This window comes from Mchenga conophoros, linkage group LG7, assembly GCF_057382185.1.
Source record: "Mchenga conophoros isolate Kocher_MC1m ecotype Shallow Benthic linkage group LG7, M_conophoros_male_GT1.1, whole genome shotgun sequence".
NCBI lineage: Eukaryota > Metazoa > Chordata > Actinopteri > Cichliformes > Cichlidae > Mchenga > Mchenga conophoros.
Window position 1 is genome coordinate 16917078 of NC_140532.1, and position 112295 is coordinate 17029372.

The window sequence follows — 112295 nt, forward strand, 5'->3', positions numbered from 1 at the left end:
CCGAGAGAGGCCCACGGCAGGGGATAGAGAGGCAGCGGGATGGCGCCTTATGTCCCCGGGACGGCGAGTCTATGGCTACGCGTGTGAGGCACAACACAGTGGTGGGCGGAGTTGGGAGCTCTGCCCACCTGGGGTAGGTCCCGATTCATCCCGTCTAAGACGAACCTCCAGTGGAATTTAAGAATGGTGACTGCCGCTGGCCCCCTCTCCTTTTTCTAGTTGGCATCAGAATGAAGAGGCCGACAGGACGGCGACAATCCTGTTGGTTTCTGCACCGTTTGGACTTTTATATCGTGGCGGATCCCACTGGACTTTTAATGTTGTGTTTTATTGATTTTTATTGTGTTATCCCTTGGCCAAGGTTGTTTTAATTTATCTTACATTTTTAACTATTTAAATATAATAAATTATATTTTAATTCTACAGTTTTTTAATCGTGTGCTTTCCCTTGGCGGCTCCACTGCTCTGTCCGTTTGGAGGAAGGTTTCCTTCCTTTAAAAAAACGACACTGTGGAAATAAAATCAGCCTTCCGGCTCCGTTACATAATGATAAAATTTAGGTACAAGGACTGGACGGAAAATGAATGAAAAAGCAGACATGTCCAAAGAAGACACTTTTAAAGACCTTCTGAAAGCCTGAAGAGCTATGGCTCAAGAGCAATTCTGGTAATGAAATGAGGGGTGACTCAAGATATCTGCAAAAGACTGTATAAACTAGGGGTGCAACGATACACAAAATTCACGGTTCGGTTCGGTTCGATACTTTGGTGTCACGGTTCGATATTTTTTCGATACAAAAAATGTTCATGCCTTTTTAATTTGTCATTTATTAAAATTATAAATATATATTTTAACTCAAAAGTACAGTTTTTAAATTGAATGTTGCTGAAACAAAAGTAATTAAAAAAAATAAATTATCTGATTGAGGAATCACTCATCTTTGGAAAAGAGAGTTTATTACAGAGTTCTGTTTGTACAGTTATGTTTTGTTTATGTTGCCATAGTGACGGGTGACGCCCTCTCGCTGCGACGGTGTGTCCTTCCGGGGTCAGAGGGCGCCCTGTGTGTTGTTGTTGCTGTGCTGTTGCCGCGCTGAGCAGTTAGCTAGCGGCAGTGTTCTTCTGCAGATGTCAATTGTTAGCAGAGCTGCTCTGTGCAGCGTTATGGCATAATAATTTTAAGGGAGAATAAAAAGTCGACACACATATCTCATTCCTGACGGAGGACTCTACCACTACACTTCTCCAGTCCATTCACAGAGTCGTTGCATGGTAAGACATGGATAGGAAGTGGGCGGAGCCTTTTACCGTCATTTTATTACGACGCAAAGTACAAACACCTGTGGACACACAATCCAACATCAATAAACGGCTGTGCTCCCTGGCTAGCTCACGGGAAGCAAGACCAAACGACACCTCCGTCTCCTCCTTGTCTAAGCTCGCCACATTGGTGTCAGAAGTGGGATGATGGTGGCACCCCATGTTCTGACCCGAGTGACTTTTCCCCCGCGGGTCTTGACCGGCCGGTGCGCCAAAAGACGGCACCTGGACATTTGCAGGACTTTGTGTGGGGTAATGGGGTCGTCGGGGACGACTGACCCCATAGGTGGGGGCTATGTAGCGGGTCAGGGCTGTTCGGGGTTCTGTTTGTACAGTTATGTTTTGTTTATGTTGCCATAGTGATGGGTGACGCCCTCTCGCTGCGACGGTGTGTCCTTCCGGGGTCAGAGGGCGCCCTGTGTGTTGTTGTTGCTGTGCGGTTGCACTGAGCAGTTAGCTAGCGGCAGTGTTCTTCTGCAAATGTCAATAAATGGCTGTGCTCCCTGGCTAGCTCACGGGAAGCAAGACCAAACGACACCTCCGTCTCCACCTTGTCTGAGCTTGCCACAATATTAAACATATCAGGTCCCCATAAGGAGAATCATGTGCTAACGGCTGTCTAAATGACTCGAGTAAAGTTTGTAGCATGCATGCTTGTTGTTTTTGTCTGCTTCCACTTGTCTTTGCACTAGGATGATGTCGGCGTAAATGTGCAGTCATATTCGTTGTGTTCCCACTAGTGCTGTCAGCGTTAATCTCGTTGAAATGACGTTAACGCCACAACACGGCAAATCTCCGTTAACGAGCTACCCCTGATCGCCCTTGCGTGGGGCTAGACGGCCAACACGTTAACGAGCTAACTGCGCTAACACACTAGTTCCCACCCATGTAATTGAGCATTGCTGGCACATCCAACATACTGTTTTACTTTAGTCCATGACACGCTTACCTTCAGGGTCATACCTCACATGAAAACCAAAATAATTCTAAACGCCAGATCTGAATGAGGGTGGGGGAGGTCCATCTTGCAAGGAGAGCTTAACTTCTGTCTCGCTAGCTTGCCCTGCGCTCTTCCTTCTGACGATGCTGTCTGTGTTGAGCGCTCAGTGGATCTGCGTTCGACTACTCCGCCTAGGCTGCACTGTCGAGCGCAGATCCACTGAGCGCTCAACACAGACAGCATCGTCAGAAGGAAAGTTGATAAAATAAATTACAAATTTTGTATTGTTCATACATATGCGTACCGAACCGAAAGCACTGTATCAAACAGTTCAATATCGATACGAGTATTGTTGCACCCCTAGTATAAACCTTTAAGATCCATCATGAGGACTTATATAAGTGACTAAACTGTACAGTCAATTTGCAGCATTTAAAGTAAAAGTGATTTGGGTGTAAAGTATAGCGTTAACGTTGGAAAAGAATAATTTCAGCAAACATACATACAACAACAATAAACACATGAAAATAAAGATTTATTACAATGACAGAATTTGAGCAGTAAAAATTAATTTCTTGTCAATCTAATTACAATCACTTCTATTTACATAGATATATATTTAGGGTATAATCATATGAAGCCATTTGATTGACTTAGGTGCAGAACCCATTATGGGACAGTTTGAACAGTGAATTCTCCACCAATACATCATTGAGACTTTAGATTGCAGACTCCAGTCTAAGAAGATAAAGTAAACATTTCTTACCCAAGCAGGAAGTGAACATTGTTTTAACATTGCTCTGAACGTGCTCTATGGTAACTTATGAAGTGTGAAAAGAAAAAAGAAAAAAAAAAGCATTCTCAAACCACAAGAAATACCCACATAATTTATTTAGGAATCTGCTGGATAGACGTGTGTTCACATGTTATGACAGCAGCCGTGTCCACAGTAACTAATGGATAATTCTCTTTTTCACCAAATCTGTGCTATGGCAATCCAAGCACGACATTAGACAATTGCATTAAAAGCATAACCCAAAATTAAAGTCTAAAAATGGATTTCTGACATAGAAGCCTAAACTTTTTAAATGCATGTGGAAAAGATTCATGTGACTGTGCAAAAATAAAAATGGGTAAATCCCATCTCCACAAGAGAGCTCTAAAAACAATGTAAAAAGTAGTTACAGTAATTACAATAAAATCAATAAAAACAAAACGCACAAAACTGGTGACTCCAGATGCTGTTTACAGATTTCTGGGAGCACTGAGGTAAAACAGTTTCAGCCGAGGCAAGCACAGCCAGCAGCTTCACACAGCAGATATTAAAGCACAGCAGCCTCTTTAAAAGACGTGATCCATCTGTTAAAAAAAGAAAAAAGAAAATATTATTACAATATTTTAATATTATTAATATTGTCACTATATACAATAATAAATAGCATCTCTCTCTACAGTACTTTTGGGCAGTCTCTGGGCTGTCAGCTTTAAAAATGTAGTAAACTTTGTTTTTGTGGTAGAGTTTGAACTGCGACGTCTGTGAGGAATCAGCTTTTACAACAAATCCCAGCAGGGGCAGACTCTCCAAAGCTGCCACGTCCTGCATGAAGAAATGAAAAACAAACGTTGCAATAATTCTCTTTGTTCCAACTGCCATACTGAGCTTTTATTAATACAAGTAGAAGACTTTACCTCACTTGCTGCGTATTTGTACAGGACCTTGTCTTTAATGACGAACCATAACCTCTTCCCGTGCTTTTTAGCCACCTTGGACACCTGCAGGTACCCACTCATAGAGGAGTCGTCTGTGCTGGCCGTCACCTTTACAAAGTAAAAGCAGTCTGATGAGTTTTCTGAACATTATATGAAGCCAAGTTGGGACACTGTAAAATGTAAATATAAACAGAATGCAAATCTTCTAAATCCAAATTTTTATAACAAGAATTGAAAACATTAAATGTTTAGAAATTTTACTATTTAATGAAAAATATTAACTCATTTTAAATTTGATGGCAGCAAAACTTCTCAAAAAGTTGGAACAGGGGGAAATAAAGGCTGGAAAGAACTTTCTATAACTAATTAACCTGGATACATAAAGTCTTCAAAAGATTCAGAGATTCTGGAGAAATATATCATGCAAAGAAGAAGCCATATGTGAACATGAGCTAGAATCACTGCCATCTTCTCTGGACCAAAACTCATTTAAAATGGACTGAGGCAGGGGTGTCCAACTCCAGGCCTCGAGTGCCGGTGTCCTGCAGGTTTTAGGTGTCTTTGATCCAACACAGCTGATTCAAATGGCTAAATTACCTCCTCAACATGTCCTGAAGTTCTCCAGAGGCCTGGTAATGAACTAATCTTTTGATTCAGGTGTGTTGACCCAGGGTGATATCTAAAACCTGCAGGACACCGGCCCTTGAGGCCTGGAGTTGGGCACCCCTGCAATAAGGGGTCTTCTGGTCCTCTGGTGGGGTCCACGGAACAGTTTTCTGCTTTCCCTTAGTCCAGGGGTAGGCAACTCCAGGCCTCGAGTGCCGGTGTCCTGCAGGTTTTATGAACTTTATGAGGAGGTAATTTTAAATCAGCTGAGTTGGATCAAGAACACATCTAAAACCTGCAGGACACCAGCCCTCGAGGCCTGGAGTTGGACACCCCTGCCTTATTAGCATTCAGTACAAAAGCCTGGATCTCTGATGGTTTGGGGGGGGTCGCACAAGAGCTTATGGAATTTGCAGCTTGCATATCTGAAAAGCCGTTATTAATGCTGAGAGGTATTAAAAGCAATATATGGTCCCATACAGATGAAATCTTTTTCAGTGAAGACCTTGTATACTTCAGCAAGAAAATGCTAAACTGCATACATCAACAGTCCCCTACTGAAAACATTTCAAGCACCATAAAACAATAAATACGTTAAAGAAGACCCAGGACTGTTCAGCAGTTAGAATCCTATATCAGACAAAAATGGGACAACATCCCTCTCTTGAAAGTCCAGCAGTCCAAAATTTTTTCTATTGTTCTATTGTGAATAATAAATAAACTACTGCAGTAATAAGGTTGTAATGGAAAGTGTATACAGATGAGGGCGACATATGAACTACCTCTTTGAGGGTTGCGGGTATCAACTTCTGCTTTTTGTGGAAAGTAAACGCAGTTCTTTTTCCAAGTTGATGGGTCTGTTCGCCTTTCTGCTCCAAAAGAACTTGGAAACACTGGTCACACACTCGAGTAAACTTGTTCTTTTTATATTCGAGAGGGAATTCATTGGAGGAGCAAGATTGGCACACAACCTGTGGAAGAATAAAGCACAAGTTTTACTTTTTTTGCCCTTCCATCTCTCCCTCATTCTGGACAGTAAGCATGTTGTACAACTGATGCCTCACCTTTCCGCACGCACGGCAGTGATGTCTCCTCCACGTTTGGGTGAACTTGGAGGTGCAGACCATACACATGGAGGCCCGCTTGTCAGGGATCCATATGGGGGCTTTGGATCCCAAAGGAGCACCATCGCCAACATCAGTGCCATCCAGCTGAATATGAGTGGTACAAAAAAAAAATGAAGGCACACAGGAGTTTTAGTGGCTGCTCATACAATGTTAAATGTTGCTCACATATTGCAACAGCCGGAGATGTACTTTTTTAAGTGATCTTACCACATCTCGAGGCTTGCCAGGGGTAAAGCTGCTCGTCTTCTTGATGTGTTCACTGATTGCTGTGGAAATCGTTTCAAGCCATTCGTCCTGTTCCTCGGCCGAGCTACAGAAAGAGAAAACAGAGCATATGTAAAAAAAACAAAAAAACCCCAAAATAGATTCAAGAAAAACAAAAAAGAAGAACATACACTAATGAAATAAAATGTAATAACAACAACAACAACAACAACACACCATCTTAAATTACAAAGGCCTCTTTCATTTCTGATCATTACCTCGCGGAGAGAATGAAAGAGCGCTCCACGCTCACGATGTTCAGCTCGTTCTGATAGGCCTCTTGACTCGGTTTGCTAACCTGTAATTATTTTCACTGTGAGCCGTGATGCCAGGATAAAGATGATCTCGTGATGTGAGAAAATGTGAAAATTGACAAACAGAATAAGAATGAGTTCTCACCTTCATTCCTCTGAGGGGCAGCGTGTTTTTGAACATGTACTGGCCTGACTGAACGGGTTTGGTGTACAGCAACATGTCGTTAAACTAAATGGAAAATGACATGAAACATTTTCATTCTGTCATGACCATCGAGTCTCAAATACACCAGTAATAAGATCATAAAAATGTGGGGAAAATATCAAACAAATGTCGAAAGACATCTGAGCACCATGGAAGCTAAATCTATTAATCAAGCCAAGTTCCTTATATCAGCTCAACAGAATGTATGACCACATGTTTTACTAGGAAGGGAACCATGAGTGGAGGCACATGACAGAAACACTGCTGTTCGATTGTGATTTGGTTATGAAAACATAAAAGGAAATATCGACTATACCAGGAAGAACATTCTGGGCTGCATAACTTTCCTCGACAGCTTCATCAAGATCCCCTCTTTAAGGTATATCTGGAAAAAAAAAAAAAAAGGGGGGGGGGGGGGGAGAAATCACAAAAGTGTAAATTAGCAAAAAATATCCCTCCCCATATTTTACTTTATCACTCTTCTCACTGCCTTTTCTTTATCCAGAACTTCTTCGTGCAACATGTGAAGAAAAGTACTTTGCAGAGCTTGAAGTTCATTATTTTCTCCAATTGATGGCCTAGAGAAGGTCAATATTAGCAGCCCGCCTTAATAATCACGTGGCAGCATGGTGGCTGAGTGGTTAGCAAGAACATCCTGGACTCAGGCACACTCCCGTGTGCTGTTTTCATGGTGTCCCAGTGCTTGTGTGGGAGCTTCAGTTTCGCCCATCAATAAATAACATGCTACGTTAACGCTGCCTACGTCAGCCCAGGAAACTCTTGCAAAACATATTGTTAATCTCAACTGAGGAAACATTGCGTTCCCACTTTCTCACCAAGTGGAACAACTCAGTTAAATATGCCCAAGCATAGTCAAATAAACCAGACTCTGGTGGTTACACCTGCTTGAGTACAGTATGTATCGCCTAACGGGAAACCAGTTTAGCTGCTTCAGTTTTTCCCAGAGTCCTTCATGCTGGAAAAGCGTGATGGCTCACTGGGACATTAGAATCAGAGAGACATCATCCGTGTTAGCACAACCTTTGCTTGTCCTACATTGACATTGCCTGTGTACGTACAAAATCTTACAAAAGCTTTATGACCTCACCCGGCCAGGCTGGACAATCTCATGGTTGCCAATCAGACGGCACTGGACACGGATCAAACTCTGGAAGATATCCTGAGAAAAAAAACGAGTGGAATGTGTAAGTAACGTGTATTAGGGATTTACCATGTGATTGCTTATCATGAAATTTCTATTTTGCTCTCACCCCTTGTTTCATGAAGTCATTTGCATGACTGGCCACCTCTTTCACTATAGCAAGGGCAGCTGAATGGACACAAATTTGTAATTGTCACACACATGACATGAAATATTTCCATTCCACTAACACCATCAAGAATATTTACGGATCTGCAGGTTTAAAGAAATTAATAAAAATAAAGGTTATGTCGTTACCTTCTGTGTCTTTGTAGTCATCTGCATCTTCAGGCAGGTTTTTTAGATAATCTAAAACAAAATAAAAACATTTAAGTTTTGCTATCAACAGTGTAACCACAACAAGTGATCAATAAGTACGCAAATGGGTGTTAAGGGCTCAGTCTCTATATCCAATTCCTGGAATGATTCAGAACTTAAATCCTGGATGAAAAGGTCTTCAGGTGTTTACGTAACGCAGCTATACAAGAGTGACGTGGGAAACATTCATCATATGTTGGCACTGACCGATTAACCAGACTCGTGAATCCACAAGCTCACTCTTGTTGAAGCTTATGTTATGTCACCAAATCTGATTCGGACCCTACTTCAAAAGCCTTATTATACAAGGAGTCAAGAAGGAGCACAAAAGATTTTCATAATAAGCACCAGAGGGCAGCATGATGCCTGAGATGAGACATCAAAGGCTGCGCCAACGTGTACAGTTTAGGAGTCCAAAACTACAACAGTGAGCTGAGTTTGTACTTAAGTTAAACTCACCTTTAAGTATTAAATAAGAAACATAAAAGATCTATTTCAATGACTCTTTATTTACAGGTTTACCTGTGAGTAGCAGCTGGTACTGAGGAATCCTCTGTACAGGTTTTAACAGGTAATGCTTCAGAGCCAAGCTGGCGCAGCGTGGACTAGCCTTAACAAAAAAAGAGAACAAAACCAAATCAACATTTAATGGTTTTTGTTTTGTTTTTGAAAAAGGGAGCAAAGACACTTACACACAGAACAGGTTGAGCACCATTACCTCAAATTCCCGTACTACTGCGCCAAATGCTGGATTCTTCTTAGTCTGCTCATCCAGGAGAACCACATTCCTGTCAAACTCACGAATGTATGTCGAGTACATCTTCAGATAGGGCCCCTGTTTCAGGAAAATGTCTGCTACCTGGGGATTCTCGTTCCTGTAAACAAAACAGAGCGAAAAGAAAAACACTGGTCAGTTCCTCGATCCATCTATGTGATTAGGTGGGGGGGGGGCATACTTTGGTCCATACTTTTGTTTTATAGTATCTATTTTTTCTCCTATAGAGTAAATGAATAATCAAAAACATGTGAAAATATATATTCTTACCCAGAGCTTGAATACTTCCTTGTGGATCATGAACAGAAAAAAAATCACCAATGTTCTGAGTTTCCTCTTTACCCGACTAACCACACTTTCAACAGGCACTAACGGCACCACATAGGTATCGTGACTTGATTTAAGACCGTGGGCATTAGTATGGAGTTAAAACATAAAAACATCCCTCTTCCTCTGAAGACTATCAGTTATTACTGCATGGTTTAGCTCCCAATCGGCAACAAGAGCACATGTAAAGCTCTCAGTAAAAAAAATAAATAAATAAAAAACTTTGTTATACCATTTAGCTATTCTTTGTCTCAGTTCGGAGAGGAGGTTTTGGTTGAGTTCGTAGAGCTGTGGGAGGGAGTACAGTATCTGGTTTAGAAGACGGTCCTCAATCACAGGCTTCCCACTCTGGCGAGAGGCTTTAGACACTGCATCACGGAAGTCCTGTTGATAGACAGATAAAAAGTCAGATGGACACAGCTTAAGCGCATTCTTAAAAGACAATTAAATTCTGTTTTATTTGCATAGTGCTAAATCACAACAGCTGCCTAAAGGCACTTTATGTTGCAAAGTACAGACCCTACAATAACACAGAGAAAACCCCAAAAATAAAATGACCCCATATGAGGAAGCACTTGGTGGCAGTGGGAAAGAAAAACTCCCTTTTAACTGGAAAACTCCGGCAGAACCAGGCTCAGGGAGAGGCGGCCATCCTCTGTGACCGGTTAGGGGTTAAAGGGGCAAGACAGGACAAAAGACGCACTGTCATTCTTATAAAATAAAATCAGGACCAAAGAAATAATAAATACAGAGCAGCAAACACTGAGGGTACCATTTATGGTTCGCTTTCTGGTGGTTTATAGCGACACATGGCAAATAAAACTGCCAACAGACCATGTACCCAGCAGAGAGCTCCTGTGGTTAACGTGCGATTTCCTCCTACTTTAAAAAAAAAAAAAAAAAAAAAAAAACAAAAAAAAAAAACAGCTGACAGTGTAGGAGGCGGCTCACATGGTGAAGGATGTAGCAGAAAAAAAAAATTAAAAGCATATACGTTTCACGAGACTACGCTGCAGACAGTCAGCGGTAACAAACGTGTGACGTTTGTTGAGAAAAAGGCCAGTTTGGTTATCTCGTTTCCATTATAACACATGGGTTAGACAAACAAAGCAGCTAAATCAAAGTAGCTTTTATTGTCTGCATTTAGATCCCGAAAACGAGAGCATCTAAGAATATGCATTACCAGATAAATCAGATAGAATACACATGCTGTGGTGAGTGCTGATGTCCGTTTGAGTACCTGACAGAGCTGGGTAAAATAGAAAGCCACTTCAACATTGCTTTGAACTTCATCTGATCTGTTCTTCACAAATGTGCAATCCACGGAGACTCGAGCGCTTCCCGTGTATGCTATACAGTCATAGACGGGAGTCGTCACTCAAGGCTACTACATCTTACGTACCAGCCCTGATCAAATTTCCTCACACTTAACACTGCAATTCCTGAATTTATCACATCTCCTCTTCCTGAGCAGATATGATGAACTGTCAAGAAAAAGCGACTCAACAAACAAACAGAAGCAGATGTGGAGATTCTCGTAGAGATAGGGAGTGCTTTACTTCACCGATCTAAGAGTGGGTTGGCAAAGACTTGGTTAGACTGGTTGGACGACACATAAAAAATATTGTTCTTCCCTTCTTGTCGCACAGCAAACACTGCAGGGGAAGTACAGCATAGGAATCAGATCATTTTTTTTGGCAGCGGTTAAAACAACGCGACTGTGTATCATTCAGAGCAAGTATAGTGTTACAATAAGAACCTTTTATTGCCAGAAGGACGGCGAAAAGTCTATTCTGCCCTTCTATGAGGATCAAATCAAACACATATGGAGAATGTGGGCTCCGACACTAGACCAGCACTGGCTCAAATATATACCCACAGCTCTTTTCATGGCAAACACAGTGGTTGCTTTTGTTTAAAAGGTGACATGTGGAAGTACTCACAACATGAAGCAGCTTCAGGACGTCAACAAACCTGGAAAAACAAAATACAGTTATAATGGTTACGCAATCGCTGCCTCCATACAACAATACATCATCATGTTTTGTGAGGTTTTGACATATATGTGTGTCTACCCATTACAATGAAGGTGAATGGAAATTGTTTTGTTTTTTTCCAGTCAGGCGCTTACACACAGATTCTGCAAGACTCTACCATCTGTTGGGTGCAAGTGGAGCAGTGTGTCAAACATATGGCCCAGGGGCCAGAATCAGCCTGACAAAGATTCCAGTCAGGCCCGCTGGAAGGCTTTGCAAAATGTGAAGGAGTTCATAGATTTTGATCATTTAACTGTACTTTCACGTTTTACAGCTTTCCCTATGGAGAAAGACCTCCCCCACTGCCATTCATACTACACCAAAGTAGTGTTTTGTTTTTTTTTTTTATATAGCACATTTAATGACAACAGCAACGCTGACCAAAGTGCTGTACAGAAATCCAAAATAACTAGTACCAAGTAACTTTTATTATTAGCACCAAGTACCTCTCATACTGTATTAAAAGCCAGTGGATACAAATGTATTTTTAGATGAGATTTAAATTGATTGACAGTAGGAGCCTGTCTGATGTGTTGGGGTAGATTATTCCACAGTTTAGGCGCTACGACCCAAACGCTCGATCGCCTCTGTGAACCAGCCTAGACCTTGGTATGGCTAAAAGCAAAAGATCATTTGTTCTAAGAGATCTAGAGGGCGCATAAGGCTGCAAGAGGTCAGACAAATACCCAGGAGCCTGTCCATTCATAGCTTTATAATCAACAATAACATTTTAAAATCAGTTCTGAAGTGAAAAGAGAGCCAGTGGAAAGAGGCAAGCACCGGGAAATGCGTTCACATCTTTTAGTTTGCATCAGAAGGCGAGCTGCAGCATTCGGGACCAACTGCAGTCTTGCAAGGCAGGTCCGACTAATTCCAACATATAATATAGTTAAACAATACAAGACACACACCAGATGATCTGGATGATGAGCTACTAGAACTTTTTCTTTAATATTTCATGTAGAAAAACTGAGATGTACTGTTGAATTTACACTTCTTAACAGTTAAATGTTTAGTTAAATGGCTTTTTCTCCAGTCTTTTCCCCCCAGTGTGTAAGTTAATGTTGCAAACACCAAGAGAAACTTTTAATCTACAAAAACCCACAACAAACCTGAGAGACAGACATCCCAAAATCTGGGCAAAATTATCCTAGACTATGTGCACACGTGGAGTTCAAGAAATGCAAATGAGGGGAAAAAAGGACACTCACACACTCTCAGAGGTCATAATTTCTTGTGCAATGTTGAATATCTTGTTTTTCTTCTTTTCACTCGCCGTCTGATGAAGACAATCAATAAAAACAGTACAGTTTGAATAAAACAGTACAGTAAATGTAGCACACACACTGCTCGCAGCAGACGTACAAGATGCAATAATAATATATTAATCTATTAGAAACAGCATGAGGATGATGCTATAAATGTTTTTGTTTTTCTTGTTAAAGGAAGGCGTGTTCTCCCCTGCAGGACTATTTTGCCTGCATCCTTGAAATTCCTGCAATGAGCAAACCCTGTCAGGATCTAACAGCTTCTGCTCCTCACCGTTTTCTCCTCTGGCTGCTCAGGGTCACCTTTACTTGAGTCAGAGCTGCTGTCATTCTCGCCTTCGTCTTCTGAGGTGGTCTGGATAAAGTCATCATCAAACGGCACCTCAAGAACAATGTCTTTTTCAAAGGAGCTTCTGTAAAAAAAAAAAAGTCAGAAACACGTGTTAGTCAAAGAGCAAAACAGGGACCGACAAACACAAACAGGGCAGGTAGTCTTGACACACAACTATCTGAAGGCATTTATTCTGCATTTGAAAGGCGCTGACACACCTTTAAAATACACATGGCACACGAGCGAGGGGAAGGGAATTTCAGAAGAATGAGGAAGATTTCTGATATAAAAAAAAAAAAACTCTCCTCAGCATTTAATCCCAAGAATTTCTTATATGGGAGCATTTATTATTAAAAGTCATAGAAATGCACACAGGAAAGGGAGGACTTGACACCTTTAAATGTTAAATCTAATTATCAATACAATCACAAGCCTACTCCTACTGCATCTTTTTACATCTGCTCACAGAACTCAGAAATAAGGCACCGTCATCGTCAGCAGTTTTAACAGGACTTCACATGAACAGCTAACAGGAAATTGTGCCAAAGATGCGCCGCATGTCTAAAATGCCACAATTCCCAGAGGATTCTCAGAAGGCACCTCCCTGAACAAAACTTACAAAGAAAGAAAGCAGACAAAGCTAAGGGTCTGTGCCCCCTTTACAACCGCTGTAGTACTTCGCAGTGAGCGGTCTCTGCTATGAGCCAACGTGTTTCCAACATGTGAGTGTTTGAACCAAAGCGCTGCGACATGCTAAGCTGTTGGAGGCAGCGTGTACAGTTACACAAACTGTAATCCTGTTATCCAGCTGACTTCTGCAAAACTGCTCATTCAAAACCAGACATGTGAAATTCTTTGCCTACTAACAGGATTACTACAAAGATTACTTCAGGGAATATACACACAGGAAAAAAATAAATAAATTAAAAACTGGAGCCAATGAAGACGCAAACTCAGAAACATTTAAAAAAAACAAAACAGAAAAGAATAAAAAAGGGTCAGTTCAACAAGAGTGCAAAAAAGTAAAAACGTATCTATTTAGCACTGATTTGCTTCTTATGATGAATGTATGTAGATCTGCAGAAACGGCGCAATATCTAACAGTGCAAACACAAATCTGTACATAAACAGATTTAATGCACAAATCTGTGATATTTTCTCAGCTGAATTTGTTCATAATCTGCAAACAAAGTTAGAACATGTTCAGGAACAAATAATAGAAAGCACATCTTAAAACTTTACTACAACTACCACTAATAATGTTGATGATCAAAAATATTTCACCCATCCGTTTTCCACTGATTCAATTTAGGATTGAAGGTGGAGGGGAGACGGCAATTGTTTGGACAAGTCACTAAAATATTGCAAGAAAGCCATTTACAGTCACATTCACATCTATGGCCAGTTTAGAATCACTAAATAGCCTAAGATCATGTCTTTGGACTCTGGCAGGAAGGCGGAGTACCTGGAGAGGAAATGCAAACTCCACACAGAAAGAGCGGCCAGCCCGTGGATCAAACACAGGAGCTGCTTGTTATGAGATGACAGTGCTGTCCAGCACAACACCGTGCCACGGTAACACTTTCATTAGCCATTATTTACAGTTTTCCAAAATGACAGAAACAAAATAAAACACTAATAGAATTAAATTAATGACAGAGGACAATAATTAGATTAAATGTTAAGAAAATGGGAGCAAGAGTAGACAGTGACTCAACATATAGTAGTTTAACAAACCAATACAAAGACCAAACAAAACTCGTCCTTCACACATGACACATTTGGAACAAATGTTCCAGTTACTATGATTATTTAAGTATATCTTATCCTGGTCAGGTACTTCTTCTCAATGAATGATAAGATGATGGTTGGCAATGTCGCGTGCATGCTGGAGGATGTTTTTCCAGTAAGTGTAGTGCCTTTTTTTATTTTTTTAATCTTGAGCTGATAGATCGCACGCTCCTTCCTTCATTTTGTTCTGGTCTGTTCATGCAAAGTCTTTTCTATGTTTATTGTTTGACTGATTTTTAAACCCTAGTCTCCAGGAAAATACTAATCATCAGCTCTATTATCTGAAACAGTTTTGAAAGGTGTTGCTGTTTTTGTGGCTTCCTCCTCTGACACTACTGTTTCCATTTTTTCACCCCTTATTTATTTAGTACTAACTTAATGCATCACCATCATCACTTTCTTCATTACATCTTAGTGTTGATCATGGCATGCAGATTGCAGATTATTCTAAGTCACTACAGAACAAAACTGGCCAGTGGACACGCTTCATGAATCTGACGGGAATTTTGTGAGAAGCATAAGCACGTCACCACCCGCACATTTGTGAACAAAGGCCAGAAACTCCTTTTGTTCCCCTAATGCACACATCACTAACAGTTTTATAAACATATATACTTTTTAGCATTAGGTAGTTATAGTTGGGATTGTAGGTTTTTGGTTTGAAAACAAACAAATCTAACTATTCAGTAAAAGGACTAGATGTTGTAGTCCCTGATAATGGACTGATAACGGATAATCATTGTAAAATGAAAAATAAAGTCTTATATTGAGTTCTGATGAAAGGTTTCCTCTTTAAGCAGCAGATTTTTAATTCTATCACCTCCACTCTATTGAACTGAGCCTTTAAGAAGAGAAACAGGTGTCGTTTTAGCGTCTTCCTAACACCAGATAACCGCAGAGCTGCAAACACAAAGACACTGTGAAAGCGCTTCTTAAACCACAGAAATGTGGATTGCATTGATCTAGTATGTATTCTTCCCTTCTAGGCTAAAGATTTGTCTCTGCCTGTAATAATAACAACATGTTTATACTTTAAATTTGTGTAGTTTAAGTCAGTGTGTCAAGGCTATGCAAGCACACCATACCTGTCAAACTACCCTGACAGGAATTAGAAAAACAAACAATGCGAAGGCCCTCTGCGCTCTTCCTTTTCGCCCTCTGTCATCAGAAACATATTTTGCAGATGAATGGTTGTTTAAAAGAAATTTCAGGACACAATGAAGAACGTGCTGTTAAAAATAAATCAGGTTTAGAGGTAGTCGAGTACATCAGGTCTACCTGTCACAGAGTGCTGGTGTCTGTTGGTGGTCTTTCTCCAGGGACATATATGGATCCTGCTCCTCATAAATGCCCTCATTATCATACACCGAGCTCTCCGAGGAGTCAGGGTGTAAGTATAAGCCCTGTGGGTCAGTGTAAACTGAGCTCTGCCATGGTTTAGGCTGTGAGTGGGGGTCCTGAGGATATGGCCCTGAATTTTCCACATTGGCGAGGTCTGATATCTCCTCATACACAGGGCTGTCCTCAAATGGGACAACTTCTCCTTCATTTTCTCCGTCCACATTTTGCTCAAACTCAGTAAATGGAGCGGAGAATTTACGTTCGGGATAGTTCTGCCATAGGTCTTCGTCGTTGTCAACACTTAGTTCATTATCATCGGGAGTGTAGTCTGGGAACTGGTCTTCTTTTTCCGTCTGCCTGGGTAACCTACTCTTTGATAATTTCAAGGGTTGTTTCCGGAAAGAAATTGTCTTCTGTACTTTTTTAGAGCGAATGATGTCAGCGCCGGAGAAGGACTTGGCTTTGCTCACACTGGAGCGAGAATGCCTATTAACTTCAGCTGCTGGATGGTTACCGCTTGATTTGTCAGTGGAAGGCAGAGGCGGCTCCTTCTTTTTCCCGTGTCCTTCAAACTCCCTTGCTGCTCTCTCCTCAGATGATCCCTTATTCTGATTCAGCAGCTTCTTTCTCTGGGGCTTCTTTGGAGGTACTTTACCCATCCCAGTTTTCTCCACTGTGGCAACAGGCTGGCTGAGGGCCTGCTGACTATGCAAAATGCCACAAGCTTCCTCCTCATCACCCTTTGCTTTCCTCTGAATCTTTTTATTATTCTTTTTAGCGGAGAAATCCATCTCATAAGTGCCACGGCCCCAATCGAGATGTTCCCCTTTCACGTCCTTTGGAATTGCCTGAGGAGCCGAGCTCAGTACTTTTTCGAGCTCAGACAGAAAAGGTTTTTTCTTGGGTGGAGCAGCTGGAGGGGGACAAGTTTTCACTGACGGAAAAGCTGGCAGTTTCTTTTCACTTTCAGGTGCACTGACAGACAGTGATGATGTGCCCTTCCTGTCTGGTGACACCGCCACATTTTTGGTGTTTATTTCTCTGCCATCTTGGCTTACAGACTCTTCCTTCCCCTTCTCCCCCTTTTCCTTATGGTCCTGAACAGCTTGCCTGGGTTTCTGTGGTACAGGGATAGGACTGGGCTTCCTAGGGGGAGCTGGGATTAGTTTGGGTCGTGGCACACTGAGAGCATCTTCCTCTGGTACTTGTCCAGGTACACCGTCAAGAATTCCATCATTTGCCTCATCACCCCGCGTTCTGTGAGGAGAAGTCGGCCGAAAAGCCACCTTAGGACGGGAAATATTAGTATTTACAGTGACATTTTGGTAAATAGCATGTTCGTCTTGAACAGACTGATAGTGAGTATGGGTGGGAGAGGCGTTCGTTGTTCTGAAGTATTCATTGTTTATTTTCTCTCTGCTATGATTGCGGGTGCCTTGAGAATTGACGCACGTGCAGTTGTCACTGCTGCACAGACAAATAGGAACAACGTAATCCCAGTCAGGCCTTTTGCTCTCGTGCGGCAGTCCATTTTGGGAAGCAAGGCGACCTACAGTCTGGGGGGTATCCGACGCAGATGTCTGACGTGGGCTCGTCCAGACAGGTTGCCTCTCTTCCACAGGAGTGTTGAATTTAGAGGGGCAGGGTTTGGGGGCTAGCGCCGGTTTCACCTTCATCTGCGTGCCAGGAGATGGTTGCGAGAGGCCACCTTTTCTAGGGATCAAAGGAGATTGCCGTGGACTTTCGTAGTAAGGCAGCTTTGGTTTAGGGGCCACAGGTGGCTTATGCATGCCTGGGAATAGAGAAATGAAATATATGAAGTTGGGACTTGAGGTAAAGTTATTTCCTCTGAGGGAAAACAACATCTAAATGACTGTAACCCTGACTATAATGTAATGACTGTGTTTTCTTTCACTGCTGATCCTAACCTTGGTATACATCATAAACAACCTCTCCAAGGGTTCAAATATCACATGATTTATGTTTGCCCCTCTATGTAGCAGCACATTACTCCAACTAATAGCTCGCGTCAACACGCAAAAGTGGGGGATTAGCAGGTGGGAGATGAAGAGTGGGAGAAGCAGTAAAAGGCAAGCCTGTTGACAAGCAGGGTTTTCAAGGCGTTGTTTTCAAATATTTCCCTGTTCAACAAGACACAGTTTGAACTGCTGACTGCGAACAAAATCAATACAAAACTCGAGATAATCAAATGTAACTTCATTTAGAGCTATGCTGTTTAAATGACTACCGAGCAGGCTAAACCTAAACAGGTGAGATTTATACTGTGTAGGAATAGAAAGAAAAAACATGCTGAACTACAGTATAGAAGTACATCTCTGAGCATTTACTATTTCCCGATTAGCCATTATAAGCTCACCGTGTTCACGTATAAACCAGAAAAGTCATCGAACGGGGAACTTACCTGAGTTCATCATCGCTCCACTCACTTCGCTTCTGTTTTTCTTTCTTTATTGTTTTCCGGTCCTTATATTAAAAATAAATAAATAAATCAGTGAAGACAAAAGTCCTTCATATCCGGATAAAGTTCAGATCGATTCATAATGTGTCAAATAATCGACATTTTCTTTGATTTTAACCCGAGCGGCACACGTGATTCCGCCGCAAACAAGTTCTTCTCTCTGGCGCACCGGCTGTTGATGTTCTGCGATATGTAGCCAGCCAATAGCCGCGAGCTTCCTTTTTGTTTCCGAGGACGATCCACTAGAGGCCCCCCAGGAGCCACAGACGGCCAGAGTCAATCTTTGCATCCAAATCTTCCACAAATTGGCATTATTATGAGTTGTCACACTGTAAAATCTCTTCTCCACGCGGAAACAATAAACACTGACTTGTAGTAAGATTTAACGCTGGCTCATGACTGCTCAGGAATTTTGCAAGGTGCCATGCACGCATATCTTTCCTCCTACATCATCTTTTCTATTATTAATGGTATGACTAAGAAGCCAAAATTATGCCAGGAAGCCAGCAGCTCCTTTGTAACACATATTTTACGCAGAGGAAGAAATACTTGAAAAATATATATATATTTCCCATCAGTTCCCTCCTTGTGTCAGCAGGTTGATTCTGCATTTAGTTATTTACAGGAAGTCACAAAGAAAGTCAGATGACTGACAGCTTGACTTGGTGAATAATATGAAGGATTGAATATAAATAATGGATTAGTTGTTGCTTTTTGCCATGTTTATTTGGCCAAGTCGAAACTCACTGAATCCAGGAACTTGTGGCAGATCTCTTGCCCCTGATCCATGTTTTATTTCATGGAGGAATATCGAGTGTGTGACAAGACAAGGGAAGGGAGGGCGTTTTGGTCTGTTGCTGGAATGATGCAGTGTGATTCCCGTCCCTGCAGAGGGGTTACATATCTTAAAGAAGGGAAAGTGAAGACTTAATTGATAATATAAATAAGGACTCAAGCATCATGTTATGTTTCAGTTTCATTTTTTTATTCCACAGAGAAATCCGTCCGAATTTCACGTAAATGTTGATGACAATTTTACATTGCCTTCGCCGTTTCCCTTTTCTGTGAAGGGCTCGGCGTGATGTCGTCGCCTCAGGTTAGTGCTGTGTCTGCAGCCGCAGGAGTGTTCACGGAATCACTGTGTGCAAAGATTGGAAGAACACCAGTAAAGTGTTCAGCTTTAGAAAGCCAACTTCTGTTATTTGTGGTTCTGTGGTGATGTGTTCCAGTATGCAATAACCAGTTTGATTCATTGGCTTACAGGACATCAAATCAGAGGGGATTGTGGAGTAATACCTGAACTTGTAGTCTGAAGGGAGAATCAGACCTAATCTGTAGTCTCTTCTGCTTCTGGAGATTTGCTTTTCAAGGACCCTGGCTGAGAAGCTGTGATCGCTGCATATGTAGCCCGCGAACAGCAGCTTCCCTCTGATATACATCTATCACATGAGCATATAAAAAGTACTTTACACGTCTGAAAGTGGAAGAAAACGCCTCTGCAGTCCCCCACTGCAGTTATTTTTACCCTCCCCACATGTAAAAATGTTAAGCAGGGAGGGCTTTTTTTTTTTTTCTGCAGAGAAGTGGTTTACAAAAACGTTTCACAACAAAGGTCATACATCATGAGGTTATTTTTAAGCTTTAGATTTCAACACAGATTGGCGTTGATGCGACACCACATCCTGTTATTTGTAATGTATGTGCTTTCAGAGTTTCTGAGTAGGGCCTGCTGACCTACATTATTTAAGTGCTGACAGTGTGTCATGTGACTATAACTCAGACCTTTATGTTTGATAGTGAAGGACGTTAGCAAACGTCACTGAAGCAGTTGTCATTAGAGCTCCCTTTTGTATTTCCTACTTTTAATACTTTTAATACTTTTACAGGAATGTTTGGACATCAGGGGAAAGTAGTGGAGCGGTGCTTGTTGCTGCCACCCAGTGGGGACCATGAAGGCGTGCACTTTGCATAGCATGCAGCTTTTGGACAAGTCTGCAGTAGGTTTACTGACCAGGACCGTGCCGGGAGCAGCTCTGTGTCGCTGGCGCAGCAGGATGTTCTTGGATTCGTAGCAGGGATTCTCCATTTCTATTTCATACCTCACCACACGAAAAGAGTCCATCTGACACTGGATTTTAAGAAAAAAAAAATCAACCTGTTACTGAATCTGACTGGCTCTAAGCAACACTGTTTTTACCCTTGAAAATGTGCCTCAGTATCACTAACATAACTCTTATTTTGCCTAGATTCACACCTGAGTGCAAGGCGATGTTCTGTGTTTGTTCTTCCTCCTGTAAAGATACTCCAGCGAGTCCTGGCCAAGCGTTGCGTGCGTGTCGACAGGCTGACGTGGACAAGTCACACACACAACAAGGATCTGTTGACTCTGTGGAGGCTGGCCCATAATGAGAGCATCATACTCCAGGTCTGTCACTACCGGCATTAGTTTAGTGCTGCAGCAGCAGCTCCTCCGCTGCCCTTCCCCCAGCAGTGCCGCTCTGAGTAGATCCGGGCACACTGTGAGGGGGACAGAGGGGGGGAACGGTGCCACTGCAGGAAGGAGGGTGACGGCGGCCATCTGCAATTCGGGATTATTTGGAAGAAAAACTGACCTGGGAGACAGGGAATCTGATGTTTTATAAGGCTACTAAAACATGTAGCAATTGACTTTTTTCATCAAACTAGAGCGTCTGGTCTTACTCTGGTTTGATGCTCCCGTAAATCCGAAGGGGTCCTAGCTGCGTGAATCCACGTTCCTTCTTTTCAGGCTTTCTAGGTGTCCTGACAACAAACAGGTCAAAAAAAAGTTAAACTGTTCTTTAGTGTGCCTTTCAATAATGCAGCAAAGATCTAGTGCAAGTGTAGCACAAGTGAAGCACTGAAACTGCTCCGCAATGTGTTTCTGTTACTGCAGCTCAAGAATAACTAAAGCAGGTGCCGTTATAACTCGCTGGTTGAGCAGGTAATCCATACACTGTAAAGCAGTTTTTGTCCCCGCTGGCCTCTCGGCTAAGTCCATCATGAAAAATACATATTTTAAAATCTCAATGAGACTTTTACCTGGATAAATAAATAATATATATAAATTCTCTTTAGTGTGTTTACTTGGTTAAGTTATCCAGAGTAGAAACATCCAGATATCGCTGTATGTCACATCATTTTCACACATCCACTGGAGCACTGAGCCCTTCTAAATGTCGCCCAGTGGAGCTGTATGTCGGGAGGAAAATGTCCAACTCATTAAATGTTTTTCAAACTGCTACATCTTCAGGGTGAAGACTGTGTAATGTTTAATTTCATCTCTGTGAGAGTAGCGAAGGTATTTGCCCAGTGAATTTACAGAGCACCATCGGGTGCCATGTGTCCTGTTTCTAGCAGTTTTGGAAATCGACTGAAGAGCAAAATCTCCTGAAAATGTCAGAAAATGTCCTGACCTGATCCTCCTAACATAACATTGTTCAGAGTTTGTGTGTGGAAATGGCTTTAGCGTGCACCTAGGCAGGACAACGGGAAAGTCCGGCGCTCTTTCGGCTGATTGCGACAGGTGTCCGTGAAGCTCCCGAAACTCATCTCTGCTATCCTCCGGCTGGACAGGGTTAGCATTTACTCGTTCAGGTAGCTTCACAGAGGGCAGAGCAGCTGACTGTGCCTCTTTTCTCGGCCTGGTCCTCGGTGGGGCATCTGGCATCCGCTTTGAGCCAGGACACTTGATACCTGAAGGAGAGGAAGAGGTCACTCAGAAATGCACACAGATACAGAGTTGCACAGATGACCGTGAACAAGATCCTCATGGAACTATTCAATAATGTCGAGTTTGCAGGATAAAGTGATCCTGTAACTTTTTGCTTCATTGAACTATTCCAAGCAGCTCCGACCAGGTCAGGTTTTCTTGATGTTACAACCAGCTGTTGCAGTTTTATCACATGTGGGGAGAACAGGGTGAATGTCAGAGAAGCTAGAGAGGCTATGTTTGGAAGCTGTGAGCGTGTAAGTACCGACAGCCACACGATAACAGTCCAACCAATCTTCCACGGTTTTGTGTACTCTTTGCTGAAGCCTGATCAGTGTCCCGCTAGGATGACCTCCTCTTTTCCAGTGTGCTGACGACTCCTCCTGCCTCTTCCCTTCTCTCACCATCTGGAGAGCATCCCGAGAGCACACCGACTTCTGCCACACAACATTATGTGCGCATGGTAGATTATGTTATGTAAAGCATTTAGCTAGCTGCTCTATACACAGCAACCACCGACTATTTGTGCACAAACGCACTGGTGGCTATTAAGCTAACTGCTCCTCTTTATCTAATCAGCTGTTTGATTCACTGTTTGTGTCACTTTTCCACTCAGACACAATCATCTGATCATTAAAAGTGTCTTACATGTGTCAGTGGGGGATACAGGAGGTCTTGAGCAGCATCAGAAATAAACGTTTCCCGAGTCTTCAAATAAGACTGCAAATGCAGAACTGATATTACAGAGAAATATTTTAGCTTCCTCAATATCAAGGTGAAAAACAATGTAATCTTACTGTTTCCTTTGGCTGATTAAGGTGAGACCGAGCAGAAAGCGGAAGCTGGGCGGTTTCATTTTCACACCTGAAGGTGAGCACTGCAGACGTACCGCTGGACAGACTCACAGACACGTGATCAGAAATCTGCAGGAGACAAGCAAACACTTTTATCGGTTATTAGAAAATGAAAACCCTAAAGAACAGCAAAGTGGCATAAAGAGTTAGCAAGTCCTCCTGTCTTTGTCGCCTGAAACGATCCAATCTAAAGCAAAGAAACCCTGCAGACAATAAAATATGAATCTCTACGTCCTGTCAGAGACAGTTAGTGTTGCTGGGATTTATGCATGAGTAGGAAATCTACACCGTAGCTACATCGTAACCGCAAACCCCACTGAAACCCTACAAAGTGAGCTGATGTGCATGAGAGTGGATTATATATCCTGAACCCTAAAGTATAACATTGACAACAAAACTCCCCCATCATATTTTTATGATTTTTTTCCAAGTCTCTTGTGGTTATAGTACCATAACATATGATTTAGCATATGTAATTCCAAAGGCAAAAACCACAGGGACCAAAAATCATTTAGATAGTTTGCTAAAAAAAAATGTAATATTCATATTTATTTTCAACTTAGTAATTTTTTAAAGGTTTTTCAGATGTAAAAGCATTCTTGCCTAACAAAATGAGGAGTGCTGCATAAAATGTTTTTATTATTTCATTGAAATTCAATTTAAAAAAAATCAATCAGCTGCCTCCCCAGAAATATAAGTACACACTGTACTGCCAGTTCCTCCTGTGTGTCTCTGGCTACTTTTGCTCCGAATTTTTCAGTTTATTGATGAGAGAATAGCAACAACAACATCGAGAGGAGATTAATTCGTAGACCCCACCTGTATTGCAATCTTTTCCCTGTGATATGGCTTCCAACTCCACTCCTTAGTTTTGTTTCCGTAAATATCGCACACGAATCCACCGTTCTGGTCCCACAGTGCTGTGACGGCCGAGCTGCATTAACAGTTACAAAAGATTTAAAACAAACAGGCGAAGCATGTGCAACAGAATTTTGTTATACGTGTATTTTTACATGTTACTTCATATTTTTCAGTAAGAAAAAAAAAATGAAAAGAATGGAAGCCACCTGGCATGCACTCACCTGAGAGGACGCGTGACGGCCCCGCGCCCAAATGCTGTAATAGTCGCGAGGATGGTGGGAAATTGGCTGTCAGTGAACACATTGGTATAGAAGCCTCCGCAGGGCAGGCCTGAGTGACTCTGGCACACTGCCATGCAACCAGATGGGTAACTGAGGGGCCACAATTACAGGTCATAAGGTCAGCAGCAGTGACACATTTTCCATATGCCCAAATCCGCCTTTAATTCTGGACACTCATTAAAATTGAAATCTTTATGAATAAACATGATGAGAAAAAGATGATACTATATGAATGAGGAGCCATCGTTGATCCTGTAGTGCAGTTTTTGCCGGGCAGGATCCTGCTGTTTCACTTCTGGTATCTGTGGCATCCCGTTGACTAAAGAGGAAGGATGGTCCTTTCTTCTCCTGCGTGTCACGTTAGCCTTCGTATCCCCATAGTGACGGAGGATAAGCTGTTCGTTCGGATCCAGCTCAGTTGTTGGCAGTTTTCTACGTTAAAAAAAATACGGTTAAGTGTAAACGTTTTTGGACAAATGTGACTTTTGTCGTTTTCGTGTGAGTGTTCTTGACTGGGTTAGATGTTGTGAAGGGGTTTTTTTGAACCATGGAAATAAGCCGTCATCTTTTGGTGTTGTTCTATTTGTTGATTTTGCTACTCCTAAAGTTTTTGCTCCGTCTCTGATAGGTTTGTTTTTTCCCCATCTTCAGATGGCCTTTGCTTTTACTGACCTTTCTTTGGACCTCATATTGAGAATTTAAATGAAAAACTATCAAATGCAATTGCATCATTTGAAATCAACTCCAGATCTTTTATCTGCCCAATTAGTCATGAGATAAAGAGGGAATCGACCTCATTTGACCATCAAACAGTTCCAAACAGTTTATGTGCAACCTTTGTCAAACCCTTTGAAATAAAACTAAAAGTCAGCACTTCAACCACATATTGACTGTTTGATTTCAGATCCCCTGTGTTGTGTACAGAGGCAAAATTACAAATAAATGTGTCACTGTCCAAAAGCCTATGGACCTTAACGTATATTAAACAATGCATGTGAAAGTACTGAATTATATTGCTTTAACCAGATAAGGATTTCAGTAACTGATGACCAAATGTAAAATAGCCTGAAATTCAATCAAAATGGATTCATCAGATCAGCCGACCAACAGGATCTGATCATTTGGAAATGCAAATGCTATTAATGCAGAAACAGACGCTGACAACTCACTCTGGATCTTTTGCTCCCTGCAGTCTCTCCACCACCCACTGATACACACTGATCCTGTTCAGCACATCACTGGAGGCCTGATTAGGCTGAGCGATCAAACCTGCACACAAAACACACGACACAGCGGAGGCAGTGACAGAGTCATCTACGCAGTGCTGCAGCTGCATGTCATACCTGCATGTTTACACTTACTGGATGAGATGGAGGGAGTGGCTGCTGTGGAGCTGCGAGCTGTTTAAGAGCAAGAATGTGAAACTTAGTCTTAGAAGGATTATAATACAATTTCCAAGGAATTTCACGTAAATGCACTCCAAACTCAGAGTGCAATGCTCAGAGAAACTGCAAAAAGAAAACAAACAAACAAACAAACAAAAAAAAACAAGAGCTACATCTCAGTTTCTACATGCCTCACAAAAGAAGACTGAACAAGTATGGGCTGTTGGAAAGGTCCAATTGGGGGGGGGGATTAGATGGATACCTTCCTGGTATGTTATCTTCCCTTGTAGTGTTTTTATGGCCACAGAAATGTGCCTGAAATTATTTCTTTTACCTCTACTGCATCTTGGCTCGCTCTTTTTCACATGTGGGTTTAGTTTGGCTCGCGACTTTCTCCCTGTGAAACCAGCACTTCTTGCTGCGCACGGGTTCTCCTCTGCCGTTTCCTCCCGGCCGCTGGCTGACACCTGGCGGGGAGGTTGCTGCAGCTTCGGGGAGCCCACAGACTTCGGTAGCTTGTCAGTCAGTTTGGGACTTGAACGCAGCGCCCCTGCAGTCAGATCGTGCCAGGAGCAGTTCAGAATATTTACAACCCCGTGAGGAAGACGCCTCTCATCAGCCCACCTATGCTGCCAAAGCAGGCGAGCCAATTCATTTAATAACTGAGGCGCTGCTTGCTTGTATGCCTCGATCGAACCGTTCAGGGTTAAAGCAGACGATGTGCCAGGTTTATCGCCTTCTTCCTCCCTTCCCTCGTTCTCCTCCAGATTACTATGAGAAAATAAGACAGGTTATTTACAGTAAACCACGTTTCCTTCTCCTCCTCCTTTTTTCGGATGCTCCCACAGCAGATCATCTCTGTCAGAATGTGCAAGCCTCTAATTACCTTCGTATCCTGCCCTCGAATTGTGCTCCTCCATTTATCACACTCAAATGTAAAATGTTTCCTCGCTCTCCTTTAACTCGATTTCGTCCTGCTGGCTGCAGAGAGGCAAGTGGACGGTAAAAGTTGTGCTCTTTCTTTTAAACTACACAGTCAGCAAAACGCATCCTCACCTCACCTGATCAAAGAAATAAAAGGGCCCCCGTCTGCCTTCTGTCCCACCAGAAGAACTCATTTCCCGTTACAAAGGGAGAAATCCCCCACACTGTATCTCTTTGCAGCAAAGCAAAAGTAACCTAGCTGAGAAAAAGTGCTTCAAGATCAACATTTCACTCCAGCAAATACCCCCCTCTCCGTTCATGTTCTCGCCTTGTTGCTTGGATACGCACTTCTCGCGTTACGCACGTTAATGATCGACTCTGGGCATCAAATTGAATCTGTGACAGTGCAAACAACAATACGTTACTCTCAATAACAGATAAGGTGTCGAGCGTTTGGCAATGTGGACACACAAAGAGAAAGAAAGGGCGCGCAGGTTGATACTGAGGAGCTGCAGCAGTCAGGTGTGCGCTGGGCTGCCAGGTAACCTGAAACTCAGCCGCTGGACGATCGGAGAAAGTGATGAGTCCAGCACAGTGCAGCTTTTAAAGGCCACACACCGGGACAGGACTGTCACATACATCTGAGCATCACAGGAACTGTGAGTCCAAACAATGTAACTCTAAAAATCTGATGACGATTGAAACTTTATTTTTCTTTTTTCTTTTTTTTTTTGCTGCTTGGCGCACAGGAGGATCGTCTTCTTCTGTTCTGGTTAAGTTGTTGCATAGAGATCGTCTAATAGCTCGTTATTGGCTGAAGCTCCCTCCAGCACACTTTTCTGCTTTGACCACTGGAGGCTCCCAGCAGCTTATGCGTCACTTCGTCTCTTAGCCGCTGATCATGGCGGAGCTACAGTTCCAGGCTGAAGTGGAGCCTCAACTTCTCAATGGGGATGACTTGAACGAGGAAAGAGAAGAAGCGGACGCCTCGGAATCGGTAAAGAAAAAAAGAAGAAAGAAGAAGAGGAGCAGAACCACAGCGCCAGGTAAGGAGCGCATTTTGCGGTTAGAGGATCCTTTTAAAGAAAATAGCGCAAAAAAAAAAAAAAAAAATCCCCTTACTGCTCGGTGTTGTGCAGAGCATTAAGTGTACTGGACATGAGACTTTTTCAACCTGTCAGAGGGTATTCCTGTCCAGATGTCCCAACTCTCAGCGGCTGCTGCTGAAGCTGAGGGCGCTCATCTGGAAACGGGACAGACTCCGAAAATGAAATGTAACGTCAAAAATGGATTGGAAGCTGTCACTTGAAGATATGAGGGGAATAAATGTAACTTGCCCAGATTAAATATGTTTGATCCTATAATTCTCCACATAATCTGCGTGAAATTATGTAATAGACCCACAGTTGTAGTGCAATACGATGACATGTTGCCAGTTGCAGCATTACTGCTTCATCAGCAGTAAAATCCCAAAAGGTTAAGTTGCTGAAGCTGCCCTAAGTCAAGCGTGGTCCTCACAGCTCTGTCTATGAAGGGCTAAATGTCATAATGCTGCAAGCTGCATATGCCCTTGAGGATACTGACTTCTCAAGGCAAGAAATTATTCACACATCCTGCCAAGTTCAGATCATGGTAGATGCACTTTCTTGAATGGACTCTGAACCACAGATAATTTACTCCCTCTGTGTATGTGTGTGTGCGTGCATGCACGTGCATGTTCACCTGCACATGCATGCACGGCATTGTGTGACTTTGCAGCAGGGACAAGCGAGGCTGAGGGGGATAGAGACGCCGGAGGTGTTGGTGATGTGACAAAACAGTTGGAACAGCAAACGCTGGAGGACAAAGAAAGGGCCGAGGATGGAGAAGAAGGTATCTTCTTATTACAGCCGCCCACTATCAGCATCATTGTCTGCAGCGGTCATGCTGCTGGACTTCAAGTCCCAGAAAGTGCACTGTGAAATTCAGCTGATCATATCTGCAATGTGATATTTGATTTTCAGTAGCACTCCGGGAATTGTGCCCAAACGCCTGTCGATATTTCTCACTTTGCAAACTGTATTGAAACTAATGATGCTTTCAACAGATGGGGACGAGGGAGAGAACTCAGCTGGAAAAAAGAAGAGGAAGAAGAAGAAGAAGAAAGGATGTAAGCTATTTTTTTTCCCGTAGCGCACCAAAATGCACCAAGAATTTAAATTCTTCACTCAGCAAGAGGATTTTTCTTATTGTTTGTTCATTTAAAAAGCAAACACACGCATACTTAAGATATTAAGTAGATATGTAGCATTTGTTGATAGCATTGAAAGATCGTTCAGTAAAATCTTTGCGGTTGTGTATGAGCATCGGCGTGTATTCGAAAACAGACGTCACTGCGTTGAAAGCGCTTTGGAACACCAGATGATTGCAAACAGAGCACAACAGCAGTTTGTCTTTTTTAAATCCATGTCATTAGTCGTCAGTATTGCAACATGCAGTCGGACAAAACTGCATGTTGTTCAGACAGGACGATATGAATGACTTCCCCAGCACTGTAATTCTCTTTCTGTACCAGAATGCCAGGCATTGTTCTCTTAAAGTCAAAATATCAATGTCATGAGCACAAGGGCTCATAACTTCTTAACGTGTTTTATTTCCCCTCTCCTGCTGCTTTTTCCTCTGCTCCGCCTTTTCTGTATCTGGGCCACAGTGAAGGGACAGACTGACCCTCCCTCAGTCCCTATTTGTGAGCTGTATCCCAACGGAGACTTTCCAAAGGGAGAGGAGTGTGAATATCCCCCATCAAAAGACGGGTGTGTGTGACCTCTACGTTGTTCCTTCCGTCTTCCGTTGTGTGGCATTCCTACATTTAACTTAGGTCCCACTTTCCGCCTATCCATACAGGCTATAATATACTAATTGATCGTGTTTCCAGTAAAGATGTAAATCCATTCTCTTTTTTTTTTAGTATGTTTTGCTGCAGTTAAAAATATCAGCACTGTTTTCACCTGTGCAGTGTTTTTTTCAGGGAGCATGTGTCATAGCCTCATTACAAACATTTGTATAATGAGAAAATAATGAGTGCCTCCTCTCCGTGGTGCTCCCCTGCACCCACCCCCAGGCGCAGCGCAGCGTGGCGGACCACCAGCGAGGAGAAGCGGGCCCTGGACAGGGCTAACGAGGAAATGTGGAATGATTTCAGGCAGGCGGCCGAGGCACACCGGCAGGTCCGTGCGTATGTCATGAGCTGGATCAAACCAGGGATGACCATGATAGAGATCTGGTGAGAAACACGCTGATTTTTCTTTGAGAGTTATTGATATGGTCTGAGAAGATGAGAATGTGATTAAGACCTTGAAAGAAAGGGAGGATCTGCTCCCACCTTTTCTCCTCTGAATGTTTTACCTGGCTTCTCTCTAACATCTGCTGCCTCTTTGTGTTTCTTTCTGCTTCTGTCAGTGAGAAGCTGGAAGACTGCTCCAGGCGGCTCATCAAAGAAGATGGGTTAAAGGCGGGCCTGGCTTTCCCCACAGGCTGCTCCATCAACCACTGCGCAGCCCACTACACCCCAAACGCCGGAGACCCGACTGTGCTGCGCTACGACGACGTCTGCAAAATTGACTTTGGAACGCACATCAACGGTGAGAGCTCGCTAATAACTTTTTAAGTGCTTTTTCAAGTTACGGTCTCCCATTCCCCATTTGGCACGGTGGAGTGATGATTGCCTTATGATTCTGGCCGCCTGGAATAAACTGTTCTCATAAGTTAATTAACGTCCTCTTTTTCTGGATGAATACATGCTGAATGTTTCTGCAAAAAAAAAAAGTGTAAAAAAATGAAAATAATTAGCCGCTGCCGGCACTAACCAAACTGTTTGGTATTTTCAGGTCGAATAATAGACTGTGCCTTCACCGTCACTTTCAATCCAAAGTACGACCGACTGCTGGAGGCTGTGAGAGACGCAACCAACACTGGCATCAGGGTAATAGGGCCCGTCCTCCCATGCACCGTGCTTACACAAAGACTTATGAAAAAAAACGAGAATCATCAAACCAGATCACAGTTTAGGTTATAATTCATATCTAGTCTGAAATGCAACTGTGATAACGGGTGACGATAACTCTGAAATAACGGCACAAATCATAACGTACAGTGGCGTGTAATAATTCAGGGTGACATAAAATGTGCACGCTGTTGAATTCCTGCCAGCTGCAGGGGACACACGGTTAAAATCTGATGTAATCTTATAGTGAGAAAGCATAAAAGCAATCAAGTGTAAAATAGAAATGCATGGATATACAGCAACTGAACAGCGCATAACGCAAAAAAAACAATAATTTATATTTTTTTATTAAACATGTGGCTGGAAAAAGATGATGTCTCACTTAAATGTGACTACTTTGGTACCTGATGTTACCTGATGATGCTCAGACTGGATATATTAAAGGCTGTCAGTATACGATTCACTTATTCAGAGTTAGTTCCCCCTCAAAAATCAGAAAAAAAAAGAAGTGGGATGTGATTCTTACTCTCCAGACCTTCAGTGTGCGATGGATGGCGTGTTATTTACTGACGTGTGTGTGCAAACTCTGATCTGTCCCAGTTCGCCGGAATTGATGTGCGCCTGTGCGATGTTGGCGAGACCATTCAGGAGGTGATGGAGTCTTATGAAGTGGAGATAGATGGGAAAACATATCAAGGTAAAATAAAAATGATGCCATGCTTCATCCTTTTTAATCACGAACAAGGCTTAGAGCTGCTTCCTGTTTATGAAACCCTCTGTGTGCCGCTCTCTTGACAGTGAAGCCGGTAAGGAATCTCAACGGCCACTCTATTGGACAATACAGGATACACTCAGGGAAGACGGTCCCTATCGTAAAAGGTGGAGAAGCCACAAGGATGGAGGTTTGTACACCATTTACCACAGATTACACGTGGATTAGACTGTGGGGCCCAAATTAAAAAACTGCAGACCTCTTTTTTTTTTTTACTAAAGCGTTTGAAATTAAACCTTTTCCACCTGACTGACCTTGCGTGAATGCAAATGGACCCTTTTTAATTCTTAAGTGCAACTGGACGAACATGTGGCTGGTTAGGGTTACGACGGGGTCTGGAGAAATGTTCCAATTCGCCGCTTTAACAGCTTCTCGGTCACCCTCCTAAGCACCCTAATTACACTTTTTAATGGAATTAGCGGCCCCATCGAGTTGCAACACGTGTTAGCACACCAGCCACTCGTTTCAATCGTGGGCATCAAGAGTTCATTAACGGGGCCAAGGAGAAAGACGGCTTCGCATTATGCAGGGAACTAAAGTGAGCCTGTGCCTGGCTGCACAGCTGTGGTGCATGGCTGGGGTTTTATCTTGGACAGAAGTGGGCATTTTAATTGGGAAGTTGCTGCGTCAAGCCTTTCACCTGATGGTTCCAGGAGAGTTGAGGAGGGGTTGATGCTGATGTGGCAGCTTTGTGTATTGTATTTTTAGCTAAAGTGTGTTGGTGTAAAAGGGCAATTACCCTCTTTGTGATCAGAGAGTGGCAGCTGGGTGTGCCACGGGGACTGCTAGCACTTTGACTGATTATCGGTGCAGCGAGAAAGGGCGTCTCAGTGCTATCAGCTCGTACCACGGGGGACTCCGACAGCAGTCACGTGCTGATAGAGAAGCAAAGTCCAGTGAGATCCGACCAATCAACAGCTGAAAAGAGCACTACCGCCCTTTAATAGACTCCACACGAATATGTCATCGGCTGACAACTTGAGGTTTTTGTTAAATTTGCTCTCAGCCTCCCCTCCTCCCTCTAAAGTGCTTTTGTCCTATGAGTGCTCAATGACACCTGCCCTGCTCTAACAGTCTTTCATTTCTGCACTTTAAAGTCCTCGTCTCTTTTTGCTTCTTTTGCTGCTTCTCAGGAAGGTGAAGCTTATGCCATCGAGACATTTGGCAGCACTGGAAGAGGTGCTGTCCACGATGACATGGAGTGCTCGCATTACATGAAAAACTTCAACGTGGGACACGTGCCAATAAGGTTTCTGTTTTCACCTCATCGCCTCGTGCTTTATGTTTTTATACGGTGGCTTTCTTCAATCTCCAGTTTGTCACGTTTCTCTCACCTCTCTTTCCGTGTCGCCACCAACACCGCAGACTTCCGAGGGCTAAACATCTGCTGAACGTGATCAATGAGAATTTTGGCACTCTGGCATTCTGCCGCCGCTGGCTGGACCGCCTGGGAGAGAGCAAGTACCTCATGGCGTTGAAGAATCTGTGCGACCTTGGCATCATAGACCCGTACCCACCTCTCTGCGACATCAAGGGCAGCTACACCGCCCAGTATGAGCACACCATCCTACTCAGGCCCACATGCAAAGAGGTGGTGAGCCGGGGCGACGACTACTAAGCATGCGCCAAAATCCACAACGAACCAGGAGACGACAGACTTCTTCAGACTGACAGCAAATATGCAATATTTCTCTGACCTAAATTTCCAGTGCTTGAATACCTTTAGATAATTGTTTTAGCAAAAAAAAAAAAAAAAAGACTCTCATGAAGTTAGCTGAGATAGTTTTGTTTCATTTCTTTCTCTCTCTCCAAAGGATCAAGCCAATAGTAAAAAGGGCATATCTTTAACTGATTCAGCGTTGTCATTTTAGCTTTTTTTTGATGTGCTGCTTTTAGGTAATATGCAAAAGAGATTTATGCAAAAGAATCATGCAAAAAAAAGGAGGTTTAGGTGCTCGCACCTTGCCTGAACATGCTGTGCTTTATTGCCTTGTTAAGCTCATGTGAGGAAAACGGAACCGCTATCAAATATTTATACTTCTACATTTCTTTGCTTTATTTTAATTTGAGGCAGTTTTATAAGAAATAAATTGTTATAAATCTTGCATCCAATGCTGCATTCAAGTTCATGGAGCTCTCTGGCAGCTCTAGAGACATCACCGATACACAGCAGTTTTACAGTTTATTAGGAAGACTACTCCAATACCTAATGCAGGCTGTGCTGCAGTGCTGAAACCTGAGGAAAAACCTCCGTCTTAAGAAAGAGTTTGACCAAAAATAAACATTACAACAGTGAATGTTTATTGTTTCCACTTATATTGCTCCCTCTTTTCTTAGCTAGTAAGCAAAAATGTCAAATGATGTCAAACTTTAACCACGTACATGTGTATTTCTCTCTTTTAACCAACGGAGGGCGGTACTCAAACATGGGTTAAATATCAGTCAGCCACCTCTGCTGGTGAAGATGATGCAGTAAGGCACATCAGGCTGTTTATTCATAGCCTGGTGCTTCTGCATAATGTGACCGAGGAATGAAACCGATTTTTCCCAGAAGCATTAAGAATGAGCACACTGATGTTTAGTTTATGCAGTTTAGATGAAACAGAACGGACAGGACACAGAAACAGCGTTGCAAGCATCACGATGACGACAGAGCACATTCATTCACCCTAAAAAATAAAAAAAAATCACCACCTTGTCCTCTAAAAGAAAATTTCCAGCCCATTTCTCTTATTTTGGCAAAGTCTTTCAGACAAGGGCATGGGTGGTGATGCTATGGCTGAGGAATGCATCATGTCCCCTCATACAGTTTGTCCTTTCTCCTTGGAGACAGCAGACCAGGCCTATTCTTAACCGGGGGCTGGCTCTAAAGTGGCTTGTGGACTCCGGATCTGATACACTGTGATGTCCATTAATACCCCGGCTTTTAATACATATTTATTTTGAGGCAGCAGGAGTCACAGGCCAAAAAGAGAAGCATATGTTCAGAGAGCATTTGCAACACCCAAACACGCACCGCTTCCTGCAGGGCTGACTTAAGGGAGGTCTTGTCAAGCGAATCCTCCTCATGTGGAAGCAGGTCTTCCAAAGAAGGTGAAATCCTTTCGTAGCGAGCTGGCTATAAGAGCAAACAAATCCCAAGTGTTTTAGCCTGTTGTATGCAGAGAGGGTTTTGTTCTCATCAGTCAGCAGGGGGGCGAGTGGCCCAGAGTAAAGTGGAGCTGCTCAGATTTAAGCCGTCTGATTCCTTTAATGTTTTTTCATCCTCTCCCTTCATCCCGGAGTTACTTGTTCTGACTTGCACAGTCCCAGACTCACCACCAAGGACATCTAGCATATGTACTCTTCCACACACGCTGCCTGATGTTTACTCGTTCATGATTTATCGGCAATATCTGTGTGACGACACGGATCATTCAGTCTGTGCCTTTGCGAAATTTCAAAGTAAACAGTCTTCCATAAAGTGGATACAGCAGGACGCGACTGTTTTTTGGCTCGTGAGCTCCAACAGCGAGGAAATCGAGCCAGGAAATGAAGTATAATTGACTATTTAATATGCACTTCTTGCTGCTTTATAAATAATCTTGAAAGTTTTATGAGCTGAGGCACAGCATAACAGGAATACAATTCAGACAGCTTTGTGCGGATGAAGGTTTTTACGGTCTGCTTTGTTCTCTTTGATCCTACAGTGACTGTAGTCTGGAAGGTATCTGCTCTCACATGCTTATTTTTATCACAGGTTCACAACCTCAGTCCTATAGCTTTTTCCCCCTTTTGTTCTGAGACCATGGACCGTGGAAAAAAAGAAAAAGAAATAGGCAGCGGTTTCACTTTCATGTCCAAGTGAGGCCTAATTCAGACAGTCCTGCTGCCAGCTGCGTCCACTGCACTTCTCGGCGGTTCCCTACCAGTGGCCGCAGTGTTTTCTGAGGATGTGGAGGAGTTTGCGTCCGAGGCTTGCCTTCCAAGGTTTAACAAAGCTCTTGGTGTTAACAATAAGTCGGCCTTTCTTCCAGTCTTCATGACCAGCCACCACATACTCAGATCCTATATTGGAGAAGGGGAAAAAAAGCAATAATGTATTTCAGATCTGCTGAGAATGCCACTACAGCAGGGTGAAGAAAAAAGAGAAAAAAAATGACTATGGAAATGTACATCATTTAGCTATAACAAGTTAATTACCGCGCTTCCCTGGCTAGCTTAGCAGAAGCGATTATTGTGGAGTGTTAGACGTGAAATAGTCTCATAACAGAGAAGTGTGTCTAATCTTTTAGTTGTAAATGTCCAATTTAAATGAGTAATGCTTGGATGTTGGCACTCACTCAAAGCCTCTGTGAGAGGCGACAGGGATCTTTCACTCAAGAGTCGACTAATTATACACTTCTGCATCGTGAGCAATAAAGTTTCTCATTGGAGCCGGCTGCAGCTGACCTGGGTTGAGGATGGGGCAGGTACAGCCGTGGGTGGTCCAGGACTCTGGGTAAAGGGTAACACTTCCCCTCTGGATCTTCATCTGAGGGTTCTGATACAACACCTTCTTGACCTTGACCTTCACCTCTGCGTGAGAGCCTTTGTCGTGGGCTGACATCACCTTTGCCACCAGTACTGCCAAGGCAAGAAAACAACCAAAAGAAGTAAACAAATAATAACCATGTGAGAAACATTCTAATCGTTTAGAATATAAGCGTTGACTAATAGTAGTACTAATAAGACTCTAATTAGAATTTTCTAATGTGTTTTTTGGCTCTGAAGGAACATTTCCTCACATTTATGAAAATATGTTCTTTTTAAGGCATGTAATTTAAGATATGGGGTGGTACCTGTGGTCAGTCAGATGTGACATAAGCATGAAATGTTTAACCTGCTAGCTCCGTAGACAAAGTCCACACGATGTCCAATTTTACTGATTTGCATGGTGTCTTGCATCAAAGGTGAAGGTAATTATCTAGTGAATTCCCCCCTGAGCCATCGGGTGTCATATGTCCTGCCTTCTGCACATTCTTTCCAGGTAGCAGCCTCACCTAACCCAAACTGATCACTTCAAGTCAGGAGAGCACGTCTGAAGCGGACTTTGTCCTGTTGTGTGCTCCCTGTGAGACAGGACCTGATTATCTTGACACTGTCCACAGGTCATGTGCAAAAATGATTTAAAATATGAGACCCTAACCCTATCCTGGCCTCAAGACATCAAGCATTTCATTATAAATCATTCAGATTGTTAAGATTGACTCTCACAGGTTTACAATAAATGTAAACATTTTTTTTTACCATAGTCAAACTCTGCAGCACAGAAGAGTTTAGGGTTGCCAAGGGTTACCTCTATGCATTCACATTTCTCTGGAAAATGAAAGTCAAACAGATAACAAGATTAATACACATAATTTCACCGTGAAGTATAGATTGTTAGATGAAAGCAGCCTTATTTGCATCTATGTGGGCCGATGAGCACGCAGAGTGTTTGGCGTGATGTGACCTGTGACTCACCGGAGTGGTGCAGTGCAGAGAAAAGCTCCTCTACCCTAAAGAGTGCCGTCTCACTATATTTGCTGCTGTGTCCCATGTGGCCACTGGCTGTATAGAAGACCTCCACATCTGAGCTGTGCCGCAGAGGTAAAACCAGTCAGAGCCAGTTAATAACCCAGTATGCTCTCAAACTCCCCAGCATAAATCACCTGATTTATTTCCATTAATACATATGGTTGAGTCTTGGCTCTTACCCAGAAATGCAGTCACCAGTGTAGGGGTCACAGTCCCCCGTGCAGTCACACGGACGGCAGCCGTATTCATTAAGCCCCCAGTATCCCGTCATGCAGCTGTCACAGTAGGAGCCTCCGACACCGGGCTTACAAGTGCACTCCCCGGTGTTAGGGTTGCAGAGAGTGCTGCCACCTGAGTGGACTGAGCCGACAGGGTGGCAAGAACAGGCTGTGCAGGAGAGAGTGACAGAACAAGAGAACTGCGTGTTAACATCTCTGTAGCAAACACTTCTGAACTTCCACATCAGCTGTATTTTATCATTGCACTCGTTACAAGCGACAAGTCGGAAGTATGTTATGTAGTCAGTGTGCTTTGAGCAGATGCAGCAAAAACAAACAGTGAAGGACTCCCTCGGCTCGCTGTCTGAAGGCTCGTTGACATGACAGATTGATTTTTTTTTTTCATTTCTAGTTTGTGTAAGAAAGAATGTTGCAGAATGCTTGGAAGGATGGAAGGGCAACAATGGGGAAAAACGTGGAGACATTCCTCCACTGTTTGCAATTACAGCCACACTCTGAAACCTCGAATGCAACTTAAGCAAGAATTACAGAGACTCCTGTTAAGGAGCGGGCTGGAAGTCTGCTTTGTGTCTCATCAGTGACTTAGGAAGGTGCTGGAGCAAAATCCCCTTATCAAGGAGATCAATGTGCTTTAATCCAGAGGGTAAAAAAGAAAAATCAAAACCCTCCAAATAGCAAATTCTGCAACTCTTAGTTGGACTTTTCAGCTGGCGTTGCTCCAAATAGAGTTTAAAGTTTTGGTTTAAGGCCAAAAAACAAAGACACACTGTGGGGTCTTACCTTTGCAGGAGTCAGGTGCCATTTTTGGTCGGCTGGGATCTCTGTAAAAGCCCTTCTTACAGCTCTGGCAGTGACGGCCCTCCGTGTTGTGGCGGCAGTCGTCGCACACCCCGCCACGCCGTCGCCCCGTTGCGAGCCACAGCCCTCGACTGAAGTGACAGCTCCTGGCGTGGCTGTTACACTTGCACTCTTTGTTCAGACGAGCGTGGGAAAAGAAAAGAAACATTCAAGTGTGACGCTTTAATCAGCTCACCTCTCAACTTTGAACCCCAGTGACACTCTTTAAGCGGTGCATCAGCATCTAAAAGGTGTGCGTGTGATTTATGACGCTAAATTAATTTTCCCGATAAGCCAACGAGCCGCGTGTCCTACGATGCATCTCACTCTCTCGCCCCATCACTCACTCTGACACTCGTGCGCCGTCCCCGTGATGCCGTTGGCGGCCTGCCAGGGTTGATCGTTGTAGAGAGGTGCGCAGCGCTCGCAGTGCTCGCCGGCCGTGTTATGTCTGCAGGCACACTTGCCGTGGACCTGCCGGACAAACGCACCAGACAGTGAGAATTTAACAGTTATTGAGCGTTTTATTGTATCTGCATGCACTAAAGGAACATCGCTTAGAGATCAGTTATGACTTCATGTGTCATGTGACCAATTTGAAATTGTTAATTTAGCTGTTTATAGTTAATTATACACAATAATAGCCATTTTAAATAAATGTGTATTTTGGAGTCATTGTTGATCCATTTTCTAAAATTGATGCTGCACATAAACAACCATGCACATTGTAATAAGCACCTAATGTACTTATAACCAACCTCCTTCTTAAGTATCGCAACATAGTGGCATCTAAATGCACGCTGACAGTGTTTACACACTGTGCAACATGTCTACACCTCTTAGGCTGTGTTGGCAATAAACTATTGTTTCTATTCTCCACTTACAGTTAAGAGAATAACATGACTGAGACTATGGGCTGTTAAAGTATTAGGCCGAATACCATAATTAAGGTTTCCACCCCCTTAAATCCCTGTAATGGTAGGTAAAGCTGTGGCTTAATATTCAGTCTTCACTGCAGCCCTCCACTTCAGCAGCACATACCAGCACACAGCTGGGTAACGAGGGAGTGGTGGGAACAAAACCCCAAACCCAAACCACATCACAAACCTCGAGACAAACTGGGGGCATCAGCAGATTTCAACGTGACACAACATTTGAGTACATTCTCACAACGGGGCATTTTTGTTAGTGGGTTGTCATGTACCTGCAAACCGTTTCACAAACTCAAGCTCAATGAGTGCTCACCATGTTGCTGATGTTCTGTGTGCCAGAAAGGTGGGCACGGGCCGGTTCGCAGTGGTCGGCGTGTCCATTGCAAAGGCAGCTGCCTTTGACTATAAAATCATAGATGGCGTAATGATCCGTGGGGAGGGCAGAGGCACCAGGATGCTTGGCCTGGCAGGGGCACGGCTGAATCTGCAGCAGACGGACTCTCAGGTTGGTGACCATGAGCTGGTCCTGAGCAGCCGGGCCATAGGGATCCACTGAGTGCCAGGGTGACAAGGCTCGGTAGATCACCTGGAGGATGAAGGGCAGCACATGTGAAAACCTCCAAAAACCTCTCTAACAAGTATTAAAAAAACAATCTTAGATGCACTGACGGATCATGACCAAACATAAATTAAGTTTGTAAAAGCAGGCACCAGCCTGGATTTCCTCACACGCTTGTGCTACAGCTGCTGTTACAGCAATACATGAGTAGCTTAAATGTGAACATCAGTGTATGGTTCTTCTTCTCCCTCGTTACATTTTGTTAAATGTTGATTGTTTAGACGAATAATCTCAGCCCGCCTCTGAATTCTAAGAACAGGGATGAAAACTGTGAGTCACACAGAGGAGAAGGAAGTTATCACAGGCTCAAAACATTCACTTTTAATATCTATGGACCAAGTCTGTGTATAAAATACACTATATACTACAATATCCTCTCCAAATGGCCTTTCCTTTCCAGCCCATATAGATTATTTTTAAACATGTTGATCCAACTGGAAGTGAATTATATGTTTTTCTGGAAGCATACTTGAATTTTGTCACTTTTCCTTCAAAACCCACACAGTCACCTGCTGTTTAAACCGTCTGTTTGCAAGGGGCACGCTTGCAGAAACCATTTGAGGGAGTGGAACTAAAGGACAGCAAACAAACTGAGAGCTCGCACCGAGGCCCAGCATGAGACAATGAGAACTCTAGAGAACCTCAAGAATAGAAATATGAAGCTGAAAATGAGGGAGTGATTACTTTGCTAAGGTTTGTACAAGTCATGAGCATGAGAGAGACTTGTTGCTGTGTCAGAATGGTTGTGCAACACTGTGGCACCACGCACTTGGTAAATATACAGAATCTGATGTGCAATCTGAAAAGGCTGATTTATAAGGAGCACGTTTTACTTCATCTCTTTACCAAAAACAAACAACAACAAAAAACAAGGTTGACTCTAAATATTCATTTCAACAATTAACATTTCAGGGCTTCTTTGAGTGTTAGCAGAAGAAGGGACGCTAATTATAAAGGATGAGAAGCAGAGCTCACATACTGGCAACACACACACTTCAGGCAAATGCACTGCAATTATGAGATCAGCCATATTCATTGTGTTATCCAACCAGAACCTCCCAACATGTTCTTAGGCAAATTTAGAGCAAAACAAATCTTTACTCTGTCCAGCGAGAGTCGATCTGTGAATGAAACATAGCTGGTGGTAAGGCAGCATATGGCTTGTGTGTGTAAAAAAAAAAAGTGTCAAAATGAACTCTGATATTGTAGCTGTGCATATCACAGCAGCTTGAGGCCTTGAAGGCACGGCCCATGAGAGGGAGATTAGTTTACAAAGCTTGGTCAACTGTTTGGTTGGTAGTTTGTGTGATAGCAGCTAATAAAGTGCCAATAAATAAATCACAAAGGTGAAGCAGTTGCTGTGAAGTGCTGGGATGTCTGGCAGCACTGATGTGATCACTGCCATATCTCAGAAATGACACTCCAGATCTGCCCTCCAGATCTCTGTCAGAGCTACAGTACATCACTCTTCTCCCCTTTTCAAGGCTTATTTCAAAATGATTCGACTTCAGATGACTTGTTTGATTAGATATGTAAATCCGAAACGTTCCATAACTCCATAAGCACATAACTCAGATTTCAGGACAACACTCACCTCTCCTCTGCTACAAGGATAAGCTCCTGAATACTTGGAGGTGCAAGTTGCCCCACCCTCGCCAACTGGTGACCCCTCCACCAGGCCAAACGTCTCGTCGCAGTTTCTGGCAAAATATCTGAGGGTCTTCCATGTGCGTCCACGGTCCTGGGAGCGCTCCAGCACCATGGCAGCAGGGCGTGGGGAGCGGAACACCAGGATCAAATGGGTGAAGAGGAACTCCGTCTCCAGATCCAGCTGGAGCGTCTCCTCCTTTACCCCCTCCGCAGATTGCCACCAGGTGTCAGGGTGGCGGAAAGAGGAGTCGCTCATGGCAGATGGAGGGTGCTCCTGGCTGGGGATGGCAGAGTTACACCGGCTGCACGTTGCCGCCGAGCAAGACCCCCTGCTGCTGCGGGGGGCGGAGGTCTGTCTGTAGAAGCAGAAGGGCTCCGAGGAGTTGAAGCCGCACACCGACCGAGTGCTCAGCACTCTACCCAGGGCCAAGTTGCCCATGCGGGGGTTGCAGGCTCGTCCAGAGCAGCGGTGATCCCTGGCTTTAGACGTTACTGGGGAGAGAAAGTGTGTGTTTACTTTTGGGATATTAGTAATTGGAGATCCAGCTAGCATTTTCCAACAGTTAAACAACTTTCTTAAATGACACTGAAAAGAAACACCAAGCAGGTTCATACTCACCGGCTAACAGAGGAGAGGATGCGCTCACCGGGAAAATGAGCAGCAGAATCCACAGCCTCATCCTGACTGCGCTGTAAGTCTGCATAAGGTAAAACAAGGCAAGAAGGCGCATTCAAGTGCTTTATCTAAGGATGCCCATTTGCTAATAACGTCCTCTTTCCCTGTTATAAAACTGCTACAACAGACATTTAGAAATGCTGAGTTTAATTCCGCCTTTTGTCGTGTTTAAATCCTCTGCAGGCTTAGCTTGGACTACTTCATCCCAATCCTCGGCACGCATTATTCTTCAATTATTTCCACTCCACCCCTCAGGATTCAACTTTGCTGTGGAGAGTTTTCATTGACATTTGGGAATATGAAGAGATTAGCACCGCCCTCTTCTGGTCTTTTCCAGACCACTCCCACTCCCACTAAAATCTGAAAACACCAAAAGTATTCCGGGAAGACCTTATGACGTAAACGCTTTAAAGATGATAGTGTTGGAAAAAATGATGAAGCGAGGTGATTATACTGAAATATACAGGCTTCTATTTTTACTTCTAATAATCATCCAACACAGTTCTAATAATCTTTTCTTTTTTTATTTGTGTGCTCTATTTGTTTTCATTTTTAATTTTATAATATGAAGTTGGTTGTAATGATCCTCAGTGCAAACACATTAGCTTATCCTATAAAGAGAATACACAGCAAGTAAAATGAGACAGAGGGCACCATGGCTGTAGCTAAAGGGAAGGGTATGAGGTGGCACTATAAACTGTAAATCAAAGAAGGGAGTAGCCATCATGACATCACTGACTGGTCAGTGTAGTCCAGTGTTGGGATAGTTAGCCCCCCCAAAAAGTAATGCATTGCACATTCCTTTATTTTGCCCTGGAGGAAATAAACTGTTACACTACTCGTCATTTTACTTTTCCGTGTCCCTGTCATGTCCTGAAATGCCTCATCAGTTCACAATATAAAACTTAGGTTAAAGTCCCTATCGTCCTGAGCACATATAAACACACACACACACACACACACATACATATATATATATATATATATATATATATATATATATATATATATATATATATATATATATATATATATATATATATATATATACCGACCAATAACCTGCCTCAGTACTACATGGAAGCTCCTGTCAGGCATCATATCGGCTAAGATGAACAGGCACATGGGTCAATACATGAGCGGGACACAGAAAGGAATTGGCAAGAATACCAGAGGCGCAAAACACCAGCTACTGGTAGACAGAACAGTCAGCCGAGACTGCAAGACCAGACTGACCAACCTGTGCACTGCCTGGATTGATTACAAGAAGGCCTATGACTCAATGCCCCACAGCTGAATACTGGAATGCCTAGAATTGTACAAGATCAATGGGACCCTAAGAGCCTTCATCAGGAACTCAATGGGGATGTGGCGTACAACACTAGAGGCCAACTCCAAGCCCATAGCACAAGTCACCATCAAGTGCGGGATCTACCAAGGAGATGCTCTGTCCCCACTGCTGTTCTGCATAGGCCTGAACCCCCTCAGTGAGATCATTAACAAGACTGGCTACGGATACCGACTACGGAACGGAGCAGTTGTCAGCCACCTCCTGTACATGGATGACATCAAGCTGTATGCCAAGAGTGAACGAGACATCGATTCACTGATCCACACTACCAGGCTATACAGCAATGACATTGGAATGTCGTTCGGACTGGAGAAGTGTAGTCGGATGGTAACAAAGAGAGGGAAGGTAGTCAGAACTGAGGGGATTGAACTACCAGAAGGACACATTGCAGACATAGAGGACAGTTACAAGTACCTGGGGATCCCGCAGGCGAATGGGAACCATGAAGAGGCCGCTAGAAAAGCTGCAACCACCAAGTACCTGCAGAGGGTCAGGCAAGTCCTGAGGAGTCAGCTGAATGGTAAGAACAAGATCCGGGCCATCAACACGTACGCCCTGCCCGTGATCAGGTACCCTGCTGGGGTAATAGGCTGGCCAGAGGAGATAGAAGCCACTGACATAAAGACAAGAAAGCTCCTTACCATGCATGGAGGGTTTCACCCCAAGTCCAGCACCCTGAGGCTGTACGCTAAGAGGAAGGAAGGGGGCCGGGGACTGGTGAGTGTCAGCACCACAGTCCAGGATGAGACAACGAACATCCAAGAATACATTGGGAAGATGGCCCCAACTGACCGAGTGCTCAGTGAATACCTCAGGCAGCAGAAACCCAAGAAAGAGGAGGGAGACGAGGAACCATCATGGAAGGACAGGCCCCTGCACGGTATGTACCACCGGCAGATAGAGGAGGTGGCTGATATCCAGAAATCCTACCAGTGGCTGGACAAAGCTGGACTGAAAGACAGCACAGAGGCACTAATCATGGCAGCACAAGAACAAGCTCTGAGTACAAGATCCATAGAGGCTGGGGTCTATCACACCAGGCAAGACCCCAGGTGCAGGCTGTGTAAAGATGCCACAGAGACAATCCAGCACATAACAGCAGGGTGCAAGATGCTAGCAGGCAAGGCATACATGGAATGCCATAACCAAGTGGCCGGCATAGTGTACAGGAACATCTGTGCCGAGTATAACCTGGAAGTCCCGAGGTCAAAATGGGAGATGCCCCCAAGGGTGGTGGAGAATGACCGAGCTAAGATCCTGTGGGACTTCCAGATACAGACGGACAAAATGGTGGTGGCTAACCAACCGGACATAGTGGTGGTAGACAAACAGAAGAAGACGGCCGTAGTGATCGATGTAGCGGTTCCGAATGACAGCAATATCAGGAAGAAGGAACACGAGAAGCTGGAGAAATACCAAGGGCTCAGAGAAGAGCTCGAGAGGATGTGGAGGGTGAAGGTAACGGTGGTCCCCGTGGTAATCGGAGCACTAGGTGCGGTGACTCCCAAGCTAGGCGAGTGGCTCCAGCAGATCCCGGGAACAACATCGGAGATCTCTGTCCAGAAGAGCGCAGTCCTGGGAACAGCTAAGATACTGCGCAGGACCCTCAAGCTCCCAGGCCTCTGGTAGAGGACCCGAGCTTGAAGGATAAACCGCCCGCAGGGGCGTGCTGGGTGTTTTTTTATATATACAGTGGGGCAAAAAAGTATTTAGTCAGCCACCGATTGTGCAAGTTCCCCCACTTAAAATGATGACAGAGGTCAGTAATTTGCACCAGAGGTACACTTCAACTGTGAGAGATAGAATGTGAAAAAAAAATCCATGAATCCACATGGTAGGATTTGTAAAGAATTTATTCGTAAATCAGGGTGGAAAATAAGTATTTGGTCACCTCAAACAAGGAAAATCTCTGGCTCTCACAGACCTGTAACGTCTTCTGTAAGAAGCTTTTCTGTCCCCCACTCGTTACCTGTATGAATGGCACCTGTTTGAACTCATCATCTGTATAAAAGACACCTGTCCACAGCCTCAAACAGTCAGACTCCAAACTCCGCCATGGCCAAGACCAAAGAGCTTTCGAAGGACACCAGGAAAAGTATTGTAGACCTGCACCAGACTGGGAAGAGTGAATCTACAATAGGCAAGCAGCTTGGTGTGAAAAAATCAACTGTGGGAGCAATCATCAGAAAATGGAAGACATACAAGACCACTGATAATCTCCCTCGATCTGGGGCTCCACGCAAGATCTCATCCCGTGGGGTCAAAATGATCATGAGAACGGTGAGCAAAGATCCCAGAACCACACGGGGGGACCTGGTGAATGACCTGCAGAGAGCTGGGACCAAAGTAACAAAGGTCACCATCAGTAACACACTACAACGGCAGGGAATCAAATCCCGCAGTGCCAGACGTGTTCCGCTGCTGAAGCCAGTGCATGTCCAGGCCCGTCTGAAGTTTGCCAGAGAGCACATGGATGATACAGCAGAGGATTGGGAGAATGTCATGTGGTCAGATGAAACCAAAGTAGAACTTTTTGGTATAAACTCAACTCGTCGTGTTTGGAGGAAGAAGAATACTGAGTTGCATCCCAAGAACACCATACCTACTGTGAAGCATGGGGGTGGAAACATCATGCTATGGGGCTGTTTTTCTGCCAAGGGGACAGGACGACTGATCCGTGTTAAGGACAGAATGAATGGGGCCACGTATCGTGAGATTTTGAGCCAAAACCTCCTTCCATCAGTGAGAACTTTGAAGATGAAACGAGGCTGGGTCTTCCAACATGACAATGATCCAAAACACACCGCCCGGGCAACAAAGGAGTGGCTCCATAAGAAGCATTTGAAAGTCCTGGAGTGGCCTAGCCAGTCTCCAGACCTCAACCCCATAGAAAATCTGTGGCGGGAGTTGAAAGTCCGTGTTGCTCGGCGACAGCCCCAAAACATCACTGCTCTCGAGAAGATCTGCATGGAGGAATGGGCCAAAATACCAGCTACTGTGTGTGCAAACCTGGTAAAGACCTATAGTAAACGTTTGACCTCTGTTATTGCCAACAAAGGTTATGTTACAAAGTATTGAGTTGTATTTTTGTTATTGACCAAATACTTATTTTCCACCCTGATTTACGAATAAATTCTTTACAAATCCTACCATGTGGATTCATGGATTTTTTTTTCACATTCTGTCTCTCACAGTTGAAGTGTACCTCTGGTGCAAATTACTGACCTCTGTCATCATTTTAGGTGGGGGAACTTGCACAATCGGTGGCTGACTAAATACTTTTTTGCCCCACTGTATATATATATACACATATATACACACATATATATAATGCTTCTTTTTAGAGTTTGGAAGGTGACAATATAAATCTAAAAAGACACTTTGAAGTGGCCGACTGTGATTCTGCTGTAGAAACACGTACAGATGGAAACTGAGGTTTCAGTGCTGCAAGTCTGATTGTTCGTCACTTCCTTTGTTACCCATTGAAGATCAGGGTCTGGATGCTGGGCTGGTATTGGCAGACACTCAATTTAATGTCAGTCTGGGTTCTTTGCTAGCTTTGCCTTAACATGTCGTGTCTGTATAACACAATTCTTTCTGCAGTTTGCACTTTATCACTAGACTTTTGTCCTTTCATGCAATACAAAGAAAAGTAATTTTCGTATCTGCTTTCCTCAAAACTTGTAGCCGGAAACCATTTTTTGGTTCTTTTTATTTCTAATAAACAAATAAAGAATCATCCGCTCAACACAACATTCATGAATGTGCCTTCCTCCCTAAAGCAGGATTTAGAATTCCATTCAAAATCCACACAGGTGTTACATTCCTGCTACATATCAGCACTTATTTCTAACTGCAGCTCATTAACCACACTTTATCTGTCTGAAGTTGTCAGACAGGCAACAGCCCCAGACCTGAGGGGGTCACGCAACCCTTGACCCAAATAATTATCCGGTTGCATGCCTTTTTTTTCTTTAGCTTTTGTTGTTACTTAACCCCGAGATTCAAAAGAGTCATTTCAAAGAAGAAGGGAAAAAAAATGTGACAAGCAGGGAGCAGATTTATCGAGCTCATTTGATACTGTGGAAAAGGTTTAAAGTACAGATAGATAAAAGAAAATAAGAGTAAAAATGCCAGAGACATAGTGATGAGTGATGAAAGGAGGAACATGCTGTCAGGACTAATGTTTTCTCACAGTAAAATAAAATAAAATAAATGCCTATTGTATGACTCATCCTCTTACACATGTGCATGTATATGTTAAAGGAGAGCAAGTGGCGCGGTTATGAGCAATCTCAGTCTCTTCCCTAAGGCATCCCGGCCCCGATGGATCAGGACATTCCTGGAATACTGTGACTCTCGTCACAGTGACAGCGTCTTTAAAGGGGACAGAGTTCATGTCTGTGTGTTTTTAGATTTACCACGGCTTATTTTAGGTTTCTCCACATGATCCACTGGAGCACAGGGTGATGCACCTTGAGCCTCTTTGCGCATTGCTTGCATGTTTTTCGATCTTAAAATCCCAGGAGTCACCGTGAAAAATGCTGCAGGAAGGATGTCTAATCTTGGCCAGTCTGCGCTGTATTCCCCTGGCAGGATGAAAGCAAGGCACGTTGCAAGAGAATTCCTCTGCTCGCTTTAACTCCAGCTGTTTGTTGTTTTTCTTTGTTACACAACTTCCACTCGGTCATATTTGATACTTTGACATTGTTGGGAAATCACTTTATTGAGCTTTTTAGATCAAAAAGGCAAACACCATCTTCAAAATTTGATCTGGTTAGCAGTCAGAGAAAAATGTTGAGTAAAAGCTGCCCAAAGCACATGATTAATTACGTAGCTTGTTGGTGTGGCAGACTGCTTTTCATGCGGTCATGTGTAGGAGTCCTTTTCCACCCAAAGGTTGCTCCCACAACCTTCTGAGATGCCGGGAAGTCCACTGAAGAAATAGCTGTGCACAAAAACTTCTGTAAAAAAAACACAACTTGAACTTTTGTGACATATAACATGTTACTAAAGGAGCTTTAGAGCGTCTGGCAGTCTTTATGCTGGCTGCTTCATAGCTACAAGTCTGTGACAGTTTTTCTTAACCAGGAATTATATTTGATTTCTCGCATATATACATAAATGACCAATGTTTAAGTGCATGTCAAAGGCAAAGACAACTGTCTGATTTGTTGTTTGGTGCACATAAATGCAGTTATAGATGTAAAAGGCCAGTCTGGGGAAGTTCAGTAACACATGAAATAATGCTTCCCATGTCAAATTACCTCCCTGCCTGCTGCAGTCTGGCGCTGGACCTCCAACAGCCAGCACTGCTGTGATCCTGTCATCTATGGCCCAATAAGAAGACAGACACAGGGCTGCTGGCCAGCTTTATTTCCAGACTGTAAAAGGATATGGTTCCCTCCCCTCCCGTGCTTCCGTGTCACCTAGTACCTTCAGCCCACTGAACCATCTCAACCTTTGCAAGTAATCTGTCTACTCTCCTGTAAAAGCCAGACAAAAAGCCAGACATGCTCCAGGCAAGCAAAGAAGGTGCCCTGCCTGCAGGGTAAGCATTAAACAGATGGCTCTGAACACCCGCTGTCACTGCTTTTCCTGCCGTTGCATTTTTATGACGTTTATCACTACTATCTGTCTGCTCGATCCTAGCCATAACATCGCTCCCACCCACATTTCATCAGGCAGTGTAATCTGCAGTGCCAGCTCTAAAATGCAAATCTTCTTGTGATGTAACTCATTTGGAATTTAATGCTGTTAGTAATTCATATCATATAGTAACAATAGCAACAGCCCAACACATATTATTTTCTGCTCAAACACTTCTAGGAATTTATATTGTGTACCAATGAGCTTATGACACATTAGGAAAGAATTAGCAGATAGCTGAGTGCAAGCTCGATGTAAAGACAAGAGTGGACACAGAAATAGGGAAGCTGTGGAACTTTCACCTTCATGTAAGCCGAGCAGCCGGACGTGTCCCATTTTTTATTTTAAGTGTTGTGAGAGGGGAAGAGTCCCACAGAGAGATAAAGTGTACTGATGTCATGTCATCCGCTCCATGACATGAACAGTGGTAAGAATAAAAACAGAAAAAAGAAACTACAGCAGGAGGGAAGCTGTAAAACGCTTTAACTTTGCAGAAGTAGCAGGTGTGAGTTCCTCGTTTTGTCTTGTTGAAACGAGATAGCCGAGGAAGGAAACGTTAGAGAGAAAAGACTTTGCAGATGATGTGATTAGTTGGGTGTATAAGCGGGATGTTTCGGGTGAACGGACCTGTCACAGTCTCATGATTCAAAATTTTAAAGGTTTTCAAAGGGAACAATAACAGTATGAAGCAACCAAGTATAAAGCGCAGCTTCATTTTAACTTTCACTCAAAATTGTTTGTTGCCATCACGTGCATGCTCACTGATTCTGCTGATGAGCAGTGCTTGCATGCTTTAGTATAAAACTAATTGTGTATTTACATTTCATTGACTTTTTTTAGGTCTCAAATTGTTTATGCAAGACAGAAAAAGTTGTTCAGGTTTTTTGTTTTTTTTTTGCTAAAATATCTGTTTTCACTTTTCCTTTTATAATATGAATATGACACTGGTTGCAGTGATCTTCAGTACAAACACTTATACTCTACATTAACTTATTGCAAACTAATATCAAAGAGAGTGCATAGTAAGTGAAGTAAGAGAGAGGGCACCAATACTGTGGCTAAAGGTAGGGGCATGGGGAGCACCAAAACTGTATATAAAAGATGGATGTAGCCATTGTGAAATCACTCATTTGACAGTGAACAATGTTGGGCTCTTTAGTCAAAAAAAGGAATGCATTACACATTCCTTTATTACTCCCCAGAGGAAGTAAACTGTTAAACTACTCATCACTTAACTTTTCTGTTATTCTGTAACATCCTGAAATGCATCATCATCAGTTAGCAATATAAACTAAGGCTAAAGTTCCACATAATGACACAAATCCCTATTGTAACAGGCAAATACATACGATGCTTCTTTTAGAGTTTGAACGCAAAGCTGAAAACCAGGTCAAAGAGACTTTGAAGCGGTCGCCACCTCCACTTAAACTCTGCTATAGAAACGCGCAGGTACAAATTAAGGTCACAATGCTAAAAACCCGATTGTTCATTACTTCCTTTGTTACCAGTTGACTATCACGGTCGGGTTGCTGGACTGCTGTCGGTGAACACTCAGCTTTGTTACTCTGGGTTCTTTGCTAGCTTTGTGTTAGCATGCCATCTTTGTCGATCCTTGCAATGAGCTGATGTTATATTAGCAGCACAACACAACATCAGTTATTTTGCATTCAGCATTTAATGCTATTGCTACTTTTTGAACCTAGAATCAAAAATGTGGGGTGAATCTTTCTGAGGAAAACCACTTGGTTATTAGCTACCTGGCTCTAAAGCATACTCTGCTTTATTGGCATTTTTTACTGTAATAGGGTAAAAAGTTACATTTAAGTTGCGGCGATTGAGACAGTAAACCAATTAGAGGAGCATTTACTCGGTTCCCAGTGCAAGTGAGGTTAAGACCATTTGTCCTATATAATTGAAAAAGCCCTTTTGCAACTAGAGAAGTCAATGTCTACTGCCCACATTTAAGGCTCTTCCTCACCTGCCTTACTTTCCAGATCAGAAGGCTACATCCATCTTTTCTTCCCTCCCAAAACTGTGTCATATTAAGAGTGGAAATTGAGAGTGGAAATTATGGGTGGGACACAGGGGAGCAGATCCCAGTATTGTCTTTGCCAGTGTGCTATTACAAATATAGCAACATAATATTCAATAATATGATCATTTACATTGAATGCTTTTGTGCTAATTACAGACGCAAAGCAATACCCTTTCAGTCCACAACCAAAGGCATTTTTTCCATTATATATAGTCTATGTGAAGGACTGAGGTCACACTGCTTTCAAAAAGCCACGTGATGATTTATGAATTATGGGATGTCAGACAGCAAACTAATGACCTTAGCCAGGTGTCCATCACTGTTATTTCAGGCTAAAACTTTAGAAACAGCTGATAATTTGTATATAATTGCACCACTATTATCTTCTTGTTTATTTACTACTTTTAAACAAAGTTCACTGATAAGAAATGTGCAGGTTAAAAAAGTTGTTAGCGAATGCGACTTCTCGTGTTCCTGATGAAGACCCACCCTTTAAACCTGCCGTAGGGTTTTGGCTGGATATCTGTCGCTCCCAGTTGAGACCAGTTGAGACTGGATGATAATCTGGGAAAAGGCTGGGGAAGATCTGGGGATTGGAGCCTGTGTTATGAGAAGAATGTCTGCTGCCTCACAAGCGTGACCCTGTGGTACATACAGTACAGACATGTAATGTAACGAATTGCCTCACTGTCAGACAGGTCAGGACAAGAATGAATACATCAGAGAGCAGCCCGACAGCAAGCCCTGTTTATAATTAAAATCCTTTTTTTTAAAATATGGGTTGTGTTTGTCAGATGGAAAATTTAGGACGTTTAGAAAAATAACACTCACATAGATATCCCACTGTGGGATGTGCTGGTTGTGTTAAAAATGTTCATTTTTCCTGGTCCTAAAACTGAGATATAGATTTATGGTGTTTATGAATATTTATGAATAGAATCATAGAAACCAGTCACGTTTTGACTGTATGCAACAATTTCTTTTTTCTTTTTTTTACAAGAAAGAAAATGTTTGTTAACATATAACATGTGAAGTTCAAGGAGATTTTTTTTAATTTCCTTACATGGTGAAATATTACCACCTAGTGGTTGATGTTGGATATCCTCAACTTAATTTGTTTTTTCATAACAAAGCAGAAAGCTATGTCTCTAAGTCTCAGAATTAAAATAAAATAAATAAAATAAAAATTAATTTATGTTTAATTTTCAAGTTTTGCGCTTAAAAAGATAAGCAGTTTGGATTTTTACCATATATAATTTTTTTTTACTATATATCAATACGTTTCTTTCTTTCTTTCCTTAAAAAAAACAAAACAAAACAAACTTTATTAGCCATAAAAATGACTCCCAATCAAATGAAAGATTTTCAAATCTTTCTAGCTTTTCCGCAAAGGATATTGCAGAAAAGCTAAAGCATACCTGCCTGCTGAGACGCTCCTCAGCAGTGCTAATGGCCATTAGCACTATATGTGCAATATATGTAACTACTGTCCACTGTATTTAGCTTGAGCTCTCACCTGCGGAAGTTTACATGCAGGTTCGTTTCGTTTCCCAATCTTTAGCTAAATGTTTGTCACTTTTGTTTCAAATAGAGAGCGCCGTTTAGCAAAAATATCTCAAAAAAATAAAGTCGTTATTCAGTGTTTTTGTTGTTTCGGTTGTCACAGTTCTGCTGTAATGGAGGAGCTGTTGACTTGGTACTATTTTAAGTTATTTCGCCTAAAACATTAGCTACAGCTGGACAGTTCAGTTTTTTGCGAGAACCTTTGAATGGAAGCAGTGTGGTAGCTAGCTAGCTATTTATCTAAAACCAGTCGTTGTGTGTTCGCGTTTTCATCAATGATTGTACCTCAGCTGTGAGAATGAAATTTCATACATTTTTGAAATCTATGATATAATATTCCGGGAATGGTACATTTTATTAAATACTGTGGAATGAGAACGATGGACACCGTCCCTTCGATAGCTCAGTTGGTAGAGCGGAGGACTGTAGAGGCGAAAGCTGAAATCCTTAGGTCGCTGGTTCGAATCCGGCTCGAAGGAGACATGTTTTTTTTTTTTTTTTTTAACTTCTCAGTAAATGTTTTGACATACGGCCAGTCGTTTTTGTACTGTTTAATTTAAACGTGTGCTCATTCATCTTTCATTGACAGAGGAATGCGATCAGTTCAGTTGTTCAGCAAGATTACTGTGAAACTCCTAAGCCAAATTTAATGAACCTTGGTGGAGAGGTGGCGCACTGGAAAAGCAATAAAGCATTAATGCTTTAAAACTGCAAGGAGAGATTGCTGAGAATGCCTTTGTAATCGTCCATGCAATTAATGTTAGTATGCTATTATTCTGTAAGCTTCTTTCAGTTCTTGTCCTGCTAATCTGTCTCACCCCTGTGGTAAGGCATACCCCACCTCTTACTGAAATGTGCCCCAGCTCTGCCTCACTCTGGCTGGTAAAGTAAGGAATGGAATGAGTGCATATATGTTAAACTGAATCTATAATTGTAGAGCTATAGCATTTTTTCTAACGTTGAACCGCCTCTGTGCATGTTAGATTTCTGCTCCTGTGCTGCTATCTTGTCCTGAGCTGTTTGTTGAGCTGTTTGTGCAACCTTTGAGTTTATTGACTGCAGACCTTCTGCTTTATTTTCCACAGGCTCTTCCTTTTGGCACCTCAAGGTGGTGGAGCAGCTGTCCAGCCGGGTAGGTGCTGTTTAACTGGGTAAGGAAGCTTCTGCCAACCTAACTTTGCTGAAGTTCAACACACACAAAGACAGGACAAATGTAGCACCTCCAAACTAATTAGCATGTTATTCTCAGGGTATGCTGATGAGAGGCTGGAAATCACTGGCACATTTACTAATTTTGTGTTACTTCACTGAAAACGGTCAGGTTTGATTGATTTTTGAGATATATTTCTACAAATTTGCCTCTCTGTCCCTGATAATAGTATAAGGAACATTATTCACACAACATGACCTAAATGGATGAGAATAGGAACGCTTAAAAACTTTAATTATGTTAAGCTGGAAATATATTAATGACAATTAAATAGGATTTAAAATACATCAGCAAAATCACAGGTTGTGCTAAGATAATTATGACTTGAAAATTGTACAAGAAGAAATCATGTGACAATAAAGAGTCAATTAGGCACGTTTAAAAAGGGACAAAAAAGTTTAGATATAAACAAGTGGAATGTACATCAGGGTAAGGTGCAGTATACACAAGTTAAACCCGATTGACTATGTGCACGTTAGCATATGCTACTTCCGGTGCGGAAACTCCTGTGGGGAGCTTTGTTTCCGGTGTCCTATTCACGACCTGTTTACGGTCCAAAACAAGTTAAGCAAATGAATGAATCAAGCGGCGATTTACATTTCTATAGATGTCTTGGGCATTTACCCAATATATCTGTAAATGATGTTCATCAACTTGTCGATATTTTTTCCCTGTGCCTCAGAGCAAAAGAGAAAAGGGATTCAAATGTTATATTTCTCAGCTGTCCCTCGTTTATCGCGGGTGTTAAGTTCTAAAAAATAACCAGCAATAGGTGAAATCAAGTAGCCAATTTTATTTTTTGACGGTGCAAAACGTTTCGTGGACATACAGTACTGCACTTCAGAGTCACACTGCTAGCGATCGATGCAGCGATTCTGTACTGTACAGGAGAGACGTCACGGAGGAGATCGTCTGCAGCGATCAGGACGCAGGACACATTGTGATGTAAAAAAGCATGCAAACTTGCACTAAAAAATCTGCGAAACAGTGAGGTAGAAGGTGAACCGTGTTATAGTGAGGGACCGCTGTAATTTTGAAGGTAAATCACAACATACTAAATGCTAATGTGTAGAAACCTTTACCAGCAATCATTCATTTTTTTCACGGTTTGTTAACATGCTGTGTAGGTGTGTACTTGACTAGCTGATCTCGACATAACGGGGGAAACATCTGGTTTGACTATTCTTCACCTGTAGTTTGAATGCTGAACATTTGCCTGTTTAAATCATAAGACCAGTCACTATACAGAGATGTGCTTCTGAATGTGGACGAGTTTTCTGCTGCAGTAATGCAGTTCTGCTTGTGTTGAGTGATGTAAACAACTGATCGATCTAAACTCTTTAAACGTCAAAATTGATCATTAGATTTTTTATGACACAACAGCGGTGAGTGTTCCCACCTTCTGCTCTTTGTAACTTAATGCGATCTTTCCGTTTTCGAGTTTTGGACATGATTTTGTATATCTTCGCAGTAGCGATTGACCGCAAAGTAAAGCTACCGGAAATGTACAACCCCACATCCAGTCTCAAACCAGGAAGTTAGCATTTTCTCGTGCACAGGGTCAGTAGTTGCTTGCATAATATTCTGTATGTAGAATAGCCAGTTCATAAGCTCGTGAGAGAAGTCAGTGTGTACATTTAGTCTTCAAGGGACATAAGAATACAGCATCCTGAAATCACATCTCCTGAGGTTTGGGTGACTTTCTAACAATTCTTTAATGGGAATAGAAAATTCACAAATCCAACAAACTCAGATGCAAGAAAGAAAGAGCCTGCACACCGCTCTTATCAGTGAAGTGTCACAGTGAAGCGTAAGGATCCGTTTCTCCCATTCTGCTCCAGTTGGTCTCAGATAATGGCCACACACTTTTGACTAACTGTGGTGTTGACCAAGATCACTGTGTAGGATCTTTGTTTTTTTGTGACTGAAGTAATTGCCAAAAAAAAAAAAACAACTTGTTTGGCGTGTGCTTTCATTCGTGGCGAACACGCTTCCTGGGGGAGGCCGGAGAGTCCAGGGAAAAGGCAGTGGGAGAGACGGGGCGGGACTCGGGGATGTACTCTGTCTGGTACTTCTCAATGTAAGGTTTGGCCACATTCCACACCTGGGTTGAAAATATAAGCACATTTAACGACATGCCACGTGGAGCACGTGCACTGAACAACTTTTTAGAACTTGCCTTTTGATCAAGTAGCAGGCGGTGAACCGCTTCGATATCAGGCGACATGAATCTGTCTTTAATCCACGGTCTGTTTAACAGCAGGAGAGTAAAAGGAGAAAGTGGAACAACGGGTAAATATTAACTATTAGGTATATAGTTTCAACAGGCTCAAAATTTTGTACCTTGGCCGCATCTGTTTGACTTACTTGACCACGCTGCGAACAAGTTCATAGACCTTCTCCAGTGGAGTGGTGGTACGGAGTGGGCGGAGGAACTCGATGCCCTGACATGCGGCCAGCAGCTCTATAGCAAGGACTGGTAACAGGAAGTATCAATTCAGTTTGGCCAAATCCCAAAAATATATCTCTCATTTTAGTGATAAATATTGAAAACATTAAATAACATAGATCACAGCCAATTGAAAGCCATCTATGGGTTTTTACTGCTGTTTGAGCCTTTAGTTTATTCCATGACTTACAAGAACTGTGGATTTTTTTCCTCAAACTTTTTTCAAAAGACGGAGAAAATAATTTTAAGCACAGAGATAAATTATATTTGATGATAGTTTAATCATTTATCTGTTTTTTAAAACCTGTTGGTTTAAGGTTAACCTCTGTATCCGCCCAGTAACCTGCGGTTTTGTCTTGTCGGTGTACACTGGCATGGTTTTCAGCAGCGACCTTTGCACTTTTTGCAACAGAAGCAGCGGAAACTGACCGGTTAGTCTCTTTGATTCAGGGACGCTTGTTGTTTTCAAAGAGTTACAGTAAAAACAGTTGGTTATTTGTAAATCTGATAGTGGTAATGCAGCAGAACTATGGAACAGATTAATCATTTTACTCACTTATTTGTTGTCTGTATAGAGTTTTATTGGAATTTTAGGACTCCCCACCATAAATCTATTAATTATTATGCATAATCATAGAATCACGTTGTTAGGAACACCTGCTCAGTTGCTCGTTAGCACAAATGTCTAATCACCCAGTCACATGTTAGCAACTCAGTGCATTTAGGCATGAGACATGATCAAGACAGCCAACTGAAGTTCAAACTGAGCATCTGAATGTGGAAGAAAGATGATTTAAGTGAACGTGGCATGGTTGTTGGCACCAGATGGACTGTCCCAAGTATTTCAGAAACCGCTAATCTACTGGGGATTTTCCCAAATAATCATCTCTAGGGTTTAGAAAGAATTTTCCAAAAAATATCCAGTGAGTGGCAGTTCTCTGGGTGAAAATGCCTTCTTAATGCCAAAGATCACAGTAGAGTGACCAGACTGCTTTGAGCTGATATGAAGGAAACTGTAACTCAAATACTGTTGCTACTCATTAGAAACACAACAAATCACACTTTAAAGCAGATGGCCTACATTAACAGAAGACCACTCAGGTGCCATCTATGTCAGCTAACAACAGGAAACTAAGGGTACAGTTTTCACAAGGAAAAAAAAATTGGACCACATAAAACTGGAAAAATGTTGCCTGGTCTGATGAGTCTTGATTTCTACTGCAAAAGTTAGATCCTTATGACTGGTAGGGTCAGATTTTGGCATAAACAACATGAAACCGTGGAACCATTTCATACCAACTGAGCATTGTTTAAACACCAAATCTTACATATTGTTCATCTTTTAAATGCTTCTTACATCAGAAGATAGACACAAAGCTCAGATAATCTCAAAGTGGCTTCTTAGACATGACAGTGAATTTGCTTCACAGTCACCAGATTTAAATCCAACAGAGCACATTTGGGATGTGATGGAGCAGGAGATTTACGTGATGGATGTGGAGACAAACCGGCAGCGCCTGTCATGATAGTATGAGGAATGTTTCCAGCTCCTTGATGAATCTGTGGCACAAAGAATTAAGCCAACCCAGTACTTGTGAGGTGTACATAATTTAACAATGCTATACCTTACCTTGCTCCACATGCTCTATTACCCTCAGGGCCTTCCTAGCAGCCCATCCTCCCATAGACACGTGGTCCTCCGTGGCAGCACTAGTAGACAAAGAGTCCACAGATGATGGGTGACACAAAACTTTGTTTTCTGAAACTGAACAGCGTGAAAGAGTTGAGATTAATGTCAGTGCTCCTGCTCAAATATTGGGTAAGAAGAAAAGAAAAAAAACCCTACAAATTTATAACATTAGATCTTTTATTAAAAAATGCACTCTGAAGTGTAATATTCAATATCAAAGCCTGTTTAGTAAATAATGTTATCATAATCTCATTGAAATTGGAATAATTTAGTAGGAGATTATATGTTACTTCATGTTTTTCACACAAACCTAAGGCGGCTGCAGTGCAGTGGGCAATCATGAAGCCTGAGTTGAGTCCACCCTCGTTGACGAGGAAGGCAGGCAGCTCACTCAGAGAGGGGTTACACAACCTCTCGATCCTCCTTTCGCTGATTGAAGCCAGCTCGTGGACTGCAATGGCTAAAAAATCCAGAGCCTATGAGAAAGAAAACAGTTGTTTAAGAAAGAAGAATCAAATCTAAAGCGAACCGAAACAAACTATCTTATTACTACATACCTTAGCTGGGTATTCCCCATGGAAATTCCCACCTGAAATGGTCTCACCTCTTTCTGCAAATACCATCTGGTGAGACCGTTAAGACAAAATTAACTGATTTCCAGTAAAATCCTGTGTGCAGTTTGTGGCAGATCCAACTTCAGTTATCAGACTTGAGACCAAACTGGCTAAATTTCATAGATCAGTCTTTTCCTCTAGTTTGAAAGACAGAAAAGGATACAGGGTTGTCAGTGGCACTGTTGATTTCTGTGTTGATGATATTCTGGACAAATGCAATTGTGTCATTGGCAATTCCATGAACCTGCGAGCAGAGAGAGGACACAACACTCAGAAAGAGATGTACGATGCTCAAACAAAGTTTTGCTGCAGCTCCATATCTGCTTTCTATGTGGTAGACACACTATCTATCATGTGAGAAGTTTTCCCTTTCCCATCTAGAAGCTGCAGAAGCTTTAAAACGCTGTGGGAGAAACCTGTGATTTGGGGATTTATAAATAAACTTGGGGTTACCTGAGGACAGCACCGCATGGTGTAGGCATCCTGGACTCTGTCACAGAACCTGTGGCTCTCTGTAAGAACACACCAGAACAATATGACACTCATTAAACACAGCATATTTAAGGCTGCATGATATTAGAAGGCTATACTCCATTAATGCCTGTTGGCAAATGCACCCCCAGTAACTCATGCATCTCATCTTGAGGTGGTGCAACTCTGAAACCACTGCCAGTGGTAAGAGCATTTCTAATATGCAAACAAGTTTTCGGGAGGAGGAAGGCACACAAATGTAAAATGCAGTGATCAGAACTTTACATGAATACTATTTGATGTTCATCAAACCTGCAATCTGGGATGGGTGGTGATCAGAGTCCAACAGTGAGCGGAAGCGTTGAGCCACCTCTATTTGCCCCGGATGTGGCCGCAGTGCATGGATGTCTGTGGGAAGAGACCAGAAATTGAATAAGGATGGATGACATGTAGTGCAGTTATACAATTGGAGGTAAATAATTTCATCTAGTTTCTGGTTTTCTTCGGGTTTATAGCTTCTGCGCACCACTGTCAAAGGCCTTGGTGGTTCCCTTTAGCACCTCCAGGGTGAGAGCAGCAATAATATCTGCCTGCTGGGCAATCGCCTGGGCTCGCTCCACGGCCTCTGCCCCTAGAGAGGTAATCATCTGTGTCCCATTGATCAGAGCCAGACCCTGTTAGGGAATCCCAGAGATTGAGATGGGTGTACAACCCCAATTGCAAAAGAAGAAAAAATTTGAGTAGGTGTGTAAAATGTAAATATAAACAAAACGCAGGGATTTTGCAAAGATAATTTTTTTAAGGATTTTTTTACAGTGTCATTATTTTTACAAGTTAACCCTCATATTACCTTTTATTTTGCTAAAATTATTTTAATTCCATATATTTGGCCTAATATGTATTTTATTGTATATTTATGATGCAAATGCAGTTTATACTTCAAAATCTGTTATCAGTGAACTCTGGGTCAAATCACAACAGTGCAGACAAATCAAATAGATGAGCTTTTCTTTTTTTTTGAACATTACCTCTTTAGGTTTTAGTGATATTGACTTTAGTCCATGTGCCTCCAGGACCTGGTCAGGAATGAAAGATGAAAAACATGTAAAAAGTCCAGGGTCATCAGAAAGCAAACAATGTTTCCATTTGCACCCTGAAACCTTTCACTCTTGTAAACAAGAGACATGTTTTCCTACGATAGTAGTTGCCCTCTTGTTTTACAACTCCAGAAAAGTCACTCTGAGCTTACGTATTTGGCATCAGCCCACCCGCTCGTGGGAGACCACATTTTTCCCTCTCCCATGAGTCCGAGGGCCAGGTGAGAGAGGGGTGCCAGGTCACCACTAGCACCTACTGTTCCCTTTTCAGGGACAAAGGAGAGGCAGGAGGCTGAGGGGACAAAGTTATGGAGACAAAAGTAAGTCCTATGACAGCTGTCCTACCCCTGTCCTTAAATAAAGTTATCCACAGTTTACTGAAGCTGATATCTCACATCAGCTAACTGGTTTGAAGCTTACCGTTAAAGGCCTGGATCATGGCCTGGAGGGTTTCAAGAGAAACACCACTGTGCCCTTTGGCCAAAACATTGATCCTCAAAGCGAGCAACATGCGGGTCCTCTCTGGGCTTAACGGGTTCCCCACACCTATGCGTCACAGCATAACTCTGATTAAGATGATTGACGTACAGAGGGCCTGAAAACATTAAAATCAACATATCTGCGTCACAAAGAGTGTCATCACCTGCTGAGTGTGAGCGCACCAAGTTTTCCTGGAGCTCCCTGTGGAACGAAAAGTGCATGGCATCAGTCAACAAACAAAAAGGGCTCTGTGTGGGTGATTACAAAGACCAGAACTAGATCGTAAAATGTATTTAAGGACAACTTAAAAACTCTACTTGAGTTTGCTGACAGGAATGACAGTTCGGGCAAATTTGCCAAAACCCGTTGTGATCCCATAGACAACTGCAGGGAGAACACACATAGGGAACTGAACACACAAAGTCTCCTATTTTTCCAGATACTGTAATTTAGCCAGTTTAAATTAAGCTCATTTGCACTGAATCACTGTATTTTAACCTTTGTTTTCTTTGACAATGGTGTCCAAAAGCTCTCTGGATTGCACAACCTTTCTTTCTGCCTCAGGAGTCAGCTAAAAAACAATGATAAAGGGAGACATTGGATCAAGTAAAAGATTACAACGGAGCAGTTACGGACAACAAAAGAGGTTTGTTGATCATTACCTTTATCTTGTAGAGTCCTCTGCCTAAGTTGATGAGATCTGTTGACGTCAGGCTGTTGCCATCTAAAGAAATATACTGGACAGAGAGTTTCACGTTTCACGGAGTTAGTTAATATGATATGAATATGTTTTCAATTTTATCGGAAAATACACTTACCTCTCCAGGCTCTTTGTATGCTGCCGTGCTAGTTGACAAACTTAATTAAGGATAACATTTGGCAAAATGTAGTGTCACTCTCAGATTAATTATAATTTCCCACAAGGACAATTTTAACCCGAAATTAAAACAGTATGTGAAGAAAAAATGGCATTAAAAAAAGATTGAATCGTTTTTAGTGCACACTACAGCACCTACTACAGCTGCTATGGCACAAATATCCAACAAGTTTAAGGATACAGATGAGAAACTCCCGGTTCACACGGAATAAAGTCAGGAGACATGGTATCTCCTTCAATAGCTGAAATGCACAGGAAAATAAATCACAATGTGTGCATTCCCCCCTTGGTTCACACAGTAGTTATATTTAAAGTAAATTACTTATTATACACAATTACGCATCACTGAAGCAGAGTTAAAGGTAAACCATCGTCACCGTCTTTTAAATGTGTTGCACACATTTTTAATATATGCATTCTTCGTGTAGAAAGTTATTACCAAGCTCGACAAAGTCGTTATCCTCCAGTACATCTTCGATGGTGTCATCCGCGTCCAGCAGACCCAAACCCTGGCACCTGCGCACAACAAAATGAGTGTCTTTCACAGCCGTGATGCCGCCGTTGTCCGGTTTGTTCTTTATGTAACGTTTAAGCGCTTCCTGTCCGAGCCACTGGATGGTTTTGGAAGTGTCCCGGCAGGGCACTGCCAGCCACTCATCTCGAATGTGTACAGTAAAACGAGGCATCGCGCATCAGCGGGACTTGGCTGCAGTGAGTCCTGCGCGCCGCTCTCTGAGGTACCACTCTGGGCCGTTTACAGTTCGGCCACCAATAACACGCAGCTGGGGGAGCCACGCCTCCCCAGCATCACACCTCTAGAGATCATTGACCCACACGGACCGGTCTCAGTCTCACAAGTGCTTCCAATCCAATCGATGCGTTCACGTGATGTTTGAAAGTGCTCAAGTGTCTATAGAGGCTAAACACAGTGAATTAGATTAGAGGTCACCAGAGGAGTATGGGGCACCGTTTGTAAAGTGAAACATGCTGAAATTAACATCAACATTTTTCCACATTTAGCTCAAAACCTTACAAAAACATGTTTTTTCGAGTCATTTTTTTTACAACATTTAGTAAAATATTTGTAACTTTTCATATTTAAAACACAATTTTAAATGTTAAATCTAAATATTAAATTTAAATCTAAATGTTAAATCTAAATATTATATTTAAATCTAAATGTTAAATTTAAACGTTAAATGTTCAATCTAAATGTTACAGGAAAGTAAATATTTAGCTAACGATCGTGGCTCAAGAGTTGGGAGTTCGCCTTGTAATCGGAAGGTTGCCGGTTCGAGCCCCGGCTTGGACAGTCTCGGTCGTTGTGTCCTTGGGCAAGACACTTCACCCGTTGCCTACTGGTGGTGGTCAGAGGGCCCGGTGGCGCCAGTGTCCGGCAGCCTCGCCTCTGTCAGTGCGCCCCAGGGTGGCTGTGGCTACAATGTAGCTTGCCATCACCAGTGTGTGAATGTGTGTGTGAATGGGTGGATGGCAGGTTGTGTAAAGCGCTTTGGGGTCCTTAGGGACTAGTAAAGCGCTATACAAATACAGGCCATTTACCATTTACCATAACATGCAAATCTATTGTACGGGTCAACAGAAATACCAAAATATAAGCTTTACGAAAACCTCCGGTGCAAAATTGTGTAAGGAGCTTGGAAAGAAAAGCGTCTGGACTTCTTACTTGAAGACGTTTCACCTCTTCTTCTTCAGTTCTAAGGGTCAAATGGTGGAGAGTCCCAGATATAAACCCAGTGGGAGTTTCCCCCCAAAGAGGGACAAATGACCCCCTGATGATCCTCTACCTAATCACATGAGCCAAGGTGTGAAAGCGGGTGTGGGTCACAATCAGCCAGGATTTCGGGTGAGCTCATTGTGAAACCTGGCCCCACCCTATCATGTGATTTCCTGAGGTCAGGTGGCCCAGGATGTGAGTGGCCGTTAAGGCGTCTGGGAAGGGATCTCAAAACTGGATTGTAGATGGCAGACAGCTGGCGTCGTAAACCACTGCCTCTGTTCAAAGATGGTCGCGCACAGTGGACGTAAATGGCTTCTTTCACTCCTCTTTCAAACCATCTGTCCTCTCTGTTCAAAATGTGAACGTTGGCATCTTCGAAAGAGTGACCTTTGTCCTTTAGATGCAGATGAATCCCTGAGCAAAGACCACAACATCACTATATTACCAGCTGATAAGGGAAGGTGCACCGTGGTCCTAAACACAACGGATTACCACACAAAGATCACTACTCTCCTCAGTGACAACAATACCTACGAAGCCTTAAAGCGAGACCCCACAAGCAGCTACAAAAAGAATGTTATAGCTTGCCTTCAAGACCTTGAAAGAGACAAAATCATTGACCGCCTTACATATCACCACCTTTACCCAGGGGATGCCATACCCTGCATTTACGGACTTCCTAAGATCCACTCAGACCCATTGTCAGTAGCATAAACTCAGCCACTTACAACATCTCGAAACACCTTGCTACCGTCCTAGCACCTCTCGTGGGGAACACCCCACATCACATCAAGAACACCGACTTCACCGACAAGGTCCAGAAACCTACCCTGGACCCAGATGAAACCATGGTGTCCTTTGATGTAGTCTCCCTCTTCACTTGCATACCCACCACGGAGGCAGTGGAGACTGTCAGAAAACGACTACAAGAAGACAGCTCCTTGGAGGACAGGACCAACTTCACACCCGATCAGATTTGCACACTGTTAGAGCTCTGCCTCACCACTACATATTTCAAATACAACGAGGGTTTCTACAGACAAAAACATGGCTGTGCCATGGGTTCCCCCTTGTCACCTATTGTAGCCAACCTTTACATGGAGGAAGTGGAAAGGAAGGCTCTTGGCTCTTTTAAAGGGAGAGTACCCAGCCACTGGTACAGATATGTAGACGACACATGGGTCAAAATCAAAAGACAAGAAGTGGAATCCTTCACCGCGCACATTAACGCTGTGGATAAAAACATCAAGTTCACTAGGGAAGACACAAAGCACGACTGTTTGCCTTTCCTGGACTGCGCTGTGCACATTGAAGAGAATGGCAACCTCAACATTGAAGTTTATCGGAAGCCCACACACACGGACCAGTACCTCCTGTTTGACTCCCTTCACCCTCTGGAACACAAACTTGGAGTAATTAGGACCCTACACAACCGGGCAGAACATGTTCCCTCTAAGCCTGAAGGGAAAAAGAAACATGTAAAGGAAGCACTGGAAAACTGGTTATCCTAATTGGGCGTTTATAAAGTCAGCAAAGAGGCAAAGAAAAGAAGATCAGACACCAGCGAGGGAGGATAAGAAAGACAGACGCAACAACATTGTCATCCCTTATGTAGCCGGTGTATCAGAGAAACTCAGGAGAGTTTTCTCCAAGCACGGCATCCCGGTGTACTTCAGACCCAGCAACACGCTCAGACAGAAACTGGTTCACCTGAAAGACAAAACTCCTAAACACAAAGTTAACAATGTGGTGTATGCTGTACAGTGCAGCAAGGAATGCCCAGACCTCTACATTGGAGAGACCAAACAGCCATTTCACAAGCGCATGGCACAACATAGAAGAGCCACCTCCACGGGACAAGACTCAGCAGTTCATCTGCATCTAAAGGACAATGGTCACTCTTTCGAGGATGCCAACATTCACATTTTGGACAGAGAGGACAGATGGTTTGAAAGAGGAGTGAAAGAAGCCATCTATGTCCACTGTGAGCGACCATCTTTGAACAGAGGCGGGGGTTTACGACACCAGCTGTCTGCCATCTATAATCTAGTTTTGCGATCCCTTCCCAGACACCTTAACGCCCACTCACACCCTGGGCCACCTGACCTCAGGAAATCACATGATAGGGTGGGGCCAGGTTTCACAATGAGCTCACCCGAAACCCTGGCTGATTGTGACCCACACCCGCTTTCACACCTTGGCTCATGTGATTAAGTAGAGGATCATTAGGGGGTCCTTTGTCCCTCTTTGGGGGGAAACTCCCACTGGGTTTAAATCTGGGACTCTCCACCATTTGACCTTAGAACTGAAGAAGCTTCTCGGATGAGAGGTGAAACGTCTTCAAGCAATTCAAAGAAGTCCAGACGCTTTTCTTTCCAAGCTCCTTAGACTACGATGACCTGGATGACTGAGAACCTTCACAGACATACTCCGGTGCAAAAGTGTGCCGGTAGTGGTCAGATTGTGTCTGCTCTCCCATGATGGTCACTTCTCACCGCCATGAGCTGCTTCACTTCTTGCCTACCAGCATGTCCAGCGATTTGGCTGGACATGTGCTGCAGCGATTGTGAAGTGGAGCCAGCAGATGCCGAGAGTCCACTACTGCTGAACCTTTGGATGGCCGACAAAAGGGATCTTCCGATGTTTTCAGCTAAATCGCTGGACGTGCTGGTAGACAAGAAGTGAAGCAGCTCATGGCGGTGAGAAGTGACCATCAGGGGAGAGCAGATACAATCTGACCACTACCGGCACACTTTTGCACCGAAGGTTTTCGTAAAGCTTTTATTTTTTGTATTTCCGTTGAGCCGTACATTAAATTTGCATGTTAGCTAAATATTCAGTTCTCTGTAACATTTAAATTTAACATGTAGAATATAATATTTAGATTTAACATTTAGATTTAGATTTAAATATAATATTTAGATTTAACATTTACCATTTAGAGTTAAATATAATATTTAGATTTAACATTTAACATTTAGATTTAACATTTGGATTTAGATTTAAATTTAATATTTAGATTTAACATTTAGATTTAACATTTAACATTTAGATTTAACATTTGGATTTAGATTTAAATATAATACTTAGATTTAACATTTACCATTTAGAGTTAAATATAATATTTAGATTTAACATTTAACATTTAGATTTAACATTTGGATTTAGATTTAAATTTAATATTTAGATTTAACATTTAGATTTAACATTTAAAATTGTGTTTTAAATATGAAAAGTTACAAATATTTTACTAAATGTTGTAAAAAAAATGACTCGAACAAACATGTTTTTGTAAGGTTTTGAGCTAAATGTGGAAAAATGTTGCCGTTAATTTCAGCATGTTTCACTTTACAAACGGCGCCCCATAGTGGAGAGGTAGACTTTTTTTTAAAACTTAAAGTGTAATAGTGCAATCAGTGATGGTTTAACACTGAGATCAAGTTTTTAGCTGCTTCATTTTATGACATGCTCAGTTCTTAGAGCGCAGTCACAGATTAAAGGAATTAAAGCAGAACCTTTGTACCCTGCTGCCTTCACTTGTTAGATATTAAAAGAGGTGTTCAGTGCCATAGCAGCCAGACAGCTAATCAGCTACTGAATAAAATGCCAGCTATATCTTCACAAGTTCTTTCACATTACAACAAAACCTCACAATTTAATGTAATTGGATTCAGTTCTTGCAAAAACGGACACTCTAATGCAGGCTGTAACCTCTGCTTTACTTTTTCAACAGTTATTAGACCAACAATTATTTCTCCTTTTTTCTATGGGAGTCAAAAAGGCCACTTATCTACAAGGCCAAGCTTCAAGTGGCAGCAGCTCAATATGTCGAGAGGTCAAAATCATTTTAACTTAATGTATTTAATTTCAAACTGATGCAACACCATCAATATCCAGTAGCTCCGAAAGTTGCTATAAGTTTGCAAGGATCAACTACATGCAATGATAAACCTCAGGAGCCCTGTAAAAGTACTTAAAAATGATTACAGGAGCCACATCAGTACATCAGTCAGATTTTTTTTCTGTCTTTCATCACAAAGCAAACACAAATAAACAACCATCCAGGCTTTTAGGAAAACATTATTACCAACAAACATTTATTGCACAGTCAGATTTAATCAGTGCAGTGTAATTGGTTTAAAGGTACAAAGGACAGTCTTTTTTTTTTTTTATTTAATAGGAAAAAGAATATTGTAGTTGTAGATATACACTGATTAGTGGGTAATTGCATGATTAATGGGTAATTGCATCTTCCAACAAAGGGATCTTAAACTTAGAATTAATCCACTAAAAATCCACAGGAGCATGGACGGCTTGTAAACTGCCATGTTGCTACACCATCTTGAATCCAGTGGTTGAGATGGACATCACCATTCTGCCTAATTGTGTTTTATGTCTGTGGCTGGAGACATAGTGCGCCAAAGGCCGAGGACAGTCAGCAGAGTAGACATGCGACACTCCACTCTCAGGTTAAACAACCTCATCATTTTAAGATAATGTTAGGCCTTAACAAAATCACACCTTCCCACACTCTAAGGAGTTTAAGCAGTTCAGACTGATATGAGGCTATGTGAAATGTAAAAGCATCACAAGTACATTTCAGTGATAAAGATATTTAACTGTATTTAAATTTGTCAAACATAAATAAACCCCCAAAACAGTGTTTCACAACTTGCTTGGCTTTTAGACAGAAAACCTGTCTCACTGTCAGACCTCCTCCGCCTCATTGTGCACTGCATCAGCAGAGACACGCTAATGCTGACTGAGATCACAATGCTATATTTATTTGTGGTGAGGATAATTGGGTTTGCAGATGACTCAAAGCGCAAAGTTTCCTAGTACAAACATGCAGGATGCCTTTTCTTTGTGCTCTCGAAGTGCTCCAGGAACTGGTCATTCTAAACTGGCAGTAGGTGCGGATGTGAGTGTGTGTGCGGTGCCTCTCGTCCTCTGACAGCTGGGATAGACTCCAGCCTCCTTCTAAGCCCCAGGTTGAGTGTTTGAGGTCATGGATGGTTAATTGTGTTTGCCTTAAGAGGTCCGGTGAACACATAATTCACATTTTAGAAGTTAAAAAAAGACCTATTACGGAAGATAAAACACTCATCACTGTCTGAGACATTGTCGCCTCGCTGAATAGTGTTATAATGCGTGTCACTCAGTAGTCTCTTCTTAAAATTAGAAGGCTCATGTCCCATGCATCTTCCAAAATATACACATATGCATTCCTGCTTCATTTCCTTTTTGTTGCACAGGTTCCAATTTTGCCTTTTCTGTTTCTGAAATCAAATAACCAGAAATATGTCTAAAATGTATGAGTTCCAAATGATGTGATGTAAAAAGAAAGTGTGTCCCTATTCAGATGCAAATACAGTCAATTATAATGCGGTGTATCAGCAAGGCATATTCAGCAGTATTGATTGGGGGAGGACTTCTGGCCTGCTAACGAGGCGTGCCTGAACGCATCACAGTCTGCAGACCGATGATGTCAGTTTACGAGATGTAGGAGTCTCTGCATCACCATGTGTGCCGACACAGTATAGGCCTACTGCTGACCGTCAGCGGGCAAGCAGTGGAGAAAGAGGAGGGGAGGAAAAGTGTGTTTACACAGACGGCAAACTGCCTGGGGAATCGTAGGGGAGAGGAAGTCAGCCGGCTCTGTGTCTGCCTGCTCCAACTTCCTGCTCAGAAAAAGAAAAAGCACAGGATCCTATTTCAGTCCAGCACAACTCCTGTAGACCAGAAGTAAGCATGGAAAAACAAGGAATCACACAAGCGTCGCCGTAAACTTTTTCGGAGGGACCAGACCGAGCCGGAGATCGCAGGTAAGGTCAAAAATAAGCGGGCGTCTTTCCGTGAACAGCGCTTTGTTGCCTGATTGGTGGCTTGTGTGTGAGAGAGAGAGAAATAACGCATGCCGAGTCGGGCGAGCGGCCGTAATTGCGTTTCAGTTAATTGTCTTGGCTGTAAACACGTTTGGTTTTTTGTTTTCTGCTTCAGCTTAAAGTCTTAAGGTCGAGCTGGTTTCTAAGTTTCTACACAAGAATGGCACAGATTTGGGGTCAGACAGAAATGTATCGTCTTCCGGTGCGAGCAACATCTTGAAAATGAGTCAGTGGGGCAGTGTAGTGATTCAGACCTCCGTGCGTAAAAGTGAGTGTAACTTTGCAACTGAGCAAAGAAAAAGAAAAGGGAGAGGCAAATGAAAAAGCAGTGGAAAAAAACAACAACAGAAAAATAGCCTCAGAGTCATTAAAACCTGTTTTCAGATGCTTTTTTCTTGCGGGTCCCCCTGTTGAATTTTCCACCGCCAGTGAACAGGAAGAGAGCAGATTTAGTCATGGCTAAGTAATGTCTGCATACACCATCTAATCTCATTAGGAGTTTCCGTTCAGCCAACACACTGGATGGCTTTGTGCACACGCGAGACTTCTCGGGGCGAGCATCCCGCAACAGGGCTCGTCGTGCCCCGACCAAAACCACCACAATATCCCCCAGATATTCTTAGAAAGACTCCTAGCACTATTTCATTTGCGGTTCTCACAGTGACTTGTTGCCTCGCTGCAGAGCTGAGATGTGGGCTTTTTAATTTCTGTTTTGCTAGGTTTAACTCTCTGTTGTTTTTTCCTGTAGTGGGTTAGTTGTACTATATTTAATAGGTTATACTCTATGAATCTACTACTGAGGTCTGACCTGCTGCAGCAGCAGCATGCTTAGAGCATCTCGCAAAGCGGAATTTTCAAAGTCACACTGTCCTAAATTGCAGATCTGCCTGCTCAGTGGCCCCTTGCTGCAAGCGGAAAGCTTTACTTTCTAAAGTCGAATTGAAGGCTGGGTGTAGAGTGGGTTAACGGGTGGAGCTGTGAAAAAGGGGACAATGACGTGCTCTTTTGACCCTTATCCCTCTGGGAATTTTGTGGGAAGTGTGGCAGGATCAGGGAAGCACTCCCCTGCTGTGGGATCCCCTCTCCTCGCCATTTGTCCTTGGAAGTAGAATAGGAGGAAGTCCTGACTTTGACAGGTTTGTAGTTTCACATGGCAGATAGAAAACTCAGGGGATGGCTTGTGTCGGAAATTAGTTCAGCCCTCTCTCTCTGCCCGTCCTTTCTGGACAAAGATAAGCAGCGGTTGAAAATCTTCTCCATAATCTCAGTTTTCTTTAGTGGCTTGTCATTTCAATTTCATTCATATAGCACCAAATCACAACAGCAGTCATCTTAAGATGCTTTATATTGTAAAGTACAGAGCGAAACCCCCAACAAACAAACCACCCCATTTGAACAAGCGCTTGGCGACAGTGGGGAGGAAAAACTCCCTTTTAGCAGGAACAAACCTCCGGCACAACCAGGCTCAGGTAAGGACAGCCATCTCCCGTGACCGGTCGGGGGGTGATGGGAGGAAGACACGATAATGAAATGAGAGCACAGTCCTTTCCATCAGTATTCAGACTGTATTATGTCAAAGGTCTGCTGTAATCATCTCCAAAAAAGAAGCTTTACATCATTCACAGTTATTTGTTGCATACTGGACTCCTCTGTTCATTCTCCACCTAAAACAAGCCATTTAACCTCCTTGTGTTTTTTTTTTTTAACTTTCTTCTTCTTTCTTGGCTTCTCCGCACAAACAAAAGATTTGAACTTGAGTTGGGTGAAAGTTCTGTTTTAATAGTTAGACCTTCATGACATCACAAAGAACCAACAACACTTTCGTCTCAGAGGGGTTTTTTTTTTTTAACGGAAGCTAATCTCATTCTTTGAAATTTTGGCCAAAAAAAAAAAAAAAAATCCAAATCATGTAAACGAGAGTAGCGATATAAACATGAGTGAGATTAAAACTAACGTACTGAAAATCATTCGTCATCAATCACATAAAAATAAAAAAATAAATAAAAATGGCCACCAGTTTCTCCTAAGGTGATGTCTCACCATGTTATCAGATAAACGCACTATTCAGAGTGACACAACTACCGAGAATAGCAGCGCATCACCTTACAGTAAAATTCTGGCCTTTGTTACTTGAACTATGACTTAACACATCATCTGCTTTATTGTCAGTTTCTTAGTAGTCATGTGATTTAATTTTTGTATTTTGAAATCAAGCAGTCATTCGAGCTCCGCTCTCGTCAGAGCTGTGGGGACAGAAACCCCCACTGCCGTTACTAGCATATGAGCTCCTAGCAGGCAGGCAGACAGGAGCTCCGAGGCTGCACATTCCTCTATTAAAGGAATAACCCACCCCGGGCCCGTCGTACTTCCTCTGGAGAGAGGGCCAGGTTGAACCGCAGCATATTTCTGGCTTGAGCTGTTGTTAGCCCCCCCCCCTCCCTTATTTTTTTCTCTCCTGTGGCTCCTGCTGCTGTTACATTACACTACACTCTTGACACACACTGTTCTATTCATTGGCGGTCTGCTCTTTCTTGCACCACATGTTGGAGCTCAAACAGATCGGCCCCTCTTTAGCCAGTAACTTAATTTAGTCTGTGTGCAATAAAACACAGTGGCAAGGCAGAACTGAGAAGGGGCGGGGGGGATAAAGGGATTATATTTAGATGAAATGTTGGGTTGTTTTGTTATAAACAAGTTATAAATGGACCTAAAGTAAAGTGTAAAGAGGGACTTGCCTTGTTCCCCTCCAAAGGTTTAATTTGTGTGCTTATTCTGTCACTGTGGCACCAGGCAGGTGTTACACACGCCAGTAATTTGGGTGCTTTTTCAGTAACGGCTCGCATCTGTTAGCATGTTTGGTGCTACTCTCCACACGCTGACCTAATCATTTGTGCGTCTCGCTGCAGGAATGGACAGTGCCATCACTCTGTGGCAGTTCTTGCTGCAGCTGCTGCTCGATCAGAGTCACAAGCACTTGATATGCTGGACGTCCACAGACGGCGAGTTCAAGCTCCTCAAGTCGGAGGAAGTGGCCAAGCTGTGGGGGCTGCGCAAGAACAAGACCAACATGAACTACGACAAGCTGAGCAGAGCCCTGCGCTACTACTACGACAAGGTTAATTAAAGTGATTCTAGTTGCCTCTCCATAATAGCACAGCTAATCGTGTGACCGCAGCTGCTGTGATAGGTTAGCCGGGAGAGGAGTGTGACGCCACGACACATTCTCTGTTCTTCCCTTTAGACTCACAAAATCCCCTGATAGACACTTCTGCTTCCTCTTTCTTGTAAAGCGCACACACAGATCTGACTGTGATGTAACAAAGCACTACTTTAGTGTGGCCCCAAACACTCCTCTGATATTCTATGTGTGTACCTGGTTTGTTTTTCATAATGATCTTATCGCGGTGAATTGTGTTTGCATGTTTTGCAGAACATCATCAAGAAGGTGATTGGCCAGAAGTTTGTTTATAAGTTTGTGTCCTTCCCTGAGATCCTTAAGATGGACCCGCAGGCGGTGGAGATGGGCCTGGCTTCGGGAAGGCTTCCCCTTCAAGAACAAGAGGCCCAGGAGCTGGAAGTGGAGGAGGAGGAGGAGGAAGCCGAGGAGGAGGCCCAGAGGAGGACCCTGGCAGCCTTGGGGGCACAGCAGTGTCGGAATGACTACCTCCACTCGGGTCTCTACTCGTCATTCAGCATCAGCTCCCTGCAGAAGCAGCCCGAACTCCTCCGTGCCCTGCAGGAGCGTCAGGAGGAGCAGCGCTCCGTCATCCGCTTCGGCACCAACGCCAACGAGAGGAGCTCTCCTCCCTCAGCCAAGCCCGAGTCCTATGTCTCACCGGGGCCATCTAAACTCGCCTCTCATTCCCCCTCCCCGTCCTCTCCTCACACTCAGCGCGGCCGGAGCCCCGCTGCTGAGGAGGAGGAGCAGGAGGACTCTGACCAAAGCGCTCAACCCCTCAATCTGTCCTCCGGGCACAGAGGGCGAGCCCTGCAGCCTCCTGAAAAGAGGAGCAGCAGCGGCGGTGGCAGAAGCAGTTCTCTTAACAGTAGCGCTAACCACGGAGATGGACTCCCCCCAAAAAGCAAAAAGCCTAAAGCTCTGGAGATTTCAGCACCGCCCCTGCTGCTGGCAGGGAGCGACATCGGCTCCATCGCACTCAACAGCCCGGCGCTGCCGTCTGGGTCACTCACTCCGGCCTTCTTCACTGCACAGGTGAGCTGAGCAGCAGAACTCTACAGATGCTACAATGACACTAGTTCCTCCCTCATTTCTAGACATGAGTCATATGTTGAGTCTCAACTGTGATTATGTGAGCACTTTGAGGACTAGTGACTCATTCATTGAGTGTCAAGGTGCTTTCCAGCATTTTGCCATCACATTGGATTAAATACGATTTGATCCCTAATTTAAGATCTAACACTTCACTCACACCTAGGATTGCACTCTTCATCTTGCTACAACTTTCCCTTCTCACGAGCACTCAGTCGCTCCCTTTTTTCCCCTCTTTGTGATTTAACACAAACCCAGTAATCTCACTCCCTGCCAGACCACAGCTGAACGATACAGAGTCTGATAATAATCAATCTCAGAAAGACGATATTTCTGCCCGTGATGCCATCAGTGCCGTCCCCCCTGAGCGGTACTGTGGCTGATGATTGAACACCAGAGTATGACATCAGCATCCCCAAAGCCCCTTATAGCGCTTTCTATATTTAGTCGTGCCTTCAAAAAAGGTTTTTGCGCAGTTTAAAACATCATTAAAATATTTGTGTGATGTTTAGACCAAGTGCCGCATTTCTGTGTGGCAGTAATGTTTTGCTTTCGTCTGCCTGTGGAGCCATTGTTTTTTTTTGTTTGTTTTTTTCAAATTTTATTTTCTGCCACAAGTTTAGAGCCAAATTCATCGAGCTACAGCATTTTGGGATTATACCAAAAGATCAAAACGGCCCACGGCTCCGGCACAAGCACCAACTTGAGTTTCATCATCTAATTTAGTTAATCGCGTGTTTGTACTGGAATTGTTACAAAGAGAGAGAAAAAACGAGCGCCACATCAGAGAGGGGTTCGTCCGTGCGTCGAGGAAGACTTCGGAGCTACGCTCACACCGCCCGCTGACAAGGGCTACGTACGATGAGATCAGAGGAGAGCGAGCGATTTACGCAAATCTTCGGTGAGTCCAACCTGCGAGAGGAGGGGAAGAGGCCCTAAGCGATGCCATATGCTCCAATAATTCCGTTAATACTCGAGCAGCAGGGCTGGGTCCCCTCGCAACACTGGCTCACTTCTCTGAGGTGACACAGGGGAAAGTAGGGGAGGAGGGGGGGAGAAGACTAGGGGAGACGGAAGGAGGGAGGGAGGGAGAAATTGATTTCATATGTTTTCTCTCTAGTTCCAAGTGCTTGACGACCACTGCCCCCCCCCCCCTCCTCACATCACCCCTGTATTCGGGAGTAGAAACCACAGACTTCCTTCCTGCTTCGTCAGTTTGTTTTTCCAAACGCTGATACATGTCCGTTCACCATTTTCAGCATGTTGTGCATTAGCAAAACCCTCAGAGCAACATTCTCAATCCGCTGGTTGTGAGTTTTGTTTTTAATTTTGTCCCCACTAGTTTCTCTCATTTATATAAAGCCTCCCTCCCTGTGTGTTTTTCCCCCCACCCGTCAGACTCCCTCGGGTTTGCTGCTGGCTCACAGTCCGCTGTTGTCAGGCATCCACTTCTGGAGCAGCCTGAGCCCAGTCGCTCCGCTCAGCCCCGCCCGGCTGCAGGGCCACAGCTCCCTCTTTCAGGTAAGAAACACATACAGGTGTAGCGGAAGACAGAGGGACAAAAATAGCAGGAGATGAGAATAGAGGGTGTACTCAAAGGATTATTTACTGGTAGCGCTTTAAGCAGAGGAGGAAGTTGGAGAGGCTGCTGGGGCCAAATTAGTGCTTCTGCAAAAGCCTCATTGTTTCCAGCGGTTGATAAAAGAAAAGAGAGCAGAAGACCAGGGCAGGAAAAGCTTTTAGAGAGGGCGATTATGTGAGCTAGGTGAACCAAACTTTTTATTAAATGATTTCTAATGCTGCCCAAATGTTATGCAAGTATTTACCAGGAAGCTAACAGGAAGCAAGAAAACTTTTTTTGTGTGTGTGTGAGTGTTATTTGCAAAGCAGCAGTCACAAAGGGTTGTGAAACTAGTTGAGACTCAGTAAGCAGGTCCTGCAGAGGTGTCCTGTTTCAGAGCTTGTGAGAGGGAGAGGAAATCCTGTGAATACTTCCTGTTTGAGCCCAGGGGAGCCAGTCTGAACAGGGTGGACTGGTTTGAGAGCTGCTCCTCATTTATGAAACACACACACACACATTATACCGGATTCATTGTGCGTAAATAAGACGACTTCTGTTGTAGAGTTGGAGGGGAGAGAGACAAGAAGGAAGCGGCACAATGAATTAAAAAAACAAAAAACAAAACAGGAAACCAGAGCAGCGACAATGCAACAGTTCCTTACCGGAAAGCGGTTTTCATAGAGACTCCATCCCCTCCCCACTAACTCTGTCCCTTTCTCTTCCTCTGCAGTTCCCCAGCCTAATCAACGGACACATGCCTGTCCCCCTGCCAAACCTGGAAGGAACACCCTCCTCCCTGCTCCTGTCTCCCACCACTCACAAATCCTGATCCAGGATCTGTGGAAAATGCCGCAAATTCATCGTTCTCTTGTTGAAAGTTTCTCATCATAATAATCAGCAGCAGCAGCAGCGATCTCTTATTCATGATGTCAGATTTTGTCTCAGAAAAGCAGAGACAGTTATGTGACCTCACCTTTTTTTTTTTCTCTTTTTTTTTGCACTTGACTTGCTTCAGATTCTGAGTGGTTGAAAGCACTTGGTAAAAGCCATACGCCACGATGTCTCAGAGACATCTGGCCTCTTTATGATAAAGAACAGCACGTTTCTACACCAGCCTGTCCGCGACGGACAGAAGCGCAGCTGCGAAAGGCTAACCAGCCGCTCAGCCTGCGCAGAGCCTGGTTCTTTTAATCTTTAGAAAAAAGAAAATAAAAAAAGAAACAAGTCTACTTGTTAACAATGTGAAACTGATCGTTTCACTTAACGTGGTATTGTATGTAACGTATGCACTATGCTTCTCAGATAGTACCGGCTGTGCCTTGTTCTGTTTTTGTTTTCACTTTATTTCAAAATCTTTTAATGAAGACGAGATTTCAAATGAATGAAAACCTTGTAACACTTACGTTCTTGTTTTTTTGGGTTTTTTTATACTGGACTTGGTAATACAATATGTATTCTGTATATTTTTTTTGTATTGTGAAGAATGTCATTTTCAATAAACAAAGCATTGAATGCTTAAACAGAGTTGAAACTTTGTAGAGCAGCTGAAACAAACAAAAACAAACACTTTTGGTTTTAAACCTTTAGATTTAATTTTTCTTTACTCTGGAAAAAAAACTGAAATATGGGAGGGCATCTGCAATGAAATCCCACACCAACAAAAATTATTCACAAATAAAGAATATCATACAAAACATGTCTTGTAACACTGTTAAATAAGGGCAGGACTATAGCTAACGCTTCCTGAATTAGGGGTTCGGTGGCTGTTGTGTGCTTCCTCATAGAAAAGAGCAGGCATGCACCACAATGACAGAGGAGGAAAAAAAAAAAGATCTACTTTTACAGATGAGGGAGATGGGAATGGCAGACAGGTAAACCATGGACAATACACAAACAGGGCACTGCAGATTCCAACAGTGGGAGCTCATTTTTGCAGCTCCTCTTTGTAAGAGTGGAGAAAGAACGAGGACAGAAGGGTGATCAGTGTATTTCGTAGGTGTAACTATTCCTGTAATGCCCTAGTTGACAATCTGTGTTGCTCTTTCCCTCCTCTCTCTACTGCATTTGTTCATTGGTCACGTCAGAGACCGGAGCATCCCTGGAATGATATGCCAGCAAGTTGTTTGTTTTAAATGCACAGATCTACCAAGTTTTGTGTGCAAAAACATAATAATGTCAACAACAACAACAAGAAAAAAGAAATTTCACATTAATCTCCGGCTGGGATAAAATGATTAGTTATTATATCAAAGCTGGCCTCGGAAAAACCTTCAGAGTAAATGGTCACATGTGATTTGTGCAGCTGAGTACAGCACCATGGCAACAGAGACAAGAATATGAAACCCCTTTGAGCTGCTACAGAAACCTCCCTCCGTCTGTGTGCCTCACACACCCACACGTCGTCCAGGAGCTTCGAGGTGGAGTTTTAATGTATGAAAATGGAAACGACGACCAATAAAAAAAAAAAAAAAGACAAAAAAAATATATCACCCACTTCAAAAAAATCTATACACATTGCATGTTCTCATTAAAGTGACTGAGCCTGTTAGAATTCTAGACAGTAGTTGGATTTAGCAGCAAATTCACTTGTCAATAAATATAGATGTACAGTGTACAAATGTCTCTCTGGAGCCAGTTTCAGACTAAACTTGGGACGGGGTCAGACCGTGGAAAGCCCCCCCACCTCGCCAAAAAAAAAAAAAAAAATTCTGGAGGGGGACTGAAGGTGACTACGACATTCCACGCCAACTCTCATCTCCGCGTTCTGATCCAGCGGCAAGACTGTACAGCCAGTATATCGTTCCCAAATAACTGTATCCAGTCCAGAGATTTTAAAACAGCATGCTTTGTCTTCTGCTTTTTCCATTGCCTGATGGGAAACAGAAAAATAAAGTCTTTAAATATCGATTCAGCTATTTTAAATGACAGAAATCTGCATTTTCCAACTATTCCGGGCCATTTGATAAGCAAATTGGAGTAAATCAATCCAAATAACAAGGTTAAAAAGTAACTTACTTATCACAGTGACTGCTATTTAACCTGTTCGGTGGGTTTGCCCACGAAGGAATAAACAATGGTATACACATTTCATTTTTAAATATCACCGTTATCGTGACATCCCTGCTTTGGTTGTATAAATCGCCAGGTTCCAGGTGCTCTGCGGTCATAAACAGGAAGTGTAATGTGGGCTACAACTTGAGCCTTTGTTAGCCTGTATGTGTTCACATTTCATGATCCTTCATAGATCTTTGCACTAGTTGTTTACAGTGTACAAATTTTACAAATACAGTGGTTTGGTTTTTTTAATTTACATGTGAGCATCAGTCTTTGAAGGACAGCATGAAATTTCAGGAAGTAGAATGTAACAAAATTTACGAGCACATGTTTAATTATACATGTGGCACTATGGCGGTTTAATATAGTTAATCCTCATAATGAGTTTATGCAGATTGTGGCAATTATGTTAAAGTATCTCAGCTTCCTCCATGAGCTGTGTCTATTTGGCCAATTGAGTGGGCCGTACTACAAAAACCTACGCTTGCACTTGTCTCTTTTCGCTCACTCGGTTTCTGTGCTTCCCACTTCCCCTCTTCTCGATTCTTTATTCCTCACCTGATTCGGGGTATGATGAGTTCCGATAGCCGGGATCTCTCTGCAGCTGCACCTCCTTCAGTGTGAATATGGATACGGCTGCCAAAGACACAGTCAGTCAGTGCAACAGAAGAAGAAGACAGTGTTTCTGTTACAAGGCTGTAAGTGATCCTCTCTGTACACTGCAATACCCTTCAAGTTGTACTGAGCGGATGGTGCCAAGTCTGCATTACTGTATCACCGTTTCATTACTCACTCTCTGGCAGCGTGTGCACACGTGGCCCCAGGCTCCTGAAGTATGGCTGCCTCATTGCTTCATCAGCAGAGATCCTCTTCTTCGATTCATACTGAAATTTAGGGCAACAAAAGTTTCAGCCATTAAAGAACAACAAAAGAACTGGCTCAGCAGCCTGCGGTCGCATGCGAATGTGTTGGCACGCCTTCGTGCGCTTCTTTCCAAATACACAGTCCTGACATAGCTGCAAAATGTGTCACATGTTTTTAGCGTCTCTTTAATTCCTGGCAGATATTGCGAGACTTACCTTTAGGAATGACATCAGCAGGTCGATTCCATCATTGTCCAACCTGTAGGTGTGGGGGAGGGGTGGGACAAGAGTTTGGAGGTGGAAAAAAGAACAGGAGGGATGGGGGGGGGGGGGTCAGTAAAGGTGGGCTGACTCATGGATAGAGGCGAGTGTTAAGGAAGTCAAACAGAGTCAACTATTCCACAGGATTTCCTTACAGGAAATGATAAAGAGCACACGCTCCTAACTACACAAACCTCCAACACTCATGTCTAACTAAAAGCTAAAACAGCTCTGCTTACAAGCTCTCCTCTTATATTTGTGTCACAAGAAACACTTTTCCACCTCCAGTCATCAGACAACCAGGCAAGAGAGGTGAATGGAGGGGTAACGGTAAGGTTTATATAACTGCTCCATAAATACCTGAAACAACCAGCAGCAACACAGCCTAAGCTGGGACATGTTGCATCTGGTGTAGAAGTAAAGTTATTAAGATAAAATGAGAGAAAAAAGTATCAGGCTTACCTGGGGGCATGATTAATGAGGGACTGTGCCTTGTACTTGTGGAACTTGTAGGACTTGAACTCATCAATGGAGGATATTCCAGGCCAGCTGTCTTCTGTAGGAGTGCCTGTGGAGGGACATTTAATAGACCTTGTTAGAGCCCGCGTCAGCTGGATGGGGCTTTTTCATGGCGCCGCGGAGGGGGGACGGGGCTACATGCCAGGGTTAATGCGATTAAAGGCTCTGGTTAAAAGTCTGAACGCTCCTCTGTCAGCAGAGGGCAGCACTCACCTAGCAGCCTGAAGATGAGGTGCAGCTCATCCTCCACTGTGGAGCCTGGGAACAGCGGCCTGCCTGCAGCCATCTCATAGAATATACAGCCCACACCCCTGACAGAATGACACAAACAGGTGGGAAAGGTCACAAAGATGCGTCTGACTGAAGCTTAAACAGCAGCCTGACTCAACAGGTGTTCCATCTCTAAACCAACCCTGATGTTTCTCTCAATTGGAGATCGGAGAAACCATTTACAGCTGCATTGTCTTAACAGCGAGGCTGTGTCCATCAGCAGCAAAGTCTCTTTACACCCGCGCGCTAATAAGGGCGCAAACTAAACGAAATGAGCTCCAGACACCTGTGCCCGTTCCACAAATCACTGAAGTGGCAATTTCACGACAGAAAACCAATCTGAGAGGATCGCATCGGCCTGCGCCGTCGCTGTGCAGCCATACGGAAATAAGAGAGTAACCACGAGCATCGTTAGCGTTTCCTAATAGTTGCAATCCCCCCCGTCGAGCGAGGCCCACTCACCACATGTCGATCTGTGTGGAGTACTCGGAGGAGCCGAGCAGCACGTCAGGGGGCCGATACCAAAGAGTTACCACCTCGTTAGAGTACGTTTTAGTGGGCACAGACTTTGCCCTCGCCAGGCCTGTGGAGCAGAAATATGGACATATTGGAAAAATGTCATGAAATTCATACAAAGGAAGCTATTTAGAATACTCCAAAAAAAAAAAATTTGCTCTGTAGAAACATTTTAATGTAATGTACTGATTTTTTACCAAAGTCAGCCAGTTTTAGTTCTCCTCTGTCATTGATGAGCAGATTTTGGGGCTTCAGGTCTCTGTGGAGAACTTTCCGCCTGTGACAGTAGGCCAAGCCTCGCAGGATCTGGAAGAGGAAAATCTAAAGGAAGAGATTTTCTCGATCAGTACATATGATCGTGTTGATAAAGTTATTATAAAATAGTGGTGATCGAGCCTTGCTGCGTGTGGGAAGTTGGAGGCTAATCACTCACACACATTTTGGTCATGTGCCAAAATACGACGCGCTGATACGAGATCATCAACAGTACTGAGGTCTTGTATTTCTGTCTACTTAATGAGGATGTGGTTAACAAAAAAAAGCGACTGGTAACTGAAATTACTGTTAGCCAGGAAGAAAACAATTAGAAAAAAATTCACAAAAACCAGAATCACCAGGCCTCAAACGATGGATCCGCACCATCAGTATTATCTATGCGATGGAACAGGTGACCTTTAGCCTAAGCTCGCTTTACTTAAAAGTGCGAGACTTCATAATACATCAAGTAAAATTATATGGACCCAAATATATATGTATGCTTAGTTGGGGTTGTTTTTTTTTCTGTCCATGAACTAAAAACTCTAAAATAAAGAGTTAAAAAAAACAGTGGTGTTCAGCAAAGTAATATATTGCAGATGCACAATCATGAATGAAATTCTTTAATTAAATACTCTAAAAACAGGGATGTTTAAAGAAGGTTGCAGCAGCCCATTTTACTTATCCCCTTGGGTCTACACTTCTCCACCAGGGGGCACACTGACAATGCTTCTTGCACCCACACCAGCAGCTACAAACTCTTGACAGGTGATGAAGGTGCTCAGGCCAGCAGGCAGCCTGCGGAGTCTCACCTTGACATTCTGCATGCTCAGGATGTTCCCACAGTCATCCATGTACTGCTTAAGGTCTTTGTCCTAGAAGAGAGGAAGGGCGTTAGAGCGGGGACGCTACAGGCACACAAACTGCAACAGTTGGTAAGCCTTCATACTCCGCACAGAGTCATGAATAATAATAACGTCAAATATTTTAATCTAAGCATCCCTGCAGAGAACATCGTGAGTCATGCAGGAGGGAGGCTGCAGAGGTTTTGCTGGTCTCACCAGGTATTCAAACACCAGTGTGAGCGACTTGTCTGTGTGGACGATGTCGTGCAGCGTCACGATGTTGCCGTGCTTCAGGTCCTTCAGTAGAGACACTAAGAACACACACGCAGAAAAAAAGAAGAAGAAGAAGACGACAGCTGTTACAGCAAGGGTGTGATTACACTCAGCTTATTTTTTATTCTCTCAAAGTAACATTAACCAACATTTGCTTTACTTCTTGCTCTGATGCCTCTGTGTTCACGCTGATTAAGCCAAGAGAGGTTTATTTATAAATCCTTCAATCTTACAAAAATGTCTGAGACTTACAAAGATAGCTTATCTGGCTCAAATTAATCAACAAAGTCTCAAAACAAGAGTGTGCTGCCAACACCGCTCTCCATATAAGGTCGCATAAAACTGCAAAATAAAAGAAGAAAATGCCTCCAGTTCAACCCCAGTGAAGGATCCATATAGACTCTCAAAGATGACAAACTCAACGTTTTTTTGTGAAACGTGCTAAACCTGGTGATGAAGAAACTTGAATAAATACATTTATCCATCTAAAAAAACACAAAGCACCGTCAGTGAGCGCAAACTGAATTTACTCAAGCTGCCAGAAGATGACACTGAAATACAGTGTTTTGCAAAACTCTTAAGCCACGGCTCATTTCTTTACATTTGGTAGGAAACTGGGAAATAGGTGCAACGATTTATTAAAAGTATAAATGGAAATGAGGCGTATAAGGCATAAAGAAAGTTTGTAGAATTGTAAGTAATCTTCAGGAAACGTTCTTTCTGAAAGACATCCAAAGCTCTTCTTTGGATGTTGGCTGCCTTGTATTCAATTCTTTGTCAATGCTTGAATAAAGCCGAGGTCAGTCTGTGACTAAGTGTCGCGTTGTGTGATTTTCTGTCCAGGTATGCTTTCACTGCACTGGCAGAAACAAACACTGCCAGTCAGGCACTGCACGATCAAAATCGGACTTTATTTGCATTCGTAATTTCACCAATTTTGACAAGATCTCCAACATCGCTGTCTGAAACGCAGCCCTGATTCATGGCAGCGTCTCCAGTGTGTTTTACAGATGGATGCAGACACTCCTGACCTTCTCTGTACATACTGACAACGACTTGAACCAAAAATGTCAAATTTGGTTTCATCACTTCGTACGACGTGTAAGTCAGTGATTTTCAGTTCACTTCTTGTGTAATGTGGCATGCCACAGCATTTTCTCACTATTCTTCTTCTTGACAAATAGCTTCTTGATAGCTCTCCGTCCACTGAGACCACGTCTGATGAGGCTTCAGCAAACAACAAGCAGGGCCAGATGCATCTCTCAGGTCATGTGACAGGTCTTTGCTGGACTGTTTTCCTATTTCTTAAGGATATGACTTCAAAATTGAGTTCATCTGTTGTAGACACATTTTTTTAGGTCTATCACTTCGTTTGTCAATCACTTGTGCAGTTTCCTCAAATTTGTTTTAATCACACTGCACACCACATAAAGAGTTTTAGGCTAATAGCTCTTTGGGAATCACCTTGTTGGTGCAAAAATATTATTTCAAGCATGTTAAACTGTGTAATCTTTAGCTAATATCTAAGTGTAACTAAGTGGATAAAGATACGATTTAAAATCGGTCCTTGCTAAGTTGTCTGTTATGTGCAGACTCGGCTTGTGTAAAAATTCCACAAAATTCCAAATCTTCCAGTGTCTGCTCGTGCTGGGATATATTTACAGACCTGACCACCTACAGGCACGACCTGTATGTTTGTATTTGAGGTTGTTTTCTAGGAGCATTTATTCTAAAATCTGCTTTTCTATTTCAGTTAACTAAGTTGTTTTTTGCACTCCATCTTGCTGCAGATGTTCAAACGTCACTGTTCAACGTAAAACAAATCAGCTTATATAAGTAAAAAAAGTTCAAGCACTTATATTTGACTGCTTGGTGACCAAATAGCGTTCTGTGGCTAAAATCTTTTGTACCTTCTCGAATAGCCGTGCACGGTGCTCCTTCTTCATGCTCCAGTCTGATCTCTTTCAGCGCCACGAGGTTGTCGGTCAGCTTACTCCGCCCCTTGTACACAGTAGCATACGTGCCCTATACAGCAGGAAAAGAAGGGGGGGGGGGGGGGTTCAGTGTTTCAGGTTAAAAGTAAACTCCACAACTGTGCCTGTGTGCACTTTAATCACTCACTATGAGAACGTTTGCACCTGGGGTGATAAGGAAAGGCTTTCAAGGTAAACTGTGCCACATACCTCCCCCAGTTTGTCCAGTTTGATGTAGGTCTCCAGCTTCCCAAATCCAATTTCTGACTGGAGGGAAGAAAAGGACAAACAGCATTAATGAGGGTAGTGTCTTTATTAGCAGTGACAGGCTTACACACACCAGGACAAATCCTCATGATGGCCTTGCAGCATCACAGAGTGGGGCGTGGGGGGTCACACAACCAAACCAGCATCCCGACTAATTGCTTGTGACAAAGACCCGATGGCTTTTTACAACGTGTCTATGGGCGAGTCGAACAAACAACATGTTTTCATTTATATTTTTGAGCTAAATATATAATAAAAAAATAGCTAGTTTCAGTTTCTCTAATATTTGGATTTTTCTCCGTTTCTTATGTGTGCTAAGAAAAATATTTGAGGTTGTGAAGAAATCCCATACGGTTGTGTCATTTTACATCATATTTTCCTACTCTCATCATTTAATATACCAAGGATTGGTTGATCAATTGACCCAATATTCTCCACGATAAATAATAACTGAAACAATCATTACTTCCACGCATAATAAATCACGAAACGCTTCACAACTATTCAGTTATAACCAGAACACACACAAACTACTTAATAACTGAGCTATAACTGTCACTGCTGCAAGCCAGCATCTTCACAAGGCTTAAACAGACCTGTGCACTGGATAAAGACCAGCGCCAGAAAAGCTGAGAGGTCTGACAGCCAATCATCTGAGCAAATCCAGTCAGTGCTTTTGAAAAAACTCTGCAAAGGGGTGTGTATGCAAATAAAGTTGGGCCTGGGCGAGGCCGAGTGTTACTTACTCCTCTGTTCTGCTTTTGACAGATGCACAGGACAATCGTTCAGGCTCGTGACAAAAATGAGCTCTGATCGGCTGAGGATAAGGTGTGAACTCTGACGCTCTCACTTCTGTTTCTTGCTGCATTTAAATAAAACATTACCCTCAGAGCTATCTTTATCCATGTGCAGCCACTTCCTGACTCTTGCTCTGCTTCCATTTCTCTCATTCTGGTCCACCCCTGATTCTCAAATTAGCACTCTTCACTGTCGCTTTTGCCAAAAGAAAGAATTTAGTTTTTAATGTTATTACAGTTTTATCTGCAAAATGCTATATGATGAACCCTGAAGCAAATATGGCTCTGCCTTTTAGAATTTACTACTAAAAACTCCCAATAATGTAAAAATCAATAAGCAGATCTTTAATGATCTGTGACACAGAATGTTGTACTTAAAAACTGACACACTGCTAACACCAACAACATTAATTAATGAATACTTTTGGGGAAATTAATTATTTATTGAGTTTATGGTGTCGTGGTTATTCGGGTGACATGAAGAGATCACTTATTCAAGACCCATCCTCAAGGGGTCATGAGCTAGTGTGATCACTGTGGCAGGATGGCCACTGAAGCTGCAGTTATGGTTGATGCACTCGCTATACAACAGATATGCAGTCATCAGCTGCTTTTGTTAGGTACACATGGTCAACTGAATGTTATCTATTAAGCCAATCACATATCAGCAATTCAGTGCATGTAGACATGTACAGGATGACTTGTTGAAGATCAAACTAAGCATCAAAAGGGGAAATAAAGGTGATTTAAATGACTCTGAATGTGGTTGCTGGTGCCCGATGGGCGGGTCTGGGCATTTCAGAAACTGAAAGCTGAAAAATGCCAGCTGAGGTTTTCCTGCACAACCATCTCTGAGCTTACAGAGAACAGTCTGAAAGAAAGAAAATATTCAGTAAGCAGCAGTTTTCTGGGAGGAAAGGCCATATTGATGCCAGAGGTCAGAGGAGAATGGCCAGACTGCTTCGAGCTGGTAGGAACGCGACAGTTACTCAGGTTATTACAACCGAGGTACGAAGAAGCGCACAACAAGTGGAACCTTGAAGCAGACCGGCAGCAGCAGCAGAAGACCGCACCAGGTCCACTCCTGTCAGCTAAGAACAGAAAACTGAGACTACAATTTTCATTAAATGGCCAAGAAAAGTTGTAAAAACCTCGCCTGGTCTAATGAGTCTCAACTGTTGCTCTGACGTTTGGATGGTGGTGTCACAATTTGGTGCAAAAACATTAAAGCGTGGATCAATTCTACCTTGTGTCAAAAGTTCAGGTTGTGTCACAGTCACTGGATATCTAATAGATCACCTTAACGTAATGGAAAAGGGAGATTCGTATCATGGATGTAGCTGACAAATCTGCAGACATGCTATCATGATGTGATGCTATCATGTCAATATGGACCAATGCCTCTGAGGAATGTTTCCAGCACCTTGTTTAATCAGTGCCACAAACAATTAAGGTAGTTCTGAAGGCAAAAGAGGGCCAAACCCTGTACTAGATGTACCCAATAAAGTGGTTGGTGAGTGTATACTCACACTTCAGGTGTGCTTGTCTCACCTTCTCCTGTTCGCCTAAATGATGGATTCTGCAGAGCATGTAATCATTTCCAAGTGCAGCCGTTGCTCTCTGTGCCATATGGAAATGCACTGCATTGATGTGGCTTCAAAAAGCTCACAGGGTTTGTGCCTCCAGCCCAACCTCACCGCCCACGATGTGCCCGACAGGTTACAAAACTTGGGAGATGCACAACAAGCCAGTAGTTGTGCCATCACTTCTGGCTTGCACCACACACAAGGACGACTACAGCAAGAATAAACCTGCTTTCCAGTGAACCACACAGGGAATTTCTCTGTGTTTCCATCTTGGCCCAGATTCCTAGGCTTGCAATGACTTTGATGACTAAATAAATGAACTAAATGCACATTTTACTTTTAACCATTTTGTCGTAATTTTTCTCAACCAAATTCCAAAAATAAGGAGAGTATATTAGCCAATGTGTCTGTGAAGGTTCTCAGTCATCCAGGTCATCGTAGTCTAAGGAGCTTGCAAAGAGAAGCGTCTGGACTTCTTGAAGTTGCTTGAAGACGTTTCACCTCTCATCCGAGAAGCTTCTTCAGTTCTGTCCTCTCTGTCCAAAATGTGAAAATTGGCACAGAGAGGACAGATGGTTTGAAAGAGGAGTGAAAGAAGCCATCTATGTCCACTGTGAGCGACCATCTTTGAACAGAGGCGGGGGTTTACGACACCAACTCTCTGCCATCTATAATCCAGTTTTGAGATCCCTTCCCAGACGCCTTAACGCCCACTCACATCCTGGGCCATCTGACCTCAGGAATTCGCATGATAAGGTGGGGCCAGGTTTCACAATGAACACACCCGAAACTCTGGCTGATTGGGACCCACGCCCAGTTTCCCACCTTGGCTCAGGCGATTAGAGGATCATCAGGGGGTCCTTTTGTCCCTCTGTGGGGGGTTACTCCCACTAGGTTTATATCTGGGACTCTCCACCATTTGACCTTAGAACTGAAGAAGCTTCTCGGATGAGAGGTGAAACGTCTTCAAGCAACTTAAAGAAGTCCAGACGCTTCTCTTTGCAAGCTCCTTTGACTATATTAGCCAATGATGTGACCCCTGCAAGTCCAGCTTCAAGGTGAAGGACATGTGCAATAGGCCGACTTCCTGTTTACAGTATCACTCTGCACTTGTCTCCTCTCTGACAACTTGTAATTGTCTCCCGTGTGTTTTCAGCACCTTCTCTCTTACTTCTTCCCCTCTAATCCCTCTTGTTCTTCTCACCAGTGATGCTCTGCGGGAGCGTCGGCTCAGCGGCTGGTCGAAGGGTGGGCTGCTCATTTGAAACTTCTCCAGGTAACCGTCAGGTATCCGGATGTCAGCTGGCAGGGACAAACGTTTGTTCAGGTCCTACACAAAAACAAGAAAACTCAATTAAAAAAAAAAAAAAAAAAGGTCGGTATATCAACCTGAATGAATAAACAAACAAACCCTTAGCAAACAACATAATCTCTGAATAAATACCTCTGATTGGATACAAAATGGCAGAAACCCAAAGTAAACAAGCAGAATCTGTGGGTGTACTTTAGGCCTCACCGGTTAACAGAGAAGCCAGTGTGGTACGTGCGTGTGCAGCCACACAGTGACAGTTTTAGACTTGTGTTCAAGGTAAAGGCCGTATGTGGAGCCCTTAAGAGTTCAGGGTAAGTCTTTTTAAAGAAGTAAAACAAGCACACAAAGCATGATTCTAATGATTCTTTATATAAAAATCCCTCAAACACACATAATACAATCAAACAGTTAAAATCTAACACCTGGATTCTTCCCATCATGCATTTCCTCTATTTGTTAGATTACTATTAATCCCACGTTTCTCTCTGTAAATCTACTTCCACTCCCTCTGAGGTAACACCGGACACCCCACTGCTTCCTCCCTCCATCTTAGCCAACACGCACAGAAGCAAAACGCAACCTCAACCTTTTTCAAATTTCAACACAAGTTCAGAGACAAGCTCATAAACCCGTAAACTGAAATTGACCGACTTCTAGAAGGATCGGTGACTTTCAGCCTTTGCGTTAAACGGTGACTGTGAGTCAGCTTTCTGCTCTGTGGTTGTTAACAGCAAACACATTTAGCCATGTGATCAGCTTCCAGGAAGTGTAGTCTTCATTAAAACTTGGAGCAAGTTGACATCCTGGTGCAGATTCGGCATCTCTATTGTTTTGTGTGCGTACAAACTAAATACAAACTCATAAAAACATTCATTTCAAGGCAATAAAGAGGTTTGCTTATTGTTTTAGCTTTAACTGTTCACAAAAACATTTTTAAGTAAAGACACCACAGCTCTGGATTCTCAAAAAGAGAAAACAAAAGCACTCTGCACATATCAACATAACAGGAACTCTGCTTGTCTTTATTTGTTTAAGAATATACATTAGATTTCGCTCTGCTGCTCTGTGGTTTCAGTGTGCAGGGCCAGGATTGGTGGCTTGTCCTCAGAGTAAGTGATGCCGTCCATCACCTGACCTTTGCAACCCCTCCACCCCCCTCCAGTTTGTCCAATCAACTCGTCCTAATCTGTTACAACAGGGGCCCATCTGGACCGTATTACAGTAATCCTCGTGATGTAATCCCAAAATGGCACTGCTTCCACTGCAGTCCGAGGAGAACAATCTGCTACCTGACCAGCCCAAAGGGACGTCCTCGCTCCTCCTCCTATTTTTTCTGCTCTGCCGTCCCTTCTCCAAGTGTCACAGTGGCACAGAGGGGACAAAGAACAAGGCCGCACACTGATTTCACTGTTGGATCACTTCATCAACAACAAGCCTGCAGTCAATCACTCTGTTCATTCAAACAGTACACTGGATTTGCTGGGCTGACAGAAGCTGCAAGTAGAACTGTGAGCGTGTCCAAAAAACTAAAAACTTTATCTGGCTGTGAAACAGTCACAGGAAGTGTGAGGTGTGCTGCTTGCAGACACGCTCAAAAAAGCAGCAAGAGGTGATGTATCATCTCTCTGTGTGGGCAGCCTCAAATGCAGCTTAACTAAACCTCAAGCATTTTTTTCCCCTCTACTCGTGCAGGTTTGCATGCTTGGTTTGTCTGTGCAGATGCTGCTATCTGCTTGTAAACTCCCACAGGGGTTGCAATCAAAGCAACCAATAAACAGAAGGAGGGAAGTGTGTGTTGTTCAATCAGAACTTTTCCTTCCACCCAGCAGCTAGTGTGAAAACATGTGGTTCAGTGGCATCAAACACAAGACTATAAGGAAGCCCTTTTCCTTACAGTTTCTTTTTTTCCTCTCCTTTGACTCCTTTTATGTAAAACTGGAAAGTCTTTCTTTGCATTTTATATTATATTTTGTATTAACACAAAGAAAAATAAGTCTCTGAAAAAGAGAAAGACAGAAGGTGAAAAAGTGTCTAAAACAGTGATGCAGAAAAAGGAAATGAAAACTATGGATGGATATGAATCTATTTTCCTGTCATGCTTTTTTTAATATAATTTGAGTTGAGAATGGCGATGTTATGAAGTAACTCCTGCCACAGTTCAGGGGGAAAGTGGGCGGCTTGTTGCATTACTTTATGTCAGCTGCACGGCCTGAAGTCCTATTGGTAGAGCTTACGTTGGGCTAAAGGGACCAATTATTGGTTTTGGGAGGGATCGGGTCAGATATTGATTGAAACAGTAAAATGACATGTTACCTCTGCTTATATGTAAAGAATAAAACTTTAAACAGCTGTTTGACAAACTTCTCTATGATGATGATGACAATCCGTCACCATTTCCTTGCAGATATGAATTAATACAGATATCTGCGGATCACTGGAATAAATGAGTTTTGCAAAGTTTGATGTAGTAGTAGCGTGCTTGAGTCAAAGTAACATTTGTTTCTCAGTAAAAGTAAATCTACAATAAGTTAAACTGGACTAATAAAAACATACATAACAAGTTATTTTTTATTTAAAGCAGACTTAATGCGCCCATCTTTGGCTCCACAGCTATATTCTTTGCCTCTGCTAGACCAGTTTTGAATGTTTAATAAGGCAAGGCGACTCTTTACCCATTGAAAGCCTACCAGGACTAACGCTTCACCCTCTTTTCTGAACTGAGCTCTTTGCGTCATATTTCAGGCCTGCTGTTAGAACAAAATTACAAAAAGGTGTGCATCAGAAGGTAGTGAGGCTGGCCTCGGCCTATCCAGCTACCCTATAAAAACTTGGAACCTTTTCAAATGGTTCATGGTTATTGAGTACAGAAGTCTTAAGTACAGAAGAGGTTGTCAAATGTTGTCTCTATGTGGGGAAGAGATAAGGCTAACTTTCTTCTGATTGGCTGCACCTAGCAAATAGATTGTTTGACCAACAGGTGGGTAGGGCACCTCCATGTGACATCATAATGATCCATGAGAACACAAAACAGGGGGTGCAAACACAAACACACATTTGTGTTTATTATTTGTTGTTGTTGCACAGGTACTCTGTGTCCATCTCTGTAATCTACAGTATGTGAAACAATCAGATTCATGCCACAGATTCTTCTTGTTGGCTTTGAACATACAGCTTTAATAAAGGAAACTATTTTGGAATCATGTTCATGTAGGAACAAAAATATAAATCAATGAAATAGAAAAGAATTACTGTTGTTAATATGTGCAGAAATAAACGCCCTGGATCCAAAAAAATACTTGTGGGAAAATGGAATGCCTTTTAGATAAAAGCAATTACAGTGAGATGTCTTCTGTAATGTGTTGAGATTATGTAACCACCGGAGAAACGCAATCGAACTGCCCATGTCTGGCTCTGTGTGTTTGAGAAAGAGGAAGTAAATCAGAGAAGGTTTTGGGTGGGTGGATGTGCTGACGAATAAAAGATTCTTTAAAGTAGATTTCAAAACCAACTTGAGAGGAACATTACATGAAATCAGTCTGAACATTATGTGTGCGCTGCTCACATTGCAACAGGAGCCGAGGATTTGTGTATTTGTGCAGTGTGTGTATATGACACACTGCACAAATACACCCACGCCGAGTTACAGCACGGAGCTCACATTCGCGTCTTACAGATAGGTCTATTGTCATTTATCAGTGAAGTCATCGCAGCGCACGCTTATTAACAAAGTGGAATTTGAACCATCACACCGGGTGAGGAGATGTGTGGCAACACAGTCAATCGTCCCACTGAGTTAAGTGTAGGCCCTGCAGTGACTCACACTACAATATATCCACACTTTGCAAAGCAGAGAGGCTACACGAGGACAACGACGGAGCTCTGAAAACACAGAGCCAAATCTCACCTCCGCAGAGATGCGTCTGTTCCCTCTGTTCCTCAGACAAACACCCGTGGGCGACTGCACCTCATCAGAGGAAGTCCCGGATGCCTGGTCGCTCTCTCCGTCGGACCCCATCTTCAGGTTCTCGTGGACGATATCTGGAGATGAGCGAAGAGAAAAGTTTACAGAGAGCACGGGGGGTTGACAAATGGAGCAGGTCTGTAAAAACAGGGCAGGGTGCAACACCAGATAATGACTTCAACAGGAAAGAAAAACACTCTCTCGGACACTTTTATGACTCCCTCTTTTCTTATCAAGCTACTGGCTGTATCTGACAGACGATATACAAGAGGTAAATATTCTTAATGAGTTTGACTTAGATTTTATTTCAGTGCCACAGGCTTTATGAGACAAAGCCATACATCACGGAGTAATTTACCCACGCCTGAGAAAACTCTGCTCTCATTCATACACTATTGCAGCATTTTCATTCCCTCCAGGGGTTTTATTCATATTTTGAATTTGTATCTGGGCTGAAAATCCAAGTTGACAGCAAACTTGGTTTTCAGAGTCGTTATTTTTAGTTATATTTCTTTGCAAAAAGGACAAAAATGCGGCCACAAAAGCGGATAAATTGAAGTGCATCTTTGCATAAAGCAATGATTTCTTTGAGCACATGCGTGATACAGTTCCCTCAACAGAAATGGGTATGACAAGGAATTTAGGCCCAGCAGCAGCTCAACACCTTCCACGTATGGTCACAAAAGAAATCGTTGGCTATTTCTTCATTTCAAGCCAGAAATATAAAAGTCAAATATTAAATTTGACAGCAGGCAGGTTAGGCGTGACTCACCAAGGCGACTACCATTGCGAGGCATGACCATGAGAGAGCCTAGTCCTCCTCCGATGACGCTCTGAGGCCGTCTGAGCGGTGGCTTTTTAAAAGAGCCTGTGTACTGGTGAAGAAATGAGTGGACACTGTGGGCTGATGGAGGACGGCCGTTCCTCACAATGGGCTCTGCTGGAGAAGAAAGAGTTTGTTGTGCTTTTTTGATGATGACAGGACACACAGTATACAAGCACATATCAACAGATGAGAACAAAATACAAAAACCCCAAAACAAAACATTGTAGTCATGGCGCTGAAAGAAAGTGGTATTAATGTGAACAAGACTCATCATGGCCAATATGTGATTAATGCACTTCAAAGCAATCCAATGATAAATTCATCCTGAGGTACTCTGACAATCTTATGTGTCGGATGATTTATCTTGCTGATTGCGTCACTACATAACAGCCAGTTCTTATAAAAACTGGGTGGCGGATGGGTTGTTTTCCCCTTTCTAAATGTTATTAAGCTCAAAATTTGCATTATGGGGATCACGACTACTTACTAACAGCTAGATACTGACACAGAGGAGGCACTACCCATCTGCTAGACGGCACCTCTGCTTATTCAAGTCCCTGAATCTTACCCACCAACAGCGTTTTGTGGCATTTAAGTCTTTTTGAGTGGTATTATCTAACAAATATCAGAACACGCTGGTTGCTACAGACCATCCAAGAAGTCTACTTTAGTTTTGGTGATGTGCCTCGCTAAGCTATAACACTAGTATTACCAACTAACTTAGCACTTTACCGCTCTCATACTCCTGGTTCTAACAAAAAGAAGACAGTGGCATTATTGAGGGAAGGTCAAGGCTTCAAATTTGGAATTAACCAAGGGGCAACCTCCAGAGATTAAAAATGAAACCCCCCAAAATGACAAAAACTGCAGTTCCTCTAAGTGCCACTTGAGGCTCCCTCCAAAAGGACATAGTTTTGGTCAATTTGATTACATTTACAGAAAAAAAAATGATAGTTTCAACTTTCATAACAACTCCAGGTTTTATAACTCATCCACCTGGATAACTGAGCATGGCTGCACTGACTGAGGCAGCTGGAGCCACTCAGAGTCTGGTAAGCATCCTCTTCTGTCAGTTATTAAACTGGGCCTCTTCACTGTGTGTGTGTGTGTGTGTGCGTGTTTCCTGCCTTCTGTAGCATTTTAATAGACTGACTGATATTACGGCTTGCTGAGTGGTGCAGACCATTCCAGGTATTTGTGCTTATTGTGACTTCTGTTACTTTATTAGTGCGTTCTTAGCACTTATTTTGTGTCTCTGTGCTGCAGCAGTACAATTCAAGCATACAGCTTGTTAACCAGCCTTGCTACCAATAGTTGATAAATTAGTAGTCCACCCTTTGATTCATCAAAGTAACTTCTAAATCAGAAAGAAATTCTACATGACTGCAGCCAAAACCTTTTATATTAAGGCCTCAAAATGTGCCTCTTTGATACTTTCCTTATAATTACCAAACCACTTGGTGTCACCTTCCATCTTTTATATACACACTGTATTGTTAGGCTTTGTATCAAGGTGACCAATAAAAATGAAACTGCTGGGTTGATATACATTAGGTTCTACACTGTAAATTAACAAATTTCTCACTAAAAAGAACAAAACAACCCCCCCCCCCCCCACAAAAAACAAAACAAAACAAAAAACAGTGAATTAAATTGAACCTTAATCTGTTTTGATATTTGAGTATCACATCTTCCCAATGAACTTCGGGTTACCTAATTGTACACATAGCCAGGAGAACAGCAATGTTTTCTTAATCAGTGTAACCCCTGTACTGTAAATAATCAAAAGTGTATGAAAGTCTGTAAACAAATGCCTGACAGTCTAAGGCAGGGGTGGGGAATTCGGGGGCCGGTGTCCTGCAGGTTTTAGATGTGTCCTTGATCCAACACAGCTGATTTAAATGGCTAAATAACCTCCTCAATATGTCCTGAAGTTCTCCAGAGGCCTGGTAATGAACTGATCATTTTATTCAGGTGTGTTGACCCAGGGTGAGATCTAAAACCTGCAGGACACTGGCCCTTGAGGCCTGGATTCCCTAACCCTGGTCTAAGGTGTGTGAGTTTGGCTTGTGGAAAGGATCTACCACTGACAATGAACAGCTTTTGTCCAAAAGCACGACTAGAGCTGACAGAGTTGAATGATTTAATATCTGGAAGATCTAGCACCCAGCAAAACACCAAATATGACAATGAGGAGAAAAGAACACCCAGGAGAAGATGAGCAGAAGTCAAAACTCAGACAGAGGCCCATGTATGCAAAAAGAGCAGACAGGACAAGGACAAGACATAAGTCAACAGTTACAGAGGAGATAATTACTTCCCAAGAATAATGATTATTGATTAGATAGATTGGTTTATGTCCCTGCAAAAACAAACAAACAAACAAACAAAAAACAACTGTCAGGCAGAAAAGTGTTTGTATGTGTTTAGGACCTGTAATGCAAGGGCTTGGGTTTTACAGTCCACCGCTGTTTGTCATGACCTTGTTTGGTAAAGCCATTAACATCATCAGCCTTTGAACACAGAGTGGATTACCTGGTTTATCAAGAGTAGATCAATTTTGTTTAAAAAAACAAACAAAAAAAAAAAAAACAGAAACAAAACCCACACAAAAGCAAGTTAATAGTAGGCAAAGTTTTCGTGTATAGAGAAAATTTAGGGAACTAACCAAAGTGCTTTTAGCTAGAGTCAAACGCTCATTGCTAATTTGAGGTGGGTAATGGTCCAGTAAAGTCACACCAAACAAATGGTTGTATTACGGGTATGTACTCCTGCACGCTCTATCCGTGCTGCACTCTCTCCTACAACAAATTGTTGAGCGTTTATAGACAAGAACGCATCTGAAAACATGGTTAGACCAAAGGAGGGATTCTCCTCTCCAGCACCTGGGAAGGTCTAGGAATACTGCAGAGAATAAGGAGTTGAGGAATTTCATCCTGGCAACAGGACATTGAACCAGATCTTTACCTTCTTGAGGTGTGGGGGAGTTTCCCCAATGTTAAAGTGTTTTATTGACCCACAAAAGGGGCTTGAGGAGGACGGAGTATTGAACTCACTGTTCAACCACAGTGGCAGCTCGTTTCACATAAATCAGACCTGTTTCCAGTCAGACTGCCAGAGCATCCCTTTGTCACCAAATGTGCTCATAATTTTTATGGATTTAATTTTTAGACACAATCATAGGTGGAGGGTTCTGTGGTCAGAGGATCTCATCTTGCTTTTTGATGTGGTTCTGTTAGCTTCACCAAAAGACGACTGCCATCTCGCACTGGGTCGGTTTATAACTGAGTCTGAAGCAGCTGGCATGAGCACCTCCAAGTCTGAGGACAGTTTTCAGTCATAAATGGCGGACTGAACACTTGGGGTCTTGTTCATGAGTGAGGGAAGGAGGGAATGGCAAATGGAGATCGCCGGACTGGTGCAGCATCTTCTTCAGTGTTGTTGATGCTGTACTGGTCTGTACAGCAACCGCAACACTAAAGAGAAATGTGCACGTAACAGCAAAGCTGTCGATTTACCCGTCAGTCTACGTTACTAGTCTCACCTATGGTCACAAACTCTGGGAAGTGACGGAAAGAATACGACTGCAGAAACAAGTGTTGGAATCAGCTCTCCCCAAATGATGATCGGCCTCTTCCTTAACCTGCCAATATACCCTCTGCAATGGTCACATCGCTCACTGCCACGCCGTCATCACACATATGCAGCCATTTATACCCGGCATTACAGCGCAAGAACTCGCTGCAGTATTCTCCTAAAGGTGTCGCCACCAGGATAATATTGCATCATAAGCGCTGATAAGGAGAAGTCAAAACTAACAAATTTGTAATTTGTGTGTGTGGGGGGTATTTTACATTTTGACAGATTTTCCTGATTACAGCTGAGTGAGATTGCTAATGATTCTATTCAACAGTTTCTGAATTACTTTTTAACTGGTCACAACCTCCACATACTTTCTGAGTTATACATGTCTACTTTTTTAAAAGTACCCCCTCTTAAAGTCCCACTCTGGCCAGGAATAACAGCGTAGTCATTACCAGCCTGCATATCATCACCACCAGCCTCAACAATATTAGCTCACCAGTTGTCTGGTTTCCAGTTTCCAGATCCAACAGATTCTCAGTGAATTTTTCTGACGTAAATCCCCATTGCCAAAATTAAGCTTACAAGATTCAAGCTGCCTTTTCGAGACCGATTCAGACTGCTGTGGGTGTTCAGGTCTCGTTGGGCTATAAAAACAGATTTTACTACGCCAACACAGTCGCTGAAAATTCGGAAAATGGCATGTTACATATGTATTACAACCATGATTATCTTTCTTTTTTGTTGTTGTTGGGGGTTTTTTGGCACATCATGACAGACTGACATCATATATGTGATTTAGCAGGCATGTATTATCCCGGCCCTTATACCACCTCTCCCTTATCGCTGGGCAGCTGCTGCTGCTGCTGGCCTCAGTTATGAGCGTTACATAATCAGATCAGGACCACAACGCTTTCCCCAATCAGAGAGTTCAGATCAAATCTCATCTGGCTACTCCATTCTGTCTCCTCTCTACCCTACTTGCTGTTACACAGGCTGCTAAAATCCCCCACACGCAAGCAGGCACACACAGGAACGCACACACACACACACACATCATAGTTCTCTGTCCCCACTCAACAAGCACAGAACACTCTGGCCAAACTTGGTGTTAGTCGCTGCACAAAAAGCTCTTTACAAAGTCTAGTTAGTTCTCAGAAGGCGATGGGGGGAGGGGAGGGGCTTCGTGGGAGCTTAGACGATCTGATTGATTGAAAAGGGAAAAAGGGGGGAGAAAGGGTGGAGGGGTGCTGAAAAGAGAAGAAGAGGAGCAAAAAGATAAAAAGAAAAAAAAAAGTGGGGGGCAGCAAATGGATCAAGATGCTTCGCTGGTTTCACCAAGTCATCCAAGTCGCCGTGGCAATGTCATGGAAACTCTAAAATGTTTCCAGACCATGAGCACCATGGCAACAACTTGCTAGCACACCGAGACGTGCTCCCTGGCTTGCTTGCTCCGTGCAGATTTTGTAAATATCAGAAGAGATAGGCGGCTGTGCCACGGCTTTTATTTGACGTCTAGAAGGCCACAACCTTCAGCAGGATGGAGATGAATGGTAAATAAATAAATACAGTGTCTGCCAGCAAGAACGGAGTGTCTTTACAGTAAAAAATAAACTGACAGATTGAGCACAACAATCAATACAGAGCTGGGAAGTGGAAGAAGTCATTCCTGTGAAATTCACATTTATTGTCTGAACAGTCAGTATTAAAGGAGCAGTTCCCCCTAAAATCAAATTTGCATAAGGGGTGGTTGTAATATGCAAGAATTGTGGATTTGTGGACTTTTTTGAGTAAATGGGCTCTTTTTGGCAGTTTAGGTAGTTTATATTTACAAGAAGGCAGATATGCCTACCTTTTTTTTTTTTTAAACAGCTTTTGTAATCAAAAATATGATCTGAACACAGTGTTGTGCCAAACACATTTGGCTTTTCCAAGATGAGTTATTTAAATTCTATATAGGCTCCTCTTGTTCATGTGACTCTTATCTTATGTTTTTAATTCAGTTATTAAATTACAGGTCTTATATGATTATATGAGTAGACATCCCTACAATTCATTTCAAATCTGAGCAACTTCCACCAACCAGTACCAGCCCCTTTAAAAACTGGCATTCAGAGTCTTGAATGGACATAAAACTTGTTGTAGCGAGCAAATTCAGAAAGAAAAGGAAGAAAAGGACCTCAATCATCAGTGTAACATCTTTTTGCTAACGCCAAGCTGAAGCTAAAGATTACACTTTGAGCAGTTTAAACTTTCAGATTCTGGGTCAGCAATAGATAAAAATGTGGATTTGGATTTAGATGAAAGTGCCAAACAAATTAAGTCCATTAAAATTCAGCCACTAAATCCCATTTCAGACACGGAATTCATTATATAAATGTGCTGGAAATTCTGCATGGCAATCTGGTGTTTGAAATAAATCACATCAAACAGACTTTACAGACATTTTGACATTTTGTACATAAATCTTAAGCTGGGTTCCTCCACTTGAATCGCTTTATTTATAAAGTTGTGACAAGCTGTGCTGGTAGTGGCAGTATACTTGATAGACGCGATTTAAGAGTTTTAGGCCTCACCGCTGTCCTTCAGGCCGTTCTCCTCGATCGTTATCTGCTCGGCCAGCTCTGACAGGGACTCGTCGATGGTGTGACTGCCTCGAAGAGTCTGAGAGAGACGTCGCCGGAACCTTTTCATCTTCTCCACAGAGCTCTCAGGAAGGGGAGGCCTGAAGAAGACAAACCAAACAAAAATGTATACACATTACAGGTGTTACCCACTTACTGCAAGAATAAGGAGAGCTACAGCTCGTTTCAACCACAGAGGAACAAGATCAATATCGCTGAGCTGTTTATCTAAGCTTCGTGGAAATGCAATGTAAACTGCCTGTAATTACAATTAAAACAAAACAAAAAAACGTCTGGCTGCCATCATGCTTCACAATCCCACATTCAGAAAGAAAATGTCACTAGTTCACCAGGAATCTGACTGGGCGAACAATGAAACGCACTAATCAACAGACGTTAATTATGACTCAGCTCACACTGCATTCCTCCTCCTGGGAAAGCATGACAAGTCGGTGAGAGATTCTTACGGCCGAGTTTAGAATACAGGCCCTGGCACACAGGACTGTAAAAGCAAATCCTAAACCGGGGGGATTAGCGGCTGAATGGCACAGGGCTAGCCTGGGCCGCATCGAGTCCACATCACACATTCCAGACACATTTATTGTGTGCGCGAGAGCGACTGATTGTGAGAGCCTGTACGTGTGAGCGAGAGGGAGAAATGCAGCGAGACAATTTATGGGAGGAAATGAAAAAAAGATTTCAAATCAAGACAGGCAATATTTGAGACCGATTGGCTGGAGGAGATACCAAACAAGCCTCTCCCTGTGACTTCAATGCAGATATCATGACTCCACTACGTCTGCAGATCAGGACATGTGTGTGTCTGTGATGCTGATGAGTAGAGCCAGACAAGAAAACACATGAGCGCAAACCCTGAGGGCTCGCCTGACTGGCAACTACTCCCTATTGACATCCTTTGTCTTGAAATACAACTAATAACCCATATTCTGTCCAGGGACGCAACTTACTCACTTACCCAGAGCCAAACAGTAGAAAGTAGTCTTTGGAGGACAAAGTGGACTAACATGGCTAAAAACCATAATTGACCTTTAAATGATGATGACTCATCAGTGAGGGACCATGATTCGGACTCGTATGAAGACTTTTGCTTTGTTTTTGTGCACAAAACAAAAGAGGATACAGTTGTTGCAAAGAAGGCATGCAGCTGAAAACTAAGTGTAATAGGAAATCCACCTACAGAGACGGGAAAAAACTGTGAAAAATGACTAACATTATAATGTGAAAGCCCAAGACGATGCCTAAGAATTGCTCATTTTGTGCAAAAAAAGAAAATAGAAAAGAAAAAAAACTGTAACAATGTGAAATGAAGAAAAGAGGAAATCCTTTCATTTGAGATGCGGGGAGGAAAGAAACTGGAAAGACTGGCAGATCAGGTTGCAAATCAATAATCAACAAGACAACAACAGGTGACAACAGCAGTGTTTGTGTGTTATCCACATAAAAAGAGCAAAAATCTGTCTGTGCACATCTTTTGCTGCTCTGTTCTTTCCTCTGATCTGCTAATAGCTGCCCCTCTGTTATCTTGGTTCTGCTACAGGTGTCTTCCTCTTATAAAAGAGTTGCTCCTTTTCAACATTGCCAAGTGCTCATTTCAGATGTTTGGGGTTTTCTCTCCAATGTCTTTACTTTCAAAAAGCAGCTCGAGATAGTTTCTGCAAACTGGAGCTAGATAAACAAAACTGAAACTGAACAGCTCAACATCTCCAAGTCGAGTGAAACAGCAGCTGGTTTTAAAAAGTGATTACACACAGAGGGTTACAGGCTCTTAAAGGGGATCCATTTATCTTTTTTTAGCGTCACATTGTTGGTCTTGTTCTGCAAGATAGTAGCTTTAGTTTACATGATTTGCAGTTCCTTAAATCAGCCTTCTTAAGCTTCCTCTAGACAGGAAAGATTTCACAGCGTCCAGGAAACCATAGATCATAGAAAGTAAATGACGCTGAGCAATTTCAAGCAACTAAAGTTTTTTCAAATTTGAGGTGAGCAACTAGAAACGGAGGTCATAAGATCTGCTAGCATCCATCAGTTTTAAAGTGATAAGCAGCTTTATTTTTATCCAACATTCCTCTAATTAGCAGAAGACATGACCAGCATATATCCACTTTCACTGACATGTTACAGTATAATTTAAGATTAAAGTATCTCCATGTTAGATCACGGTTCTATTACTATTATTAATATCAACAGTATTCTTGGTAAGTGCACCTTTATATAGGTTCACAGTGGTTGGCTCTTGTGTCAGGATGTTGTTAAAATTAACGAAAAACAAAACATAAACATTACATTTGGTACGGGGTTATACAGTCAATTGCCTGATTTGCTCCAAGGTTAATCGTAATGTCAGAGTGAAGCTCTGGAGAGTCTGACAGAGCGTTTGAAACAAACTGTCACAACAGGTGAGGAAATGCACGTCATTATTACATAACCTCTCCTACCTCAAAGTTAAAGACCAGCACAGAAGCAGCGTGACTGCAAACAACATCCTACCAGGAGCAATTTTATTTAAACTGAAAAGCTTAGCAAATAGCAAAGTTGCAAAGACACAGCTTCTCTTTAATGTCACTGAATGTAACCACAAAGCCCCGCCCAACTGTTTTAACAGTCTATTATGATCACTCGATGGTTAACACAAATTGTTGCATGTCACGGTGCATTCTGTCAGACAATTTGACGTGTAAACCCTTTGAAACCCACAGCAGGCGATGTGTCCGTTCAATGATTAGAGGCATGTGAAAAAACGCATATCATATGAAATTAAGGCTGGCACATAAATGTACCAGTCTTAAACCAAGCATTGAGAACAGTGTGAACCCTGAGCTTTTGACTCACAATGGACTACATCGCACTAATGTGTGATATTCATATTCACAACAATATTTAATTAACAACTCGATGTCAGTGTCCACAAAAAAGCTGAATATTTTAGAGCTCATCAGTGCAGACTTGGATAAAGAAAGCTGGCTGTTTTACCCAAATATGACACGCACTGTGGATGTTTTTATGAAATTATTTTGCGCAGCTTTTCTCGTACATATATGATTACTCCCAATTAAAATGCTAAGCAAGAAGCATTGTAATTAATCCAGGAATCAAGATGAGAGAAAGCACGTCAGATCTGCTGTCATAAGAGCTGCACGTCACTCAGTTCAGCCTCATAGCACATCAGCTCCAACGCGGTCAGCCAGCAGTCTGTCATCTCACACACCCTTCGTGCTAGACGGGAAACAAAAAAAATTGCACTCGTAACTCTAATAAAAAGGCCTATTTATCCGTCACAGCTGAAGCATGAGATAAGAAGTGAATTACTCATCGGCGAAAGTCCAAAGAAAATTTACAGCATGTTTTAATCAATTACTTAATCAACAAACAATAATATCAACACAATCAAGATTCTTTAGCGAGTAATGAAACGATTCAGCTGTTTAATCAAGCAGAAATGTGAAATATTTTCTTGCTCAAGCTTCTTTATCACTGCAAATTAAAAAGGGGAGTTGAAAGGGCTTACACAAGTCTTACAGTGGAAGATAATAAACAAATGAAGTCAGCTCAGGCTTCAGACTGCTCTAAAGGCTTTTTTTGTAGTCTTGGTTCAATGATGTCAGGGAGAGTGGTATGGGCAGCCAATCAGAACAAGTTTGTCTTAAAGGGAGGTCCGCCTTAAAGAACAGGCGCTAAATCAGCTTGTTTCAGTTAATGGATGAACTGATGAGACAGTATAAGATGAATAAAGATGATTCTGCCATGTGAAAAGCTACTCTGGTAGAGTCCAAGAACAAAATTATGGAGCTGAAAATATGTTCGCCTTTAAATACCGTCTTTGTCTGAAAAACAAGAAAAAACAAAAAAACTACTTTGGGTTCTCTGAACTTCTCAATCACCAAGCAGAAAAAAACATAATTCACAGATTATTCAATAACAACAATAACCACAATCTTTTCAGACCTAATTCTGATATTACTCTAGACAGCCAAAATCCTTTGTTGTGATTACAATCACTGCGATAAGCTCAAATCAGGATTATGTGGCACCAAGTTGGGATAAACTGACAGGCCTCTCACTTTTGGCTTTTGTAGTTGATCTGTCCTCAGTTCCACGGTAATATCCACAATCCGCTCTTAATTTATGAATGTGCTGAATATGAGAGGGATTGGAAGAAGCACATCTCTTAAACGACAAAACCTGCTACTTAGCAGACTATGGATACAAATCACCTTCTGAGGGGTTTGAGTACAAAGTAAATGGCAGCAATAGAATAAAGACGAAGAGGGAGGAGAAGAGGGAAGACTGTCTGCTGCGCACCAGTATCCGCTGGCACATGCTCCTGCTCTGGGATCGAGAGTGGAGCTTTGGACATGATCCCTGGTCTGAGCCTGATCCCTGCTCTCGATCTGCTGAGAGGTGGCCAGGGAGGAGGAGGGGGGCGGGGGGGGGGGGGGGGGGGGAGGAGGCGGCTGCAAGGGTGGTAGGGGGGTGTGGAACAGAGGGGTGTGCGCTCTGTGCTGATTTGGGATTTGTTGCCACGGCAACCCCCGCTGCTTTTTCCATGTTGAAAATGCAGAGCACCGCAGGAGACTGCTGCATGCTGATTTTCCGATCCCTCTCCCCACACTCCCCCACCCCATCCAAATATCCTACCATAATGTGCCTGAGATGTTACAGACTCTTGACATCTTCACATGTGTGCGAGGCTGTGTCTTTGTAGAGGGGGAGAAGAGAGAGTGGGACATTAGATGCTGCAGTGGTGCGACAATACCATTCGCCGCATATGGATTCAGTCCTTTGCGGTCGTAGCTGTGCTGATCATCATGAGCCACTTACAAAGGTAGGAGCCAGAGTTCCTGCTGTGATAACCCACCAACCCCTACATCAGCAATGCAAGGCAAGCACTTCACACGAAACCATTACACACACCATGCAGCCACCAACCCTGCCATACAATGACGGCTGTCTGGGCCACAGACACAAACAGGAAACTCCAGGTCACAAACCCTACCTGACCCCTACGGGGTTCAGTAAACCAGCTAAGGTCAATGCCTTGAGGAGCTCGGGGGGCGCCCCCGAGAAAACACCCACCTCTCTTCCCTGGCAGCCTTCCTCACAAAAGACGACAGAGAACAAGCGTGACTGCTGGCATGATTCACGGGTGAGCTCAGCCCTGGTTTTCTAAAGAGCAGCCTTTTCTCAACCTGGCCAAGACAATGAGGACATGAGTGAAGGAGTTGGCTCCATTATGTGGGTCTTACATAAAGGTTGCATTGTACACAGTAAAAAGTGGGCTTTTTCTAGTGATGCGGGATGTAGTGGGGTGGTGCGTGGTGTCGAGCTGAGGAGCACTGAGCATGGCAACCAGGCAGGCGTGCTACCCCCCCCCACACACACACACACACACACACACACACACACACACACAGCAGGTGAAGCTTTAAAGCTAAAATGTGTTTGAAATTGGCAAAATGTGTCATCGAATTTACCTTTTTTACATCATACATCAGGCACACACACATCATCTCCTCCCCTCACCTTGCTTTCACACTTGTCCCACATTGTCACCTACGTGTCCAAAGAGCTGAGATGGGCTGACAGACGGACAGGTCAGGTTGGAACAAGAGACCAGGCCACAGATCTTATAAGATTCAACGCTGCTGCTGTGGTTAAAGCAGCCTGAGTGACAGGCGTGCTCCTCTTTAAGCTGCTTCTGTGAGCCAACACTGCCAGAAATCAGGCATTGGATAACTAACTTCAATCCTGCATGTCGGTGCATCACGTTTCGATACTAGCGCGGGAATTATTTCATTACTCATCTTTTCCGATACAGTCACGGCTCAAAGATGTGGGCGACGCCACTTTAACAGATGTGCAGACAGGTGTGTTTCAGGTTGCTCTTAAAGACACCTGTTCAGACTCTGTTTAAGCTTGTCCAATAAAGTGACGTCACGGTTGTTAGTCAAGCTGATAATAACTCAATGAAATTACTGTAGGTGCTATAAAAGTTTTGAAAAAGACAAAGATGACAACCAAATAAAGGTGAGGCCGAAATGACACTTTATTCTTGCCATCAATCTTCTTCTTGCAAGTATGCATATTTAGCCAAGATGAGCTACTTTGGAAAAAGAAACAACCATGTAAAATTATCTTTTAGATTTTAAACGTCATTTACGTGGCATACTAAAATAAACATGAGTGTGAACCGCAGCTACCCCTCTCCGTTTGTGTTTAATTTAACAAGAAATTTTTTTGTACATGAGCAAAAATAAAACAAACAACCACAAACACCACCAGTGTAAACCGCTTTAGAATTACTATAAATATTAAATTGCCATGACTGCATTAAGCCGATGAAATTGAGCCCAACATTGTGTTCAACTGCTGTTTGTCGCTCTGCTCTCTGTTTCACCTCTGCTCGGATATTCCCTGGGTTAATGGAGTGACACGCACGGCCCCAATTCCGTTCCACCACAACCCTCCCACTCCACGATGAGTGTTACTCCATATGGAGTCACACTTGCAGCTGCTGAAGAGTCTCTTAACTAAGCGGTTAGTGTAGAAATACTTTCACCTTTGCCTCTCTCCTACAGAAACAAGAACATGTAACTGCCGTCTTCTGGGATTTATATTGCTGTGAAGGAGATCATCACTTATTGGAAAAAAGCATCTATTTCATTTAAATTTTGTTCAATTTTTAACTACACTTTCCACTTTGTTCTTTACTGAGACAGTCCTGAAACAATCACAGTACCGGGAATCCTTTAACGCCCCCATACTTGACATAAAACCGGTGCTTCACCTTCGCAGAAAGCAGTTAATGAGCCTGATGTAATGCAGATTCTGTGTTAGAGGGATTAAAACCCACCTACACTTAATGCTAGTTGGTGAAGAGCAGCTTAATGTGGCGGGCCCTCCACGCAAATACACAAACAGTGAGTAAAGTGTTTACGGGGCAGGTGTAGAGGACGGATTGGATTCGGGCCATGATGAAACAGAGGAAAGTATTAACTACCCCGCAAATGCAACATAAGTTACGCAACAACAAAAAAAACCATAGTAAAAAAAAGACAAAAAACCTTTTTGTCTTTTGCTAAAGAGCCAACATCCAGATCCAGACACACGAGCGACTAAAAGGCTGAACAGAGACGCTTGGAATAAAAACCATGCACCAATCCTGCTGCTGTAAAAAAAAGAAGAAGAAGAAAACGACAAAATATTTTAAATAAAATCACAACAAAAACTGGCCTTATTACGCGTACATCATGGGAATAACTCTGAAATTAAGCATGCGATTTGAATAAAACCGGTGCTTACTAAGCAGCTTTCACAGCGGACATGATAACAGTTTGTGAATGGGATGAAAAGACAGCATGTAATGTGACAGATAAGCCTTGGGGACCCAGCTTGGTTCAAAGCAGGGCACTGAGATCATAAGATTATGATTTTATCTGGCAGGCAGCAGACTAGCATCATTTCCATTGTAATAAAAGATGACCAAATAAAAACAAAAAAGAGAATATTTTTTCCCCTAACAAGTGGAAAATCCCTGGAGGAGACACAGATCCCTTCTGAGGTTGTACGTACACAATCAAAACACGTGGCAACCCCTTGTGAATGATGTCCCGGTTAACACTGTCCACAAGTCTGCTTGGATCCCATAAATTTTGTGTGGAAAGTATAATCAACGCTTTACAATGCACCAACTATAAATGCGCCCCAGGCGGCGAACTTAAGAACGCCTACTCGGCCATCGGGTCTCCAGCTGTCTGTGTCCGCATCGGAGTATAATTTAATCTAAAGGGAGCAGCAGAAAGAAGCTTCTTCTACTTACACAAACAGTAAAACTGCACAGGTAATCGCAGTACATGTTGTACTTGAGTCAAATTATGAAACTAAAAATTTACTGAACGCTTTAGACACATCAATACCTTTTGTTCGTACGTGGTTATTACCCACTTCTGTTCATAATGGAGTGGGCTCATCTGATCTGAGGCTGACTCAAGTCACCTGTTGTCTTTTTGTTGGCAGGCATTAGCATCAGAGAGAGTGACAGTCAGCCTCCCCCTCACTGCCCATCTGTACTCATCCACCTCCTGAAAGCCTTTCATGGCTATTAAAAGAGAGCTGGCTACTATCTAATTAAGCCCAGACAGCAGGATGGGGTTATCACAATATTAGTTTTTATATATAATCAGTCTTATCTGGGAAGATAAAAAAGCTCAACGTGATTTGATTACGTTTTTACACTTGGTGTTTGAGAGTGAGACAAAGTGACAACATTAGAAAGCTGCTCAGGTACGAAAGAAAAGGAAACGATCACAGCTAGAAGGTGAGAGCGTCCATATGCTAAACCTGGTTTTACCAGACCCCTAACCCCTAACCCACATGCTGATATGACCTTTGAAAGCTTAGCAAAAATGTAATTTTTCTGTCCCTGGCATTAAATGGTGCAGTGAAGCTATGATATATCCCATGGTACCGATTCTCAGGGGTGATCACGGTGCAAAACTGTGTTTTTTGCCTTTAGCTTGTGACATTTGGAGTTGATCTGGATGCAGCAGAGTTCAATTGTGTTTTTCAGTCCTGAAACCCTGATGTACTTCCAAAACCTCAAACACAAAAAATATTTACAGTATGGAGGTAAAATTTTGTGAGACTCACTGACTTTTCATGGAAGGACCCATATCAAAATGCAAACACAAACTCTCAGCTAGAAGTCTTTCTAGTAATTTCATGCAGCCCACATACCAGAAATTGTTGTGTATTAGAGCAGCCGAGCAAAACTTGGCAGTAGTTTGAGGCAGTATACCTTTTTCAACTAATTATTTTCTGCTAGTGTTGAAGCTGTATTGTAGTTTCATAATTTGCAAACCATTACGAAGCACTGATAAATTCTCATTAACCTCCTAAGACCCGAACTCTTCCACTGCATGCATTTTTAATTTCTCTTTGATATTTGGACATATTGGGGCCCGATGAATGTAAAAACAAAGAATTACCAGATTCTTTTTTTTTGCCTTATTTTTGTTTTTAAGAAAAATGAGAGCCACATATGAGCATATTCATTTAAAATTTTGATAGAACAGTAGCAGCATAATGTCCTCGTAAGTGGATATCAGGCCCTTGTAGAGCAAAATTCTGTATTTTGGTCTAAATAACCCAAAATGTGATGTCCACATAAGTGGACGCCTGGTCCTAGGAGGTTAAAGGGAAACAAATTTGCCTCAAATGAATCAGAGGATAACCAATCTAGTAGCATGTCATCCGTAGTGCCAGACATTATGTAAACTTTTGGTAACACTTTAAAATACGGCCCACATCTAAGGCTACGTTCACACTGCAGGCGAAAGTGCATCAAATCCGATTTTTTTGACCCTATGCGACCCATATCCGATCATGGTATGACAGTGTGAACGGCACAAATCCGATATTTTCAAATCCGATCTGGGTCACTTTCGTATGTGGTACTGAATCCGATACATATCCGATGTCTCAGAAAGCGACTGCTGTGTGAACGGTCAAGTCGCATTAAATCCGTCTTTTACGTCACTGACACAAGACAGACGCCAATTATCAGCGCCAGAGAAGCGCCTGATAAGACATCGTGAACGCTTCCTGGCCATCCGGTGAAACTGTTGGGAAGACAACGTTGGAGAAACGTTAACATTTTATTTGTACTGCATAACCTGCAGGTTCTGACAGAAATCTGCAACTATCCTTTGAAGCACCGCTCCTCTAAAACAGCAATAAGGATCATTATTAGGTTATCTACATTATTATGTAAATAACAAAATAGCTTAAAGCAAAAATCGGGAAACATGAAGTCCGAAGTCTTTATATTAAGGCCATCAGTCAAACAATATAGTTTGCTCTGGGTCTAAACAGAGCGCGTTGTGTGTGACGTCTTCTTTTGCGCATGCGGGCCGCTTTGAGCGTTCACACTAGAGCGCGTTTGCTGTCGCATTTTATTTGTAGTGTAAACACGCAGACAAAAAAATCGGATTTGATCAAAAAATCGGAATTGAGCATTAAGACCTGCAGTGTGAACGTAGCCTAAGGGTGTAATACCCATGTAATTACATGGAATTTCAATGTATTTTGTTTCAACTTACAATAAGTATATTTACATAAAATACTTAAAGTCAGGCACACTGCAATAAGGTGATAACAAGACAGGCTTTTGCAGGAAACAAAGAAATAACTATATTATAAGTAATTTTAAGTAGTTTTGCAGGATAACAAAACAATATTTCTCCGTCTCCCATCGGAACCTTCAGCCTCTGAATTAAGTCATCTTGCACATCAGCCTAAAAAACTGTCTGTAGGGGGAAAAAATATTAATTTTACCTACTGTTAATTTTACCTACTGTCTGTTTTTCTTTGCTTATTCTTTGTTGTCATTATTGAAAACTGCTTTAATCTATAATGAATAGTGATAATGTAATTACAAGGGAGAAGAACATTTATTTATTTATTAGGTGTTGAGCGGCAGTCTGCCCCTGATTAGAAGGAACAACCAAGCTGAGATTGGATTGGCCCGAGAGGCAGGGGGTAGATTTGGCTAATAACCCCCCCCCAAGGAAAAAAACCAACAGCAGCATTTTCACTTGGATTTCTGTTAAAGAGCCGTCACAACTTTCCGTGAACACAAGCATCTCAAATATGCAACGCTTCTGCAGCAGTACTTTGAATGAACATGTGTGCTTCCAAATAAAGAGAAAACAAGTGTTTAAACAGCTCCTGGAAGTTCTGCCAAGAATGATAGGGAGAAAAAAAAAAAGGGGGGGGGGGCAATATTTGTCCCTCACCTGTTTCAGACATGAATGCTACAGATGATGACCCAGATATGTGCTGTAAGGTATTACTGATATAGCTCACACAGGTTCTCAGCCAACTGGCTCCAAGCTGGACAAGGAGGAGGAGGGGAGAGGGGTCTTTAGCATTGACAGGCACTTCCAGATTCAGACACAGACAGAGAATGAGGGTGTGGAAGTGGTCAAACTCGAAAGGATCAGCATTTGTCTTCTGGGGCTGCATGCCTGCACCGCAGCTCTTATGTTAACGCATCGGAGAAAAGAAGTAAAGTTTGTATTCGTGGCTATCTATAGACAGGAGCGGTGCCCTCAGCTGCTACCCAGAGAGCAGTGACACATTAACCTTCAGCCAGCTGCCTTGACCTGCTGCTTCAACCTGAGCTCACACACACACAGAGAAGATCGGTAAGAACGACTTCTTCCATCAGTCAAAACACTGAATAGATACGAAAATAATTTCTCTCAAAAAGTCAGTGAATTTCGGTTTAAATTGACTTTAAGCATTGACTTGATGCCCTGAAGGCATGAAAACCCGTGCATTCAAGTCCTCGCTCTCTCTCACACACCCACCCATTCACATACTGGAGCATCATCTGATCTGCACTGGGACTCAAGGGATCAGCACCGAGTGGCTACAGCTGTTTCACAGCGGATCACGTTACCCTGCCGCCACCATCCCCGCGGCCCTCACCAAGGGAACGACCCCACTTCAAGCCAACCCTCGGGCACACTGTCCTCCAGCAGCTCCCTGACCTCCTGCGGGCACCGAACCCGAAGCAGACACACTTTCGAAAGGTCCTCAGGGACACCCGTGGCTCGAGGAAGCTCAGCAGCTTGAGTCTGTCAAAGTGAAACCTGCTTACAGGAAACTGAGAAAGTGGCAGCCATCAGTAAACACTGTAAACGGTGTGGAATATCACTGTTTTTGTGTTGTTTGTGTTTTGCAGGGTATTACTAAAATCAGTCAGAAGTGACCTCAATCATCATTTTTTTGTCCCGGAAGTTTGTGGCCACATGTTTTTGGCTGCTCAATATTGAAGCGTGCCAAGCCTGAAAGTAAAACAGGCATTGCTTTTCTAAAACTGTGCTGAATAAAGTTCCATTTTGAAAGCAGCGGCTCCTCGTGTTAATCTAAAACTGAAACAGTGAGCTGTTTCAGCTACTGAAACACGAAATGCACAACATTTACTGGCAAAGGTGCTAAAAAACAATAACGAGAATATTTTTCAGATATTTCTATATACACTTCTACAAATTAAACTAATTTTAGGTGCTGAGCATACCCATGGATTTAAAAAATAACTGCCTTTTATTGAGTTATTATTTGTTTTCCAGAGTCAATCTGACATAAACTTGAGTGTTAGACATCAGTTTGATTGACTTTTTACATAAAAGTTGGTATATTCCCATAAGCACCCGTGATAGGTCTGTTAGTAAAGTGACTATTATTATCTAAGTTCCGTCTGAAATGCTTTAAACTCCATTGCATTTGCAAAAAGCTTAATTAGAGTCAATCCCCCGGATTTCTCTTACTTCCAGCAGAAATAAGCCCGCAGTGAGGTTGGTTTTGCAGGACTGATGCATTAACTTTGACTATACAGAGTTAGCATGTACTCTCAGTCAGCACACTCTCCGTAAGGTTGGTGAAACTTGGGTGCTTTCACACAGAAATCAACGTGCCTTAGGGGGTGTTTTGCTGTAACAATGCTGTCTCCCTGTAAAACAATTATTCTCTGCTACACAATGACAATCGGGTAAAACTCCCCATAGAAACCCACTGGAAGCTCAATTTCAGGGTGAGATCCCTAAAAAAACAAACTGCAGTGGTGTTTCTCCAACCATTTTCCGTGCAGGCTCTCTGTCTGCTGCTGTCTTGGCCTTCACACAACAACAGCTGAAACGGCTTAAAGCTGTCAGTAATGGCTGTCAGTGAGCTCAGAGACTAGTACGGTCTGTGCCCTGCTTCAGGTAGTTTGAGAGGGTGGGGGGCGTGGAGCAGAAAGACTGGGCATCTCTGAAATGTGGGGCAGTGACTGTGCAAGACGATACAAGCACAGCAGCCAGTCAATCCTCCTGTTTTTTACAACCCCAGCCTCACACAGTTCGCTGACGAGCAACTGCTCTTGGTGGTATTTGACAACAAAGCTGACACTTGATATTTAACCAGCAGCTCTCTGTGGCAGCGAGGATAAATTATAACCCTCTCTAGAGGTAGTTTAGTCGTTATTCGTCCAGCTCGGAGCTCCTCTCGCTGTTTGTCTTAGTTAAAGGTGGCCATTCGCCGGTGAATGGGGCAGGCTGAAGTGCTCACACACAACAAACGCTGCATTCAAACTGCGGCTGTGAAGTAAACATTGCTACGTTGTTCAGGCTGTGTGCGCCTCTAACTTGCTCTAACTGCGTGGTTTAGTTCACAGAAACTAGTCCCACAGCGAAAATGTGCGGACTCTCACCAGAAACGATTCGCGTTGGTCCGACCGGAGTCCCCGACCTCGGAGCTTCTTCTCAGGCCGGATGCCGTCTTTCCCTCCGAGTGTGAAAAAAAGAAAGCACCGACTGCTTCTTCTTCTTTGTGGTTTCGGTGAGGTCGTAGATACTTTCTGCTCCGCAGTGTCGCTTATATCCGCGGGGCTGTCGCGTCCAGCGGCATGGCTTGTTTACGGGCTTCAAAGTTTCTCTCCCGGTAGAAAATAGGAAGTGCTGTCGTTGGGTTTTCAGTCGAGGAGAGCGTAAGCAGTGCGGGGGACGACGGCGATTACTAGTTGATCTGAGTGTGTCCTCTGCCAGCTGACGCTGCCTGCCTGCCACCACACTGCCGTGCTGTCGAGGTGTCAGCGGGGAAACAGCGACACTCGATGGTTGTGCACAGGAGAGACCGAAAGGTGGCCAGTGCAGAGCTACAGCGGCCCCTACTGGAGAATGTTTGTATAGCAGGCTACCTAAAGTAAGGGGGTGTCAAACACAAGGCCCGGGAGTCACGGATCGGCCCGAGAAAGAACCCAATCAGATCCACTGGACAGCTTTGGAAAAGGGCGTAATTCCTACTGATAAAGACCTTCGCCACTGCCATTCATAAAACATCATTGTAATTAAGCAATAGATAAGCAATAACAACTAAAGTTCAAAAAGTTCCTGTTTGTTCACTATCTATTGTAGAATTTATATTTTTTTTATAAAAG

General features: G+C 42.9%; 7 protein-coding genes and 1 non-coding gene across 12 annotated transcripts; 3 read left to right on the forward strand and 5 right to left on the reverse strand.

The window, feature by feature from the left end:
* Positions 1 to 2777: 2777 nt before the first annotated feature.
* Positions 2778 to 18680, reverse strand: LOC146569917 (FYVE, RhoGEF and PH domain-containing protein 6-like). The gene is made up of 20 exons (XM_085282599.1): positions 18236 to 18680; positions 15751 to 17605; positions 12625 to 12763; positions 12294 to 12361; positions 10990 to 11020; positions 9279 to 9430; positions 8663 to 8819; positions 8467 to 8554; positions 7885 to 7935; positions 7697 to 7755; positions 7534 to 7605; positions 6742 to 6810; positions 6366 to 6449; positions 6185 to 6264; positions 5910 to 6012; positions 5640 to 5786; positions 5358 to 5546; positions 3949 to 4077; positions 3717 to 3856; positions 2778 to 3618 (listed from the first exon to the last, which is right to left on the reverse strand). The coding sequence occupies exons 1-20, from the start codon at positions 18246 to 18248 to the stop codon at positions 3582 to 3584; spliced, it is 3663 nt and encodes a 1220-aa protein (XP_085138725.1). The 5' UTR covers positions 18249 to 18680; the 3' UTR covers positions 2778 to 3581.
* Positions 18681 to 19200: 520 nt separating this feature from the next.
* Positions 19201 to 26673, reverse strand: LOC146569918 (uncharacterized protein C3orf20-like). Of its 2 annotated transcripts, XM_085282601.1 has the most exons (17): positions 26465 to 26673; positions 26290 to 26384; positions 25738 to 26174; positions 25362 to 25418; positions 25188 to 25287; positions 24244 to 24450; positions 23959 to 24108; positions 23696 to 23810; positions 22820 to 22945; positions 22671 to 22742; positions 22288 to 22459; positions 21787 to 22006; positions 20993 to 21073; positions 20547 to 20904; positions 20304 to 20420; positions 19589 to 19731; positions 19201 to 19430 (listed from the first exon to the last, which is right to left on the reverse strand). In XM_085282601.1, exons 1-17 carry the CDS (start codon positions 26519 to 26521, stop codon positions 19385 to 19387), a joined length of 2553 nt encoding a protein of 850 aa, XP_085138727.1. In that variant the 5' UTR covers positions 26522 to 26673; the 3' UTR covers positions 19201 to 19384. The 2 variants fall into 2 exon arrangements, with proteins under 2 accessions (XP_085138727.1, XP_085138726.1); XM_085282600.1 differs by having other exon boundaries at positions 19201 to 19731; positions 25380 to 25418.
* Positions 26674 to 26716: 43 nt separating this feature from the next.
* Positions 26717 to 33186, forward strand: LOC146569919 (methionine aminopeptidase 2-like). Its single transcript, XM_085282604.1, has 11 exons — positions 26717 to 27373; positions 28086 to 28199; positions 28414 to 28476; positions 29017 to 29119; positions 29428 to 29589; positions 29766 to 29947; positions 30194 to 30288; positions 30910 to 31006; positions 31108 to 31211; positions 32215 to 32330; positions 32447 to 33186. Exons 1-11 carry the CDS (start codon positions 27229 to 27231, stop codon positions 32697 to 32699), a joined length of 1434 nt encoding a protein of 477 aa, XP_085138730.1. The 5' UTR covers positions 26717 to 27228; the 3' UTR covers positions 32700 to 33186.
* Positions 33141 to 41818, reverse strand: LOC146569920 (netrin-4-like). Of its 2 annotated transcripts, none has more exons than XM_085282602.1 (10): positions 41516 to 41818; positions 40841 to 41388; positions 38941 to 39213; positions 38043 to 38169; positions 37639 to 37827; positions 36799 to 37006; positions 36566 to 36678; positions 36350 to 36418; positions 35513 to 35686; positions 33141 to 35128 (listed from the first exon to the last, which is right to left on the reverse strand). In XM_085282602.1, the coding sequence occupies exons 1-10, from the start codon at positions 41625 to 41627 to the stop codon at positions 34986 to 34988; spliced, it is 1956 nt and encodes a 651-aa protein (XP_085138728.1). In that variant the 5' UTR covers positions 41628 to 41818; the 3' UTR covers positions 33141 to 34985. The 2 variants fall into 2 exon arrangements, with proteins under 2 accessions (XP_085138728.1, XP_085138729.1); XM_085282603.1 differs by having other exon boundaries at positions 35094 to 35128; positions 35404 to 35686.
* Positions 41819 to 52562: 10744 nt separating this feature from the next.
* Positions 52563 to 52649, forward strand: trnay-gua (transfer RNA tyrosine (anticodon GUA)). The gene is given in 2 exon segments: positions 52563 to 52599; positions 52614 to 52649. It is a non-coding gene; the product is annotated as a tRNA-Tyr (tRNA).
* A 959-nt stretch (positions 52650 to 53608) lies between these two features.
* On the reverse strand, positions 53609 to 61793 carry hal (histidine ammonia-lyase). 2 transcript variants are annotated; one of them, XM_085282605.1, is made up of 20 exons: positions 61498 to 61793; positions 61240 to 61300; positions 61000 to 61027; positions 60844 to 60918; positions 60680 to 60752; positions 60499 to 60565; positions 60345 to 60382; positions 60122 to 60247; positions 59854 to 59993; positions 59633 to 59680; positions 59131 to 59278; positions 58917 to 59012; positions 58587 to 58645; positions 58297 to 58377; positions 58077 to 58142; positions 57830 to 57995; positions 57460 to 57594; positions 55748 to 55856; positions 55560 to 55629; positions 53609 to 55484 (listed from the first exon to the last, which is right to left on the reverse strand). In XM_085282605.1, the coding sequence occupies exons 1-20, from the start codon at positions 61742 to 61744 to the stop codon at positions 55353 to 55355; spliced, it is 1965 nt and encodes a 654-aa protein (XP_085138731.1). In that variant the 5' UTR covers positions 61745 to 61793; the 3' UTR covers positions 53609 to 55352. The 2 variants fall into 2 exon arrangements, 1 of the variants encoding a protein (XP_085138731.1); XR_014893410.1 differs by lacking the exon at positions 53609 to 55484 and having other exon boundaries at positions 55590 to 55629; positions 55748 to 57389.
* Positions 61794 to 68284: 6491 nt separating this feature from the next.
* LOC146569923 (ETS domain-containing protein Elk-3-like) lies at positions 68285 to 76994 on the forward strand. Its single transcript, XM_085282609.1, has 5 exons — positions 68285 to 68621; positions 71588 to 71796; positions 72112 to 72894; positions 74350 to 74472; positions 75243 to 76994. Exons 2-5 carry the CDS (start codon positions 71590 to 71592, stop codon positions 75339 to 75341), a joined length of 1212 nt encoding a protein of 403 aa, XP_085138735.1. The 5' UTR covers positions 68285 to 68621; positions 71588 to 71589; the 3' UTR covers positions 75342 to 76994.
* On the reverse strand, positions 76080 to 111957 carry LOC146569924 (cyclin-dependent kinase 17-like). 2 transcript variants are annotated; one of them, XM_085282607.1, is made up of 17 exons: positions 111570 to 111957; positions 98249 to 98397; positions 92037 to 92204; positions 91208 to 91341; positions 87196 to 87321; positions 83552 to 83608; positions 83279 to 83393; positions 81312 to 81406; positions 81063 to 81125; positions 80193 to 80316; positions 79942 to 80062; positions 79423 to 79520; positions 79153 to 79258; positions 78646 to 78688; positions 78360 to 78450; positions 78125 to 78202; positions 76080 to 77381 (listed from the first exon to the last, which is right to left on the reverse strand). In XM_085282607.1, the coding sequence occupies exons 2-17, from the start codon at positions 98364 to 98366 to the stop codon at positions 77344 to 77346; spliced, it is 1575 nt and encodes a 524-aa protein (XP_085138733.1). In that variant the 5' UTR covers positions 98367 to 98397; positions 111570 to 111957; the 3' UTR covers positions 76080 to 77343. The 2 variants fall into 2 exon arrangements, with proteins under 2 accessions (XP_085138733.1, XP_085138734.1); XM_085282608.1 differs by having other exon boundaries at positions 92037 to 92201; positions 111570 to 111956.
* Between the last annotated feature and the right edge of the window lie 338 nt (positions 111958 to 112295).

Coding starts and splice junctions, on each gene's coding strand:
- LOC146569919 (XM_085282604.1), top strand. CDS start 27,229: ATGGCGGAGCTACAGTTCCAGGCTGAAGTGGAGCCTCAACTTCTCAAT. Junction 29,120..29,427: donor TATCCCCCATCAAAAGACGG/GTGTGTGTGACC, acceptor ACCCACCCCCAG/GCGCAGCGCAGCGTGGCGGA. Junction 31,007..31,107: donor AGATGGGAAAACATATCAAG/GTAAAATAAAAA, acceptor CTCTCTTGACAG/TGAAGCCGGTAAGGAATCTC.
- hal (XM_085282605.1), bottom strand. CDS start 61,744: ATGCCTCGTTTTACTGTACACATTCGAGATGAGTGGCTGGCAGTGCCC. Junction 61,028..61,239: donor GAACCGGGAGTTTCTCATCT/GTATCCTTAAAC, acceptor TTTGTCAACTAG/CACGGCAGCATACAAAGAGC. Junction 58,143..58,296: donor ACAGTGCCACTGACAACCCT/GTATCCTTTTCT, acceptor CGGTCTCACCAG/ATGGTATTTGCAGAAAGAGG.
- LOC146569917 (XM_085282599.1), bottom strand. Junction 12,764..15,750: donor ACACCAGCACTCTGTGACAG/GTAGACCTGATG, acceptor TTTTTTTTACAG/AAGCTCCTTTGAAAAAGACA. Junction 12,362..12,624: donor AGCAGCCAGAGGAGAAAACG/GTGAGGAGCAGA, acceptor TGTCTTCATCAG/ACGGCGAGTGAAAAGAAGAA.
- LOC146569924 (XM_085282607.1), bottom strand. CDS start 98,366: ATGAAAAGGTTCCGGCGACGTCTCTCTCAGACTCTTCGAGGCAGTCAC. Junction 83,394..83,551: donor AACTGGACAAACTGGGGGAG/GTATGTGGCACA, acceptor CCTGCTGTATAG/GGCACGTATGCTACTGTGTA. Junction 78,203..78,359: donor TGTGCACACGCTGCCAGAGA/GTGAGTAATGAA, acceptor TGTCTTTGGCAG/CCGTATCCATATTCACACTG.
- LOC146569920 (XM_085282602.1), bottom strand. CDS start 41,627: ATGCGCCTTCTTGCCTTGTTTTACCTTATGCAGACTTACAGCGCAGTC. Junction 39,214..40,840: donor ATCCTTGTAGCAGAGGAGAG/GTGAGTGTTGTC, acceptor TTCATCCTCCAG/GTGATCTACCGAGCCTTGTC. Junction 38,170..38,940: donor CACAGAACATCAGCAACATG/GTGAGCACTCAT, acceptor TTTGTCCGGCAG/GTCCACGGCAAGTGTGCCTG.
- LOC146569923 (XM_085282609.1), top strand. CDS start 71,590: ATGGACAGTGCCATCACTCTGTGGCAGTTCTTGCTGCAGCTGCTGCTC. Junction 71,797..72,111: donor TGCGCTACTACTACGACAAG/GTTAATTAAAGT, acceptor CATGTTTTGCAG/AACATCATCAAGAAGGTGAT. Junction 72,895..74,349: donor CGGCCTTCTTCACTGCACAG/GTGAGCTGAGCA, acceptor CCCACCCGTCAG/ACTCCCTCGGGTTTGCTGCT.
- LOC146569918 (XM_085282600.1), bottom strand. CDS start 26,521: ATGAGTTCTTCTGGTGGGACAGAAGGCAGACGGGGGCCCTTTTATTTC. Junction 22,946..23,695: donor GGGAAAAGATTGCAATACAG/GTGGGGTCTACG, acceptor TGTCTCCTGCAG/ATTTCTGATCACGTGTCTGT. Junction 19,732..20,303: donor CTGCTCCCGGCACGGTCCTG/GTCAGTAAACCT, acceptor CTCATGTGATAG/ATGTATATCAGAGGGAAGCT.